The sequence below is a fragment of the Elephas maximus genome, chromosome 16, assembly GCF_024166365.1.
Source record: "Elephas maximus indicus isolate mEleMax1 chromosome 16, mEleMax1 primary haplotype, whole genome shotgun sequence".
Classification (NCBI taxonomy): domain Eukaryota; kingdom Metazoa; phylum Chordata; class Mammalia; order Proboscidea; family Elephantidae; genus Elephas; species Elephas maximus.
In genome coordinates, this window is record NC_064834.1 from 64,517,394 (window position 1) to 64,638,173 (window position 120,780).

Here is a 120,780-nt window from a genome sequence, read left to right on the forward strand (position 1 = left end):
CTGCTAGCAGCCAAGTGTGTTAATCATTTGCACCACCCAGGGACTCCATGTCCCAATTACCAGAGCCAATGCCCTGTACTATTGGCTGCTGTCGAGCAGCCCATTCCATAGAGACATACATCCGAGAGAGCCCTCAGAGCAGAGCCTCTGTGAACACATTCCCACAAAGGGGCTGGGGTGAGAAAGTCCACTAAGGCGGTGGGTTGTAATGTGGTGTGGATCTCAGAGACCCTTTTGAGAAGCTGTTGAAAGCTACAGACTCTCTCCCCAGCACAACTCACGGGCTAACATGCACACCCAATTTCCAGCCTTTTCGAGCAGACACTAGGGTATGAACCCCTGTGCTATGGGGTTCCTTTGGAGAGAATCTCGCTGGCTGCAAATGATCCTAACAGATTTGCTTAGGTAGATTCCATCTGTGAAAGCTGTATGGTTACTATGGCCTCTCCTTTGTCATGTGACTGCAATGGAAGGTTCACGGAGGGCACCAGCAGCCCAAAGGAGGTTGTGGTGAGCAGGGAAAGGAAGCGCCACCAGAGGTTCTTGGATGGGGACTGGAGACCCTCTGGGAACAGACTAGACGCCAGCTTCTGTGGTGTGCCTCTGAGATCCAAGTGTCAGTGGGCTCTCGGGGGACACGAGAAAGGACCTTAAGCAGAAAGAGAGCCCCTGGGAGCTCCACCTGGGAAGTGGTCTGAGGAATGAGTGCGGGTGTGGGAACCAGCATTGGAACTTTGCTGAGTTCTGGTATGGAATGGTGGGCAAGTAACGTAAACTCTCTGAGCCTCAGTCTCCCCTCCGGTAAAACAAATGACAATCTCTCACAGAATGGGGGGCCACGTCAGGATTAAAAGAAGTAATGCGGGTTTTCAAAAATTGATACTTCTTTTCTCTTAAAATTTCCAGAATAAGCACAACCGCTCTAGAAAAATCAGAAAATGCAGCCCTTTGTGGGGGCGGGGGCGGGGGCTGGAAGAGGGCAGGCAGGGGATGGGAGCTGAACTAACAGTCCTAAGCTCTTTATCTGATTAGGTACCTTTGCATTTCACTTCCCAGTTTACTCCATGGGCTGTTTCTGCAGGAAGCAGATTAGAGTCCAGGTTTTCTGATCGGTATGTTTTCAAAACGACAGCTTCTCCCACCACTTTCAGTGAACTGTACACAGACACCTACCTACCTCAGCCCTGTATTAAGCTGCCAAATGACTCACTTTTTTCCTTCAAATTATGACTTGTGTACGCAAGGTGGCTGCAATTACAGATTGTCATCAAGCCCTCAACAGCATTTGATTGTTTGTTGAACGTCTGGGGCCGAGACATGACAGAAATACCACAGGTCCAAGGAAAGGCGGTGGAAATTATCAGAGGCTCACAAGGGGCCCAGAAAAAGTGCCAGTCGGAAAGAATTAGACCCTAAAGTTTGCAGGCAAGGAGAAGAGTCAGACGCAGTCTGTTTGAAGTTCAAAAAAAGATAATGGCCCCAAAATATCCCTTTTTTTTGCAAGCCCCAGTGAATTTTTAGGGTTAGCAATGAAATTATAAGTCAATAATAGATAAAAGAGAAAATATGAGAGGTAGCCTTCAGGCAATGAGCTTAGTCAATTCCAAAGAGAGGACTCAGGGCTTTGGAATGTTTTCTTACCCCAGATGTGTGCCGGACAGGTGGTCGGGGAGGCGAGTTGCGTTCCACAGGCCAGTACACAGAAATCCAGGGGAAAGTGGGCAAAGAGCTCAGATGCTTTGGAGAGTTCAGGCCATCAAAAGGGGGAAAAGGAGCCACATTGCCAGATGGGCTGGGCAGCCTCTCCCACCCCATGGAGCTAAAAATAATACTCAACTGCCACCCTTGAATGAGGAGCCTTGTGTGCCAGGCCTTGTGCCAAGCGCTGCCCATAAAGGGCTTATCTCCAAAGGACCCTAAGAAGTAGGCACTGATACTCTTCCCATTTTACAGATGAGGAGCTGAGCCAGAAAAAGGGTGGATGGGTGGGTGACTTGGCCCCAAGTCATGCAGCTGGGAGATGGCAGAGCTGAGTTCTATGCCACAGGCTGAGCCAGACAGAGTCTTCTGCCTGTAGCCCTGGCTAAGGATAGCATTTCTTCTGTCCACATAGCTGCAAAGACCTGGCGTTCGCAGTAGGAACAGGCAGACACTCAGACCTGGAGCCTGTTTGCAGAGTGGATCAGAATGGACTCCCCATGCCTCTGACATTTTAAGGAAAAGCAGTCACAGGATCTATGATCACGACCCATTGGAAAGATGTCGAACTCTTCCCTGAATTCAGATCATGCAGCAAACACTATGATAACTTCTTGGGATTGCCTGCAACTTAGTTCTTTATTCAGATATCCGTTTCCTTAGAAGAACCAAAGGGATATGGGTCAAAAGTTATTGCCGTGAACTCCAGGGAATCATTCATAGTGACTTCTTGTTCTGGTCTAGCTTTGTTTTCCCTTTCCTATCTTTCTTTTTCAAGTGCAAATAGTTTTTTTGGAGGTAATCCCAGGAAATACAGTAGTGGAGTGGGGAAGTAGGGAAGCAAAGGAGCCAGTACAGGGTGAATCAACAAGCAAGTTTCTGCTGTGGGCAACAGGAGACTCATCTCTCTAGGGAACTGTGGGAGCCATTATAGACCACACTCCTCAGAGTTAGCCCAGCAGAGAGGAGAAGAAGCTGCAATGTTTACATACCAACTTCCGTTCTTACCTATTGTTTTTGAGCACCTGTCCTCACTACGGAGACTCTGGTGGTGTAGCAGTTAAGTGCTACGGCTGCTAACCAAAAGGTCGGCAGTTCGAATCCACCAGATGCTCCTTGGAAACTCTATGGGACAGTTCTACTCTGTCTTATAGGGTCACTATCAGTCAGAATCAACTCGACAGCAGTGGGTTTGGTTTTTTTTTTTTTTTTTTTCTGGTTGGTCCTCCCTACAGCCTGGTATTGTTGCCTCCATTTTATGGATGAGAAAACAAGCCCAGAGGTGTTAAACTGCCTCTCCCAAGGTCACATAGTAAATAAGTGGCCAGGCCAGGATTTGGACCCAGGTCTTCCTGACTAAAACTTTGCCTTCTCCATCACGGAAGGCCAACTCAACTATTCGAACAACAATGTGAACTGTCCCCAGGGCTCAGAATCTCTTCTAGCTACGGCTTTTAAAGTTATTTGGGTACATCTGGGCTTGACCATAAGGGAATTTGACCTTTTCCAGGGTCAGAAGTCAAAGGACAATGCTGGGCAGACATATCCTTGCTTATCTTGGCTCATCCCCAGAGAGGAGGGAAGACAATGACTTCTCTACCCAACAAAAATCCATTAAAACCCATTGCCATCCAGTCAATTCCCACTCACAGCTACCCTATAGGACAGAGCAGAACTCCCCCAGAGAGTTTCCAGGGAGTGACTGGTGGATTTGAACTGCTGACTTTTTGGTTAGCAGCTAAGCTCTTAACCACTGTTCCACCAGGGCTCCAACAATGGGAGTTTACAATTAAAATGCTTGTTTGCTCACATTTCTAGTGCCGGCCCTAGAACTCCAGAATCCTCCTAGGTGAGGAGCCTCAAAAATGTTTGCATATTGATACCTTAGGGGTATATCCTGCTTATAAAAGAAAAAAAATTTTTTTTTTTTTTTTAGGGCTGAGTTTATTTGCCTGCTAGAAGGTCATCCTGAAGAGTATTTTAATTTTCTTTTCATTGCTTGACCTCATTGGAAAATCATAGTATTTCACATAAAAACATGGATTTTCCGCTTTTAAAAAAAAATTTTTGGAAAAAATCAGACATTCTAGCAACACTGGGCTTGCATTTGTGCATGGCGCCATAGAGCAGAGTAGCAATTGTTCCTTCCCATCGTTAGAAGAGGGATAAACCATCCAGGTGCCACAGTCCCCACTGCTCCCTATTGTTGACACCCTTTCTGCTTGGTGAATATACATCATCTTCCTGGTTCTGCCTTGTACTGTGTGTGTGTGTGCATGCACGCGCACGCATACACACGCACATGGAACATGTCTAGTTATTGTTCAGAAACAGTGGATGTTGGAACGTTGGAGCCAGCCATGATGGCTTTGGATAGACAAGTACCTAGGCTAACGTTCTAGTTAATTTAAACATCCCAAATCTGCATGGCCCTCAAGACCAAACAACGCCTTTGGTGGGAAGTGAGCCATGCTGTTCAAAGCCTCGACTCCCCAGAACAAACATGAGGGTCTTTTTCAGGCTTAGGAGAGACGGAAGGGCCGTTCCTCCATCTTGCTGTTGTCCACAGAGTCTTTCGGAAGACAGAGGGACTGAATTTCACTGCAACTTCTTTAAGATGTTTTTTTTACACTGAACCTAAGCACAACCCCAACTCATTAGCTCTGGCAGTTTACAGTGGTATTTAGGGAAATCAGGTTGCAGGAAATCACATGTGTATATCGGCACAGATATATTTATATTTTAAATTCATTAGGGTTTCCTAAGTGCAAAGCAATTCTGCTGTCATGGAGAAGCCGCATGGCAGAACACTCGGCAGCCGGGATTTTAAATAAAACATGCTTTTTCTTCATAATTAATATAACAAGCTTTCCTGGCTTAGGACTTGGCAAAGATCCCAGGAAAAATGATGAGGGAGGGGATTGGCGTGACGTGACGGTGACCCGACAAAACAAGTTCCAGGAAAGAGAGTTTGTGCTGAGCGAGCTCTCCTCAACAGGCCCTTCTCCAGCAGCTCACTCAGTGACTTGTAAAAAATTTTTTTAAAAACCTAACAGCCGTGACTAGTAATAATAATAATAGCAGCACCAGTCATTTTTAAAGTCTTTACCATATGCCAAGTATTGTGTGTTTTGTGTGTATTATCTCACTTAAGCTTCCCAACAAACAACACTATGAGATAGGGTCTATGGTCATTCCCATTTTACAGATAGGAAACGAACCTACAGAGAAGCTAGATCTGCCCAAGATGGCATTGCTGGGATGTTCCAGAGCTGGGATTCAAATCTAGGTCTGCCCAATGCCAAGTTCCATGCCTGGAACCACTGTGCTATAGGTTGGAGTTCCAGGCACTGCTCAGTATGGTATCAAAGATTTCCTAGTGGGTGGCAGCCTCAAACTCCAGCTTCAGGCAGGAGATAAAGTCACTTCTACCTGGAGGCTTCTTCAGCAGACCCTGAAGCTTTTCTTTCTAACACCAGAAGGATCAAATCTTGCCAGAGAGCTGAAGAGTTGAGTTCAGTCTTTTCAAAATTTTAATCATAAATGCATCCATCTTCAGAAACTTTGCCAAAGCCTGAACTTCTTTCTTCACATCTTTTTGTTAAACAAACACACCTTGTCTCTACATAAGTAAGTTTATTTTAAATGCATCTGTCTCTACTATAAATGGAAAACCAAAGAAAACAAAATGGTGTCATTGAGTTCTAATTGGCTACTATTGCTGCCACACTACACCGCTGCATCAGGAGCCTACTTCTCTTTATTAAAAGGGGGAACTAGTAAGAGTTAGAAGAACGTGAAGGAGCCCTGGTAGCGCAATGTTTAAGTGCTTGGGTGCTAACTAAAAGTTGGTGTTTCAAAACCATTAGCAGTTCCACAGGAGAAAAGACCTGGCAATCTGCTCCCATAAAGATTACTGCCTAGGGAACAGTACAGGGTAGTTCTACTCTGTCCTGTAGGGCGGCTCTGAGTCAGAATGGACTCGACAGTACATAACAACAACAATAACAGAAGAGTGTTAGAGACATACCAACACCACCTTGAGTCTTTCTCTGTCCCAGGACTGGAAGGATTGACCGTAACTTGAGAAGGGAATTTTTCTCACACTAAGTTTCAATGTCATCTCACATCCTAACCCAGCACCACCTCAGGTCATTTCCGGAACCACCAGTGGCTCACCTTCCACACCATGGAAAGCACAGAGGTGAGAATAGTTTCAGTTGTGGAATTGGTTCCCAGCAGTGGGTAGTTATTTCTCTGAACTCTTAGGTTGTTTGCCGAGGCCAATTGTCCAAAAAGGTCCATGTGGGTGTTTGTGCCCATGTGGGTAGGGGTCAGGTTCAGCCCATCTTTTGTTTGTTCATATGCCTTTTCAAAGGGCTTCCAAGTTCATTATCACATCCAGAAATGAGTGTTGACATCCAATCTCCTTGTCCTGGTTGGCTTTACCCTGTAACCTCCAAAATTCTCTCAGTCAGTTTGACCCAAGCCTCTGGGATTACTGATTTGCACAGATATCACTCACCAAGCACTCGACTGAAGAGTCATCCATTGCCATGTGCCACACTCCTCCTGAGAAGGAGTGAATAAAACATCAGATTGGATAACGGAATCCTTACTTCTATGATTGGGCAAACTGAGGCATAGAGAGATCTAGCCACTTGCACAGAAGGAAAGATAGGCCTGCAAGTCTCTTTGGGAGGGAGGTCCATGCCTAAAAGATAGAATCAATGTGTGGCCTAGGGTAGAGCCACCTGGGTAGCTGCTCGAAAATGCATGTTCTGGGCCTGCCCCAGACCTATTGAAGTACAACCTCTCCAAGTGGGGCCTAGGAAGCTGAATTTTTATCAAGCTTATCAGAGGGTCCTTATGCACATGGTAGTCTGAGAACCAAAAAACCAAACCAAACCCATTGCTATCGTCGAGTCGATTCCGATTCACAGCAACCATATAGGACAGAGTGGAACAGCCTCATTGGGTTTCCAAGGAGTGGCTGGTAGATTCAAACTGCTGACCTTTTGGTTAGCAGCCATAGCTCTTAAACACTATGCCGCCAGGGCTCCCAGTTTGAGAGCCAGTGCCTTAGCAGAGGGGCTCTCTTCTCTGCCCCACTGGCCCTCATGCCATCTCCATCCACTACGTGCTTGCAGCCCAGCCCTCTGGATGAGGTCGTCTTGACTAGTTCACTGGGCAGAGGGCTGTGACCAGCTCTGAGCTTTACAGCAGGGAAGATGCACAGGGATCCTCCAGGCCAAGAGTAGACGATTGGCCTCAGAGCCAGGGAGCTTGGTCCAGGGCCCTCTTGCTCCAATCTGCTCGTGTCCTTACACAGCCACAACACCCTTCTGGGCCTCAGCTTCCTCCTTTGTGGATCAAGGGTCTGCCCGCTCCTCTCCACGATGCCTCCTGGCTCATCACTGTGGTGCTGTGAATGGCTTCACCCAAACTCTCAAGAAGGAACCACCCACAGGGACCTCTGGCCAGTGCCTTCTCCTTGAGCCTCCAATGTTCCCCATCATAGCCTCCCTTCCTGACCTGAGCTTCAGATTAAAGAAAATCCCCAGTGCACTTGCCAAGCCTGAGGCAGCACCGAGCAGCTTCTGCACTAAAAAAGAGTGAGAGTCTTTGTAGCTAAAAAGGACTGAATGGCTTTGCGTAACTGCCGGCCTCGGGACACAGCTGATGTTTGCAGCAGGATCTAGAGTGGGAGGATGACATGAGGCAATGCTTGGGCTGATGACCGGGACATTGGCAACTATTGTCCTCAGCCATCACCACCACTCAGCCTGGCCTTGAGCTCTCTGTCCAACAGGTCCTTCTGAGCAAGGCACACTTGCCCTGGTCCACCTTCCAGCCCAGCTTCTGCAGACCACACCTGGCCATGGTGCAGAGTTCTCTCCTGCCCAGGTGGCCTTAGGACTAATGCAATCCTTCCCTGGCAATTGGCAGCCCAGATGCATGGCTGAACATCCAAGGAGGAAGGGATGTGTGGATTCAGAGTCCCAGGCTTTTCCCATCAGGTGAAAGACATCATTGCTGCTGATTCTGAGCTGAGTCTCTGGGCCCCAAGGACAGGTCTGCCCTGTCTCCTCCCTTCCCTGCTTCTCTATTCAATGAGAATAATGGACAAGGACATTTTTCATCAGCTAACTCCTGGAACACCAACTCAGGCTTTCAGCCTCCACCTTTTTGTTCTGTTTTCCAGAAAGCTGGGAATTCTGCAATGTAGACAAAAGAGCCTGAGTTGAAATAATCACCAGATTAAAGACCTCAGTGCCCCTCCCCCCGCCCCAGGAGATTACCTTGTAAATGAGTAAGACTTAGAATGGGTCCTTTCTCTGTCCCTTCTCGTCTTCTCTACTAACCAACGTCATCTTAAAAGAGATCCAGGCCTTGAAGCATGTTAACTGGAATTTAACATTCCCTAACCTCAGGAAGGCCAGAGTCCTGAGCCCTAGAGCCCTTAAGAAGGCCCGAGTGTGGATCTCAAGTGGTCCCTCTGATCTACTGCAAAGCACCTAACTTTCCATGGGCAAGAAGCAGCTGTTTTCAGCTCTCAGAGAGAAGCTGGGTCAGCGTGACCATGGGCTGCTTTATGAGGTACGTTGAGGACCAGGAATAGACGTGGTAGAAATGGGCCTGGCTTATGTTCCTTTGGATCTGAGTAGAAATCATTGCTGACATATATTTGCCACAGTGGGCTAGCTGAGTGGAACTTCATATGTTTCCCAACTGTCCCTGGGGCCGAATGGCCCTCTCTATGGCCTGCTAGGCCTAGACCAATCTGGACAGGCTCTTCCTAAAGCTTTCCAAGGGCAGGGTTCCCAATCTCTTACCTAGATTAACATCCTGTCCCTCATGGTGAGGGACTCTTCTGTTCCCTTCTTCTCCATTCCTTTACTCAACCCATGCATACCATGGTTGTCTCATGGTTCATAGAAATGGGGATCGAGGGCAAGAACTCTGGAGTAAGGCTGGCTCGATTATACCTTGGCTCTGGCATTTACTAGCCAAGTAACTTTGGGCAACTTAATCTCTGCAAACCTCAATCTTCTCCCTTCTACAATGGGCTTAACTATGGTACTTATCAAGTTGATGTGTGCAATAAATGAGACAGTAAGCCTTTAGCACAATCCTTGGTACACTGTCAGCTCTTCATAAATGTGAACTGAGATTGTAGCCATCCTCCTCCTCATCTTCTTCATCAACCTTCCTCCTTGGATTTGCAAGTACCTGTCTCTGGAAAAACTGAACAGAATGACAGGATAAAAGAAGGCAAATATTGTGTCCTTCCTCCCAGCTCCCACCACCAGGTTATTCTCAGGAACCCAGACAGGGCGTCGTGGAGACCAAGCGTATGGCCTTTCCCATATGGCCCCAGATATTCAGCCTGGTGTTGGGGCTGCTAGTGTTCACCTTTCACCCCCTCCTCTGCCCCGTGGGTGGGCACTGTGATTAACAAAATGACAGGGCTTGCTTCAGATCCTTGAGATCCCTAAAATGCTGCCCAATTGGGTGGCAGCAGCTTCAGCTCCCCAAGAGCTGCTGGGATCTGGAGGGCCAGCCAGCCAGGGAAGATCCTGCTTTCTTTATGTTTGGTTTCCCTCTGAGAGCCAGCGCCAGCTCCTGGGAAGGGCACGTCTGCCACCTGCTGGCTGTGGGTAGCACAGCACCTGGCTGTACCTCGGTTCCAGCTAAAACCAAGATTGGGGCTCTGGCCCAGTTGGCAGGCCCTGGAGGGTCCTTCCTGCTCAGGGCTTAGGAAGGATGTTCCCAGAGGTCCTCCCTCCTGTCCTGCCCAATTCTCAGGCCTGAAGGTAGCCAGACTCAGCTCCAATACAAGAATTAAGCCAGCATCTTCTCAGTGCTGGGTAGAGTAGGACCTTGTCCTCTAGACAATGGCCAGGACCAAGGCAGATATGACTGGCTGTGACGAGGGAGAGGTTGAAGGAAGGGTCACATTTGTTCTTGGGGTACCATCATGCTCCTTCTTTGGCCACTGCCCTGGCACTCACGCCCAGGTGTGTTGGGGCTTCAGATGCTCCCATTCCAGTTCCCCATGCCTGGGAACACCCCTGAGAACTGAACTTGCAATTTTCTTACCAGGCCTCCCTACTATCACCCCCCACCCCACCCCCTGCCCAACAACAACAAACAGAAAAAACACCTGGCCTTGGTCTCAGTTCTTGCAGACACAGAGCTGGATGACCTCGAGGTAATTAAACAGAGCCAGAGTCCTAGATAACAAGCAGCCTTTCTCCTCTTTTCTGCATTGCTTTCCCTTCCCCATCTTTTTTATTTTGTTATTTTTCAAACCTACAGAGAAATGGAAAGACTAATACAATGAATGCACTTCACCCAGGTAGATGCACCCATTATTAGCATGAAATCCCATTTGCCTTCTCATATACACACACACACACACACACGTTTGTTTTGTTTCGTTTGCTGAATCATTTCCCGATAAACTGCGGACACCGCCCCTGAAGACTTCAGCACACACATCAGGACATTTTCCTACAGAATCTCAGTGCTGTTCTTACTCTCAAGAAATACAACATTGATACAATAATGTTATCTAAGTCCATATTTAAACTTCCCAGTCGTCCCAACAATGTCCTTTAGTTTTGGGGGTTTTTTGTTCAAGGATCACATACTGTCTTTAGTTGTCACATAGCTTTAGTCTCATTTAATAAAGAAGAGTTCTCCCAACTTTTATGCCTTTCTTGAAGCTGACGTTTTTGTAGAGTCTAGGCTAGCTGTTTGGAGAAGTGCCCCCAATTTGGATCACGTCCCTCATGATTAGGTTGGGACGTAAATTTTTGTCAGTGATACTATTTGGCGATGCTATACCATTGGTACATCTTATCAGGATATGTTCTTTCTTTTTATTTTTCTTTCCTGATTTATCTTCTGCCTACTTTCCAAAACTGTGTAAGGAGGCCTACAGTAAAATGCTCACGTAAAACAGAAAATGTAAACTCCTGCTGAGGGTAAAAAAAAAAAAAAGACAAAAATCCAGTTGCCATCAAGTTGATTCTTACTCATAGTGACACCACGCATGTCAGAGCACAACTATCCTCCATAGGGGTTTCAATGGTTGTGACCTTCTGGAAGCAGATGGCCAGTCTTTCGTCCAAGGCGCCTCTGTGTGGATTCAAACCACCAACCTTTTGGTTAGTAGTTGAGTGCTTAGCCATTTGCACCATCCAGGGTAGAGGAAGCAAATCCACCAAACTGCCTAGATTGATGTGGGTACTGGCAAGATACATCCTGTTGATCTCAGCTTTCTGACAGCCAAGACAGAAAGCGAAACTTGTCGAATGACAGAAATCTCTTTTTCCAAATCAGAAGTTGGCAAGCTTTTGAAAAGTGCCAGATGGAAAATATTTTGGGCTATACTATCTCTGTCACAACTACGATGCCATTGTAGTGTGAAAGCAGCCATAGACAAAATGTAAATAAATGGGCATGGCTGTGTTCTGAAAAAACTTTATTTACCAAAATGCAACTATTGGATTTGGCCCACAGGTCTTAGTTTGCCAACCACTGATCTAAGCGAAAGGAGATATACTAGTTATTAAAGAATGAAGCTTTCTTTTTCGGGTAAGTACTATATTCTAACAGAAACTAGTCAGATCCTTATTTATGTATTCAACAAATACTTTTTGAGGGATGCCATGTGCCAAGCACCATGCTAGGTATAAGGTAATGCATTGTCAATCAGACAAGATCCCTTCCTTCCTGGAAGACAGTCTGGTGTGAGAGACAACAGGAAAATCATCTAATATAAAACTATGTGCTGTAATAAGGACCTGGAAGAGATGAACTGCATGCAGTGACAGAATAATGGGGTGAGGAGAGGTCCTACTGATACAGTGGTCAGGGAAGGCTTCCCTGAGAAGATGACATCTAACCTGAGACCCAGCAAAAGTCACACGGAGAGGGAAAAGCAAGTGCAAAGGCCCTGAGGTCGAAGGAGCTTGGCTTCTGCCATTTTGAAGATCTGAGAGGAAGCAGGGTGTAGCTGAAGCATAGTAAGGGGCAGTGGAGGTGAGGGGGATGGGACAAGGTTAGGCGAGGTCAACGGGGCATTTGTAAATCATGGAAGGAGTTTATATTTTATTCCATGACCAATAGAAAGTCAATGGAGACTTCTCAGCACCTGTCCATCCCCAACCCCCAAGGAGCTGTCAGCCCCAGGAGATCACCTAGACCCAAGTGTGAATCCTCATCCCATCACAGCTGTGTGACCTCAGGGAGTTGTCTTAACTTCTCTGAGCCTCAATTTCCTTGTGTATTAACAAGGCCAATAAAAGGCTCATCACAAGGTGTTTAGAAACCCACCCAGTGGTACCACGGAAGATAGGTCTGGTGATCTGCTTCTGTTAAGATTACCACCAAGAAAACCCTATGGAGCAGTTCTACTCTGTAACACATGGGGTCACCATGAGTTGGAATCAATTTGATAGCAACCAACAACAAGGTTGTTACTAGAATTAAATGCAGCAATGCAAAAGCAAGCAGAGGGAATATGCTCCATATGTGATCATCACTGTAACTGATAATCTCGCCAATACTCGTGCAGCCAGGTTCCAGCATGAGAATAGATAACTGCGAGAGACACAAGTCCTTGCTGAGGAGGAAGGGCAAGGCTATGGATGCTCAGCCAGCACAAGAAGGAAGGGGGTATATCCAAATAGACCTGCCCCTTCCTATCAACACCCTGCTCCCAGCCACAACCCCCAGAAAGCACCAAGTGCTCCTGCACCCTGTGTGAGATCCTGAGGAAGGTTCCTCTCCAGCTTGCCAGAGCTCAGGGAACTGGCTAAGCAGAGCCTGGGACTCACTTTTGCTCTGCTTTGTGTTGTTTTTCAGTTCTCCCTGTTGTCCTTACTTCCAGACCTGGACCCAGGTGAGTCTGCTGATCACCCTGGGGCTTCCCACCTCCCATAGGCTGGTTCTGGGATGGAAGAAAGGGGGCCCAAACATGAGAGTGTCGGAGGAACCTCAGGGTACAGCTGGTCCAGGGTGTCACCGACCCCCTTGAGAATTTGCCCAGATAAGCACACGCTTGGGGTCTGTAGGCGCATGCACACGTTCAATGCCTGCGGATGCCCCTGCTGCCTGGTCTGAGGACTTCGAGGGAAAAACTGCTGATGTAGTTAAAGTGCTTCATCTCACAGAGGAGGAAACCAGGGCCCAGGGAAGGGAAGCACTTGCCCAGAGTCACTCCATCAGCTAGTGGCTGAGCTGAGGTGGAAGGGCCAAGCAAAGTAAGGCTGTGAGTGAGCAAGGCCACTCCAGGCAAGCTGGCCCTGTGACAGCCCACCTCCTCCACCCCCTTTGTTGAAGAGCCAGCACCTGCATGCCAGGTGATGTCAGCAGCATGTAGGCAGCCGCTGGATGACCCACTCCACCCTTGTCCCGGCCACATGTTTACTCAAGGCTCGATTTGTTCACTGTCCAGTGAGCCCCTCTCTTTCACCAGCTTAAAGCTACACCTGCAGGCCATACACACACATTCAAACACACAACACACAGCACACACAAACACCTACAACACACACACACAACACATATACACACACGACAAACGCACAGAGCATACACACACACAACACACATGCACATAACACTCACAACACACACAAATGCAAACACACATAAACACACAACACACACACACACACTCACACATGACATACAGACACACACAGTCACGGGCTCCTGCTCTCTCACAGACTCACCCTCTCACCACTCCCTTTCCTCTCTCTGCCCAGCGCCCACAGCTGGGCCAGGCTGCACAGGCTGCCACATCACCCATCCTTGGTCTCTGGCTCTGGGTCCGAGTCTCTCTTGGCTGCTCTGAACCCCAAGGGAGAAAACTCCCTACACTGCTCCGTCAGGGCAGGGGCCATCATCCCCCACTGGTATGACCTGGGCTGGTTACCCACAGTGGATGGCAGAACCAGGCAGATAGCACATGGAGGCTGCAGTCAAGTCTAAACTTTGCATCGAGGATTTATTTGGAGCAAATATGGTGATAACTGGGCCAAATTCAGCTTGACAGTCAACAGTCTCCAGTAGCAAAGCTCTGGATGGGCAGAAGGACTTATGCCGGCTAAAGGCAAGTGGCACTAAATGCCAGGTCTTTGTCCAGCCCATGTGCTCAGGGAACACTTGTGGAATTGAATAAAAATATATATATCCGCATGGCGTGTGGGTTTTGAGAGGATCTGTGTCTTTCCCAAAAGCAAAGGACAGGGTTCAATTCAACACCATCTAATTCAGTTCCTAGGAAGATCATATTTCAGAAGGACCCCCGTTGCTGATGGCCATACCAGCATCCACGTGTAGAGCACAATGTCCAAAGCCAAGAACCTCAATAAGCTGCCACATCCCCAGCCTTCAGAACCAATTGCTCAGGCACCATTGGAAGAGTGCGTTTTGGCCTGGGGCTGTGCTCGGTGCCTCGGGGAGACAGAGCTTCAGACGCTGTGGTTTCACACAGTGGAAGAAACAGGAGCTCAGAAGACTCAAGAAGCCCCTCTCTTCAAGTATCTGAAAAGCAACCACACCCCTAACTTATGAGGGAGCATTATGGGAATTAAGAGGTGCCTTTATTTTTTTTATCCCAAGACACTCTACTGCCGAGTGCCAGAAGGTTGTAATAGACCTCTCCATGATTATGAGTTTACGACACCCCTGGAGTTGCACAGTGAACAACCTGAACAACTGTAAGCAATAACCCTGCAGAGCAGAGTCACAGAAAAGTGATTATAGATAGATCAGAAACTATAGAGTCAGATTCGATTTGTAAACCAGGAAGAACTTCCTAATCATCAGAGTTATCCAAAGACTAAATGGATTGTCTTGGGAGGCAGTGAGTTCTCCATCACTAGAAGCATTCAAGCATAGGCTGAAAAACAATTTGGTAGGGCATGGAGAGTGTTGGATAAGATCACCTTTAGCATCTTGAAATTCTGGGCTCTAGAAGAACTCTGCCAATAGCTTCTGATAGTTTGGTGAGGAGATAAAGGGCACCTGAAGCAGGGCACCCCAGGGCTCCAGAGTCTATCTCAAAGTTTTCCGTCTGCCCCTGACTGTGGAGTGGGGTGCAATGTAGAGTCTAAGCCTTTCTGCAAAGAGCACGTTAAGTTTGAAAAACATCCTTGTGAGATATCTGAGTTAATTTCACATGATGGTGGTGCTTTGATGGAATTTGTCAGATCCTTGCTTGCTTTCGATAAGAGTGTGGCCAAGGAAACACCGAGTCGTGTCCATGGCCGCTGTTTCTTTGGTTGGTCTTGCTGGAGACAGTGCGTGGTGAGGGTCTTGCTGGAGCAGAAGGTGCACAGACCATAGTCCTCAGTGGGTGACAGAGGAAGTAGTCATCAAACAGCCCAGCCTCTGCCCATCTTCCCAAAGCAGGTGATAACGACAGCCCCACTGGCCTGCAGAGATGCCTCTTCAAAGCTGGCTTGGCTCTGCCCAGCAACACAGGCTGAGCCATCCATCAGCTGTCCTGCTGCCTGCCAGTGAGGGTCTCTGCTGGGCTTGCCCCGACAGCCGGATTGGAACCATCAAACACAGGTCGACAGGGCTGCGGTTTGGAGTAGGCCCTTGGAGGAGCCGTCTGTGCCACGATGATGGATGACGCCAACAGGGACAGCATTCCAGGGATTTTTATTTCGTTCCACACATCTGGCAAGCTCTTTAACTGGAGCAGCTGCAAAGTCCCCACGGCAGGAACTCTGAGCTTTATCCGAGAGACCCTGGGCATGGGCCCTGGGCAGGCTGGTCCAACGAACCAGAGCATGTGCTAAAGAAGATTTCCCAATGCGTGCTACTTCCTGAAACCTAAAACCCATTGAGTTTCATGAAAACAAACACAAGAGGCCCCACAGCTCATAAACAGGTAATACTCGGCATTAGGTATACCTGGGCTATGATGCTATCTCTTTCTGCCTTATTTTTTCCCTATCAGTAAAATAGGAAGAATAATGCCTACATTATAGAGTTGTTTTAAAGTTAAACAAGATTATGTGTAAACCACATTTATTTTATTGTATTTTGGATGAAGGTTTACAGAATAAACTAGTTTCTCATTAAACAGTTAGTACACATACTGTTTTATGACATTGGTTAACAACCCCGACATACCAACACTCTCCCTTCTCAACCTTGGGTCCCCTATTACCAGCTTTCCTGTCCTCTCCTGCCTTGTAGTCCTTGTCCCTGGGCTGTTGTGCCCCTTGAGTCTCATTTTGTTTTGTGGGCCTGTCTAATCTTTGGCTGAAGGGTGAACCGTGGGAATGACTTCATTACTGAGCCAAAAGGGTGTTCAGGGGCCGTATTTCCAGGGTTTCTCTAGTCTCTGTCAGGCCAGTAAGTCTGGTCTCTTTTTGTGAGTTAGAATTTTGTTCTACATTTTTCTCCAGCTCTGTCCAGGACCCTCTATTTCGATCCCTGCCAGAGCAGTCAGTGGTGGTAGCCAGGTACCATGTAGCTGTACTGGACTCAGCCTGTTGGAGGCCGGTGGTAAACGCGGTTCATTGGTCCTTTGGGCTAATCTTTCCCTTGTAGGTTTAGTTTTCTTCATTATTCCTTGCTCCTGAAGGGGTGATTAGCTTAGATGGCTGCTCATAGGCTTTTAAGACCCCAGACACTACTAATCAAAGGAGGCTGTTTAACATTTTCTTTATAAACCATGTTATACCAGTTGAGCTAGATGTTCCGAGACCATGGCCCCCATGGTCTTCAGCCCAGAGATTTGCTCCTTCAGGGAGTTCAGATGTGTCTATGGAGCTTCCATGACTTTGCCTCGTACAAGTTGTGCTGGTTTCCCCGGAAAATACATTTATTTAGTATAATGTCCAGTACGTAGAAAACACTCAATACAAATAACCTATTATTAGGATGATTTGGGTGAACTTTCATCATTCTTCCTGATAAGTTCTAGAAAAAGACTCTGATATGTAGACAAATCCACAAAAATTTCTTTTTATATCTAATAAAATGTTTCTGACAGCTGCCCCATTCTTTCTTTTCTTTCCCTTTGTTTTCTATAGCCTGGATAAAGTTTCAAATAATCTATATTTAAACCCAGAGTGGTGCCCCCCAGGCTATCAATGGAACCAAATCTCATATCAAGCTGTGATCCTTCTCCACCCAGGAAAACATTTGCACACATTTCTAGACTCATCAAGGTCATCAAGGAGCCCTGGTGGTGCAGTGGTTAAGCGCTTGGCTACTAGCTGAAAAGTCGAAGGTGCGAACACACCAGCGGCTTCATGGGAGAAACGTCCTGACAATCTGCTCCCATAAAGAGTGTAGCCTCGGAAATTCCGTGGGGCAGTTCTACTCTGTCTTATAGAGTCCCTACGAGTTGGAATCGATGGCACACAATATAAAGCTCATCAGGCATTTTCTTCATCAAGTAACTATGACCCAGATTTCACATAGTCTCTTTCCTGAATTCTCCATTTACTCTGCCCTGGTGGCACAGATATTAAGCACTCAGCTGCTAACCGAAAGGTCAGTGCTTCGAACCCGCCAGCCACTCCGGGGGAGAAGGATGTGGCAGTCTGCTTCTGTAAAGATTTATAGCCTTGGAAACCCCATGGGGCAGTTCTACTTTGTCCTGTAGGGTCACTATGAGTCAGAATCCCTCGAAGGCAGTGGGTTTTTTTTTTTTTAATTAATTTTTAGGTAGGCACCATCTTTGCTGGCAGAGCAGTGTGGCGGTCAATGAGAAGGCAGGTGCACTTGGCCACAGACGGACAAGTCCATCTGTCAGGTGACACCAACAAACTGTATGTGGGGCTCTGTGCTGAGCACTGTAGGCAAGAAAGAGTATTAGACATGGTGCCTGTTCTTACTCTTACTCTCCAAAGCAAAAACCAACTATCACTGAAACCAACTCTCTAGGTGGGGGAAACAAATCCAATAGACTAAGTTCAATATTAATTCCTGGAGAGAGATGCCATCTGGCTTCTTTCCAGCCATCGGATCTAAGATTCTGCAGCTAACCGGGCCACTGAGGAATACTGTTGTATCTGAAATTCTTATCCTCCTAGCAACCCAATATCAATCAAGCACTGTGTATCAGTTCATTATTACTGTATAATACACTATTTAGGTTATAATTCTCCGAGTTGGCAATTTAGGCTGAGTTCAGCTGGGTGGTTTTGGTCTAGGCCAGGCTCAGCCGATCTTGGCTGGGCTTGCTCAGTGTCTGCAGTCAGCTAGTGGATTGGCTGATGTCTCATTTTGCTAATCTTGAATGACACTTGTCATATGGTTGACATCTCAGCTGGGACCACTGGGCCTGCTGCTGCCCCAAGTGGTCTCCTTCTCCTGTAGAACTTATTCATGTGGAAGTCACAGGAGTACAGAAGAGGGAAAGGATGCACACGAGGCTCTTTAAGGCCCAGACTTGTTGCTGACACACTGTCTTTCCACCACATGCCCCTGGTGAAAGCAAATTTCACGGCCAGACCAGATCCAAGGCATGGGGAAATGGACTTCATCTCTTGGTGGAAGGAGTTACAAAGTCACATTGCAAAGGGTGTGGATACAAGGAAGGGCAGAGAATCTGGGCCATTTTGTAATCAATCTACCACATTCTGGAATGGGGTTTCAGTTTGTTCGTATCACACCAGGGTTCCAGTGTGGAACTTGAGGCTGCCAGGCCTAGACTCAGCCACATTTAGCTTCCCCACCTCTTCATTACCCATCCATCTCCTCCCTTGGCTGGGTTTCTTCCCCACCCAACCCTGACTGGAAGCTCTTTGAGGGCAGAGAACACTCCCAGTTTTATTTGTATAACTCTCCACTACTGTCCCCAATTCCTTTCTGCTCCCACCATAACACTCGACCCACTGTAGGTCCACAATACACGTTTCTCAAATAGGCGACAGAATGAAGTGCCATTAAAAAAGACAAAATGAGCTTTAAATTTGGGGGTAGAGAAACTTTCCCAGGTATTGCTCCTCTAAACCACCTTAAAACACATTTCAGCCCAACCTCAAATGTAAGGAGATTTGCACAGCCTTCAACAGGACAGCATTTTCCATCTTGGTGAGCTGGGGCCTCCAGGCCTATGTTCATTCTATCCACCGCAACCAAGGACTCTTGGTCCTAGGGAATGGGTGTTGTATCTGTGTGTCTTGTGTGCCATCATGTCAATTCTGACTTACAGTGGCCCTATGGGGCAGAGAAGTACTGCCCCACAGAGCTTCCAAGGCTGTAATCTTTATGGAAGCAGACTGCCACATCTTTCTCCTGTGGAGCAGCTGGTGGGTTTGAACCACTCACCTTCCTGTTAGCAGATGAGCACTTAATCACTGTGCCACAAGGGCTCCCTCCTAGAATATATAAAAAATATATATATAAAAAAATAGAATAGGAGGGGTTTATTTCACTGCTTAGCAGGAATAAGATTCAAAGTCTAAGTGTTATATTCTCTCTTTAGCTTCACTGAGACATGAGCAGACCTTGTTAACAGGATTGGAGTCAAGTCACAATCCTCCAACAGACATTCCATCCATCCCCTGTCACTTGGAAATTCACAAAATCCAATCTACATAATAGTCCTCACCATTTCCAAATATCTTAAAAGTGGTGATTCGAAATGGCCTAGCCAAGATTAGCCAGTTTGATTCTCAATCTGGGAGTGATGGGAGAAACTATGGGAGCAAACTAATGGGCACTTATCTACAAACACCTGTGGGAAAAACAAACACCAACACTCCAAAGAAAAAAGAAAGAAAGAAATGATGCAACCATCCTATTACCAAGCCCCGTTGTCTCCCCCAAATGTCAGTTTGAAATCTTTCATGTCAAACTCAGGAAACGTTTTTTTTTTTCCTCTCTCCCTCACTTTTCTCACTCTCTGCTTTATCATGCTAGATGGAAGAAAACTTTATTTGGTCTAGGAAGACAATGGCTTTATCGTCAACCTAGATCCTCATCCCTGGAAAGGTGGCCCTCCTCTGGGAGCATCTTCATAGTGGGGGAAAGCGGCTCGGGAGAAATAATGAGCAAGCAAAGGGAGTCTTGACTTGACACTGTGATAAATGAGGTGAAACTTTGGCAAGGAACCAGAGTTGGCGTATTCAAAAAAGAAATAGAAAGATAGTTCCATTTTAATGGGAAATATAAAACAGCCATTGTGCAGAAGTCGATTTTTCAAAAGCCAAAGAGATAAAGACTGTAACAAACTGACTGAGAGCCAAGTAAGATAAAGTGGTTGATAATCAGGCGTGGTACAGTGCCATCCTCCAAGCCGTCAGCCACTCTGTGGGAGTGCCTTTTCAAGTCGGCTATCTGCATTTGCTCCTGCTTCATTATCATATGCATCTCTGGACAGCTTCCTTACAGCTTCGAGGACTTGCCACACACCCGCCAGACAGAGAGAAAAGTCAACCCAACTTTCTTCAAATTCCAAACTTCTCTCCATGAGCCACAGAGCTACCAGTATCTCCCAAGGCCCCAGAGACCAAGGAGCTTGAGTCTTGCCTTACTCACTTGTGCTTTTCCTGGTTAACTAGCATGAGGTTGACAACTAGAGGCAACACAGTACGCTGCCTTCTGCATCATTGGGCAAGATCCATGTGCCTGTTCAAGGTTGACCTAATTAGCAGGCTGGATAGTCAATGGGGATGGCTGACTCCTTTCCAAAGGGCAAGTGTGGGTGAATCCGAGGCAGTGTAAGGTGTCGGTTGAGGCAGTTGAGCAGTGTGATTTAGTGATTGTTTGGAGACAATTTGTCTGAATTCTTATCTTGCTACTTATAAGCTGTGTGACCTTGGACAAGTTACTTAACCTCTTTGAGCCTCAGGTTTCTCAACTTAAAATACAGATGATAATAAAACACCTCCCAAATTGTCACAAGGCTTACAACAGGGCCTGGTACACAGTAAAGGCTCAATAAATGTTACCTGTTGTGATGAGTGTACAGCTACAACTTGAGGGTCATTTTATGCTATGACCAAGAAGAAAGGGACCAGCTTCTTTGACTTCATAAAGCTAAGGTGATTAATAATGTCCTATTGAGAAATATCATTCACAGACTCAACCAAGAAGACATTCGTGTGCCACTTGATTTAACTCTGGGTAGATCCCACACAGGACCTGGAGACCTTTTAGGCCCTATTCCTCTTCCTGCTGTTCACAGATGAGAAAACTGAGGCACCAAGAATACAAGTGACTTGTCCAGGGTCACACAGTTAGTTCAAAGCCACTTGACTTGGTCTCACAGTGTCCAATAAGGTGCTCCTGAATCTGCCAAGTGCCAACACTGCCTTGCTAGTCCTACCATCTCCCAGATGAAAACTCACAATGCCTGACCTCACCCTACCCCCCACCCAAGGGTACCTGACCCCACCCGGTCCCCCACCAGTGTGAGAACAGGAAAGACAAGTGATTCCTTCCTCAGGATTTTGAACTCTTTGGAAAAAAGATTTTCAACTAAATAAAATACTGACTTCTTTGGGTCTAATGAGGTTTTCTTCTTACTATTACCTCCTTCCAGATTGGACTCCTGACAACTATGAGTATAGCTACGAGTATTATGACCAGAAAGAGAACACCACTAGTACTTTTTCCTACACGGAGAATCCTGATTGGTACTACACAGAGGACGGTGGGTAGCAAACCTGGTTCTGGAGGCCCTCCTGTGAAATGCAGCACACCTGGAGAGGAGTTGATGTGTGGCCATATGCAAGGGCCTCTCTCTCTCTTCCTCTCTGACTAGCATTGTAAAAGAGGTATCAAAAAAATGATTTAGACTGAATTCTCTTAAGTGAGAATCATACAGTATGAGGCCTGGGGAGGTTTTTAGAGACCATTTCTCAAATGACAGATGAGGTGAGTGAGGCCAAGAGGACTTGGCCAAGGTCATACAGCAAGTCAGTACAACACAATCCAGGTGTCTATGTTCCCACTCTAATAAGCTTTCCACAGCCTGATACTGTGAGTAGGAGTCATGTACTAAATCATCCCATAGCTTTGATGGCAAGTCAGATCCTAATTACACAGAAGAGTCTGAGTTAGCATTTGGCATCAGACTGTAGCATTAGCAAATTTGCCATTGGACTTGCTCTTCCTTCCACATTTGCTGCGTTTTCCTTTCTCCTTTCACTCTTCAGAAGCATCCAAATTTATGGGGGGTGTGTGTGTGTCCTCACACATGTGTACTTCTACCACACTTGTGTTTGTAGCTTTGTAACCCAAGCAATGAGGACAGAGAGGAAAATGAGGAGCAGGGCCCCAGCAAAGCCGTGTGACTAAGCCAGGAGAAGGAACGGAAAGCACTTAGTAGCTGGAATAAAAGCTGTGTTAACTGTGCGAAGTGGCCTGGAAGGCAGGGCCAAGATATGGGGCATAAGGGGAACATCAGAAGGGACCATCAAAACAAGAGCTGGGCCCAGGGATCCTAGTTCCTGAACCAAAGAACAATGTGTGTGAACAGAAGGATAAAAATTCCCCAAGGGAAGAGCCATTCAGACAACCATGAAAAGCCAAAGGCACAGATGAAATATGACAAAATCTAACTGAACAAGTAGTTGAAGAAAGATGAAGGCCACTGGGTCATTTCCTCCTCACCGTCAATTCCTCTGTCACCCTCGTGCCTTTGGTCTTCTTTCCTGATGTTCAGAAAGCTTGTGTTTCATTAGGGGTGGGTGTTCTTTCCCCACTTCTGACCCCCACCCCTGGGCACTGGGAGTAGGGAGGTCTTCAGGCTTGTGAAATGCCTTCAGCATCAGAGACAGACCCCGTGGCACTCCCAGTGAGATGGGGAGGAGAAAAACACTGATGGTGGAAAGGGGAGTTTCTCAATGAGAAAGGCCCCATCCAAAGCCAGACCAAGGAGAGAGAGCCACAATTCCTTCTTGCCTATCCTCTTGCGAGCCTGAATTGCTTTCTCTGGTCGCACGACGGCAGTTTTCCTTGCTTTTTAAGGATGACGTATGTTTCTTCCTTTACTCAACCACCGGTTATATGGTTATATAGTTTCTCATTTGAGGCCGGGGGTTGAAACTAGATGAACATGTGGGGACTTCTCACCGGCTGTTCATTGCAAGCGCTGACTCCAGCCCATGTGTCTTAGATCCATGCCAGTCCAACCCCTGTGAGCATGGTGGGGACTGCCTTGTCAATGGGGACACCTTCAAGTGCAGCTGCCCAGCCCTTTTCTCTGGGAGCAGGTGTCAGAAAGGTGAGTGCCTTTTCCCCAGATTCACTCTTCCTCTCAGATGAACAAGAGGCAGTTCCTCCTTTAACTCCAGGGGGTAAAGAAGGGCCAAGTGGTCCCACAGAAAGGATTATAACAGCACGCATGATATCATGTATAATGAATCCTCAGCCTGGTCACAGGCAGCATCACATTGAGTCCTCACCCCACACCGTGACATGGCACTAGTATATCCGTTCTACAGATGAAAAGATTGAGGCTAACAAGGTATAAGAGCTGGACTCTGACCAAGGTGCATTCCAAACCCAGGACATTTTTTTAGGGTGTTTAGACTAACAACAACAGAGAAGCAGTATCCTCAGCGAGAGGGCAGAAGGAATCTCAGGGCACATAGGGCCCAAATCAACAGCTAAATGTAGCCAGAGAGAGCAGAGGACTCGCTCATGGTCACACAGCTAGTTAGGAGGAGAGCAGGAATTAGAGCCTGGTGCCCACTCCTGGCTCTTTGTTCTTGTCATCCTCACTCATAGAAACCCTGAAAAAATCTGTGTCTGCCTTCAGCAAGCTCGAGTGGGCATAGCATGAGGTCAGAGGATAGAGCACTGAGGTTAGAACTCCTATGGGCTAATTACACCCCTGCGGAGAACCTGGATTCTGTTCAATTTAGGAGTCTTCTAACTGGAGGGGCTGCGGTTATTGTTAGGTGCCACTGAGTTGATTTAGACTCATATAGACCCCATATGGGCAGAGCAGAACTACTCCACACCATTTTCTAAGCTGTAATCTTTATGGAAGCAGCTCTGCAGGAGAGACTGGAGGGGTAGGGAAGGTCTTCTGTATTTATAGGGTCTTCTGGTTGGCTTATTTACTCTGTGCTGTCTTCATTGATTATTCCAATTTCAATCCTTTAGTTCCTTAATAGGATCCCTGGTGGCGCAGTGGTTGAGGGCTACGGCTGCTATCCAAAAGGTCAGCAGTTCGAGTCCACCAGCTGCTCCTTGGAAACCCCATGGGGTAGTTCTATTCTGTCCTACAGGGTTGCTATGAGTCAGAGTCAACTCGATGGCAATGGGTTTGTTTTTTTGTTTTGTTTTCATTTACTTAATAAATGTTTCAGGATATTTAGGGATATCAGGCATGAACATAGCATCTGGGATGAGTATGAAAGCTCAAGCTTCGACTTCTCAGAAGAATAATATGTCTGTAAAAGAAACATGAAATCAGCTACAAAATGCAGAAACTCAAATTGCAGCTTTGTTTATTTAAAGTGTAAAAAATCAGGGTTCTTATAAAGATAGAAAAAAAAAGACCGTGAGCATGAGTAGAAACTGGGGAGCAGTCATCAGTGACTCCAAGTGGAAGTGCTATGGCTGTTAACCAAGAGGTTGGCAGTTCGGATCTACCAGGTGTTCCTTGGAAACTCTGCAGGGCAGTTCTGCTGTGTCCTATAGGGTTGCTATGAGTCAGAATCAACTTGACAGTGACCGGTTTGGTCTTTTTTTTTTGGGTGTAACGTGGTATTTCAGGACCACGGACAGGGGCATGTGTAATGCTGTCTGCCACCCACCCACCCTCACTCCCAAACATTGTACTGGTTCCGTGCCTATGATGGAGTCCTGGGGTGGTACAAACAGTTAACATACTCAGCTGTTTACCAAAAGGTTGGAGGTTCAAGTCCACCCAGAGATGCCTCAGAAGAAAGGCTTGGTAGTCTACTTCCAAAAAATCAACCTTTGAAAATCCTACGGAGCACAGTTCTACTCTAACACACATAGGGTCTCTGTGAGTTGGTGGTGACTTGACAGCAACCTACATGCTATGATGCATGGGTATTCCTCTAAGTAAAATGTCCTCCCAAATAATGTCCTACTACTTTTCCCCCACTTCTCTGTGAATATTCCACAGTGCAAAACAAGTGCAAGAACAGCCAGTGTGGCCGGGGTGAATGCCTCATTATCAAGAGCCCTCCCTACCACCGCTGCACCTGTAAACATCCTTACATGGGTCCAGACTGCTCCAGAGGTAAGTGGTCCCTTCTCCACAAGTCTTTCTCTGCCCTAGCCTGAGTCCGGTCTCTGCATCCTCCTGCGTGGAAGTCCAGATGGATCTGATGTTTTTGTGGCATCCAAGATGGCTCTGTTAACTAGGACTTGTTAAGATTGGTCAGCCCTGGAGAGCTTAGTGGGAAGTGACTGATATGTGTCTCTTCCCATCCAAAAAGAATCATCTTGAAACTCACTTCCCCAGGAAGCAGGCCCTGGTCTATTCCTGGGATGGGCCATGTAGGGGAATTAACACATTTTGAGCCACTGCTATGAATCAAGCACAGTCCCAGGAAAGTTACATTCCTTCTTATATTCTCCCAACAACACTGCAAGGAACAGCTTTACAGATGAAGACACTGAAGTTCAGAGAAGTTAAATAACTAGCTCATGGTCACAGAGCTATCAAGGGACAGAGCCAAGTTTCAGCCTAGCTCAGAGTGGTTCCAAAAATTCCTGCTCAGTCCCTCTTGTTCTTCCTTACTGAGAGACCCATCTACTCTTTATGCATGACTTTCACCCACATTGCTTCCTTCATGTTGGCTCGTGTTCTTGAAGTTTATGTGTACATTTACCAGAGAGCCAATGGGTCTGTCTTTCCCCTTTGGTGACCCATCTTTTGTGAAAGAATGGACACAAGAAGAGTGCCACCAATATCTCCTGGTTATCTCAGACGTACCTTCAACTCTGTCTGCAAAACCCTCCTGGCCCTACTTCTTATGTTCACAGTGGTTCCCGCATGTTGGCCAAACCCCTGCCAAAATGGCGGTACCTGTTCCAGGAATAGGCGGAGATCCAAGTTTACCTGTGCCTGCCCTGACGAGTTCAGGGGGAGATTCTGTGAAATAGGTATGAGTCTCTGCCACCACTGCATCAGAAACTCAAGACTACAAGGGAGGTCCCTGGAATTCATTTTGTTTGGGTTTTGTTTCCAGAATATGGTTCAAGTCAAGTTTCCCATACCCTGCTACTGTCTCCATCCGCCAACCTGAGGACACAGGGTGTGTCTGGCTCCATGTTAAGAAAGTAATAAACTGGGATGTAGTACAGGGCAAAGCAAACACACCTGTTCACTCATGGGCCTCAGCCCACCCTCCACCAGTTTTTGTGTGAGCCAAACTTGAGGAACTACCCCTCTACCCCTTCGTCATTTAAAGCTGGATTGAAGGTAGAAAAGTCAAGACACCTTCCTTCTGGGACTTTGGGGTGAAACCTCAGGGTGGTAAAAATTCAGACCCAATCCTATCACCACTTGATATGCCCACCTTTTTGGGAGCAGCATGCCAGTTGCTATCAGTTCTCACATCCCTGCCTGCTCTCTCCGAGGTCCTGATGACTGCTATGTTGGTGATGGCTACTCTTACAGAGGGAAAGTGAGTAAGACAGTCAACCAGCACTCATGCCTTTACTGGAACTCCCACCTCCTCTTGCAGGAGAATTATAACATGTTTATGGAGGATGCAGAAGTCCATGGGATTGGGGAGCACAACTTCTGCAGGTAAACATTACTTTATTCCCTGTGTTCAGGCTTGCCTGCTTATCAGTGTAAGGGTCTGTTTGTTCTTTTTCTCTACTCCCAGTTTTCCTGGGCCAGCTTAGAAATTTTGAAACTGATCCACAAACTCATCGGCTTTCTTTTTAGGAAGATTTTCCTACTCAGGATAGGCTAGATTATGCTGCTGTAACAAATAACCCCCAAATCTATGTGGCTCACATACATCAAAGTTTATTTCTTGTTAATGTTACGTGTGTCATATGGGTTGGTAGGGATGGGGTGGGGGAAGGGGATTCTGCTCCACAAAGTTATTAAAAAGCCCAGGGATGGCAAGGAGAGACTGGAAAATGGAGCAGAGCGTTGGATCACTTTACTGTCCCAAACTAGAAGTGACACATCATTTCCCCACAAACATTTCATTGGTCAGTAGTCACATAGCCCCATGACTTTAAGGGAGATATGTAGAGAAGGAAATAGAATGTTTGGTGAGCATTACAGTCTGCCACAAAAAAAAAATGTTCAGGTTTTCCCCAGTAAGAATAATGCCATCACTCTCCCTCTGGTGATGACTTTAGTTACCCTCTTCCTCTCCTGCTGCCTCCAGACCTCTCTGTTGTTCCCTCCCTCTATACTTGGGCTAATCCAGGTCAAGGGCATACATTATTTTTATATAAGGGATAGAGTTTCTTTGCATGGCTTTAAACTGGCTCCATTAACCAAATAGGATTTCTCTTGCACAAAACAGAGGTTACCTCCACTTTCACTCCCCTGAGTTGCTGGCTTCATGGAGCTGTTTTCAGAGTTGCCCGTTGGCAATGGCTCTCAAAGATTCCCATGTGTCTTAGTCATCTAGTGCTGCTGTAACAGAAATACCACAAGTGGATGGCTTTAACAAACAAAAATTTATTCTCTCACAGCCTAGGAGGCTAGAAGTCTGAATTCAGGGCGCCAGCTCCACGGGAAGTCTCTCTCTCTCTGTCAGTCCTGGGGGAAGGTCTTTGCCATTAATCTTGCCCTGGTCTAGGAACTTCTCAGCTGCAGGGACCCAGGGACCAAATGTCGCCCTCCACTCCTGGCTCTTCTTGCTTGGTGGTAATGAGGTCCCTTTCCTCTCCGCTCAATTCTCTCTTTTATATCTTAAAAGAGATTGACTCAAGATACAACCATAATACTGTAGATTGAATCTTGCCTTATTAACATAACTGCCTCTAATCCTGCCTGATTAACATCATAGAGGTTAGGATTTATGACACGCAAGATAATCACATCAGATCACAAAACAGTGAACAACCACACAATACTGGGAATCATGGCCTAGCCAAGTTGACACACATTTTGGGGGACACAATTCAATTCCATGCATTCAATTCAATGTGTAAAATTAGAGGTTCAGGCAAAGTAGCCCCACTGTCAGCATGTTTCTGTGGATATTTCACTTTCCTGACAAAGAAGGGTCTTCAACAGGGATCTCATTTCTTTTCCTACACACTATCTAATATGTTCCATGGAACTGACACAGGCCTGTGCACTACTTCCTGGTCATTGGAATTCTCCTCTGGAAGTTTAAAGCTTTGCCGAAAAAGTAGGTCCACCCTTAGATCCCATGGCTTGCATGCCATGCTAACTAACCCTTTGGAGGATTCAATGGAATGTGGTTCCCAGCGGGAGTATAAGACTTCTGTGTCCTTTAATGAGAGCCAGTGGATGTGCCAAGCTTTGTCCCTGTTTTTGCTTTTTAAGGAATCCAGATGGAGATAAAAAGCCCTGGTGTTTCATCAAAGTTAACAATGCAAAGGTGAAATGGGAGTACTGTGACGTCTCGGCCTGCTCAGCCCTAGGTAAAGGCACGGATGCCTGGAGACCCAGGCGGTGGGGACCTTGAAGATCCATAGACAGATGTTCCTAGCAGGCACCCCTTCCCTCCCTCCCACCCCTGTTCTCCCACCACACCTGCTTTACCAATCCCCATCCTGGTGACAACCCAACTGCCTGAGTCCCTTGCTTCCCTCTCAGGGTGCTGAGTAGGCCTGGATACATTTGTAAACTCAGGCCAAGTGGCCCAACTGTAAATTCATGTTTTCTAACTCCAAGTCAGTGCCCTCAGCAAATATCTATTGATCATTTGCTGTATGCCAGGCAGCCTGCCAGGCCCTGTGCAGACAACGATGGATAAATATTGGCTGGACCCCCACAACCACTCAAAATGCAACGTGGTCTGAATTCCAGCCTCACAGCTGGCTATCCTGGCCCACATCTCTACCCACACCTGGGAAGATGCACCCTCCTCACGTTAGCCAATGGGATTACCCTCCTAAATAGTTTCACTTCTGTGCCTTCACTTCTATGATCCCCTCTGTCTGTAATACTCCATTCAATACCCTCTCTTGTCCATAGCCAACAATTCATTGAAGCCCAGCTAAAATGTTGCCTCCTCCAGGAAGTCTTCCCTCTTCTCTCAAATGCTGTGTAATCTCTTCTTCCTTATAACCCTCTTGGAAAGGGGCAGCACCCAGCCAGCACATATCACTCTCTCCTTTGTATTACAGTTATCTAAGCAAATATCTTAACTCCTTTACTCCACTTCATCTGAATATCCACTCCCTCTACACCTTAAAAAAAAAAAAAAAAGGAGCTGGGGTGGCAAGGTGGTGAAAGCACTCCACTGTTAACTGAAAGGTGGGTGGTTTGAACCCACCAGCCACTCTGTATGAAAGATGTGGCAGTATGCGTCCATCAAGATTCACAGCCTCGGAAACCCTATGGGGCAGTTCTACTCTACCCTATCTAGTTGCTATGAGTTGGAATTGACTAGAAGGCAGTGGGTTTGGTTTGGGTTGGTGCAGTGGTTAAGCGCTCAACTGCTAACCAAAAGCTCAGTGGTTGGAACTTACCAGTGGTTTCATGGGAGAAAGATGTGGCAGTTGGCTTCCATAAGGTTTACAGCCTTGAAAACCCTATGGGGCAGTTCTACTCTGTCCTATAGGGCTGCTATGAGTTGGAATCGACTTGATGGCAATGGGTTTATACCTAAAAAGTACCCAGAATATGTGTGGATTCATTAATAGCTAAGCACATACCCAATGATGGATTTATATATTGTGTATATATGTTCTAGGGGTAACACATTTTGACTCACTTTGAAATTAGGAAAAACCAACATCTTCATGGTTAATTGTACAGACTCACTTGTATTAATCAATCAACTCAATGAATATTAACTGTGTACCTACTACTTGCCCACCCTGTGTGTACCAGTGCAGGCTCTTAGCTCTGGACACTTGCTAAGCTGCTGGACTCAGAGTCACACTTCTGAGTAGGTCTTCCTGAGGAGCTAGAGAGAGGCTGAGTAGCTGTAACTGGTCTTTATTGCCCCACAGACATTGCCAGCACAGAGGGAAGCCCCACGGAACTCATGGCCAACATCCAAGGGTTTGACTTCTGCGGGAGGACTGAGGTGGCAGAGAGGAAGGTCAAGAGGATCTACGGAGGCTTTAAGAGCACGGCGGGCAAGCACCCATGGCAGGCATCCCTGCAGTCCTTGCTGCCACTCTCCCACTCCATGCCCCAGGGCCACTTCTGTGGGGGAGCGCTGATCCACCCCTGCTGGGTGCTCACTGCAGCCCACTGCACTGAGTAGGTCCACTGGGAATAGAGACTGGGGTGACTTGGATGGATGGGGGTGCCCTCCTACCCATCTGAGCAGCATCTCGGTAGTGCAGTCAGGATTAGGGCCCTGATCTAGCCCCAAGGGCCAAAGAACAGCTCCTTAAAACCAGATATGAAATAGCTACCAAGTCTAGAATGCTTGCCACATGCAAGGATTATGACATTTAATCCTCAAAATGACCAACTGGAAAACAAGCTGAGGGATGGCACAGGTTTTTTTTTTTTTCTGTATTTTTAATTCCAGTATCCCCAGTGCCTAGAACAGGTCTTGGTACATAGCAATTGCTACATACCAAGTAAATATTCATTGAGTGAAAGAGGTTATTGTTATTCCCATCTCATAAATGAGGACCCTGAGCCTTGGAAAAGTTTATCACTGCCTAAAACCCATTGCCATCGAGTCAATTCCAACTCGTAGAGGCCCTATAGGACAAAGTAGAACTGCCCCATAAGGTTTCCAAGGAACAGCTGGTGGATTCAAACTGCTGATCTTTTGGTTAGCAGCCACACTCTGAAGCACTGCACCACCAAGGTTCCTTGCCTGAAGCCATGTGCAAAGTGAGAGAGTAGAAGTTTATCCCAGATCTACCTGCTTCCAAAGCCCATGCCCTTAATCTCTTGGGTCCTGCCCTGGACAAAGAAAATAACATGCTCTCCACAATCTGACGCCGTCACCATAAGCCTCCTGGGCCAGGCATCCTCCAGCCAGGCCTTCTGTGCACTTCAGGAGCAAGCACTTCTGGGCAGCATGAAGAATCCCTAAGCTCACAGTCAGGGCTGGTCCTATAAAGCCCAGGTCTTTTAGGTGACCTTGAAGGCCTTCCGGTCCACCCTGTTATTAAGCAAGTTCTTCTGGAGAAGATCCTCAGGAGAAGTCAATCATGCAATCATTAGCACCTACCAAGAGACTATAGAAGGTTTGTTTGAGACAGCACTTGGATTTCCTTTAGCTAGGCCCAGGAAGAATGCAAGGGTGCTGGGAAAAGTGGGGATAAATGTTATGCTTACAGACTGCTTCCATTAATAAAGCAAGAAAGCAGTTTCATTACACTATCTTACTTGGACCACACAGTGAAGTTCTGCCAGGGAGAAGACCATTACAGATGAGGATGGTCAGGCTGCAGAAGGTTGGTGATTTGCCAAGGCCACAGATCTAGCTCACCGAGAGCAGAGCCAGGGTTTGGCTCCAGGGTCTCAAATCCCAGGACTATTTCCTAACCATCTAATTTTCCCTTGCAGCATAAAAGCCAAACATCTGAAAGTGGTGCTAGGGGACCAGGACCTGATGAAGACAGAATTTCATGAGCAGAGATTTGGGGTGGAGAGGATCTTTAAGTACAGCCACTATAATGAAAGAGACGAGATTCCCCACAATGATATTGGCAAGTCTCTTCTCTGGCAAAGCTCCCATGGGTCTTATCCTAAGTGGATCTCTCTACTGAGGTTTGGTTTTAGGAGGTGCTCTCATAGTTTTGGTCCCTTGTAGACTCTGTAAGGTGGAGAATTTATTCCAGAGTTTTGTAGTTCTTAAAGGTGTGTGTTAGTATGGCGGATAAATGCCACAAGTTCTTAGATTGAGGAGAAGAGATGTTAACAACATTGTGTGGTGGAAAGAGCTTGGACTTGAATCCCAGCTCTGCCACTTACTAGGTAGGTTCACCTCCTTGAGCCTCAGTTCCCTCTTCCATAAAATGGGAATGCTGATGTCCAAGGCTCAGCTTCTTAAGTGTTAAATGACACAAAGTACATGTGACCCACGTAGCACCTGGTAGGTACCCAGGTGCAGAGGCAATATTATTCTTCAGCTACTTGCTACTCAGTTCTGTACTGTTTCTCCATTTATGGGGCCTCCCTCTCTCTCTTTCCTCAATAGCTTTTTTCTTCTCAGAGCCTGTTTTAAAAGATGGATTAGAAATTATTTCAAACTCAATTATTATTTCTTGATACTACTCTCAGCCCAAAGTTCTACTGTTCTCCAGGTAGGAGGTAAAGAAATGAAATGTCTGAGGAAGAAGGTTTTCAGGCATTGGGGGTGGGGCTTTGCCACAACCACCTTCCAGTCAAGAAGTTGATATTTCTTTGACAAGAGAGGGACATCAGTCACCTATTTCCCCTTTCTAAAATCTCTCCATGTAGCTTTGCTCAAGTTAAAGCCAGTAGATGGTCACTGTGCTCTGGAATCCAAGTATGTGAAGACGGTTTGTTTGCCTGATGGTCCCTTTCCCTCTGGGAGCGAATGCCATATCTCTGGCTGGGGTGTTACAGAAACAGGTGAGTCTAGCCATGTATCCTCCTGAGGCTGAGGTGAGCTATGTTAACCAGAGAAGAAAGGGTCAAACTCAATTGCCCTTCTGAACTCAAAAGTTTTCAAATGTATTATCAAAAGAAAGAATCTACCTCAACTTTCAAGTTCTAGTTTAAATCTCACTATTTCCAAGGAGTCCTCCCTGATATCCAAATCTGCCCCTGTTCTCTAGCCCTACATATTTGACCTTTATTAGGCATTGATCCTGCATCCATGGACACCTATATCCTGCCCTAAGTTTGGAAAGAACATGGATTTGGGAGTCGGACAGGCTTGAGTTAGATTCCTAGCTTTGTTGTTTAGACAACTGAGTTTTACCTTCCCAACAATCATACTTACCTCCTAGGTATGGAATCGTGATCATGGGAGATAGCAGAATCCTACAGAGATATTTATTAAATCAGCTCCCAGCGGGGAAGGGTCAAGTCTCATTCATCTTTTTCTCTCCCACAGTACTTTGTACAGAGCTCTACACATAATAGATGTTTTATAAAATTTTGTTAAATTGAACTGTTGTTTTATTTCTATGATTTGGTCTGATCTAAAAATAAGGTTACTTTTCTCACAGAACTGAAAACACTATGTCCTCCAATCCATATAAATTCAGAAGGGTATTTCAAATCTTCTCCAAATACTCAAAACACATTTCTCTTCTGCCTAAATCTTGTCCTTCACAATGGAAGGTAAGAATCACTTTAAATAGATCTATATTCATGAAGAAACTGGAATTTGATATATAAATGTGTCAGAAGGCTTTTGAGAAAAGAGACTTCTGGTTAACTGGATTCAAGGTCAACCAGAAAACCCTTTTTGTAGCTACTTTCACTTATAGTCAATCTAAGCCTTTTGCCTTCTATTCTGCTCCAGTATGGTAAGGTCATCACAACATTGTCTTAGATGTGAATCTTATGGGGCCTCGGGCAGAAGGATTTTGTCTTTCACAAATCAACCTCTAAGACTTCATGTTCAAAGTCAGTGGCACGTTTTGACTGAATTCATTACCTTAAGGAAAGCAGATGAGGCATTGGTGGTTCGGTAGTAGAATTCTGGCCCTCCACGCAGTAGACCTGGGTTCCATTCCCAGCCAATGCACCTCATTCACAGCCACCTCCCATCCGTCAGTAAAGCCTTGCATGTTGCTATGATGCTGAACAGGTTTCAGCAGAGCTTCCAGACTAAGACAGACTAGGAAGAAAGGCCTGGTGATCTAAATCAGCCAATGAAAACCCTATGGATCACAACAGTTTGGTCTGCAATCAATGGATCACGGGGATGGCACAGTCCCAGGCAGTGTTTTGTTCTGTTGTGCATAGTATCAACATGAGATGGGGTTGGCTTGGTGGAAGCTAACAACAAAAACAAGTAGGGGAGAAAATGCCTGCCCTGGGAAGTAGATGATCAGTTAGGGTACTTCCTTCCATCCATCCGTCCATCCGTCCATCCGTCCATCCGTCCATCCGTCCATCCGTCCACCCACCCACCCACCCATCCATCCATCCAGAATCTACTATGTGTCAGCCCTTCTGCTAGGCACAGGAGATTAAAAATTGTTAAGATACCATCCCTGACCACCAGGACCTCACGGTCTAGTTGGGGAGACACAAGTGATTCTCTCCATTTGGATAAGTGCAGTAATGCAGGCCTGATAGAGGCTGAAGAGAAAGAGCTCCTACACTGATTGATTAAAAGCTGGCCCCAGCCTTGGGCAATGAGACTTCCCTGCCTATCTCCAGGAAAAAACTTTCCTTCCTGGCCTTCTCCTTACCACTTCTGACTCTTTTTTTTTTTTAACCAAGAAGTGTATTTTTTCTGAATAATATCTGTTTATATGAGAGTGTGTCTGGAAATAATTTTTCTATGTGGTAATCATTTTGTACTACATAGCTGCTCTTCTCATTTGAATAATTTTCTTTTTTTTAATAATATTTTATTGTGTTTTTGTTGGATGTTTCACAACAAATTAGGTCCCCATTTGACAATTTCAGAAACACTGGTAGCATAGTGGTTAAGAGCTATGGCTGCTAACCAAAAAGGTCAGCGGTTTGAATCCACCAGGCGTTCCTTGGAAACCATATGGGGCAGTTCTATTTTGTCCTATAGGGTCGCTATGAGTCAGAATCGACTCAGCGGCAACGGATTTGGTTTGTTGACAATTTCTACACAAATTGTTTAGTGACATTAGTTGCATTTTCCACAATGTGTCAATGTGCCCTTTAACTGAGTTCTGATTGTTCTGTTTCTAGTACTCTAGCTTCCCTGCCCCCTCATCTTCTCATCTTTGCTTTGGAGTAATTCTTGACCTTTTGGTTTCAGAGAGATGGTTTTTTCATGAAGCACCATATTCCCGGATAATATCCTTCATTTTGCGAGCATCCTGACTCCCACACTGACATCCTCTTTTCTCTGCCCCACAGGGGAAGGGTCCCGCCAGCTCCTGGATGCCAAAATCAAGCTGATCACCAACACTTTGTGCAACTCCCACCAACTCTATGACAACATGATTGATGACAGCATGATCTGTGCTGGAAACCTTCAGAAGCCTGGGCAAGACACCTGCCAGGTCAGAAACTCCAGATCACACTTGGAGAAGAAGAGGCTGGCAGGATGTTACACAAGGCACAGAGGCTCCTTAGAGCAGCTAGGGTGGAAGCAGGCTCAGATGCCCACCTGCCATGTGAATCTGAATCCACATCAGTCCCCGGTGACTCAGCATAATAGCAATAGGGGCCATGTCACCAGCATTGCCTACTTTGATTCTTACAGCACGACAGTGAACTGGATGTCCTTAATGCCATTTTACAGATGCTTAGTGATGTTATCTTGGGTGGTAAGCGGTAAGGATGGAATTGGAACCCAGTCTGCTGGGCACCAAAGCCTTCGCCACTTTGCTCCACTGTGTCTAAATGCGAAGGTGGCATTTCTGGCCTCAGTGCTGGGCAGCAAGATTGAAAACTCTCAATAAACAGGGAACTGTCAAAAGACCAGTGGCTAGAAAGAGGAGATGAGAGGACTAGAGGATTCGTAATAATAACTGTTAATCATTAGGATGTAAGGGTGTATGCGCGTGTGTGTGTGTGTGTGTATGACAGAGAGAGAGAGAGATTGATTTAGCCCTAGCAAACTAAGTACCCATGTCCTCTCTGAGTTATCTGTGGCCACAGCCAGCCTAGGGCCTGCCTGACATCCCCCTAGTCCCAGACTTCTGGGAACCCTGAGCTGCTGGGGCCAGTGGTGACTCAAAGAGAAGCTGTTGGGCAGGGAGTTGGTGGTGGCTCCATCATAACTGGTGCTAAAATGACCTCGGGCACTCTGCCCCAAGTAGAAGGCCACACCCCATGATCCCTCTCTCAGATGGGGTCACATCACACAAGAAACTCCCTTTTCAGATTCCAAGAAATGCCTCAATTCAGAATTTATCTCGTCTTCATAAACCGTACAACTGTGTTGGAAAGCCCTGCACGACAGATTCAAATTCTAGATCATTGATGGACCCTCCCTGCAAAGGGACCCAACAATGATTTTCTAGGCTCAAGCTCCTCTTTGGGACGAGAAATCACAGTCACTCCAGTGTCTGTAACTCTACGGGGATCCCCTATCCATTCCCAAGGGGCCACGGATATCCATATCCCCAATGGAGGGACATGGGGAGATGGGTGTAACTTGCCCCAACCCCCTGCAAGATGAGTCAGATGAGATCATTCAGTTTCCTAGATAATTCAAGGGCCTTACTTGCAGGCTTTGGAAACAGACTGCCATGGGTTTGAAACCTGGCTCTGATTCTTTATCAAATCACTAAAGTAATTCCCCAATCTCAGGTGCCCAATCTGTAAAATTTAAATAGTATATCCACAAGGTCCTAAGGTTATGGCTAAGATTAAAAGAGATAATTTACTAAAATAAGCTCTCAGCTGTAGCGTTAAAGTAGTATTAAGTGCTCAATATGAGTCGGAATCAACTTGATGGCACTGGGTTGGTTTAAGTGCTCAGTACTTATCATCATCTTCCTCACCATCACCTTCCTTGCCACTTTAATTGAGGGCTTAGTATGAGTCAGACCCTGTTCTATGTGTTTTACAGACATTAACCCTCATAAGAACCCTATGGGGGCTGGGAGGTCTATTGCTACCCACTGCTTACAATTTATGAAACTAAGGCCCAAGGGCACACAGCTAGCAGGTGGTAGAGCCTGGTTTAGAATTCAGATGATTTAACCCCGTGGATTGTGCTTGAATGTGTAGGCCAGGCTGCCCCTGAGTCTCCATCCTCCTCACCCTCCTCATCCTGTTCGCCCTGGAAGGCTCTATCCAGGTGGAATACCACCTCACAGGTTGGCTGCCCAAATAAGAAAGTAGAGGGCCCCTGAGAATTCGCAATAGTAATATTTGAAATAGCAACAATGTTAGACTCAAACATGCGAGCGATCATGAGGACGACCGAGTAGCAGGCAACATTTCACCCTGTCGTACAGTCGGCCTTCCGTATCTAGGGTTCCGTATCTGTGGATTCAACCAACCGAGGGTTGAAAATGTTAAAAAAAAAAAAAAAAAAGACTTTTTTCTTGTCATTTTTCCCTAACCAATACAGTATAACAACTATTTGCATAGTATTTACATTGTATTAGGCGTTATAAGTAATCTAGCGATGATTTAAAGTATATAGGAGGATGTGTGTAGGTTATATGCAAATACCACATTTTATATAAGAGACTTGAGCATCCTCAGATTTTGGTATCTACGGGGATCCTGGAACCAAGCCCCTGCAGATACCAAGGGATGACTGTACATAAGGTCTCCATGAGTTGGAGCTTACTAGACGGCAACTGTTATCTATCATTTATCTATCATCTATCTATCCATCTATCTATTTATCTATCTATCTATCTATCATCTATATATCTATCTAAGAGTCAGAAGGTAGGATTGTGGGGGCTGTCCAGACCCATGGCACTGTGCCACGGCCCTGTGTCATCTCTGCCAAACCCTTACTCACTCAGTTACACAGGATGGTATTTGTGCCTCTTCCCTGAGAGCCCTGGGTCATATGAGGGAGAGGAAGAGTCCTGTCATTGCTTTCCAGCTGTCTGGCGATTCCATCTCATCACACCTGGCATCCCCCTCAAGGGCAGTAGGAGCCTCTTCGAATACATTCTGCTTCACGTGGCTGAATGCATGCCTTTTTCCATAGGGAGACTCCGGAGGTCCTCTGACCTGTGAGAAGGATGGCACCTACTACGTTTATGGGCTAGTGAGCTGGGGCCTGGAATGCGGAAAGAAGCCAGGAGTCTACACCCAAGTGACCAAGTTCCTGAGTTGGATCAAAGCCACCATCCAAAGAGAGGCTGCCTTCTAAGGTGCTGTCTTCCGAACTTTAGAGCCCATCCTCCTTAGCACCCAGACAAGGCAGGCTGCAGTGGGCAGCAATGGACCCTTGGAGCCTCCTGGAGACCACGTAGCGGAGTATCCGTAGGTCTAAGTGGAGACAACTGCTATCCAGCCCAGGCTTTCTGGATCAGCATTGCTACCATTTCACAGGCTCCTCCTATCCCCCGGGGAACCCAAGGAATAACGGAATCAACCTGAAATGTATCATGTTTGATTCCCTTCCCACAATTGTTCTTCTAGAAAATCAGTGTTCACAGAAACTGGCTGCATCTTGAACATTTGTGGACATGGAATTACAGAACACCCAGCTCCAATGGGAATTGCCTGTACACCTTTATTCCTTTATCCCAGACACACGAGCAACTCAACAGAACCAGTCAGCCACTGCTAGGTACTAGATAAGGACCAAAAATATACTACATTCTCCATTTGCTTTCATAGTGTCATTGTTTTAACAGAGGCAGAGTGGGACGGTCACGCGTGCCGTTTTACAGCTTGCCAACACTGAAGCCAGGTAAAGCTTGTCTCTGGGGGCAAACACCCTCTCCAGCTTCTCTCCTCAGACTCTTGGGTGGGTGTCGCCAGCTCAGTACAGAGCCTTCCTCTTTTTGACATGCAGAATCTCAGTGGCATCGGGGTTCACGTCTTCCCGTTGATGATCACCAGCGTCCACAGCCTCTGGCCCCCCCTGCAGAGAGCAAACACAACCTCCCTGAGTGAAAACCAAGCTCCCTCCCTGCTCCTCTAGAACAACTGTCTGAGAGGCCTCCTAGTTGTTGTTGTTAGTTGCTGTCAAGTCCATTCCGGCTCACGTCTGCAGAGTAGAATGCTCCATAGGGTTTTCAAGGCTGTGTGTGACCTTTCAGAAGCAGTTTACCAGGCCTGTTTTTAGGTGGGTTTCAATTGCCAACATTTTTTTTTTGAATTGCCAACATTTCGGCTAGTAGTCCACCACCCAGGGTCTCCAGGAGCATTTAAAATGTTCACCCTTCCTGTCCCCTCCCCCACCCTCCTTCCAAGAGAAAGGATCCTCAAGGCAAGCATGAGAAAGCAGCAAAGCCAGTCTCGCATTTAGACGTGGTGTCTTTTTTCCTGAACAAAGTCAGGTTCAAAACCCCGACTTTTGCAGCCAGCAAGTCCCTGACCTTTTCCGCGCATGTAACGAGCAAGCAGTCATCACAGCCCGGCCGCCCTGGCCCCAGATTGATGTAGCCTCCGCAGGTTTATCTCTGCAGAACTAATGGCTGTGACTTCAGAGAAAACCCTGCAGGAAGTTTAACCCGCATGTCATCTGCCTGGTCATCTCAGACCCATGAAATTAGGCGCCCTGCTTGAGCTGCATTTCACACTTCTTTAGAGCCAGCTGACCTTTGGCCAAGAATAAACTTTGAAAAGAAACAATGGGTTTGCCTTTCCCCATGGCCTTGCAGGCTGGGGCTGAGTTTGCAGCTTATACTCACATAAGCGCCCCGGAGAGCGAGGCCCCTGGCATTGGCCAGTTCTGCAGCCCGCCGAGCCATCTCCACTTTGTAGGAGCCAGGAGGGGTCCAGCCGACACCTCTGGTCAGGTTCAAGTCCGATTTGTACTTGACCTTCGGGGAAGGAGGAAAGCAAGAAGACTAGGTCAGCAGGGCTTGGGGTGGTTTGGCCACGGAGAGGATAGGATAAAAAAGGCAGCTGTGAGATGGAGAATATGCTGTTGTTAGTAAAGGCCAGACAAGGGGAGCAAATTCATCTCAAGCAGGAGGTGCCTGGCACGGTGGGCTCAATGTATTGTAAACCAGGCCGGTGTGTTGCTGTCTCTTGCATTCGCCATTCAAATAATGTGAGCTGCAATGGGGGTGGGGAGTGGAGTGGGGGGGAGGGGGCGGTGGGAAGGGAACTGGCCATGGAGTCAGAAGACCTGGTTCAAGTCCAAGCTGCTACCTTAACTTGTCTGTGGCCTTGCGGAAGTAACTTCCCTTCTCTGGATTTGAATTTCCTCCAAGGAAAAATGCAAAGGGTGGCTTAGGTAACTACTAAGATCCCTTAGAAATAGCACAGCATTCTGATCAAGAGCTTGGGCTCTCACATCAAGTCAAGTGGTGTTCACATCCCAGATCTGACACTTATTTGCTGTGTGATCTTGAGTAAGTTACTTAACCTCTCTGAGCCTGTTTTCTCATCTGTCAAATGGGACAGTATGGGGTTCATTTTGAGGGCTACATGGCACGTTACTTATAAAGCATTTGGCATACAGCCTGGACGTGATAAATGGTTGTTTTTGTTGTGTTTCGTTCAGTCAATCCTGACTCATAATGACTCTATTAGACACAGTAGAACTGCCCCATAGGTTTTCCTAGGCTGCAATCTTTACAGGAGCAGATCGACAGGTCTTTTCTCCTGCAGAGCAGCTGGTGGGTTTGAACCACCGACTTCTCATTTTAACAGCCAAGCACTCAACACTGCACACCAGGGTTCCTTTGACAAATGGTTGTCGTTGCTAGGTGCCATCAAGTCGGTCCTGACTCATAACGACCTTATATACAACAGAAGGAAATACTGCTCGATGCCGTGCCTACAAAATACAGTCACTGTTAATATTACATGTGGCACTAAAGTGTTAGGTGTCCTGGATTCTATCTCAGATAGAGTCTCGGGGGTGTAGAGCGAGGAATTACGGCCACCCCTTATAAAGAGGCACCAGGGGAAGGGCCTCGCCAAGGCAGGCGAAGGCACTCACGTCGCTCTGCAGCTGCTGAGCCTTCTGCACGTGCTTCAGGCCCAGCTGCCGCGGGTCACAGGTGGGCTGGGGCAGAGGCTGCCTGTAGTGCACGTCACTGGCCAGCTGCTGGCTCCGCTTGGCTTGGAGGAGGCCGGGCTGGTCTGCACGGCTGTGGAACTGGGACCGGGTCTTGGCAAAGTCCTTCTTGTACTCGTTGTCACTCTGGAGTTTGCCGACGCTGAGGACGTGCCTCGTCCTTGGGTCATCGTTGACGCTGCAATACCCAATCTGTAGGCCCCGCTCCCGAAGGAAGGCCTCCTTATACCGGAACTGCAGGCCAGAGGAACAGATAGGTCATGGACGCGCCTCCCTTCCCCCCCCCCCCATACATGGGCTTCTCAGCAGGAAGTCCAACAGCAGGATAAGGGCACAGGCTTTAGATTCTAGTAGGCCTGGGATCTGCACTGGTTCTGCTACCTTCTAGCTGTGCGGCCTGGGGCCAGTTACTGAATCTCTCTGAACCTCTGATTCCCCATCTGTTAAAATGGAAGAATTAATCTCCACCCCATGTGGATGTTAAGAGGATTCAATGAGATGGGGGCTGAGTGTAGTGTCTGGCATGGGTTTGTGTCCACTGAAAGGCTTGTTGTTGTTACGTGCTGTTGAGTCACTTCTGACTCATAGCTACCCTTGTGTACAACAGAATGAAATACCAGCTGGTTCTGCACCATCCTCATATTGAGCCCATTGTTGCAGCCACTGAGTCAATCCATCTCCTTGAGGTTCTTCTTCTTTCTTGCTGACCCTCCACTTTACTAAGCATGATGTCCTTCTCCAGGGACTGGTCCGTCCTTATGACATGTCTGAAGTACGTGAGACGGATGGTAGCTACTGGTATTGCTGCTATTCTGATACTCCAATTGGAAGGGACATGTGTCTATTCCACTGCAGCCCTCTTCCCTTGATTCTTCCAGCTTTCAAGAACCTAGCCCAGTGCTCCTCAACTATCTGTAGTGAAGGACCAGTTTCATTTTGTTTTGCTTTTTAAATTTCCAAGCTGTCAAAGACCAAAGCAGGTCCAGCAACATGTGCCTAGTATATAGCAGTACCATGCATGTTTGAGAACACTCAACTGGCCTTTACCCTGTTCGACAAGATGAATCCACCCATCACAAGCTTGGATGTCACAATGTCAAGTTGCTAAAAATGTTTCTAAATGTTTGCTCTCTATTTCTGTACTTATCTCATCAGGGACTGCTAGCAGACGGTTTACAGATGTGCACAGACCTAGAGTTGAGGGGCACTTACTTAGTCAATGATAGCTCCCTCTTGGATAATAAGTGCTTCCATATTCGAACACCTGCTATGTACACGTGCTGCATATCATTTCGTTTCCATACCTACCTCAACCCCTGGAGACAAGTATTAGGTCCCTGTTTCATAGATATAGAAACTTGAGTTCAGAGAATTTAGTTCACTCACCTAAAACCACACAGCCAGTTCCTAAGTGACCAAGCTGGGATGTGAACTCCAGTCAATCTAGGGTAAAACCCCAGCCTCTTGCTTTTCTGCCACACTACATTTCAGCTAAAAAAAAGTCCACTTATTGCAAAACAACAAACCAACACCTGTTCATTGATTTCTAGGTACACATATACCAACTTCTAAAAGTGCCTCTTTTAATACAACTTTCCCCAATCTTGAATTTCTGACTAAAATCCTAGATATTAAGGCCTTTTTTTTTTTTTAACATTTGATATATACGTTCAGTTTTGGTGCAGAGAGAATCTTGATGGAATCCTGGTGGTCTGCCTTTCAACAGGACTGGGAAAAACACAGCAAAACCTATCAGTAACCTAGGGGGAGACATGGGGTCTTACATCGCTGGCGATCTCTCTGGATGCACGGGCTGTCTGGAATGGGATGGCATCCAGCCTGAAGTCATAGCCACCAGCCCGAGTCTGCTCCCACGAGTTTCTGTAGACTTTCTAGATTGGGAAAACAAAGAAAGAAGTAAGCAGAGAGTGAATAGCTCTACTACTTTGCATGTGGTTGGTTCTCAGCAGAAGAGGTTGCTAAACACTTACCCTCTACCTTTTTGGTTGCCAGGATGGCAGAGCCCAGGGTCCCAGGGCCACCCTGGGGACCGCCCAGCTCCAGAATTGGTGACCGTGGCCATGGAGGCATCAGCAGGTTTTCTCTGAGCCCCCAACATCAGCATTAGTCCCCGCTCTTGTGGTTTGTGGGGCAGACTCATTTGCTACATCCCGTTGGTATCAGAAGGACCCTTCTACTCCTCTCTGTCTTTCCGTTCCCTTTCAGTGCCTCAGGCTTGCAGCTGCTAGCTGCCAGAGTTCAGCGTTCAAGAACCTTGTTTCCCCCTACAAGGTCCTCCTCAGCCTTGTTCCTTGGGTCTGGAACTCCTGTGTTTGGCAGCTCCACGGACTTCCTGGGAGCCCCCTCAGCCTGGCTTCAAGGTCATGCCCCACACTATCACTATGAGGCATGCCGCGTCTCATATGCACCCCTGGTGCCTGGACTAAGGGAAGGGCCTTCACCTGAATGGGATTTATTGTCAAAATTCTGGCCGAGTACCTGACCCATGCATTTCATATCTTCCTCTTTCATTTTTTCCCTTTTCAAGTTGTTCTCACACACCCTCTGGGTATCTGTAATCATATCCTCTTAGTCCTCAGGTAGACCCGCATCACTGAGAGAAGCATCAAAATCTTCTGTGCCTTCATGTAGCTAATACTTTTTTTTTCAAGATAAGGGAATGGCTCCATGAAAGGCGACATCTGGAGAGCCCAGTGGAAGGCTGTTCTTTATTCTGTGGCAGAGACGGGAGACGGCAGGGGAGAGGCAGCCAGACCACATTACCAGGGGATAACAAAGTAAGAGACCCCAGACTGTGCTGATCTTTCACTCATTCCATGGGCTGCAGCAGGTCACAGGGCCCTTAAGAACCTTGCCTTTGTCACCTGGAAATGGAGGTCAAGGCTGGGGCTTCTGTTCTCCAGGGGAGTTGGGGGTATTAAACAAAGGAGAAGTGGCAGACAAAAGGGAAAGCAAAGTACCTCCTCCACCCCACTTCTGGGCCTGAACTAGAAGGGCCACAAGGTGCTTGGGCCAAGCATGGTGGATCTCATCATCATCCATCATCACCTTCACCTTCATCATCATTTCCAACTCCAACATCCAACACCGCAGACCATAAGCCAAATACTACATTCCAGGTCCTGGAGATACAGAACCAACCAGGACTGGGGTAATCACCTAATGGATGAATCATAAAAAGGACCAACACGATTATATTCACTGGGTCACCATTAAGTTGAGCAGCTAGGACTGAAAGATATCTGGAAGTAGAGGAACATTCAGATAATGACACAACCACCAATCCCTTTAGTATCATGCTTCCTGTTTGGGTGGGCCCACAAATATAACAGTAGCAAATAGAGTCAAAACCCTCATCATAACCTGTAAACGGGACACAGTGGCTTCCTCATAATAGCCTCCACACCATATCTGGGCTAGGTAATGACATCAAATTTCGCACGACATCAAGCTCCAACGTCATCCCACTTTGGTCTCCAATACACGCTGGCTCCAGAGTTGGTTAGGGTCAACTAGAGACTGTGGCCCAAATTGGGGTTCTCCCCAACACACTGGCTCCCTGTCACCTGGTAACTTCTCCCTGTATACTATTTGCTTGCTTGTGCTCACTTCCTCCCTGAGTTTTTTTTTTTTTATTCTGTTGAGGTTTTTCCCTTGCCACTGGGAGTCTTTAGATTCTGTAGGCTCTTTGATTTGGAGCCCTGGGCGTTCCTCTTCTTTATCACAGTGGGCACAGTTTTGTCCTCATCCTCACACATTAGAGTCATTTGATTTTTAGTTATTTCGGCTTCCTTACACATCTCAATGGCTTTCTTTGCCCAGGAAGGTCAGTTTCCCTCCACGTCTTCTGCACAGAGCACTTGATCCAATTGTGGGTATTCTACACGCCCCCGAAGAAGCGTTCTTTCAAAAGAGGTTCATGAGTTCTCCATATCCGCATAGCCTGGCGGCTAATTTCACTTCCAGGACCCTGCAGGGTGGCATCCCTTGTCCCGGGAAAGATCCTTCTATCATCAACCTGGGGTGGCTGTGCTCCTTACACAGGCCCCAATGGACTAGTGGTTTTATTCCAGTTTCCATGGCTATGGGTTTCCGACCGTCCCTCAAATGGAGGCCTTGCCTTCCCCCATCCTTGGAACCTTAATGAGACCCATGTTTTGTCCAAGCTCTGCTGAGGGGGAGGTCCTGCTTCCCCAGATGGAGGTCAGCCCACCAGAGCTGCTGTTCTAAAATTATCCCTCTCGCATCCCTCAAAAGCATCAAATAGTCATAATAACTCATATTTACAAAGCACTGTTGCATTCACTGCGTGGGATCCCACAGGGCTTTACAAACGCAACAAACTAATACACACGCTAACTAGAAGGCACCTCTCGCCAACCCCTGCAAGGCAGCCACCTCCAGGGTGAACAGTAGCAGCTGTTGATCTGCATGGAGCCCCAGGACACAATGGCAAGGCCAAGGAGGGAAGAATGGCTAGGCTCTGGGAGGCCCCACGCTGCCCCAGGCGGACACTCTCAGCCTGTGTTATTCGGATCTGACAGTGGCTTTTGATTCCGCCGCCTGGCTACCTGTTATCTGAGGATCACAGCTTTGCTGGCTGAGCAGCCGCCTATTCTATTACAACCGGGGGCATCCAACCCCTGCTAACAACAAGCCTGGGTTTAGGAAACAGCTTCTCAGTTATGCGTGCAAAGGGCACACATCCAAGGGAAACAAAGGCGAGAGCTGTATTTGGACGCGATGAGCTTCAATTGAGGTATCTTTCCATACTGCAGGGTGAGATACTGCCGCTCCGTCTCCAAAGTTACACTCCTCTGAATAGCTAAGGAGAGGGGTCCAGGAAACAAACAGAACAGATGTCTACACCTGCCAGGGCCAAGGGCCACTTCCTGACTGTAACTCAGTACATGACCCAGCTCTTGAAGCCATGCCCAGAATCAGAATCTCAGAGCTGGAAGGGACCACTGGTGTCATTACCCCAGCCCTACCCCCATTTTACAGTCAAGGAAACTGAGGATCAGAAAGGAAGGTGACTCTAAGCACACAGGCAGCTTGTCCCACCATCAGTGCCGCATTCTTTCTGTTCCAAGTCCTCCTTTTTAGCGCTTTTTTTTTTAAACAAGTAAAATCAGCTTGAAACATGGCAATGGATATTGATGTAACTGGTTCCATTGAATTGTACAAGTGACACATGCTGAATTAGCAAATGGTGTGTGATCTATATTTTCACAACAATTAAAAAAAAAAAAACAGTAAAAAAAAAAAATCCAGTGTAGGGACAGATAACTGTAAACACAGACGCATGCCACATGACCAAAAGGTTTACTTACATCACTCAGATGAAGCGCGTTGAGGCGGGCTCGGGCGAAATCGGGGTGGTCGGGAATCGGGGTGTACCTGTGCAGGGACTCCGCATCCCCTGACCTGTACAGACGCTGCGGGTAAGAGAAAAAAAAAAAAAGAGATGCTCCCGGTAAATACAGAACTGCACTTGTTGAAATCACAGGGGAAAAGCAGGCTGATGCCCCTTCCTGCGCTCCTATGAGCGCCTACCAGAGGGAATGCGGCCCAGCCCTGCACGTGGACAGCATCCTTCCAGAACCTGCCAGTGGGTGGAAGGAGCATCCACGGCGGGGGTCAGGTGGGGTGGCTGGAGTGAAATAGACCCTGTTAACAATATTCATCAAGATCTGTTCTACCGTGAATTTCGGTTTATGGGATGTGTAATTTGGCAACAATTATGGGTGATGGTTGCGTAACATAATTTTTTGTTGTTTTTGTTAGAATCGATCCTGATGTGTGGAGGCCCCATGTGTGCAGAGTAGAACGGCTCCACAGGGTTTCCAAGGAGAAGACCACAGTCCTGTCTCTTCAGGTGCCTGTGGGTGGGTTTGAACCGCCAGCCTTTCAGCCAGTAATTGAGCCCTTAACTGTGTCACCCAGGGACCCCATGACGTGGTTAATGTAGTTGATGTCACTAAATTGCTTACCTGAAAAGTGTTGAACTAGCAAATGTCGTGTTATATATATTTTTATGACAATAAAAAAAAATGTAAAAAAAAAAAAAGATTTTCTTCAAATGGGCCACAAGCCAACATCCTGGCTGGCCATACCTATGTATTTTACAAACAATATAAAATGTATGTATGAATATTTCAGAGAATCTTTGCAACTAAGCATTGGACATGCTTTTTACTAGTAACAAAGCCTCATTGCCTTTAACATTAATATTAAGAGTGATAATAACAGTAAGACACAACAGCTAAGGACTTTTTATTACAAAATGCCTTAGTATGTGTTCAGAAAATTCGAGTTTTCATCATCGCCTGGGTCCCAGGAAGACACAATTCGTACATCTCAAGCTATATTCAAAGTGGTGGTTTAAGAATTAAGAAAAACTTTAGGAAGTGTTTGAGTCTCATCAATTTTTAGAAAAGAAAATATAATGTTGAATATTCCGATTCATTTCCAAGGTGAGCTTTGCAAATGTGAATTAGTCAGTGCGCATTCAGGCACACAGTGGTTGCTGTGTGTGCAAAGTTGAATCCCTTGGCAATTTCAGGGGAAAAAAAAAAAAGATTTCACTTTCCATTCCTTTAAATAAATATAGGAGAGGGGAAATGAGGCTAAGTTATGCAGAGAATAAGAGCAGAAAGAAGCTTTTAATACAGCTGTTCTTTTTTATTCTATTGCCATCTATCAACAATCAAAATGTATCTGAGCTTGTGTTTGGCGAGGTATCATCAATAATATCTAGTACCATTATTGTTATGATTACTAACAAAACCATAGTAAGAGATATTTATTGAGCACATTTATTTATTGCTCCAGGCACTTGCTAAAAGCTTTACATGCTTTTATTTCTTTAATGCCTATTTAATTCATTGAAGCGGCCCTGGTGGCACAGTGGTTAAGCGCTCAGCTACTAACCAAAAGGTTGGCAGTTCAAACCACCAGCCACTCCACAGGAGAAAGATGTGCGGTCTGCTTCTGTGAAGACTGCAGCCTAGGGAATCCTTTGGGGGCAGTTTTACTCTGTCCTATAGTGTGGCTATGAGTCAGAATCGACTCAACGGCAATGTGGTTTTTTTTTTTTCTTTAATTCATTTACTCTTACGAAATGGTTGCTGTTATTATTCTCCCTTTTGAAATGAGGAAACTGAGGTTAGAAGAGCCTAAGTAACTGACCCAAGGCCATCCAGGTAGTAGACGGCAAAGGCAGGGTTTGCACTCCCATCTCTCCTACCGCGCCCCTGCGATGAGTGAGGAGAAGGAACCCACCTCGTTACAGTGCATGTAGCTGCTCTTGGCATGCACCAGGTCTGGGGAGTCGACCACGGTGGTGAACTTGATGCTGTCTGGCTTCTTACGGTATTTGGTCTGTAAGAAACACAGTCAGACATTACGCATGTGTCCGGATGCAGCTTCGTGAACCCCATCTACTCAGGAACAAACGTGCCAGTGACGTTATCGGAAAACAAGTCTCTCTTCTTGGTGGGCACGTACAGTCAGGGGTATGGGAAAGTTCCAAGCTACCTCTGTGATAGGACCATTATACAGAAGACAGAGGCTACAAAATACCATGGCTCAACTCAATAAAGGAGTACAGGAGAGAGCAGAATTCAGCACCCATGTGGCCCTGCTTGGGCCCTGTCCAAGTAAGTTCTGTTATTAAGAAACTGAAGAAAGCAGTGTCACCCTCCAAAGGGATTCCAGGGCAAAGATTCCAAGTCCATCAGTAAGTAGGGAGTTTAGGTCATCCAACTACCCCTGTGTAACTTGGAATATTATCTGAGATCATATAGGAGACCCTGGGTGGTGCAAATGGCTAGCGAGGTCAGCTGCTAACCAAAAGGTTGGAGGTTCAAATGCACCCAGAGGCACCTCAGGAGAAAGGCCTGGTGATCTACTTCTGAAAAAAATCAGCCATCGAAAACCTTATGGGCATAGATCTACTCTGACACACACAAGGGTCGCTAAGAATGAGGATTGACTCCATGGCAACCAGTAGTGTGGTGTGAAATCATATCATCTCCAGACGTTGGACTCTGTGAGTAAATCCAGTAGGTGGGTGGAAAATTTCCTGCCCTCGCCATGGAAGCAAAGGGCCAGCTTAGATCATAATTGTACATCATGTATCTACTGGGAGCCTTGTAAGGCATCGTTCATTTTTCATTGCCCAGTTAGGAATATGCCTTTAGTTCCCCAGCGGTGAATTAATTTGGAGGGAAATCTTGTTCTCCTTTGCGATTTGCTTGCAAATGGCCTGGAAAAACAACGGCAGTCCAGGTGGCCATTGGGCCTTCTTGGGAGCCCACCCCATGAGTGGACTCCCTCTTCAAAAGGAAACAAAGGCTTGGTTCCTGTTGTCAGTTCCATGTAAAGAGGTGGGACGATGGTACCTCGCTGATGAGTTCTCCAGCCTTCTTTGCACTCTCCATCTGCGGGGAGCTCTGCGCCAGCCAGCCTGCACCCTTCATGCCCATCAGGTCTGATTTGTAGCGCCACTGCAGGAAGGAAATCATTGGCTTTTATCAGGAAAATGTCTGAGACAACGTATTAGGGCATTTCAAGAAGCCCCTGATTTGTAAAGGCATTTGTGATAATGCTGCGTCCCAACAGCTTCATTCTGAGCACATTCCACATGTCATCAAGTCAAACTGTTTGCTCCGTGGATTCCACCAGGAATTAAATAATAGATCACGCACAAGATACCAGAGGCCCCCACCAGTGGATGAGCAGGACTCAAAGCAGAAGCTGTGAATGATCACTTAAAGAAGGAGCTGAGATGTGCTCAAGCCGGGGTATTAGTATCAATTACTTTTGCTTCCTTCTGGCAGTGAGGTGATTGCCTATCTGCCTGAATAGAAAACTTCTACACACTGCTCAGTGGGTTACAGGGGCTTTGAGCTCCAGATCAAACTTGTGGTGACTTGGAGAAAATCGCTTTATCAAAATGTGACTCAGTTTCTCTCTATGATACCAGGAGATTATAATCCTTCGTTCTCATGAAAACACCTGAGGGGCAAGAGAAGCTCTATAATTTCAATGCGTGTATGTGTCAAGGATCCCTGGTGACGCAGTGGATAAAGTGTTTGGCTGCCAACCAAAAGGTTGGCAGTTCGAACCCACCAGTGGCTCCAGGGGAGAAAGATATGGCAGTCTGCTTCTGGGAAAGATTACAGCCTTGGAAACCATATGGGGCAGTTCTATGCTGTCCTGTAGGGTCACTGTGAGTTGGAATCCACTTAACGGCAACAGGATCTGGGTGTGTGTGGACGAGTGGTAGCAGCAGCTGGGGATCAATCATAGCAGGACTCTAAACACTGGAACAAATGTGGATACAACTGGCTAATCGTGAGTACGCCATTTTAATTTTCCCATGCCTCAGTTTACCCCTCCCCCCACTGCGACTCCTTATGATTTGCTTACATTGTAAAAGTGGGCTAAGCTCTATCCCGATTCTTCATTTTAAGAAGAATGGGGACTACAGTTGAGATGTCACCATTCCTGGGAAAAGGAAAAGAAGGGATGCTTTAAGACCACGGGTCTGATTAGGAACCTCCTGTTACTGCTCCTTGATCGGCGCAGCATTACCCATAATGACGGCACTCACGTGAATGCTTTTCTTCTTCTCTTGATGGAACTTAAATATTTTAAACAGTGGGGGGAAAAACGCTCTAAGGAAATCTCAAGTTTGGATCTAAAGTAAATTGATGGCATTTCTCTAATTTAGATGTAAGCTCTGCTGTAGCGCAAAATATCACTCCAGATACCGGCCTCTCGGCCTTTTTAGTTTTCTTTCATTTCAGGATTCACAGTGCTCCTCACAGCTGGCCTCAAAGAGGGTTCGTGTCTGATCTACTGTCTGCTGGTTAATGTCCCTGTGCAAATTCCACTCTGCTATCCACCTGGGGAAAGGAGACATCACTCAGGTGCAGGACCAGGTTTCAAAACCCCATGTCAGTAAGATGGCTTTTTATACCGCGATCTTTCAGTCTACACCGGCAAAGCTTTTGCCTTCCACTCTGATAAAGAACAGAGAAAATTGGATAAATCTCTAAGTTACAGAGAATAATCCTACGGGGCCTCTTCACAGCCGGGCCTTGCTCCTTTTATAGGAGAGATGAAGTGGGGAGCACTCTTTCAACTTGCCTTTTGTTGAGCTGAACAGTACGACCGCAGGTAAGTCAGACAGCAAGATGCAGGTTCCCCAAAGATCTGACTGCGCCTCTGCCTCTCTTATAAACGGATCATCTATTGATATTGCAGCTCCCAGCCCAGCTTTGACTATTCACGCAGACCCTAAAAACAACACTCCAGCCCCAAACTTCACAATAAAAGAGGGGGAGAGGGGAGAGGCACTGAGAAGAATCGGCTACCCTAAGATGGCTTCCAAGAAGGCTTCTAAGACAACAGAAGTCAGTTGCTGCCCAGCTCGGCCTACTTCCCCAAATGGCAGCCTCCAAGTAGGCCCTCACAAACATTGAGGTCTGGAGCCACCTTCAGATCCACACGTTGGGGTTTCCTGGCACCCCCATTTTAAAGCACAGCCGTGGCAAATGCAGGTGCTGCAGTGTTCAGCCCAAATTCTAGCCCAGGAATGAAGCAAACCATCATACCCAGGAAGCTGGGGGAAGGGAAGGTAGGTGTCCTTGTCATATTTCTAAGAATCATTAGAATCACTACATTTGTAGGGTATGGTTTGCTTTAGACCCATTATCTCATTCAGCCCTCACACTGTCCTGCAAAGGGGGGCTCCGGGGTGGATTACCCAGTAACCAAGGTAAGTACGGGCTTGCTTGTGCTTACTTATTAATCAGTCACTACAGATCAGTAAGGAAGCACAAGTCAGCCCGTGTTTACTTTGCTTACTGGGTAACCCGCCCCTGTCAGGGACTGTATATTTGAATAAAGGCTTTGATTCTGCAGGAAGGTGCTATGGGGTTGGGAAAGAGACAGAGGCCAGCTATACCTAGAAGCAGAATCTTTGATATGCTAAAAAAAAAAAAAAGGTGAAATTGTTCACCACAGATGATCTGGTAAGCACCATGCTTACCTTGCCTATTGGATAATCCACCCCCTGGAGGGGCTCTTGTTGCCCCTGATAGAAAAGTTTTGATGTTAAAACGATTTCTCAGATTCTCAGAAGAGCCATCTGCAGCGTACTCTAGCTACCCCACACCTGGTAGTGGTTAAGAGTAGGCTTCAGTGTCAGAGCACCTAGATTCATATTCCAGCCACCTGGGGGAGCCAAAGAGCACTGAACCAGGCATCAAGAGACCGGAGCTAGACGCGCCCCTTGGCCTTGTACCACCTGTATGGTCTTGAGCAAGTCATTTCCCTGCCAGTTTTGTGGCCTTGGTACATTACTTAGGATACTGGTGCCTGAGGTGCTGCATCTGTGAAAACGGGAGTAATATTAGTACTACCTAGATATTAAATGAGATAATCCACATAAGATATTTAAACTAGTGACTGGCTCAGAGTAACAAAAAAAAAAGCAAACTCATTGCCAATGAGTTGGTTCCGACTTGTAGCAACCCTACAGGACAGAGTAGAACTGCTTTATAGGGTTTCCAAGGCTGTAAATCTTTATGAAAGCAGGCTGCCACGTCTTCCTCCCACAGAGCGGATAGTGGGTTTGAGCCGCCGACCTTTCCGTTAGCTGCCAAGCATTTAGCCACTATACCACAAGGGCTCAGCCCAGAGTAAGAGCTCTGTAAAAGTTACAGTTGTTATTTCTGGTGGGGGAACTAGAATGGAAGCTCCCCGAGCACAGGCAGTTTTTACTGTTTTGCTGACTGTTGCAACCCCAGGGCCTAGGACAGTGCCCGGCACATAGCAGATGCTCCAAAAATATTTGTTGAGTGGTTGAATGAATGATTCCAACTTGTATAATAATGACCAAGCAGGTAGTTGTCTGGGGAGTCAAAGCAGCTAAGGAAAAGAGCAGAGATTTACACCAGGCTTGGTAGGAGGAAGAAGGTCATGGGTGGGCTTGTACCCTACAAGGTATCCCTACCTCACTCTGCAGAGCGTGGGCTTTCTTGGCCCAGGCCAGCTTCAGGTCCTCGGGTACTGCGGTGAATGCGTGGCACCGTGTCCTGTAGTCATGGTCACTGGCCAGGGCCTGGGCCTTCCTGGCATGGACCAGGTTCACCATGTCCATGGGCAGGTGGTACTGGGCTTGGGTGCCCGCCGCCTCCCTCCGGTACTGATTCTCGCTCTGCAGCTGGCCCATCCGCTGGCAGTGCTGGAGCCGGCGGTCGTCACTCACACTGCGGACCCCGATGAGCTGTCCCCGCTCCCTCACAAAGTCATGTCTGTAGAGAAACTAGGAGGGGGGACCAGCCAGTCAGGGGCCCGCATTCAGCGTGCTGAAAGTCCATCAGTATATTTTCACTGTGTAGCCTAGAAATGCCACCTTTCGTTACACTACCAGCTACACAGTTGCCATTGAGTTGATGTAGACTCATGGCGACCCATGTGTGCCAGAATAGAACTGTGCTCCACAGGGTTTTCAATGGCTACTGTTTCGGAAGTAGATCTCCAGGCCTTTCTTCTGACACACCTCTGGGTAGACTCGAACTTTCAACCTTTCAGTTAGTAGCTGAGTGCTTAACCGTTTGTACCACCCAGGGACTCCTTTCTTACACTAGAAGGTAGTTATAGGACAAACCACACTGGGCTTGGCCTGCGAGCGTGCCTTCCTCCCCAGGAAATAAACAATTAGAACATTGTTCTGTTCTTCCTGTCTAATTAAAATCAGACCCTCAGAACCAAAGTAAGGACTCCATTCTCCTTCTGTATCTTATGGCCAAGACGGATTTATCAGAAAGAGTAAAAGACAAACTTGTGCTCTATCCATTCACATTTGGCAAAACATTACCATAAACTCAAAAGACAGAATCCATTTATTCAAAGTTCACATTTTCTGTGATTTGTTTGTGAAAGAGGGAAAGTCACCTTCATGTCCCAAAGCCAAGGACATTATCAACAGAGAGGTGGAACACAGCTGGCAAACCCTAACACCAGTGCACGGAACTGCAGAGAGCAGACAGGGAGATGGGCTGGATTACAACTTCTCTGCAAGCTGGCAAACAGGAACTTCCCCGTTACAAGGGAATCATTTCCTAGACATTGCACTGAGAAATAAATTGTAATCTCCTTCCTGCTGGAGACCTTAGTCTGAATTTAGCTTCTAATTATTGTTGGTTGCCGTTGAGTCCATTAGGGCGTATGGCAACACCAGGTGTGCAAAGTAGAACTGCACTCCATAGGGTTTTCAAGGCTGTGACCTTTGAGAAGGAGATCACCAGCCTTACTCTGAGATGCCTCTGAGTGTGTCTGAATTACCAACCTTTTGGTTAGTAGTTGAGCGCTTAACCATTTGCACCACCTAGGGACTCCTCAGCTTCTAATTAGCAGAGCCTTTCTTTCCCTCCTTTCCTCAAAGAACCTCATTCATACCTAATATATTCTGCAGGTGACATCCTGTCTCCCATGGTTATAGATTTGCTTTAATTCAAGAAAACCGGCTATAGACAGTGTTTTACATGAAGTGAACAGAAATTGGGCAGGATGGAAGGTCATAGTATTCTACTCACATCACTGGAGATCTCTCCAGAGGCCCGAGCCGCCTGGAAGGGGAGCGCCTGTGTTGTCAGCTTGTAGCCTTGAGCACGGAAATTCCGCCAAGACTCCTTGTATTTCGTCTAAAGTAGGAACACATGTAGATCTTCTTAAAAAAAAAAAAAAATTACACGAATCGACGAACAAAGGCTCCCCCCTTCATTTGTAGTGAGGTGTTCCTGAATCGATTTCTGACAAGCAAAAGCTGTCTATTTTGTGGAGAAAATCTCATGGCACTGGACACATTTATGCAAAGGTGCGTTTAACATGGGCATCTAAGATACACGTTTAAAAAAGTTCCTGTGGACACCAGAAGGGTAACTGTGGTGTTGGCTTCAGACATAGATGGAAGCAGCTTTGGAGCACGCCCGAACTTCAGCAACGAGAAAGGCTTACGTCACTCAGATTGGCCGCGTTGGTTTTCGCACGGACAAACTCCGGAAGCCCCAGGGTCGTGGTGTACTGGTGTCTCGCATCTTCTCCAGCTGCTTTATAGAGGCGCTGGGGAAAAAGAAGTAAGAAAGTAAGTGCCATGCATTTCTGCAGGAGATCCCTGGTCTGCAACTGAGGAAATCAAGTCTGTAAAAGGTCATTCATGGAAGGATGGATCAATAAAGACAGTCTTTGCTGAGGCAAGTTGAGTAATATAAAAGGAATATGTAAGGAATTACGATTTCTTTGCTCAATTATAGGCTGACGAAAGAAAAATAAATTTAGCAATACTATGGAGGCTCTTCAAATTGTAGACTTTTCCCTTGAGGACACAGCCTAAAGACAATACTAGGACCTGGGGAATTCAGGAGAAGCTCTGCTTGCCAGGATTTTTTTTTTTTTTTCAATTGCCATCTAGTTGATTGCAACTCATAGCAACCCCATGTTTGATAGAATAGAACTATGCTCCATGGGGTCTTCAATGGCTGGTTTTTTGAAAAGTAGATGGCCAGGCCTTTCTTCCAAGGTACCTCTGTGTGGACTTGGACCTCCAACCTTTCAATTATCAGTCAAGTGTGTTAACTGTTTGCACCATGCGGGGACTCCTGCTTGTTGGAATGGAGTTTCCCAAGCCCTGGTGTGCATCTTTTACTAACACCCGGGTCCTTTCCATTGGTGAACTCATACCAGTGCAGTCCTGGGCGGCCTCATCTGGGGCAGAAACATCTCTCCCAGTGATTAGAAATGGATCTGTGCTTGGTGATTTCCCCAAGGCCAGAGGCCGTCACAAGAAACACTGCTGCTCTCATAGCATCCAGCTCGCACAGTAGGTAAACCCGTCGCCCTAGAGCCGATTCCGACTCCTAGCGACCCTATAGGACGGAGTAGAACTGCCTCATAGGGTTTCCAAGGAGCGGCTGGTAGATTCAAACTGTCAACCTTTTGATTAGCAGCCAAATGCTTAACCACTCTGCCAAGGTTAAATCTGAATTTAATTGGTAGTCACTGCACAAGATCATGAATTCTATCTCTTTGCATTTTCTATACCAAGCTGCCATTTCTTACTTTTAGACATGAAGTGAGGGGATGACAATTAGTACAACTGACTTCTGAAAGTTAGAGTCAGAAGAAGAATCTTAAATAAAAACTAAAGATGATTCATAATTGAATTATCTAGTCAACCTCACCTTCTATTTCAAACCTGTAAGACAGCCAGCGAGAAGGAGTAGAACCAAGAGGACTGGAATGCCATAATGAGATTCCTTCATACTAAAGTGTGAACTGGGTGAAAGGTGAGTCAGAGGAAGGGAGGTTGGAGAATCAAGAAGCCTGACAAACACTACCTGTTTAAGCTATCCTTAGACAGCCGAGCCTCCTCCCTGTGACAATGGGTCCAAATAACAGTATAGAATTGGTTGGCCAATGTTTGCATAGGTAGAACAAATGCACTACACACCAGGACTTTTCACACTTTAATGTTCAAAGGAATCGTGGGGATCTTGTTAAACGACCATTTGGACTCAGTAGGTCTGGGATGGGGCCTGAGAACTGGCATTTCTAACAAGCTCCCCCTGCTGGTCAGTGACCACACTTGAAAGACTACAGACTAAACCAGATTCCAACTGGGCCTTTTTTCCTTCTGGAAAATATTTGTTGTTGTGTGCCGTAGAGTCTATCCCAACGTCTAGCGACCCCAGGTGACAGAGTAGAACTGCCCCACAGAGTGTCCAAAGCTGTAATCTTCACGGAAGCAGATCACCACATCTTTCTCCCAAAGTGCAGCTACTGGGTTTTAACCGCTTACCTTTCGGTTTGCAGCCGAACCCTTAACCACTCTACCGCCGGGCTCCGTTTGGAAAATGTTTAGGCTCCACATGATGACATTTTTTCATTCCAAACCTCCATACAAACCCCTATGTTCTCAACACCACCACCCCACAAACACACACACCTAGTTGAACAATCTAGCAGTGTTTAAGAGCTAGTGAGACGTTACCTCATTGGTAATCTGATTGCTGAATTTCGCGTGAAGGAGGCTGGGCGAGTCGGTCACAGCTGTGTACTTGAATGACTGGGGCTGCTGACGGTATTTACTCTGCATTCACACATGAGAAGGGAATGAGAAGCTCTTTAAATACCTTCTGTTAATATGAGTAACAAAACCTCATTGTACAGAGGCTGCTAGTCTGCCACTCCAGAAGCCTGCTCTTGTGACCTCAGAGCTCAATGGGAAGAAGAAGAGAGGAAGATAGGACAGACCGAATCAAGATTCGATCTAGCCCTTCACCATGACCGTGAACCAAAACCAAACCAAATCCAGTGCCGTCAAGTCGGTTCTGACTCATAGCACCCTATAGGACAGAGTAGAACTGCCCCATAGAGTTTCCAAGGAGCGCCTGGCGGATTTGAACTGCCGACCCTCTGGTTAGCAGCCGTAGCACCTAACCACTACACCACCAGGGTTTCCATGAACATGACTATTTAAACTCGAGGTTTGCTCCCAACCTTTGCTCACCGGCAATCCGGAGCTCCTCAGCCATTGCAGGGCAGCAGAAACGACTGTGCTGCTTTAGAAATACACACACCCGCCCACCCCAGGAAATGGGGGCCCCGACTAGGTAAATCACCAGGGGGGCCCAGGCAGCAGCATTTCTGAAAGCTCCAAGGGGGTTTTCATGCACCACAAGGTTTGGAAAGTGCTCACTTTAGAGATTGGTTTGGAAAAGCAAAGTAGAAAGCTAAACTTAACCTCCTACAATAAAGCTAAGTCCGCTTTCTCAGAGCACTTAATCCCTAAGCAAACCAGTCTTGCTGTTGTGTGTCGCTGAGTCAATTCCGACTCATAAAAAAAGAACCAGAGTGGAACTTCCTTATAGGGTTCCCTAGGCTGTAATCTTTATGAGAGCAGATCACCAAATCTTTTCTCCCTTGGAGCCGCTGGCAGATTTGAACCACAGACCTTGCAGTTAGCAGCTGCTCACTTAACCATGGGGCCACCAGGGCCCCTTAAGCAAACCATAGCCAGTCTAACTCACTCAGACTGGCCACCGAATGGCTTTTGACTTCCATTAGGCCCTCCTGTCCTTGCCTTGACCATGAATGGAAGTCATGTTGTCCTCTTGGGGGTGAGCAAGATCCCCCAGGAGTTCAAAGAATGGCTCTCTTTAAACCTGAAGGAAATCCTGAGCTTGGAATTCTAGACCTCTGTTCTTTTTAACTATGAAATTATCACCAACACCAATTTCATATACAGCTGCCAGAGAAGCACAGCTCATAAAAAAAAAAAAAGTTTTTTTTTTATATTATTGCTAATCCTTATAAAAACAAACGAGGGCACTATTTTTACCCCCATTTGACTGGCTAAGAAGCTGAGGCTCAGAGACGGCAAGTCACTGGCTTACGGTCACACAGCACATGAGTGCTAGCCTAGGATTTTGAACTCCATCTTTCAGTCTCCAAAGCCTGCCTTTTCATTGTCCCACTGGGCTATTCTTCGAAAGGACACTAGAGAAGCACCTCTTAGGTTGTTGTTAGCTGCTGTTGAGTTGATTCTGACTCATGGTGACCCCACGTGTGCAGGGAACTGCTCCATAGGGTTTTCACGGCCGTGACCTTTTGGTAGCAGATTGCCAGGCCTATCTTCTGAGGCCCCCCTGAGTGGGTTCAAATCGCTAACCTTTCGGCTAGTAGTCAAGTGCTTAACTGTTTGTGCCACCCAGGGACTCCAGGCCCAGTGAATGATTCTTACGTGTTAATGAGTAATCGATTCTATAGCTGCAAAGCCGACTTAGGTGTCACCCAGGCTGGAATAGGAAAACCACTAAAAGGCCAGTCAAGAAGTTAAGCAGTAGTCACAGGTACTAATAGTGTAACATCTGACTCACTTTGTCCAGATCAAACAAAACTGACTACCATACCTCTTCTTGGGAAATACACTTGACACCCAGCACCCACCCCAGGGCCTCCGGTTACCTCACTGATGAGCTCAGACGCTTTCTTCTTCCCTTCTATCTCCAGCGTTCCTGGAATGACACAGGAGACGCCCCGCATGAAGTTCAGGTCTGAGCGATACAAATTCTGTAAGGAACAATGCAAAAAATCAGAAAAGCCCAACTCTTAGAACAAGGAAGCACGAAGAAGAACAAGAAGCAAGGGACTCCTGAAATATCATAGCCAGGAGCGTGTCATCATTGGAACTCAAGGCCAAAGCAGCCTCCAGATACATTGCACTCAGCTAACCCATAAATTTGGAAACCCTGGTGGTGTAGTGGTTAAGAGCTTTAGCTGCTAACCAAAAAACTGGCAGTTCGAATCCACCAGGCGCTCCTTGGAAACCCCATGGGGCAATTCTACTCTGTCCTATGGGGTCACTATGAGTTGAAATCGACTCGATGGCAATGAGTTTTTTTTTTGGAACCCATACATTGCTTCTTAATAAATGCTCGTTAGGGAAAAAAAAAATGTAGGTCAGAAGAAAATAATTCTGCTGTCACTTGTTTCCAAGTAGCTGTGATAGGGACGCTACACGGATTTTTATTTTAAAGCGGGCTATCAAAAAGTCAACGCTGGAGTGGTGTTCAGAAAGTCAGTTGTCTTGGGACATGTGCAAACGATTTAATAGGTCTTCTAAAACAAAACCCAGCAGCAGAGGGTGGTTTTAATTAATCATGGGTTAAGAAAGAGCAAATAAATGGATCCGGAATAATCTGGCAAAAGCCTGTCTGGGTCTGCGTGGGTGGGGGTGAGTGTGTGCACCTGAGTGATTCAGGCTGACAGTTTAAAGGGTCCCCAAATTCATTCTGCCGTGGAGCGTCCTCCCCTCTAGCTGCCGAGGTGCCCCCCCGGGCGAGCTGCCTCCCAATCGCTATTGCAGCGAAAGTCAGGGTGAGCGAGGGCTCAGCTCAGGTGACAAACGGGCCCTGAGAGGAGCATGGCAGCTCCCTCGCAGGGAGTTCCTACAATTGCTCACAGGTTCCTGACAGTCTGTGTCATTCAGTAAACGCTGTACACAGGCGACAAATCCTAACAGACGACAGATACCCAGATCTGAGCAACGCTCGGCTCACAGGCACGGCCAAATCAGCAAGCAGGCTGTGTGCGGTATTTTGTTTTCTGACTCAGGCCCATTTACTAGCAAGTCTCACGCTACGGAGGCCCAGCATCCTGGGGAAGTAAAGGGAGCATCACCAAGACCTGCTGCCTGTTGGGAAGAGACATCCTGATTGTCCCTTGGAGAGAGGGGGTTCTACAGTGCTCCCCGGCCCTCTGGGCCTGCCTGCTTCAGAAAACAGGCACGATGAGCTAGAAGTCACATCAGAGGGGTGTGGAGGCTGCAGACTGCTGGAGGACCCAGGAAGGATTATGGGGCCCTGATCTTCCTGCCCTCCTCCCTACGTTCTCTTCTCCCCGAAGTGGGACAGTTCGAAAGGGGCCCTGAGCAACCTCTCCCAACAGGTCGTAGCAATCCTCAGAAGAAGGAGGGCAGAAGTACTCCCACTGCTAAATCCTGAACATGCAAAGCCATGAGCCTTGAGGGCGTCTTTGTAAAGGCACCCAAAACAAACAAAACCCAGTTGCTGCTGAGTCGGAATAGATTCCAGCTCATGGCAACCACACGTGTGTCAGAGTAGAACTGCTCCATAAGGTTTTCACGGTGTGCCTTTTCAGAAGCAGATTGCCAGACGTTTCTTCTGAGGCATCTCTGGGTGCGTTCAAATCACCAACCTTTTGGTTAGCTGTCAAATGCTTAACCATTGTGACACCCAAGGACCGTCGCAAGTCACCATCTAAGTTCAAATCCCAGCATCCTCATTTCTCATTTATAGCTGGGTGATCCAGGGCAAGCTAGGTAACTTTGACCCCCACTGTAATTTATCGGTAAAATAGGAATAAAGATTATCTACATATGGTTATTATGAAGATTAAATGGGATAGTGCATTAAAACACAATGCTTATACCTTACAAAAATACTCAATAAACAATTGTTGCTGTTGTTAGGTTTGTGTCACTGCAGTTGAGGTCCAGGCAGAACACCAGGGCAGTGTTTCAAAAGAAGACCCCAGTTCTGGAGGGTTCCTGGCACCCCCGCTGAGCCCACAGGAGCTTGCAGGCCACTGCATCGTGGTCAAACTTGAGCAGAAACTGGACCCAAAAGAGAAGTCAGGTCTCCTTACCTCACTCTGCAATTTGTGAGCTTTCTTGACACAGCTCAGCCTCAGGTCTTCCGCCAAGGAAGTGTACTGGGGGAGTGGATGTCTGTAGTCCTGGTCACTGGCCAGGGTCTGAGCCTTCTTGGCATGCACCAGGGTTACCATGTCCAATGGCAGATGGAACTGGGCCTTTGAGTGTTCAAAGCCTTTCTTGTAATTCACCTAGAGGGGCAGACAAATCAACAGTGGCTATTTCAAAGCCACTATTTGCTTCCGGACCATCAGGGAGGGCAACTATATGAAATTGCCCCAGGCAAGCCCAGGAAACGCTCCTAGAAGGGCCGGCATTCCTTTCTTGTAGGAACTGGCACATTAACCAGGGCTCGACTCCAGGCCCTGACATTCACCTTCCCCAGCAGCTGGAGGCCACCGGTTTGGGTGAAGAAGGCCCATGGTTTCTGCAGTTGGGGAAAATACAGATTTTCAAAGGAAAGACATAATGTCAGTGATTCCCTTGCTCAAGTCTTTAAATCCTCTCATTTTCCAGATGCAAGAAGATGCTGGTTAACCTATGGCCTGCCCACCATATTCCTCCCTACCACCAACCTGAATTCAGATTTTACACACTAGGGGTTCTCCTCTCACACTAGCTTAGGAAGAGCTCACTCAAAGCATCAAATGGCTTTGGGCTAAATCTAGGAGCCAGAGGAAGTAGGGGGATGCTCGGAGAGCTAGGCCTGAGAAATGAGTATTCCCCCAATGTACCCCGAGGGAAGAAGGGGGAGGCCATTTCCAGGCCCCCAGCTCCACCCCCAGTCCTTTGAGAGGCTATGTTAAGGCCTATGAAGCTCACTCAGGGCTTTCTTGGGAATAAACTGCAAAACCACTGCTGCTTCTTCCTCCTTTGCCTCCTCCATCCATCTCATTGCCTTTCAAAATTTCCAGCCACTGTTCCATACTTCCCCATCCTCAGTAAACCAAAAACAAAACCCACTGCAGTCGAGTCAATTCCCACTCATAGCGACCCTATAGAACAGAGTAGAACTCCCCATAGAGTTTCCAAGGAGTGCCTGGCAGATTTGAACTACTGACCTCTTGGTTAGCAGCCATAGCATTTAACCACTACGCCACCAGGGTTTCCCCATCCTTGGTAACACCCCCTTATACCTATCACAGTGCCAAGAGCAATTCATGTCCAACCCCATACTCTTAGGACAGAAAGGGAAATAATGTTAGAAATGGGGAAACCAAGGCAGAGAACATGTGGTGCTGTGGAAAGAACATGAGATGTAGAGCTGGATCCATGTGCTGGCTCTACCCCTTTCTAGCTGACCTTGGGCAAGGGAACAAGCTATTCAGAGTCTCAGAGTCTTTATCAGTAACCCAGCATAAACAGCAAGATCAAGTTCCTAGACATAGTTTGACTGTTAAATGAGACATGGCATGGAAAAATGTCTAGTCCTCTGTAACATGCTGGACACACATTAGATCTCATCCTTTCCATTAGCCAAGTCATATGTGCAAGGAGACAGCACCCACACATGGATACCAGCAACTAGAGGGCTGCAATCAAAGGTTGCAGACTCAGATGCCTGCAGGGGACAGGAAGGTAACAGAGAGAAGTGAAGCAAGAATCAGGAGGCTGTATAACCAGGGGAGCATGTCCCTTCTAAATGTAGCCATCAACAATCAACTTGAACCAACCGTAGCCTTGGGGAATCCAGACCCAGCTTCTGGCCAGGAGTCTAAAACTTTTATGTAAACTTTTCCATTTTTAAAGATTTGCAGTTAATTCAATCCTCCACCCCCCATCACTCTTCAGACCCAACAAAATATATCTGCAGGTCAGATCCAGTCCACAGGCCACCATTTGTGGCCATCGGTCAAAGTCATAGAATGCCTAATCTGCCTAATGGTTCATGCAGTCCAACCCCTCACTTTACAGAGAAAGAAGCTGCCGCCCAGAGGGGTTAAGTGATTAACAATGCCACACAGCTAATTAGTGACAGAGCCAATACCCACATCCAGAAGGGCAGAGGATATGAGCCAGCTGTGCCTTGAGCACCGCTCTGTGCAGGCATATAGCTCCCTGTTCATTGTCCCCGACTTACATCACTCTGTAGTGAGGTCGCATACACGGAGTGTGCAAGGCTGATATCATCTTCCAAGCTCCGGGAGCCAAGCATCTGTCCTTTCATTTTCTCAAATGCCTCTTTGTATTTATACTAAAGGGAAAGAGAGCGGGAGAGAGTAACAGCTCAGGGACAAGGGACACGAAATGGAAGAGGTGGGTATTGGGCAAAAATGTTTTGTTCTTTTGACAGTAACTGTGTGAGTTAAAAGAAAATGCGTGGAAGTTGTCAAAAGGTCTATTCTTTCATATGCAAGTCTCCCAATGACTAAAGGGCTCAGCTATGAAATGGTAGGATGGTTAGCACTTGGGCGGCCGGGCTGGAAAAGGTGGGTGCGTTGTTAGCAGTCTCTCTACATTGACTGGCTTTGTGAAAACGCTTGGTGGCAGGTGTGTTCATCTGCCCCGGGGCCCATGTTTACAGTTCAGCGTTTGGCTTTGTACCCCAGACCAGGGGATTTTTTGTTATAAGATATATTCTTCCTCACCAGCTCAGAGAAGACAGGATATTGTCTACAGGCAAAAGAAGGCAGATCTGGGTTAGGGGCAAAAGGAGTAAGAATTGGTTAGTGGTAAACATTTCTGGTGCTCACATCACTTATGATTTCAGCAGAAGCCTTTGCTGCCTGGAATGGAATGGCGTCCAACCTCAGTTTATACCCGCCGTCTCGAAGTTTGCTCCAGGATTCCTTATAACGTGTCTGTTGGGAAGATGTGTACAAAGACTTTCTTGTGATCCACTGGTTTCCTAAATTCTGTTCTACCAAAATGAGGTTTGTTGTGAGACTTTTTTCCCCACTGTTGGCATGAGAGGTCACTGAGGCTTAGCAAAAACCACCAAAGGGTTGGATCCTGCTTCATGCCCACCCTCATGGGTACAGCCATAGAGTGGTTGAAAGCAAGGTCATTGGAGTCAAATCCAGATTTTTCTGAGCAGCAATTTGATTGGAGGAAGGAGGCACGTGGTTGAATTTGCATAGCTCTTTATGTAAGATGGAAACCCTGATGGCATAGTGGTTAAGAGCCACAGCTGCTAACCAAAAGGTCGGCAGTTCAAATCCACCAGGCACTCTCTGGAAACCACATGGGGCAGTTCTACTCTGTCCTATAGGGTCGCTGTGAGTCGGAATCGACTCCACAGCAATGGGTTTTTTGGTTTACGTAAGACAAAGAAAAGTCAAATGTCTTTATCAAAGAGGGAGGAGTTGAGAGAGATTACAGAGGGGAGGAGTTAAGCCCCCAAGCAGTTCACTGGCATAGCCACTGGATATACTTGGCTGAATTCTGGCACTCTCATATTTTAGATCCAAGGCACAGATGCCCTTTGTACTAACACAGGCATTTCTCCCAGTTTTATTCTTTTACTTGAACTTGACTCTTCTGCAGGATAGGCTAGACAATTTGCAGACAACACCAGTTGCCACTGAGTTGACTTCAACTCATGGTGACCCTGTGTGTGTGTCAGAGTAAAAGAGTGCTCCACAGAGATTTCTGTGGCTAATTTTTTAGAAGTAGATCTCCAGGCCATTCTTCCAAGGTGCCTCTGGGTAGACTTGAACCTCCAATCTTTCATTTAGAAGCCGAGCCTGTTAACCATTTGCACCACCTAAGGACTCCAAAATTTACAGGGCCCATTGCATATGAAAATGCAGGGCTCCTTGTTTAAAAAATAGTTACAGTGAAATCTACGAGAACTGGAACTCCACGGGATTGCCTTATTTTTCCAGGTCTCTCAAGCTTTCCAACCTTTGTCCGGGTGCAGTCACCATTTTTTTATTAGTGGAAAGGGAACCTGATGGCATAGTGGTTAAGTGCTTGGTTGCTAACCAAAAGATTGGCAGTGCAAATCCACCAGCTGCTCCTTGAAAACCCTATGGGGGCAGTTCTACTCTATCCTACGGGGTCATTGTGAGTTGAAATTGACGGCAACGGGTTTGGTTTTTTTTTAATTAGTGGGAAATGTTTGTGTTTTCCTTCTCTGACAGGTTTCTGCCTTTCACAGGTTTTACTGTACGAATTTCAAGACGACGGGAGCAGAACACTAAGCCGAGCCCGGGATCACACACCTGTGGGGCCAGACCTGCTGTCCCATATTTCAAACCAGTGTCCCTTCCATCAGCCTCACCTCACTGAGATTCATGGCGTTCAGCTTGGCCAGCAAGACTTCAGGGAGGTCTGCTGTCTGCGTGTAATGATGTTTTATGTTTTCTCCTTGCTCCTTGTATAACCTCTGTGGTTGAAGAGAGTTTTGGGGTTAAACACGGAAGCCTCCCCCACGCAGCCATCAGCCAAGTTACACTCAGAGAGACAAAGGTGCAGCAGCGGCCGTCACCCTGTGGAGACGTGCCCATGAGCTCCCTGCCTCTGCCCGGGTTTCACAGCTAGCTCGGTGACAGGCACTTCCTTCCCTGCCGACTTCCACTTCCAGCTCAGAATGTGACAGGCTGAAACTTTCCCCACAGTTAACGCCATACTTGTAGTATACAGCTGAGACGGGTGTCAAATGTGAAAATGAGGTCTAGTAACATCTATTAATTTTGTGATTAAGCCATGAGAAGGCATCAAGATTCAGAAGGCATGAGAGAAGATGGCTCTTCCACACGTGATGTGTTCCCCACACTGACTTCAATCCTTGTTCCCCTTTCCCCATCTCCAGGATGCACGCACTAATAAACGTGCCTTGAGTGGGTCTAGAGCTCTATTCACCCACAACTTCGATTCAGGTTTGTGATATCCTAATAGTTGGCGGTGACACATGGAGTTGGCATCAGCCAAATTTCCCTGCCACCAGAGAAAGTTTCTAAATAGGGCTGTCCCATCCCAATCTTATCAGAAGTGTCCAAGTTTCTGGGTATCACAGCAGTGCCCCCTAGAGTTAGTTAATGTAAAGAAGAAACAGGTATCTTTTTTTTTTTCCTTCTTCAGACAAAAGTTTGTGTCTGATCATCTACATTTCTCAAAATTTGATTTGATTCTGATAAGCAGATTTTAAGAAATAATAAATTCCTAAATCTACAACCTTCTAAATCACTCCATCACACATTCTAACAAGGACTCAGGCTAATTCAGAAGGAATAAGGGACAACCAGAATAATTTGTAAAACTGGAAAGTGAAAGAATTTGATACTCCCTCGCTCAAGGATTTTAAATTTCCCTCATGGCAAGTTGAATGGTTGGAAGAAACTTAAAAGCTGTGTCTGCCCTGTACAAAGATCCATGGGCCTCTCTCAGCAGAATCAGCCAGACAGGGCCAATCCATGGCCTAAAGTGAATTGTAATAGGACTTCACCATTCAATTCAGTCTCCAGCAAACCCTGAACTAGAGGAGTGAAGGCCCACATTTCAGTTTCACATCATAGAGGGGATATGGGAAAGGGTTCCAAAGTTAATCCGAGGGGGATAAATCAGACCCAAATCATTTTCAAAGTTTTTGGAGGATTCAGAGGGCATCGATTCTAGCCCTGGTTTCCCAAGAAGCCGGAAGCATGCCTTCGATATTCCAATTACCCAGAATTTCACCCAAAGTTCCAGTTCTGGAACCAAGACTTGAAAACAAAAGGACAGCGCAAAAGGACCGACCACAGACAAATGTGTCAGGCTCGCAAATGGTGAGCAATGAGCACATCAGGGCTGTGGTTTGGCGGAGCGGCACTTGGCATCCTAAGTGCAGTCACACCCCATTTGCATCCTAATGAGGAAGCACCCCCGCTAAGGTGCGCCTCCACAAAGGACAAGAAGCTCCTTCATCCTTGGGACAACAGAAGGAGCAAGCCCAAGAAGCCCTGTCCTTCAACTGCAGTGTTGAAAGAAGAGCCCACTCTTACAGTCGTAATGTCTATACATTATCACTTACATCCACGGCTTGGGTATAACTAATTCGGGCCTGGACCATCTCTGGAGTGTCTTTAATACTGGTAAACTTCAAAGCATCAGGATGCTGACGGTACTTCCTCTGTTGAGCAGAAAAAGATCAAAGCCGTGAATTTTGCTCTGCTCTTTTCATGCCATTTGAAAGAGAAAATCATAGGTTGCTTGAGATTAGAGTGAATTTGTGAACATAATTATTATTCTGCTTCCTCCATCTTTACCTCCTCGGTGCCTTCAGGTTAATATTTGTTTCAATTTAAGAATAACCTCATGTCAATTAACATTAAAGTATTTCTACCTGGTGAAAGGAAAATTAGTTTGTGCCAATCAAAGACTCTGGGAGACACGCTTAGGACAGGATTCTTTTTCTAGGCTTCCAATCCGGTCTCACATTTGTTTACATATCTTAGTTTGGGTCTTCTAAGCGAGAAAGAGTCTCCATAGTGACGTTTATCAACTGGAGCTTTCTGTTTTCTTGCTACAAAAGGACTTGGCAGAGATGATCACAGTCAAGACCCTTGCATTTAACAGTGGGTGAGCACATAGCATCCAATCACTTTATAGCCTGGCTCAGTTAACATATGCAATAATTCTTTAAAATATTACAATAATTAGAAAAAAGATGCTATTATTAAAGAGGAAACCCTGGTGGCGTGGTGGTTAAGTGCTACAGCCGCTAACCAAAAGGTCAGCAGTTTGAATCCGCCAGGCGCTCCTTGGAAACTCTGTGGGGCAGTCCTACCCTGTCCTGTAGGGTCACTATGAGTCAGAATTGACTCAACAGCAATGGGATGGGTTTATTATTAAAGGAGTCATGATACAACTGGAAAGACACTGGAACAAAACCAGACAAAATTATAAAGAAACTCTATGCTGGCAAAGACTGAGGTACCCAATTTTAAAGTATTCCGAAAATGCTTCAATTAATTCCTTTTTTTTTTTTTTTTAAATTAAAGTACATTCCCAGGGAACTCAAATGGATACATTTTAATGGAGCTGTGGAGTGTATGTTTTCTCAAATCAAGTAAGTATTTTATAACACTCTCTCGTTTACCTTGTTGGGTTTTTGCATAAGGAGCTGTCTTAAGAAGACACAACCCTCCATATCCAGCCAAATCCGGCCCACTGTCTGTTTTTGTAAATAAAGTTTTATTGAAACACAGCCATGCTCATTCATTTATGTATTGTCTATGACTGCTTTAGGAGCTGTGGTGACACAGTGGTGAAAATGCTCCACTGCTAACTGAAAGGTTGGCAGTTGGTGGTTCAAACCCACCAGCTGCTCCGCAGGGGAAAGATGTGGCAGTATGCCTCCATAAGGATTACAGCCTTGGAAACTCTATGAGGCAGTTCAACTCTGTCCTATTGAGTTGCTATTAATTGGAATCCACTCATTGGCAATGGGCTCGTTTTTTTTTTAATTTTTTTAAATTTTTTGATATGACTCATCCTATAAGGCAGAGTTGAGTAGTTGCAACAGAGACCTATGGATCGCAAAGATGAAAATATCTACCATCTTGCCTTTTATAGAAAAGGTTTGCTGACTCCTACTTTCGATGGTAGGTGTGTATTTACTTGGAGATCTTTGAGCAATGCCAGGCATTCAGTCTGAAAGTTAAGAGGTCAGCCTGATTCGACATTAAACTGAGAAGCTGCTGAAAAATATCTTGCCTTACTGAAGTTTAAGGACTGGTAGGAGGCAAAGACATCAAGGAAGATAAGCAAATTTGTTTAGCAAATTTGCAAAATGAGACCACTGTGGAATAAATGGTTCAAAAAATCCCTGGGCTGCCAGACTTAGACACATGCAGGAGTCATCTTGAGGCCTAAACAATGCGTATGATGGCTTTTATTCTTTACTTCCTTTTACGATGAGCTCAATAGCGAGAGTTTAGGAGTAAAGAATCCTCAAATCCATGTTTGTTCCTGGATGTTTTCATGTCCATCATCCTAAGAGGGGCTCTTCTCAATCAGATTGAACTACTTAGGGCAGTTTAGGATCTACTGAACTTTGGGTTGTGGACCAAGGTCCCTAAAGCCTGGCCAATCCGAGTGAGGCACTTGAAATCAGCTCTGTGATGAGTGACTAGAATGTTCTCCCACAGGAAAATATTAATGCTGGGCAAGTGTGTTTGAAAAATCAACATAGGTATCTCACTGTTTTAAGTATCGAATCATTAAGAAAGTCTTCTCAAAACAAGGCCCTAGGAGGCTCATCACCAAGGTGGAAGTCTTCTGGGCTATGGTCAATATTGTTTCCTCCCCTCCCAAAAAAGTCCAGAAAGACCAAGCTACCCTGAAGGCAACTAAAGAAATGTTCACTGGCCTTCTGGGCAAGCCCCTCCCCAAAGAGACACAAGCAGAAGGGAATTTGAGTTGTCTGATTGGCATTCAGCCTTTGTGTGACATGAGCCAACTGACAATCCCTGCTGTCTCTGGCCCAGTGTTTCTTCACTGGGGCAACTCTGCCCCCTAGGGGTTATATAGCAATGTGTGGAGACATTTTTGGTTGTCACGGTGGGGTTGGCATTGCTAATGGCATCTAGTGAGTAGAGGGCAGGGATGCTGCTACAATGCATAGGATACACTCACTAACAAAGAATTATCTGACCCAAAATGTCAGTAGTGCTGAGTGTAAGAAACCCTGATCTAGTCTTTAAAAGGAGTCTCTGGGTTGTGCAAACAGTTAACATACTTGGCTGCTAACTGAAAGGTTGGAGGTATGAGTCCATCTACAGGCACCTCAGAAGAAAGGCCTGGTGATCTATTTCCGAAAAACTGAAAATCCTGTGGAGCACAGTTCCACTTTGACACACATGGGGTCACCATGAGTCGGAACTGACTTAACTGGAACTGTTTTTTTCTTAACGTAAATTATGGACTTTAGTTAATAATAATATATCAGAATCAGTTCATCAACTGTAACAAATGTACCACACTAATACAAGACGTTAATAACAGGCGAAACTGTGGGGGGGGAGGCAGGTAACTATGGGAGCTCTCTGCACTTTCTGTGCAATTTTTCTGTACACCAAAAAGTGCTCAAAAAAATAAAGTGTATTTAAAAAAAAATTACAAGAACAAAACAGAGCCACTCAATGACACTGTCCTACAATGTGAGGGAGGGGCTCTTTTTCTCAACCATGGTGCCTCAGGGTCCAAACCAGGGTGGCTACAAGTAGGCAGGGGTAAGGTTTAACTAGAAGTGAGACCCCCCACAAGAGAGAGCCTGTCACGGGCTGGACACCACGTGAACTTCCACAAACTGTTTACACCATGGTGAAAAGACAGAGGGAGAAAATGTGCTTTCTGGGTGCAATAAATGTATCTTTTCATCATCTCTCCTGTGTTGCTTCATTAAAAAGGTAAGTAGCAAAGGTGGGTAGCAATTGAGCTCCGTTTGATTGTCATTATTATTCATAATATCATTTGTCACCCACTTTGTTTTTGCCTGGGCTCTCTGGGTCCCTACTGGCGTGTGTTTGGTATGTGGTTTCCCTCTAATTACCAGCCTTAGCCTGGCTTTGGAGGCCTTTCATGTGGCTTTGCCTTTTTCTTTGCCTTTTGAGTGGAAATTATTTTAATTTTATACAGAGCCGCAGCATGCGTAATGCAGCCGGGCCTGCTACACGCTGTCAGGAAATCTCACCTCGCTAACGAGCTCTCCTGCCTTCTTTGCCTGCTCCACATTTAATGACCCGGTGGCGACCCAGCCCGCGCCTTTCATCCACTTCACATCTGCTCTGTATTGGTTCTGAGAAAGGAGACAGGGGGAAGAAAGACAGACCATTGTTGGTGCACAGGCTTTTAAAGGGCTGTTAACAGCTCCCGACTTGGCTGTGGTTCCCGCTGAGTCAAATTAGATGCCGCTTTTGTCTTATCAATTTCTGCACAGTCACAGGTAGGGCTCCAAAAGGTAAATTAATTTCCCCTTTAATTGGAGCCTCCTCTGCCTGGGGTGGCTTCAGGCCGCACCCAACCCCACTGGGGGTGGAGCAGGAGGGGCAAATCAACCTGGTCCCTTGTAAAGGACTCATTTCTACCTGGGAGAGAAGCACCACCTCGTTGTCTGCTAGGCCAGTTTCCTTGTTTAAAATGACATGCAGGGGGAAAAAAAAATCCGGATTCACCACAGAGCCCAGGTGGGGAGCTATTTGAGGGAAGTTCACAAGACATCCGAGGCATCCCACAGTACCATTCCTTCCTACGCACCTCCAAGGGGGGTGAGAGGTACTTCTCATTTCTTTACTTGCCATTGAACAAGCAGTTTTAATAGAAAGCCATTTAAACGGATACTTCTGTAAAACTAGCCTATCACCGATCTGTCCTGAACCAGCCCTACCAGGACAGGGGTGTCTACACTGCCCTACCGTGTAACAGTCTGGCTGCAGCTGACCTGCATTTTCAGTTCACCCACTTCTTGAACAAGTCAAATGACTCATAAAATACAGCATATTACCTGTGAGTACTGATCTCCTTTAAAAAAATCATCTATAGGAGACCATATGGTCAAAACTTACTCTAAAGCAAGGGTGAGAAGATAAATGGGCAGGGAAACTAGAATACCGGAAATGGTACAACCAGAATGGAGTGAATGAGGATGACATGTTGTGAAAAACCAATATCACTGAGTAATTTGTGTAGAAATTGTTAAATTGGAACCTAACTTGGTATGGAAACTTTCACCTTAAACATAATAAAATATTATTAAAGAAAAAAAATGTCATTGCCAAAAAAAGTCAACTGAAAACAAAGAACACAGAATCGGGTGGTGGGGCGGGGCAGGGGGTCTATGGAGGAAGGGGATTAGCAAGCTGCTCGTTCTAAAATTGGGGACTCCTACTGCTGGGGTGAGCGTTAGTGATGTCCTCTCATCAGTAACAGCCCACAGGTAAGACTGACACAAATGCATTTCTTTCCTGGCAATAAAAGGAAACGTGGAAAACATATGTAGATGAGAATCCCATGAAGAAAAAAGTAGCTCCCTGCTTTTCTGTTTTTAGTACAGAATCTAAAAATGGGCATAGTTTGGATAAAAACTGAACCCTTAGAAAGCTAAAATCCATTATGATACCCCAGTTGGTGGGCCATAAGTGTAAATTATCATCCTGAAGGGCTAGTGAAAATGTACCAAAACCAGCACACTCGAACACAGTGTCACACACACATACACACACACACACACACACACACAGAGACAGCTTACATCACTCTGTAAACTGTAAGCCTTCTTGGCCCATTCCACCTTCATGTCTGTGGGCAAAGCAGTGAATTGATGGGACGCCGTCTTGTAGCCTATGTCTGTGGCTAAATGCTGAGCCTTGCGGGCATGCACGAGGTGGACCATGTCCAGGGAGACATGGCACTGGGACCTGGTGTCCTCAAATCCCTTCTTGTACTCCAGTTCACTCTGCAGCTTGGACATGTGCAGTGAGTGGCTCATTTGTGAATCCCCCCGTGCATCCTTTGCTCCGATAAGCTTCCCCCGGGACCTCTCGTAATCCTCCTTGTACTTCACCTGAGTAAGAGGAAGAGAGCAAGGATGCATCAGAATCTCCTGAAGGAACTGGGGATTGCTAAGCTTCAAACCACAGGTGCGGGAGTTAAAACAAAACCAAATGACAGAATTTGGTTAGAATGAATGTCATAACAAAAGTTTTCCTCTTCTGAACAGCTGATATATTGCTTTTCACCAAACAGGGCACTAAAACATGACTAAACGTTACTTCCCATTTTGCCTCAACTGCAAGAAAGCTCAGTGCCAAACTGAATGCTCCGCTATAGTAACGGTCTTCTCCTGATCTTCTCATGAAATTCTATCTTTTCTCTATACTCTTTGTGATCGCTCTTTCTAGTTTTATTTTAAGTGGCTTACTGCTTTCTGTGAAAAGCACCTTAAAATCTTTTTTTGGTTAGAGTGTGAACTCTATAAATAAAAAGTAGCTTTGAAATGAAAAAGATACAAATATCCAAAATACAATTTCCGTTTGAGAAAGGAGTTCAAATTAGAGAGCAACTGAGGCACACATTATGTATTTAGGAGTACGGGGAGCAAAAGAGAGCATATTGGCCCAGCAGGGGGTTGGGGGGGACCACTGGGCCAAGAGTAATGAGAATCAAAACAAAAATTAAATATTAAATGTTTTGAAAACTCTAATGTGATACTGGCATTATTTTCAATATTAATTATCAACTGTTATGGCCATGATGAGACTTGGTTTCTATTCTCATCTTTGCCAGCAACAACAACAGCATCAATAACTGCTATTGTTTATTGAGCCAGGTATGATATAAGCCTGTCCTACTCCAGGTGCACCCACAGACTAATGCTGGGCTGTGAAATGTTTGTTAGAGTTGACAAGGAGATAAGGAGCTTGCGTTAGAATGTAAATCAACTACCTCACGAAGCCACTGTTTAGTTCAACTGATTTTTTTTTTTTTTTTTTTGAAGCAAGACTTTCTCAGTGAAGGCATCAGAGCTTGACTTATATTCTGGCTCATGTTCCTTTTCTCGCAACAAACTTGACATAGACTGCACTGGGCTCCGTAAAACACTTACTACACATTAATTCGTTTCATTTCCTGATAACTATTTTGTAAGGCAGGTATCTTTATCCCCTATTTACCAAAGAGCTAACTGAGATTTTGAAAGGTTAAACTATCCGCCCAAAGTCAGAATGCTAGTAGGTGATGAAGTTGGGATTTTATTCAAAGTCTGTCAAATGCCAGAGACTGTACTCTCAGCCATTCACAGGCCAAAGGTCTTTAGAAAGTCATAGACTATCTCTCAGTCTCAGCTGATTTATGCTGTTGTCATTGTGTGTTGTCAAGTCGATTCTGACTCATAGTGACCTCATGTGACAGAACAGAACTGCCACATAGGGTTTCCTAGGCTGTCATCTTTGAGGGCAGATCACCAGGTCTTTTCTCACATGGAGCGGCTGGTGGGTTCGAACCGCTGACCTTTCAGTTAGCAGCCGAGCACTTAAGCATTGTGCCACCAGGGCTCCTTCAGTTTATCTATAAAATACAGAATTTGGATTATTGCTAAGTATTATATCATATAATTATTACTAATAAAAGTTACTGTTCATTGAAATCAAGGTGTGTCAAGCAGTGTACTAGGCACTTACATGATTATCTCATGGTAAGGTGGTCATTACCTTCCCCATTTACAGATAAGAACCCTGAGGCTCAGACAGATTAAGAACTTTCCCAGACATTCCTAGACTTAAAGTGATAGGATTCTGCGGTCTTTTGTTCAAGTTTGGGACTAACTCACCTCACTTGCCAGGTCCCTCTTGGCTTTGGCTGTCAGGAAGGTCAAGGAGTCAAGACGCAGCTCAAATCCTTTCGCCTTCTGGTTTTCCCAGCTGCTCTTGTACAGTTTCTAAGGGAATTTAGGAGAGGACAGGTCATCCTCAAATGAGAGGACTTTTCTGGATTCTGTAAACAACCTTTCTAGGAAGGACCAAGAGCCATAGCAATCGTACAACCTAAACACAACCAGGGTTTCTGGTTCCTGCCTTAAGGCCTCTTGACACACAGTGTATCAATGAAAACAAGCAGAAATTGAACCCCAGAAGTCTTGCAAAATAGTAGCAGTCTTCACCGAAGTCTCAAAGATACAGCAAAGGTGAAAAAACATTTCATAAGACACCAACATTTCTGGAAAGTCCTTTCTCCATCTCTCTCCACACTCCTCACCCAGCTCAGCAGCCATTCCAGGTGCAATCCTTTCTTGTTCCAACTCCCACCGTCTACCCATTTGGATCTTTCTCTTGTTCCCCACATCCCCACTCCTGTGCCTGCTTCCACACTTCAAGATCTTTTTTCTGGAAGGCTCCCCTCTCTTTCTCTGTGTGAATCAATTTAGTCTCTGTTGTTCCTTCCAATTCTACTCTCCACCCATTACTTGGATCAGGACCCCAAGGAACTGGGAACTACGCAGAGAGAGGGCCAAGAAATTCCCCTCCCTAGAAGACACAGGGGGAAAATGTTGGGACTGTGGCTGCTTTCATATCTAACAGTAATACTGTTAATAACAGTAACACTGCACACACATCTCCGCTTGATTGAGATACAATATACCCCTTGAAGCCTCACAACAACCCAATACAGAAAAGACTACTATTATTCTCATTTTACCAAAGTCACAGGTTTAATAAGTGGCAGAATCAAGGACCAAAACCACGTCATTTGGAGCTAAAATCTGAGCTCCTAGCCAGTCCCTTATACCACAACTCTTATGCTATTTCAACTCTAAGCCCTGGAATAACCACTACCTCCTACTCCATGATATATTCAGTGGCTTAAGTCCTCTACCACCTGATTCCTACAAAAGGTTGTGCTTCCCACCCCCTAAAACACAGATCAGGAATAAGGTCAGCTGTATGGGCTGTGTTTAGAAGAATCAGTTGTATATAACCTCTGTTGACACAGACATCACCAATGTGGCTGGAGGGTTTTATTGATCAGGTGGCTATCCACGCAGGGAAGCAGAGGCCACGGCCACCCACTCCCTCTTGCTGTACCTCACTGAGGTTTGTAGCATTCGCTCGGGCCTGCAGGAAGAGAGGTTCATCCTTGCTGATGGTGTACTGATGGACAGACTGCGCATTTCCTGCCTTGTATGCCACCTGTTGGGAGAGAGAAAACCGAGTCAGGAGCGGGTGGCACGGGCAAGGGGAGGAGGATGGAATCTTTACGTTGGCTTAACGTTTCTCTGACTTGCATGGGGAGTTCACTATAAAATCAGTCAGACCAGACTTTGGGGGGCAGAATGTAGAAATTGAGGCCTAAGGCAGAAGAGCGGACAGGAGAAGCAGCAGCAGTGAGGAGCCTGGAGAAAAATGTGACCAGTGGACCAAGGTAAAATCTCCTCCAAGGTTTTTCCTTCATACTTTTCTTTTGAGATGGTTCTGGCTTCCCCCAAGCTGTCCCCGTCCATACTGTCCCCCACCACAAAAACAACTCCCTATGAAAACTTCTCACTCTTCTCTTTCTCTCCACCCACTTCTCCAAACTAAAGAGTAGTTTTCTACTGACTCTGAATTATGTCTAAGCATCCTTTCTGGCAGGTGTTCTGAACATTTAGGAAGGAAAGCTAGGAAGGTCTTAGCCAGATTGGTAGCAACTGTGGCACAGCAAGTGCGGTGCAGGTGCACAGTAAGTGGCTATTGAACTCTAGTGTGAAAAGAATGTACACGATGCCTCATTGTTCTGCCTCCCATATTTGAGCTCAAGTGGCATCGCCTGCACACATCCCACAGGCAAAGGATGTCCTCCTCCAAGATGCTTCTCTACTAGCTCCAGGATTATGGAGTCTTTGATAAGAAATAGAAGAAGGAGAAAGAAGGAACTAGAGATTGCTGAAAGTAGGAAAGGAATACAATCAGTCCTGCATCCATCCCTAACAACCAAGGAAAAATATGGTGGGGAGCTGTCCAGTTCCCAGAGACAGCCTGAAAGCCTGCAGAAGGCTGGGGCCAGGCTATTTAAAGAGAAGACTCTTTGGTTCCTGGATCATGCCTGGGCAGTACCTGTTGTTGTCCCTGGAGGGTCCCAGACCCATGACACAGCAGCTTGGTGGGGAAAGGGCAGCCCAGGACTCACCTCGCTCTGCAGCTCCTGGCTCTTCTTGGCATGCTCCATCTGGGAGCTGTCGGCCACACTGGTGAATTTCAGCTCATCGACTCTCTGCCTGTAGCTTTTCTGTTTCCAAAGAAAAGGGACCCATAGCATGAAGATTACCCCCCCCCACACACACACACAAGCACACATGACACCTATACACACAGTCTTTCTGTGCCCCAAGCATGTCCTTGAGGGGACATTCCAGCTGGTCCTGTAGCTTATACAGGACCACACAGCCCCGAGACAGCTTACTCTGAGGAGCTTGCTTTAGTTGCAATTACTAAAGAGGGCTTTAATTTTTCCTCTCGGGAAATCCTATATTTCACTGTGTGCCCTGGGATTTGTCTGTTTTATACATCTAGATCTGACACAGGAGTGCGAGGGAAGCATGGTGAGGTAGAAGAAGCTTGGGCTTTACAATCATGAAGACATAAGTTCAAATCCCACCTCCTCCTCTTTCCACCTTCACCTTGGGCAGATCACTTAATAGACCTGAGCCACTCTTGCTTCAGCTGTAAAATGGAGACAAGAACAAATGCTGCCTCACACTGGGGCAGAGCAGAGGCTTCAGTGCCATGCTTTACATATGAGTAAAGTCCTTGGGAAAAGCCCTGGCGGTGCAATGGTTAAGCACTGGTCTGCTAACTGAAAGGTCCACAGTTTGATCCCGTCAGCTGCTCCACGGGAGAAAAGACCTGGTGATCTTCTCCCGTAAAGATTACAGCCTAGGAGTACCTATGGGTCAGTTCTACTCTGTCCCATAGGGTCGCTATGAGTCAGAACCTACTTGACAGCACACGACAACAACAACAACAAAGTCCATGGCATGGAATAGACGTTTAGTACATCAGCATCACCATTACTCATGGTATTATGATTACCAAGGAAACACTCAGGGCTAGGGTTAGGGGAGAAATTCAACCTCACAGTTTCTGAGTTTTTCAGATCACCATGGTCTTGTCCTCAATAGTGTTCCCTGTCTCACAGCCACAGACTAATTGGCAAAATTCCGAAAGCGCTAATTCTGTCCCCACAGGGACTTCTTGTCTTTCCTAGAGATTAGTTCCTCTGGCTTTTCCATTGGCATTGCCAAAGTCCATGGTAAAAGCTCCTCTGAGGATGGCTTGTTGAAGCAAAAGCTTCACACGGTGGGGAGGTCAGAGATGAGCTCACAGCCTGATTCTGACAGCCACCAACTGCCACCAGCTACCACTGACCAAGCCCAAAATAGAGCCTGGGACATTGGAAACTCCAAATTTCTTCCCTTTAGGAAAAATAAATTCTAGGGAAAATATTCCAAAGGGACTTCTAATTTTCCTTCCTGGCTTCATTGTGCCGAATGGGAAAACACCCTCACCACATAATTGAAGGAAATCACATTGCCCTCCACTGTTGAAATTCCCAGACATTCCAGACCCCGCATTAGTTAAGTCATAAGTACTTACTCAGAAGCCAAGAATCCACCCTTTACTGGGCACCACAGACATAAAGTCCATGGTAAAAGCCAGGAACAGGCAAAGGAGCTTTCAAGGAACTTAAAAATTAGTAGGCGGCTGTGGGGTAAAGAATTTAATTTTCCCAAAGAATTTGGTCTTTTTCCTTGGTTTCTGAGAGATAACCTCTAAAACAGTGGACTTTTAACCAAAGTATCAGAGAAGAAACTAGCCTACAGGGCTAATAGCCTACATGAGCCACAGGCTCATCTACCTGGAGACCAGAAGAACAAATGGTTCCCGGCTACCACTACCAACTGCTTTGATCAGGGCCACAATAGATAGACTCCAAGACAATGAGAGAAAAGTGTGAAATAGAACTCAAATTCTTAAAAATTTCAGACTTACTAGATCGGTTGAGACTAGAGGACTCCCTGAGACTACTACCCTGAGATGCTCTTTAAACCTTGAATTGAAACTATCCCCTGAGGTCACTGTTTAAGGAAATAACAGAGTGGCACACAAAATAAAGGATATTATCTGTGAGTACAGAGCTCCATTAAAAACTCATCTAAATGAGATCAAGAAGTCAACAATTACTCTAAAGCAAGGATAAGAAGATAAGGAGGCAGGGAAACTAGAGTATTGGAAAGGCAACAACCAGAACACAACTAAAGACATGTTGACGCACTGTGAAAAATGTAACTAATGTCACTGAACAATCTGTGTAGAAATTGCCAAACAGGAACCTAATTTGCTGGGTAAACTTTCACGGAAAACATGATAAAATATTATTTTAAAAAATAAAATGAAAATAAAACCTTGGACTTTTCCACAATGATTGAAGTATCTTCGATGAGGACCAGACCTGAGGGTTTTTGACTCATGTTGGGTGGGGAATGGACATGCCAGAAACATCCACCGAATAATATCAGCAGACCTCAGGGGAGAGAGGCATGATCCAATCAATCGTGTGTACTTAATGAGGTCCCAATAAAGGCTCTGGACAGGGAAGCTCCATGGGCTTCCTGGTTGGTGAGAGACATCAATGCATGTGGGAAGGTAGTGCATCCCTTTTTGGGACATGGAAGCTCCATGTTGGGAAACCTCCCAGACCTTGCCCTATAATAAAACTATGATCATAGGTATAGATTTCTGTGGGTTTTGTAAGTCATTCAAGCATATTATCAAGCCCAAGGGAGTAGTAGGAGCCAGCAGGTCAGAAGTGAGGGGGCCTGGGACCTCTGAGCTTATGGCTGGTATCCTGAGGGGAGAGAGGGAACACCTGAATTTGTAGTCAGCAGATCAGAAGTGTGGGTGTTGTGGGGACACCAAAGCTTGCAGCTGCCACCTGAAGTCTTAGGCAGACTTGGCAGGCTGGGGGACTGTGCTCTTTAACTTGTGAGCTCTCATGTGCCTCTGGGTGGTTAGGGTCAAAGGACAAAGTGCTGCACGTACAGCTGGTGTTAGAAGTGGAAGAGCAAACAACAGAATTGAGAATAAACTGGTTTGGATTGATCAACACAGCAGTACAGGAAGGAAGATAGAAACTGACATTCCTAACGCTGAAGAATCAGCTGCTTGGATCCCCATTACACCTCCAGACTGAGTCGGCCCTGCCCAAGACAGGTGGGGTTCTGGCTGCTCCACCCAGATTTCAGTTGGTCTGAAAGAAGCTAGGTAATAATAATCCAAAAGGGTTATTCTCTTCTCTTTACCTCCCTTATCCATACGCTCTAACCCTAAATATATCTTTGTCTGAGAGAAGCAGGACTGTGGTGGAAAAATAAGCATAAATTCCAAAATACGCTTTTGGGATGCAAAATTGCCTCATGGGGCAGTGGACTGAAACACCCTGGCTGGAGATTCCAGCTCTGCTGCTTACCTGGTGGTCACTTGACATTAAGTCTTACTTTTCTCCTGTGTCAAATGGGGAAATTACTAGGATAATAATAGTATCATCCACCCAGGATTGCTGTGAGGAATAAAGGAGCAATGTGTGTGTAACACACTCAGACACAGTATGTGTCAATAGATGACAGCAATGATTACCTAATTATTATCCGTTGATAAGTGGCCGCTATTATTGTCACTAGTATTATCATTTGCAAGAGATATGCTGGCTCAGCCTTTCTGGCCCCAGGACAAGAATCCCCTTTGAAGAACCCAAGCAGAGTTCCCGATATAGCCACATTTCCAAATGCAATGCCCTTCAAAAGTCCTCATCTGCCTGCTGCCAACTCCAGCTTTACACGGTGTAAAGAGAAGCACAGTCATAGAGCTGGAAGTATATTAAAGGGTATTCTGTCCAAACTTCTTGTTTTTAGATGAAGGAAAAAAAGAAATGGATGGTTAAGTGACTTGCCCAAAGTCTACGGTGAGTTTGTGGCATGACCACAATGAGAATGCTGACTTCCGAATATTGGACTCTCTGACTCAAAGAAATCATATGCTCCTCACACAAGAGAAACAATTTTCCATGTGTTAACTGACTGTAGGGTAGACCAGTTGCCAATAATTCCAACTCATGGTGACCCCATGTACGTCAGAGTAGAACTATGTTTCATAGCAATTTCAATGGCCGATTTTTTGGAAGTAGATCACCAGGCCTTCCTTCCAAGGAGCCTCTGGGTGGACTCAAACTTCCAACCTTTCAGTTGGTAGCCAAGCGCAATAACCATTTCCACCATCCAGAGACTCCAGCTGTATGTTGTTGTTGTTGCATGCCATCAAGTTGATTCTGACTCATACTGACCTCATATGACAGAGTAGAACTGCTCCATAGAGTTTCCTATGTTGTAATCTTTATGGAAGCAAATCTCCAGGTCTTTTCTCCTGGAGCCACTGGGTGGGTTTGAACTGCCAACCTTTCAGTTAGCAGCTGGGTGCGTAACCGTTGTGCCATGGGGCTGTATATTACAAACCTTTAAATTAAATTATTCTTTGGATGCAACAGCTGCTTAAAGTATACTTACAAATACCACCCCAGGAATATTAAGTCTGCGGAAAGTTAGTTCAGGGCATGCTAGACGTGCAAAATGAAGAAGCACTTTTCTTTGAATTACACTCAAAATAAACCAGCACAGAGGTAGGGGATGAGGGGAGTCACATCCAATGAGAAAAGATGACACCTGGTGACTCAGGGGCTGTGAATACTGGAGGCCAGGGGCTTAGGCTAAGGTTACCTCGCTGACCAGCTGTCCAGCCTTCTTAGCTTGTTCCAAATTGAGACTCCCCTCGGTCAGCCACCCGACTCCCTTCATCCATGCCAGGTCGGCCTTGTACTGCAGCTGCAATAGAAAAACCAAGTTATAAACAGGCACATCGATGCAGACAGGGCAGAGTTCAGGGAAGAGTTAGGACTATCTCTGATCCTGCATTTGTCTTCCTAAAAGAACTGCCCTCTTGGGAGGTGAAGCCCTGAACCCACCTTGTAATCAGGAAATCACATTCTACCTTAGTGGAAACACTACAACTTTACTAAAAATAGGGCTTTCCATATTTTTTGACTAAGGACCTTCTTTGCCAACCTGCTAAATTCCCAAGATTTACTTGCCATTTTCACATCTGCTTCCCCTTTGCTCATCCCCTATTACTGTCACACCATGGCTTTCACAACAGCTCTGAGCTCCAAATCCTCCATCTTTGAGTCTCCATTCTCTCAACTATGTCTACATCTCTACCTCCCCATCTGTCCTTCCTGGGCCCCGTACACCTCCAGCCATTCTTCTCAGTCTTCTTTAAGAATGCCTAAGGAGCTGAAAGTAAGTTTCCAGCTTCCCCATTTAGAGCTTTGTAACAGATTCATATATAGGTTCAAAGTCCTTAAGAAACTGTCCCTGCATCCAATTACAAGAGATGCATGATGAGAACTGGTGACAAGACAGCCCACCTCACTCTGGAGCCCATAGGCTTTCTTGGCCCAGGTAGTCTTCATGTCTTCAGGCAACACTGTGAACTTGGGCAGTTTCTTCCTGTAATCCAGGTCACTGGCTAGAGCCTGGGCCTTCTTAGCATGCCTGATGTTCACCATATCCATGGGCAGGTGAAAGTGAGTCTTACTCTCTTCAAAGCCTTTCTTGTATTCAACCTTGAGTGTACAAAGACAAGGCCCATTACTTAAAGCCTTCTCTTGCAGGGGTGATATAAAAATACGGGAAGGAATCCCAGGCTTTAGTGAGGAATTGGTGCTCTGGACAAGGCCACCCAACTGTCAGGAACATATGACCCAATTCCTGGCTCTGTAAAGCAGCACTGCTGGGAGCTGAGTGTCCACACCACTTTGTCTCTGGAGAGTAGGCCTCTGACTAGCCCTAATTTTTTTACCTGGCTGCTCCATGGTTCCTGGAAAAGCTTTGAGAGGCATAATAACAAACCTGGGGCTCCAGAGCCAGACAAGTCTGGGTGCAAACCGGCACCTGCCCTTTACTAGCTGGGTGACTGCTGGAAAGTTATACCCCCTCTTTTAAGTGCTGGTTTTCCTTAGAGGACTGCTGTGATAAGCAAATTAAATAGTAGCTAAAACATGTTTGGTAGAGGTACCGGCATATAGCAAGCCCTTGATAGATGCTAGCCATGGGGATGATGGTGATGATGATGATGGTGACCACAGTGATGATGGTGGGTGTAATGGTGGTAATGTTGGTGATCATTATGGTGATGATAGCAGGGATGATGGTGATGGTGGTGACAATATTGATGATAATGATGGTGATGATGGTGGTAACAGTAACGATGTGTGAGGCACTGGGAGAAGGTAGAGTGCTACAGTAGAAGGAGTAGAGCCTGTAAGTAAGAGTTCTAGGGTCTAATTCTCTATCCCTCCGTCACTACAATTGACTACCATATGACCTTGCACAAGACACAATCTTCCTGGCCTCAGTTGCTCCAACTGCAAGTATGAAATTTTAATGTGTCCTCTGTCTAAACTTAATATCTCTTTATGCTTTATGACCGTACGCTTCTGTAGGCACATCTGTAGGGCTTGTTCTGTAGGCACATCCAAAAAAGTGCCCCATATACAACTGTCTTATTCTATTCAACCCATGGCTCTTAATGACTCCTCAGGTAATTATTTTCAATTGCACCATCGAAGCAGCCCATGCCAGCCCCCCAGCTTGGAGCAGACAATTGTAAGGTAGAAGCCCAACACTTGTGTGTCCCGTTTGCCTGTTTAGCATTGGCAGGCAAAAGCTGGTTAGAAACCAGGTCTCTCTTCTAGCAGAACTGTCCTCCAGAAGCTGTTGGGAAGAGACGTTTACCATATTTACCAAGGTTAATCCTCCAGCCATTACAGTTATTTACCAGGCAGCCTCATTTTGATTGGCTGGAGCCTGGACTGTCCTAGTTTTTTGTTGAATATTTTGAATATCACTCATGTTTGTGACCATAGGATTCATCCAGGACACCGCCAAAATAAACAGAATGCTTTCTGTCCAACTCTCCTAGCACAGTTAAGCTCCATCAGGGAGAAACCTGTTATGTGTTGTTTGTTCTTATAGCCACAGGGTCTTGCCCATAATACTTGCTCAGCCAACATTTATGAAATGAACAAACATGGTCAAGCACCTTGGTACCTTGATCAGCAGACGCTGGTCAGTCTTAGGACCACACGCCTCATCTACTTTAAAAGAATGGTTGGTTACACTTTGGCCAAAACAAAGAAACTGAAAAAGCTGCTCATACAACCCAGGAAAGAAAGGAGTTTCGGGTGGAAGGAAGTCAATAAAAAGGTAGCAGTCCCAAGTGAAGTAGGCCCAGGAAAAACTTCTAAAGTAACAACTCTCAGTAAAGGGCAGGGAAGTAGAAAAGAGTTTACCTCACTGCTCATCTTGGCAACCTGTAGGGAGTGCAGAAGCCTGGCGTCTGCAGTTCCCATGGCTCTGCCTTTTGTTTTTTCGTATTCTTCTTTGTATTTAATCTTAAGAGAAAGAAGAAAGTCCACGGTGAGTGGGAGAGAAACTTTGCCATCTAAGGGGCTCTGGTTTTAACAAGTGCAGAGGGAAAAATTCTGAAAAAACACCTCACTCTTTCGTGAAGCCAGAAGAAAATCAAAGTATTGCAATGTTTACAACGTTAACAGTCATTATTTTTTTCTGCAGGACCACTGACATTTTATTGGAACCATTGCTTATGCATTTCCGAGTTAATGAGAGAAAACCTACATTGCTAGCAAGCTCCCCGGAGGCTTTGGCGGCCAGCAGAGACATAGCATCCAGCTTCATCTCAAAGCCTTTCCCCTTTGTCTTCTCCCAGCCTTCTTTGTACTTCACCTGACAAACAAAAGCACAGGTGAGTAGGAGTCGCTATCCGTATCCCTGCCAAAAGTAGAAGAGGATATACTTTTTTAAAAAGCAAAGTTGGTCTCTTCATCTGTTTGTCGAATGGAATCTTGGCTGTTGTTATCAAAATGATAATAATAATTATGAACACAGTTAATTGACTCCTTAGCTGTAGGGCCATGCAGCTTTGTCTGGTGATAGAACCAAAGAAAAGAGTTATGTGTTCCTCCAAGCTCTGTTGTTTCCTAATCGTGTGATCATGAACAAGTCACTTTAACCTCTTTGGTCCTCAATTTAACACCTGTAAAATGAGTATCATATCATCTGCCTAATATGAGAATAAGCTGGACCCACTATATTAAAGCAGATTCTTAACTGGTAAGTGCAATAACGGTAATAATAATAATAAATAAATAATAAACGAGTTGCTATTGAGTCAATTCTGACTTACGGTGACCCCAAGTGTTTCAGAGAACTGTGCTCCATAGGGTTCTCATGTCTGGACCTTTTGGAAGCAGATTGCCAGGCCTTTCTTCTATGCTTCTGGGTGGATTCGAACCACCAGCTTTTCAGTCAGTAGCCAAACACTTGACTCTTTGCACCACCCAGGGATCCATTGTAATAATAGCTGCCACTTATTGGCCCCTTCCTAAGTGCTTTGTACTCATTAACTGTAACTCTTTGTATTAAGCCTGAGAGGCTCAGAGATGTTAAAGAGCTCGCCCAGGGCCACACCAGTCAAAAATATCGGTGCTGACATCTGAACCCAGGTCCATCTGGTACCAAAGCCCATGTCATTAACTGTGTCCCTACAATACCTCCTGAGAGGTTATAATACTTGAATAATTCAATATGTAAAATGCCTTGCCCAGTGTCCGGCTTAGAACCCATAACCCATTGCTACCAAGTCCATTCCAACTCATAGCTACCCTATGGGACTGAGTAGAACTGCCTCATAGGGTTTCCAAGGCTGTAATCTTTACAGGAGCAGATCGCCAAGTCTTTTCTCCCATAGAACCGCTGGTGGGTTTGAACCGCCAACCTGTCAGGTAGCAAATGAGCACTTAACCACTGCATCACCAAGGCTCCTTTTGGCACAGAACAGGAATTCAAAAAAAGTTCCCTTTTTTCTTCTCCTCTCTCCATAAATCCCATTTAGAATAAGAAGCTGAATCATACCCCATTTGTGACTCCAGGAAGCATCTGCTAATCAAGATTGATCTTTTTAATGCTGAAATGTTCTTCACACATCCAAACACAAGTTAGAAGTCACCAGGATAATGGTGTGTCTGTGGATGCGTTTGTGTGTGGATGTTTGTGTACTGTACATCCACAAGAATTCAATCGCTATAATCAATTGATCCCCAGTGAAGCACCACGTGCTGTGAGACAGCAAAATTCACATTTGCAGTAGGATGGATATCTCTGATGACCCTCTCTCATGAATGGAATACTCCCTGCCTGTTGGACCACGCTGGGATCTCTGTTTTCATATCTGTACACAACCCGCCACCGTGTTCTCACCCCTGCTGTCTGCTCACCTCACTAAATAGTTCGGCATTGTTTCTGGCCTTCACCAGCTGAGGTACATCCTGCGGCAGTGTGTAATTCAGCTTATTTTTCTCATAGTCGGCGCGGTAATTTACCTGTTGGATTAGAAGTAAATACAGGGTTTTTATGCAGGCAGAAGGAAAACTTGGAGAAAGCTCTCTCCTTTCCACTTCTAGCTGAGAAAGAGTTTCTGGATTTTAGAAGGAAGTCTGTGGTTTTATAAATATTTTAAATCAATAGATTGATTATACAAAACGAAAAGTAAAACAACCAAACCAAACCCGTTGCCATCAAGTCAATTCCAACACATGGCAACCCTATAGGACAAAGTGGAACTGCCCCAGAGGGTTCCTAAGGGGTGCCTGGCAGATTCGAACTGCCAACCTTTTGGTTAGCAGCCATAACTCTCAAGCACTAGGCCACAAAGGTTTCCTAAAACAACCAAAAACACTTTCAAAGCTGAGTTTGCGGGAAAAAAAAAGTCTCCACAGCTAGCTCACCAGCTCTCCTGGGTAAATTTTTATTCGCCACGGTGTTGAACATCTTGCTATATCCAGAGTAGATACTCAAAAAGTAATTACCCAATGACTGCTTATATTGAAAAAAGGTATCTTAAATCACACACACACAAAAAGAGCCAGCCACACTGAGCTGCCTTAACAATGGCGGAATAATACAGAAACGGACAATGGTGATGACTGCATAACATGATGAACAAAAACAACGTCGCCAAATGTTACATGTAAAAAAATGTTCACTGGGCAAATGGTTTGTTATATATATTTTTCAATCACAAGAAAATAATAATTAAAAAAAGTATCTATCCATGAATTTTAAAAAAGGAGCCAGACAGACATGTGATTTCTGATGGAAGGCTACAGTACCATCTAAGAAACAGACCAAAAATTACACCTGAACCTGATCAAGTCCATAGATCCAATTACTATTCTATAGGAAATTCAGAAGCCAGAGGAGCACATTAAATGCACTCTGGGATACAACTGGCAAAACTCAGACTGTGGGACACTTTACAGGACTAAAAATACAGTTTCTTTCAACAAATAGCTTGAAAGAACATCACAAAACGGACTTTGTTTGGATCCTGATTCAAACAAACTGTAAACAAATCATAACATTTTGAGGCAAATGAAATTCTGAATTATGAGGCAATTATACAATGGTGATATTAAGAATTATTGTTAATTTTTTGTGTGATATGTTAAAAATGTCAAAATATGTTTAATCTTTTAGGAATTTATACAGAAATACTTATAAATGAAACTATATAATTCCTGGGATTTTCTTCGAAATAATATGAGAGTGGAAGTGGTTGGGCACGTAGATGGAACAAGACTGTCCAGGAGTTGATAGTTGTTGAAGCTGCATGGAGGTACGTGGAGATTCATTATGCTATTGTGCCTACTTTTGAATATATCTAAAGTTCTCAGTAATAAAAAAATCTAAAAGGAGGGGAAGTCGTTTCATGTGTGTAAGAATTTTTTTTAAGATATGTATCAACATTAATGAAAGTCAAATATTTGGGGATCCAGATGTCCAGAAGCCTTAAAGCAATCACAAGACACACATATATAGCTGGGAGGGGTGGGTCACTTACATCACTCAGCTGCTGGGCATTGATTTTGGCCTGAACAATCTGAGGAGTGTTGGTCACAGAGCTGTACTTCAACTTGTCGATGCTTTGCCTGTAGTTGACCTGGGTAAAAAAAGGCATAAGAAGACGTCACTTGCTCTTTTCTCTAAGATTTTTTTAGTGCTCTAGACTAAACAGAACTTAGTAGAAAAAGAACCAAAGATTCATATTGGATTCCAACAGATACTCTAAGCCCACAGACAGAAAAACAGTACATAGAAGAGTTGAGTGACTTGAACAGGCAACTCATGAAGAGGGTCATCCAAGTGGACAGTGAACGTAGGAGAAGGTGCTCATTCCATTATTAGTTAGATAAACGCACATTAAAACCACACTTACCCCTCCATGGAGAGGGAACATTAAAAATGTTGACAATATCAAGTGTTGGTTAGGATGTCAAGTTATGGAAACTCTCACAACACTGCTGGCAAAAGCACAAACTGGTACAACCACTTTGGAAAACTGTTTAGCATTTTGGCACATACACTTACCCTATGTCCCCACAATCCTATTCCTAGGCACATACAAATGAAATGGGTGCACAAGGGAAATAGGAGGCATACATTAAAATGTTCATTCTGATGTTATTTGCAATGGTTCCAAATTGGAAACCACCCAAATGTGTATGTATCAACAGTACAACAGATAATAAATCATTATCTACTATACTAAACCAAAAAAAAAACCAAACCGGTGGTGTATTGATTAAATGGTATGGCTGCTAACCCAAAGGTCAGCAGTTCAAATCCACCAGGTGCTCCTTGGAAACTCTATGGGGCAGTTCTACTCTGTCCTATGGGGTCGCTATGAGTTGGAATCTATTATATTAGATAACAGATAATAGTCATACAATGGAATTCTGCATAATAATAAAAATGACAAACTAATGCTACATAGAAAAAAAGGATGAATTTTATAAAGATAATATTGAGAGAAAGAAGCTTGATATGAAGTGTCATGGATTGGATTGTGTCCCCCCAAAATATCTGTCAACTTAGCTGGGCTATGGGTCCCAGTATTGTGTGACTGTCCACCATTTTACGTGATTTCCTTATGTGTTGTGAATCCCATCACTATGATGAAATGAGATGGATTAGTGACAGTTACACTGATGGGATATACAAGATTGGATAGTGTCTTAAGCTAATCTCTTTTGGGATATAAAAGGCAGAAGCAAGCAGAGAGACATGGGAACCTTTATACCACCAATGAAACAGCACTGGGAGCACAGCGTGTCCTTTGGACCTGAGGTTCCTGTGCTAAGATGCTCCCAGACCAAGGGAAGACTGATGACAGGGATCTCTAGAGCCGATACAGAAAGCCTTTCCCCGGAGCTGACACCCTAAATTCGAACTTCTAGCCCCTACTGGACTGTGAGAGCATAAACTTCTGTTTGTTAAAGCCATCCACTTGCGGTATTTCTGTTATAGCAGCACTAGATGACTAAGACAGCGAGTATACATATTAGATGATTACATTTACATAAAGTTCAAAAAACAGGCGAAACTAAACTATATGGTTCAGGGATGCATTGTTAGGTGGCAAAACTACAGAAAAGAAGAAAAATGATTTCCATAAAAGTCAGGATAGTGGTAACCTTTGTGTAGAGGGATGAGGTTGTGATAGGGATTGGGTAGGGCGTGTGTCTTAGTTATCTAGGCTGCTATAACAGAAATACCACAAGTAGATGGCTTTAACAAACAGTTTATTTTCTTACAGTTTAGGTGGCTAGAAATCTGAATTGAGAGTACCAGCTCTAGGGCAAGGCTTCCTCTCTCTGTTAGCTCTAGAGGAAGGTCCTTGTCTCTTCAGCTTCTGCTTCTTGGTTCCTTGGAAATCTCCACGTGTCTTGGTATCTATCTTACCCCATCTTTCTTGTTAGCTTGCATTTTTTTATCTTTTATATCTCAAAAAATACTGACTGAAGAGACACCCTACACTAATCCTGCCTCATTAACATAACAAAGACAACCCATTCCCAAACGGGATTATAACCACAGGCATAGAGGTTAGGATTTACAACACGTATTTTTGGGAGACATAATTCAATCCATAACATTATGTTTGAATGACTTCTGTCTTTGCTCTACTTCTTGATGTGGAAGATCACCTTAAAATAATTCAATCTATATGTCTACATTTAGTGTACTTTTCTATATGTCTTATATGTCACAAAAGATTTTTTAAAAAAATGAATGAGGTACAAAAACTCGAACCAAGGCCATGCAGGTGTCTTTAGTGGGAGGTGATAGAGCATCGATGGCTCTGTGTGGGGTCAGTCCTAACTCATCTCCACTCAATCCAAAAGCTCAAATCATTCCTCAGTGTTCTGCGAGCAGAGTCGACCTCAGCTGGGGGAGTTTCTTGGTCCAGGAAACTCACCAGAACAACTCATGGTTTGTCTGGCTTGGATGGGCTCTGGTTATAGGAATATGGAGTTAACAATGCCAACATCTGGGACGGCTCCTATGTGGGAGAGTCTGCTCCATTCCTGTATGAGGGTGTTTCCTGAGGTAGACAATTCCTGAGAGGCTCGGGGATGGGGATGGACTGGTGCCAACTCATCCTGTCACCTGGCATTTCCAACCTACACACCTGACTTACAAAAGTACCAGCCATGCACACCCAGCCCTGCCTGGTCCTCACGTCCACCTTGCCAGAGCCCCCAAGGCTGTGTGCCTATGCTTGGCCCTTTCATGTGGTTTCAGAAGAGGAATTTCCAGTGCAGCCTGATGCTTTAACCACCTGGTTTCCTATTACTTTGAGATATTTAGGGCTAGTGAGTTTTCTCTTTTGAAAGTACAAATTGCCCTTCAGAGAGTTAAGAATTATTGGCCATTTGCACACAGGAATGTATCCATTCAATCATCTTATTTTCCTCCTGACACACTTAACCAAGACCCACAGCAGAGAAAATGGGAACTTGGGCAAGGGGAGGAAAGACGTACATGCCTGGAAACGTTCCAGGCGCTTTACATGTATGAACTCTTTTAATTCTCTCAACTACCCTACGGGCAGGCACTCTTATTATCCCTGTTACAATGTGGAAACAGAGGCACAGAGAGTTGAAGTGACAGCCTCAAGGTCACCCAGCTAGTAAGTGTCAGAGCTAGGGTTCCAACCCCAGCAGGCTGCCTCCTGAGGTGACTCTCAATCTCTGCACTATAAACCTGGTTCCACCCAAGCTACCACTTGTTCTATCAAAACTATTGTTATTTTACAAACTGACGAGGGGCTCCCAACAGCCCGAGCAAACATTGTTTACACAGGGAAATGTATCCCAGTCGCAAATAAATGATTTACAAATTAACTTCTAGAAGAGGATCTAGAAAAAAAGAGAGCGCTCTTGACACGAGCTCAGAGGCCTTTGTTAAATTTGGGGATAAAGGACATCATCACTGTGTGGTGAGAAAAGTTTTTGCATATTCTGAGTTTTGGACCTAGAGTCTGTAGGGACAACTAGGAAATACAAAGTCATTTCAAGGTCAACTATTAATGAGATTAGAGTACAGTGGCTTCTTAAGGCATTAATTCAGAGAGAAAAATTATCATCTCATAATAGTCTATTAGAATTCAGAATTATGCATGATAAAATGTGATGAAAACTGTATTTTTTAAGTGGCATGCTCCTTCCTGATAATTCTGCATTAAGTACATTACAAAGCACAATTACTTTTCTCTGCAGGACATAATTAACAGTCCCCATGAGTCATCAAATCTCTGCAACATCACAAATGCTTGGTCGTTGCTTCAACCTGCATTCCGAAGGGCCTCTTTACTGAGAATAGAGTCTTATTTCAATCCACCTGAAGGGAATGCTGTCCAATTAAGCATCCATGCTTGCTTATTCAATTTCATAGCCATGTGACCACCAGGCAGGAAGAGAAACCACAAACATTCTTGTAAATAGATTCTGCAAACTTCGCGACTACTAGAGTCTCCGGATTACACAGGCCGGTTGCTGTTGTGTTGACGCTGCAGCCTGGGTCTGGCTCAGGTGCTGCCAGTTTAGAACCTACCTCACCTTCCTATTAATATTTATGATTCAGTCTAGTTTAGTTTTTTTTTATGAGAGTTTCCCAGGAGATGGCTAAATTTCAGGGGCATGGCTTGATCTAGAGTCTTATGTAAACAAGTCGTGTTAAAATGGGAGTACAAAGTTGTAGCAATCTATCTCACTTTGTTTGTGCTCTTAAGGATGGTTCATAGAATTCTACTACAGAAGCACACACTCACATTCCAATGAGGGCTCTTGATTCTCAAGATTCCCGGGTAATGTATGCAATGAAGAAAGTAAGTAGCTTTGACAGTGGTCAAGTCTGACCTTGGGTCACATTAAAGTGCAATGAGTAAGTCAACCCAACTAAAGTTTCTGGGAAAAGGAGAAAAGTTTAGGACCTTTATAACTCCTCTACTTTCCCCTTTCCTGCTTTATTCCATATTTGCAAAACCCTTTCATCCATTACGTTATCATTCGCCACTGATAGTCCTTCATTGTCTTGGACACTGGGGTAGACACTAGGAATATCCAGCTGAATCCAAAGTCGCTGCTACTCTCATGGGGTTCACCACTTAACAAAAGAAAGAGATATTTGAAGACTTAACTACCAATAGCAAAAACCCAAGCCAATTACAAAGAAATATGAGACAAATGTCTATACTGGGCATTTCGATAAATGTTTGTTGAATTAGTTATTAAATGATTGATTGATTGATTGGAGGTAACCCTCGCTGATGAAAATACATGACACCCTCAGTTCTAAACTATCTTAAATACTTTTTAGGTAGTTTAAAACTGAGTGGTGTCAAGTATACAGAAAAGTATAAAGAAAAAGGATAAAAATCATTAGATAGCAGATGATTTTTATCCTTTTTCTTTATACTCTTCTGTATTTTCTAAATTTTCAATGATAAATATGTAGCAAAATTTTTTGATCAGAAAATGATAAACTTAATTAACTGTATTATTTTGTTTGAGGCAAGCTAAACTATAAACAAATGCAATCACTGGGGTAATAATTAAGGGACACGTATAGTTTCCCAAGTGTTCCCAAAGAAAATTTCAGAAGTCCTGGTGGTGCAGTGGTTAAGCATTCAGCTGCTAACCAAAAAGTTGACAGTTCGAATCCACCAGCCACTCCTTGGAGACCCCATGGGGCAGTACTACTCTGTCCTAGAGGGTCGGTATGAGTCAGAATTGACTAAATGGCAAGAGGTACAAGTTTAAGTTCTTAAATATACCGCATCCTAAAGCTTAAAAAAATAAATAACTCATTATTGCTAAGTAACAATTCTTTTAAACCAGCCGAGCAGACAGGACCCACACAATTTTAAAAGGAGAAACTGAACCTTGGGTAATTTTGAAGATGAAAACCAGAGTTGTCCCAATTTTACATTGAAAATCTAAGACCTTCCAAGCATGCATGCACAAATGGACTCTGAGTGGAAAAGAGCTTCCCTTTCTCAGTCCCTTCCATCTCCTACAAGCTGTTGTGTCTTGTTTCTTTCCATCTTGCTGCCTAAGTATCACTCCACAGGAGGGAAGTGAAGAGTAATTAGACAGAAGGAGCTAGTAGAAGAAGACTTACATCTTTCAAGGGAACCAGTTTCACGGTGGTTTGATAGGAAGGAGTAAGAGTGGCTGGGTAGTTGTAGTCAACAACGTCATGTTTATAATCAGCCTTGTAGGCAATCTGCAACCCAGAAATGACAGGAGAAAAGAAGTGATTACCCACGCTTCCTTCTGACTGTTTGAATGTGATAAGAAATAGTTTAAAAAAAAAAAAAAACTGAAACAAAATTAACTCTGTTTCATCACCTCCAAGGAAAATTAAATTATGTTCACACTTTTGCCTTTAATTAATTTGAATTCTTCTCCTTAATTCATCCAAAATTAGTTAACTTCCATCTGTAGCACACCTATTTTATGGAGCTCCTTAGAGCTGTGTACAAACCAAAAGAAGCGGTTTGTACACAGGTATACAATGTAAGAGTTTATTGACTAACCCCAAGTAAATAAATGAAATGTCAAGAGCCTCCAAAGAAAAATTTTTTTTTGCCCTTAAAGGTCAAATTTGAGATTCTCAGGCAGAGGAAATTTGGCATTTCTTTGCTTTAATGATGAAGTCCATTTCAATTAAGCATCTTTTACCTCCAAGATTTGCAACTTGGCATTTGCAAACCAGTAAACTGGATTGACAAAACCAAAGAGAGGTTAACAGTGATTACACACTACAGGGAAAACAAGGATCTTGATCTGTTTTGAGCATTACCTTGACCACTGCCTGGCCATGGGAGTTCCCCAGTGAACACTATGATGGAATAAATGAATGAATGAACCAACCAACCAACTTCAAATACTCCACAAAAGGCTTTGGAAGCTTGAGGAATTTCAAGAATCATGTTCATCCATTTCTCCTTATCTCTCAGAAATGAAAATTTATAGATCAAGTACTCTTCAAAGAAATTTTGAAAGAGTCTACCCTTGGTTCTACAAGTCAGTCTCTACATTGGAGAATACTGATTTTTAAAAAGGGAGATATTGAAAAAGAATTGGCTGAATTCCTCATGCCCCACCCGCCTGCTCCCCAACAGGTCCCAGGTCCTATAGGACTTTGCACAGAAGGACTCACATTGCTTGCCAGACTTCCAACTTTCATAGCATGGAGAGTCCGTCTGTCCATACCAACGCCTTCGTAGTGGCCTCTCATGTGGTTCTGGTAGTTTTCTTTGTATTTATTCTACATGGAAACATAAAATCTTCAATGAAAGCATTCTGTTTCCAACTAGCTGAAGGTAAACGGCTCTTCTGAATGCACAAAATCCAAAATATAAAATGATTAAATACAACCTATTTAAGTAGCCAGTGTATTAATGCATTAAAAATATAAGCAAACCTATTTTCTTTCCTTCTTTTTTTTTTTTCTAAGAAAACAATTTGAATTTCAAAATAACATGAGAAGTTAGAGGGAGGAAGGCAGGCAAGCACACAAGAAAAACATGGGGTCTCGTGAACATAAACAGAGCAAAACAGACTTGATATTCTTTTCTCTGTTTTCATGTGTAAATACAGCAGACTTTTCCAATGTGAGGATCATCTACAAGCCAAGGGACCCAGGAACACCCAGGACTACCTACAAAGAAGTAATTGGTTTGGTCAAGACCCTGATTTGGGCTTTCAACCTCCAGAACTGTGAGATAACAAAAGTCTGTATCAAACCCACCTACTTGTAGTATTTGTGTTACAGCTGCACTAGAAAACTAAGACACTGTCTAAGGGGAGAATATTTTCATGAAACTACATTGAAATCACCCATCCTGGAAGGCCATTAAGTTTCCAGGCAGTGAGAGCATTTCAACAGAAAACTATTATTACTACACATTAGACACTATTCTACTTCTCTCAGCTAATCTTCACAAGCCCTCTGTAAGGAGGAAAGAACTATTACCGTGCCCATTGTACAAACGGGGTGATGTGGTTTAGGCAGCTTAAACAGCTTGCCCAAAGTCAGCCAGCTGGCTAATTGTGAAACCAAGTCTGTCTGCTCCAAATCTGGTGCTCTTAACCACTATGTTTGTACAGAATAAATTCTTCAGTGAGCTTTACGAAGTTCCTTGCAATTTTAAATTCCATGTCATATGCACTTTTAAGCAGAAGTAAAATCATGTAATCTAGTACAGGATACATCCACTCTAGCATACATGTGCTTATCTATAAAATGAGGAAATAATGCCTGGCTCCCCACTGGGGATTAAATGAGATAGTGTGTTAATTAAGAACCACAAAGCCACATTGAGAGGGTTGCTGGGTGCTCAGACAGGCTCACTTATAGCATGTCACACCGGGAGCACTGTGCTGCACACAGGTATGCAGGGATGCAGAGATGCAGGGATGAGGGATGCAGGGATGCAGAGATACAGGGATGCAGAGATGCAGGGATGCAGAGATGCAGGGATGAGGGATACAGGGATGCAGAGATGCTGGGATGCAGAGATGCAAGGATACAGAGATGCAAGGATGCAGAGATGCAGGGATACAGAGATGCAGGGTGAGGGATGCAGAGATACAGAGATGCAGGGATGCAGAGATGCAGGGATGCAGAGATGCAGGGATGCAGAAATCCAGGGATGAGGGATACAGGGATGCAGAGATGCAGGGATGAGGGATGCAGGGATGCAGAGATACAGGGATGCAGAGATGCAGAGATACAGGGATGCAGAGATACAGGGATGCAGAGATGCAGGGATGCAGAGATGCAGGGATGCAGAGATACAGGGATGCAGAGATGCAGAGATATAGGGATGCAGAGATGCAGGGATGCAGAGATGCAGGGATGCAGGGATGCAGAGATACAGGGATGTAGAGATGCAGAGATATAGGGATGCAGAGATTCAGGGATGCAGAGATGCAGGGATGAGGGATGCAGGGATGCAGAGATACAGGGATGCAGAGATGCAGAGATATAGGGATGCAGAGATGCAGGGATGCAGGGATGCAGAGATACAGGGATGTAGAGATGCAGGGATGCAGAGATGCAAGGATACAGAGATGCAAGGATGCAGAGATGCAGGGATACAGAGATGCAGGGTGAGGGATGCAGAGATACAGAGATGCAGAGATGCAGGGATGAGGGATGCAGGGATGCAGAGATACAGGAATGCAGAGATGCAGAGATATAGGGATGCAGAGATGCAGGGATACAGAGATGCAGGGATGAGGGATGCAGTGATGCAGAGATGAGGGATGCAGAGATGCAGGGATGCAGAAATCCAGGGATGAGGGATACAGAGATACAGGGATGAGGGATGCAGGGATGCAGAGATACAGGGATGCAGAGATGCAGAGATACAGGGATGCAGAGATGCAGGGATGAAGGATGCAGAGATGAGAGATGCAGGGATGAGGGATTCAGGGATGGAGAGATGCAGGGTGAGGGATGCAGGGATGCAGAGATACAGGGATGCAGAGATGCAGGGATCTTTAGGACTCATGGTCAAGTACGGAGGCAGGGGGCTGGGAGGTAAGATAAAATTTAACACTCTGTGGACCAGTCTTAATTAAAACTCATAGGTGTCTGTATCTACGAGGCCATGCTTCTCTGAGACGCACAGGTACATTCACATAAGCTGTCTCTTAGTCAAGCTCACAAAAATGCCCCAACAAAGGCTTCAGTGGAACCACTCACATCACTGGTGAATTTTGAGATCTTGCTCACGTTCCTGAATTGAGGCGTTTCACAGTAGTTGATGCTGTGGCCTTTACTACCTTCCAGATCCTTCTTATACTCTACCTTGGAAACCAAAACACCAGATGCACAATAGACCCAAACCCGAACTCACTCCTGAAAAGGGCTTCAGGACTCAACTAGGGCATTTTTAGGAAACTTTCAACCTGAAGTTTTAAAATGCCAGACAGAGGATACTGCAAGCAACGGTACGTGTTTTCATTTGTAAAAATAAATAATAATCAGGTTGGTTCAGAAAATGAAAAATTCACAGTTCCTTTCAAGAGTAAATGCTATAAGTTTTCACCCAGCTCAAAAAACGGCAAAGCTGGTTTTAGAAATCAGGATGGTGGTTATTCTTGGGGTGAAGTGCCTGAGAAAGGTATAAGGGGGTATCTGGAGTTCTGATCATATTCTGCTTCTTGATTCACTTGTGAAAGTTCATCTATCTGTACGTGTACGATACATGCACTTCCCTGTACACACATCATATTGCAATAAAATGTGACACAAAAACGTACTTTACAAAAATCTAAAAAACAGGTCAGCTCTGACTCCTGGCGACCCCATGTGTGTCAGAGTAGAACTGTGCTCCGCAGGGTTTTCAACCGCTGATTTTTCTAAAGTAGATCCCCAGGACTTTCTTCCAAGGCACCTCTGTGCAGGCTGAAACCTCCAAACTTTCAGTTAGCAGCAGAGCACATTAACCCTTTGTACCACCCAGGGACTTCATTTGCACCATAAATCACTCTAATTCCATGACTTTTTGTATGCTCTATGCTCTCTGACATTACACTAAGACCATATACCAAAACAAAACCAAACCTGTTGCCATCGAATCAATTCTGACTCATATGGTTTCCAAGAAGCAGCTGGCGGATTTGAACTGCCAGCCTTTTGGTTAGCAGCCATAGCTCTTAGGAGTATAATAAATGAGACTGCTCACAGATGTAGGAAGCATGTTCTAATTTAAAATGAGCTGGCTTCTCAAGCTCCCCTCGGTGGCTGGATGAGGATGTGAGGCTATCGTTATTAAATAGACTCCAAGTCATCACAGATAACTGGAGAAAGCAACTGAGGGCCAATTACCATTAATGGAGGTGTAGCTCATTGTCTTACTCAATAAACATAAGGGCAAAGAGAAACTGAAGACCACCTTATGACCTCTTACCAAAGGAAATACAACTTAATTTGTTATTTTATAAAATTTTGTGAGGATATACCCTTTAAAGTATGCAAAGTTTATTAATGCTCATATATGATGTAAAACAAAAGCAATACACAAAACTATATATACAGTTGAATTCTAATTCTATATGTTTTTATATTCATATATTCATTTATATTATGTTCACACATAAAAAAAAAAAGCTAAAATGTTAACATTAGCTAACTGCTAACATTTCTGGGATAGGCTCACTGTTAGTGCTCTGATCCCAGTTCTGTGCCTGAAAGTCTCTATGAACCGGAACAAGACATTTCGCTTTTCCAGGCCTATGACAGAGCGAGGGCCTGAAGCTCACAATAGTCACACATAGCTCTAATGTTCTGTGAGTCTAGAGCAAGGGTTGCCAAACTTTTTTTCTGAATGTCCAGATAGTAAGTATTTTTGACTTTGTGAGCTCACATGGTGGCAGTCACTCCACTCTGCCTTTGTGGAAGCAGCCATAGACAATATGAAAACAAATGGCTGTGGCTGTGTTCCAACAAAACTTTATTTACAAAGACAGGCTGCCCAGCCAGATTTGGCCCTCAGGTCATAGTTTGCCAAGCCCAGATCTAGAGCATCTGAATCACCTGGAGCATTTGTTTAACATGCTGCTGCCAAGGCCACCACACCCACCTACTACTTCCAACTAGTTGAGGCTCCTGAAGAGCCTTAGGAATATGTCATTCCTGGCGATTCCAAATTTGGGCAATTCCAAAACTAAAAATTTTGGGTGAAAGACTGACCTTTAGAGGTTAGAAAAGAAAAAGATTTTAGGGTGCTGGCATATCTGTTTCTGAGTTGCAGACAACTTAGGTGAGCACTGTTAATAGCCTTCATTCTTCCAGTGGCAAGTAGTTGCCAAGCCAAAAGCCATCAGAGTCTGGGCAGGTAACACAAATGAGAGAAGTTGCTATGGAAAGACACTGTTGCTGTGTGCCATCGAGTTGATTCCGACTCACAGCGACCTTATATGACAGAAAAGAACTTACATTGTACATACAGCTTCTCAGAAACCTGACTACAATAAGAGAATGAGTGTGATGCCAGGTTTGAAACACTCCTTCCTAACTTCAATTTCGCTCTATAACAACCGTATATTGCTATAAAAGTTGGATCATCCACTATACTATTCTGTCAGCTAGCAGTTTACTGCCTGTCACATATGAATACCTACTGCTCTTGAGGATTCTGGAAGAAACTTTTGGACCATCAGAGACAGATTACATTTTGTTCGAGTCTACCTATTTTATTAATTGCGTGCCTTGGTCGCATAGCCATTCTTTGGAAACTGTCCATGTTTCGTGTTGTACTCTTAACCAGAGTTTTTTATTATGGGCCACCCCAATCACTGTCTACAGGAGATAAAAGGTAACAGCAAACCGGCATGGCTATTCCCCCAACACGCACCTCGCTCGCAAGCTTGTTCACACTCTGAGCACGCTGAAGAACCAAGTTGTCCCGGGCTGGAAGGGAGTGGTAATACGCAGCGCCTTTCATCTTGTTGAAGTCCTGCCTGTACTTTATCTGAAAGAAACACACAGAGAGTGTGGTCAGGCTGTTTTGACGCCCGTGAGGATTTGGCTAACATTCTACTTTGGCTGGGCTGTAATAAATTTATCTGTGTGTACATTCAATTAGCACAGCCTTCATTCAAAGTCTCCTTTCTCCTTTATAAGGAGAAATATAATAAGGTTGGCCTTACATGGTACGGTACTTACATCACTCACAAGCTCGTTGGCTTTCTTGGCGTTCTGATAAGCTGGGGTAATCATGGCCGGGAAGCTGCCCTTTCCCCTGTGTTCTTCATACTCTCCCAAGTAACCCTGTGGAGTCAACGGGAAACTTTGATCAGTAAACCCTCCCTCCCCAACTGGGTGAGATATTAGTGATAATCTCTCAAAAAACCTGTTCCCATAAAGGCCCTGTCCACTTTGGACATTGCAGTGATCACCCTAAGAATAGTACCATGTGGTGGTTAAGATGGCAGACCCTGGAGTCAGGTCCATGTACTAGGGCCCAGCACACAGTCAGCACCTAATAAATCGTAACTATTATTATCACTATCATGATTATTTTCACAAAATAAGAGTTGGTCTGCTAACCAAAAGGTCAGCGGTTCAAAGCTACCAGGCTCTCCTTGGAAACCCTATGAGGCAATTCTACTCTGCCCTATAGGATCACTATAAATTGGAATCAACTCGACAGCAATGGGTTTGGTCTGGGTTTTGGTAACAGTCTTTCTGAGTCCCTAGGTAGGGCAGTTAACATACTTGGTTGCTAACTGACAAGTTGGAGATTCAAGTCCACCCAGAAGCACCTTAGAAGAAAGGCCTGGCCATCTTCTTTTGAAAAATCAGCCATTGAAAATCCCATGTAACACACTTCTACTCTGACACACATGGGGTCACCATAAGTCAAAGTCAACTCAACAGCAATTGGCTTTCTAGGAGCTGTGGTGGCACAGTGGTTAAGCACTCGGCTGCTAACTGAAAGGTCAGTGGTTCAAACCCACTAGCTGCTCTGTGGAAGAAAGATGTGGCAGTCTGCTTCTGTAAAGATTCACGGCCTTGGAAATCCTATGGGGCAGTTCTACTCTGTCCTTATAGGTCACTGTGAGTTGGAATCGACTCAACAGCAATGGGTTGGGTATGTATTTGCCACCTAATCCTATTGGGGAATTGATTGGTTATAAATAATAAATCGATTACATGGTATAATCCATTAACCTAAAAAGATAGTTACTCATTAGGAAGAAGAACGAATTGTTTGGCATTTTAGGCACTAGAGATATTTATAGTTTGTCCGCCTGCCTGCCTCTCTCTCACTCCCTCCTACTCATGCCCCAGCAAGTCATGCCAAGTCCCATAATGAGATGTCACACCAGACTGAGTTCTCTCAACAGCTGGTAACACGATGCTCTCAAACGACACCCACTTTGGTTCTTGTATTTGTCATTGTCAGGGCTGTAAACTTCATTCAAAATGTCCTAATAATCAAGAACCAACTGTGAAAGTCTGAAGTTGTATCTCATTTATGTACATATTATGTGTGTGTGTGTGTTATAACTAGTGACAGATTAGATACAGGACCTGTCCACTAGAACAAGTCCAAATATAGAACAGATAAATGTCACTGAACAGTCCAAACAAAAAAAGTAGATATCAAAAATCTGAATGCCAAGAAAGCCAGTGAACATGAAGCCAAGTATTTGTTTTTACTTTTTTTTTTGTAATTTCTATTGTGCTTTAAGTCAAAGTTTTCAAATCAAGTCAGTCTCTCATACAAAAATTTATATGTCCCTTGCTGTATACTCCTAGTTGCTCTCTGCCTAAAGAGACAGCACACTCCTTCTCTCCACCCTCTATTTTCATGTCTATTGAGCCAGCTTCTGTCCCCCTCTGCCTTCTCATCTCCCCTCTAGACAGGAGCTGCTCACATAGTCTCATCTGTCTACTTGATCCGAGAGGCTCACTCCTCACCAGTATCATTTTCTATCCTATAAAAGTCCAGTCCAATTCCTGTCTGAAGAGTTGGCTTTGGGAATAGTTCTTGTCGGGCTAACAGAACGTCTGGGGACCGTGACCTCCGGGGTTCTTCTAGTCTCATAAGTATTTTTTTAATAAAACTAATTTTTTAAAGTTGTCCTGAGCCTATAACATATTTAAAACATGAAATCAGTAAAACATATTCTCCTTGAGTTTAAAGCACTAAGAGATCATTTAATTAACTTATAATTTAATAAAATAACCTTTTTTATTCAAAAGAAGCATTTTTCTCAGGCAGAATTTGCAAACAGGTCATAACCTATCTTCACATACATCCTAAGACTTATATGAGTGTATGCCCAATATAGATAATTTGTTTTTCTAAAGAAGAGAAATAAGTTGTTTGTAGTTTCCTTTTATAAGTCAGGTATGTTGTAGAAGTCTACTCAATGCTAGGTAATTCAAACAATTGTTCATTTAGGAAACTAAATCAATTAAACCCATTGAACGTATTCTTCCAGTACACACATTTGCTCTTCCAGTATTCTTTACGTGAAACTATGAAAAAATAAGGTCTCTGTCTTCCCTACAATACTTGGCTAGTACCAGAAAATACAGAGGGATATGCAAATAAAAATTAGCCTGTAAATGTCATCTTGACATTTTTATTCCCTGTCAAGATGTAATTCATTTAAGAAGTAAAATTAGGAAAAGGGTTTGCATTCTCCGGCATACTGCTTTACCTAGTAACCTTCACTTCCTAAGAAATGAGTTTCACTACTCACTGAAATATTTTTCAAAAAGTGCAATTTGATTCCTTTCGTGCTTACTCAGTAACAAGCTAAAATGTAGCCAGCCTTAGTCCTTGCAACCATGCTTCAATGAATACATGAGAACGCTGTATTCTTGGAAAATCCATCGCATTGCTATACTCAGAACCAAAAAACCCAACGCCTTCGAGTTGATTCCGACTCATAGTGACCCTATAGGACAGAGTAGAACTCTTATTTTAAAAAAGTTCTTGGGATCTGTTTTCCTAACTAGGTCAAGTCAAACCCTGTGCAATTGTTTGTCCACTGCTTGCTGGCTGGGAAAGCTGTCTTTCAAAAACAGGGTAAAGATAAACCACAGCCTAACTTCTGATTAAATGGCCATAGACTGTGTTACAGGCTTGAGGGGTCAAACAGAACTTATCATCAGAATGGGCAGTCTACCAAGAAGTCATTTTGTCACATACCTGGCCATACCGGTCTACATATTCCTTTGAAAACATGCCCTCAGCTCCAGCAGCAGGACCGGCCATTCCCTTCATTTCTTTTTGATATTGTTGATGGTACCTCACCTATTAGAAGGGAAAGGACAAGCCCAGTGAATTTAGCCTCCTAAAAACACGAATGTATGACGGAATGTTCTGTGCCAGGTCTTTTTCTGTGTGGTTCCAGGGAGTGTGTCTTAGACACACAAGTGCCAGATCATTGTCATGGCAAAACTGATGGAAAATTATGAAGATAAGTTACTTCCTGGCTCCAGGATACATGCAAATATAGACAGGAAGATGGGCTGCCCAGGCCCAGGTAACTTCTTGCTTCCTCCCCTAACATCATAAGAGTGCAGTGGACACTTACATCACTTGCCAGCTCATTGGCCTTTTTGGCTATCTGATAGGCAGGTGTGATCATAGCAGGAAAACTGCCTTTCCCTCTCTGCCGTTCATACTCCTCTGAATATCTCACCTGGAAAATGCAAAAAAAAAAAAAAAAAAACAAAGTTAATCACATGTCACAAACCCACTGCTTACCAGACGGTCTGCTAAGGCTACCACAACACCCTGCACACCTGTGACCCCTTCTACAGCTTGTAATTGGCTGTTCTTTTACCTGATTCCCCAGTAAACTCTACGATTGCTAAGGATGGGACCATGTTGCCTTCTTTACTTTTTTATTCCCAATACTTAGTGCAGTGCCCAGCACAAGGAGGCACTTAATGTAAAATTTAACACCCTAGTATGGGCCGGACAGCAGGGCTAGGCAGAGTCATAAGGCTCCTGCCCTCAAAGAGCTGCCAGTCAGCTTTGAGAGAAAAAAAAAGAGGTTTTTCAACACTATATCTGGGCCAAGACAAGAAAAACCCACTTATTAAGCTAAACCTAGGCTTATGCTTAAACCCCTCACTCAAAACACAACTAAGTTCATGGTCTTATTATGCTATGAAGCATTTGGGCTACAGAAAGGCAAGCTGTGAAAAGTCTTTAGAAATTACAGTCTCTAGTTTGCAAGAGCAAGGAGGGATTTCTTTCAGATTAATCAGATACATCCAGTTTGGTATTAATACAATCTAAATTTTTTCTCTAAAGAAGAGTTTTTGTGGCATGACGTTATGGAAGATAGTGGAGTAGGAAGCTCTATAAATTGGTCCCTCCACCAAAACAGCTACTGAGCTGGCAAGAATTGTCTGAAGAACTGTTTTGAACACCTGCAGGGTCCCAGAGAGTGCCTGATGAAGAAAGAGGCTGGCAAATTTCAGTATTTTGCATAGTAACTACCATCCCCCAGCCACCAGCCCCACACGTAGGAATTATGGGAATGCTGGCCCACAATCCTGTTGTGGCTTGCTTGTGCCAAGGTGGGCAACAGGGACTTGTCCTCCAAAAACTGGAATTGTGTATTTTGATGACTGCTTTTGATTGGCGAGGGGCCAGCATAGAGGTTGAACATTGTTTCAATACTCATGGACAGAAGCAGCTACTCCAGTAGTGGTGGTCAAGGGGGTTTTAAGAAAACTTAAAAGTGAATTCTGAGAGTGCTGAGAGAAAAAGCCTGTCAAACAGGAATTCTATATCCAGCAAAACTACACTTCAAAAAGTGAAGGAGAAATTAAGACATTCTCAGGTAAACAAAAGGTAAAGGAATTTGTTACTAGTAGGCCTGCCTTGTAAAAAATGCTAAAAGAAGTCTTTCAGGCTAAAATGAAAGGGCACTAGATGGTAATTCAAAGCCATATAAAGAAATAAAGATCATAGGTAAAGATAAAAAAAAAAATTTTTTTAGGTAAAGATAAATACAAGTAAATAGAAAAGCTAATATTGTTGTATTTTTGGTGTATAATTACTCTTTTTGTTTCCTAGACAATTTAAAAGGCAAACGCAGAAAACAATAATTATGAATCTACGATAATGGACACACAATGTATAAAGATGTAATTTGTGACAATAACAAGGAGGGAAAGAGTTTGATAGAAACAGAGTTAATGTATCTACTAAAGCTAACCAAAAAAAAAAAAAAACTTGTTGCCATCAAGTCAATGCTGACTCACAGCCACGCTGTAGGACAGAGTAGAACTGACCTACAGAGTTTCCAAGGAGCACCTGGTGGATTAGAACTGCTGGCCTTTTGGTTAGCAGCAGAGCTCTTAACCACTGCACCACAGGGCTCCTACTGAAGCTAAATTGGCACAATTAAAGCTACACTGTTATAAATTTAAGATATAATCTTCATGGTAACTACTAAGGAAACAACTAAAAAATATACAGAAAAATTAAAAAATTAAGCCAATGGTGCATTAGAAAAAGAATCAATCAAACACAAATGAAGGCAGTAATGGAAGAGTTGAGGAACACGCAAAGATATAAGACATGTAGAAAACAAATAGCAAAATGGCAGAAGTAAGTCTTTCCTTAAGAGTAATCACTTTAAATGTAAATGGATTAAACTCACCAGTTAAAAGACAGAGATTGGCAAGATGGATTTAAAAAAAATATATCCAATTCTATGCTGCTTATAAGAGGTTCGTTTTAGATCCAAAGATGCAAATAGTTTAGAAGTAAAATAATAGAAAAAGATATTCCAAGAAAATAGTAACCAAAAAAGAGCTGGGGCAGCTATCCTAATATCAGATAAAACAGACTTTACGTCAAAAAACTGTTACAATAGACAACAAAGAACATTTTACAGTGATAAAAGCGTCAATTATAAACATATACACAACTAGGCAAGAAAAAGAAATTAAGAGCACCCAAATTGGAAAAGAAAACATAATGAGAATGGGGAGTGATTACTTAGTGGGTACAGGGTGTTTTTATGGAGTGATGAAAGAGTTTTTATGGGGTGATGAAAAAAAAAGGAAGCATCTGCACAGTAGTAGAATGCCTTCTGCATTCTTCTTTTCTGTACCTCCAGGTAAAGAAAGAATAAAGAATCTTAAATAAAAACCACTGAGTCTTGGTTTCTATCATTTCTTACGTCACTCTGAAGCTGTGTCCCCGCCTTGGCCCGTAGCAGCTCAGGGGTATCTGCCACCGTGGCGAACCTGGAGATGCGCTCATCATGCCCTCTCTTGTATTCCACCTGGTGAAGAGACAGCACAAAGTCAAGGTTGCACCCACCTCACAGCCTCTGTGAGGACCTCTCCTTTCAGCCCTCTTGAATGGGAAGGCACCACCATCAGGTCATATTCAACACCTGTGGCAAGCCTTCCATGGCTTGCTTTATGGATTGCCCTCAAAATATATTGATCCTAATGTGTTAGGCCCATGAAACTGCCGGACACTGCTAAACATTAACAAATATTAACTCACTTAATTTCCGTAACAATTGTATGAAGCAGGACTATTATACAAATGAGAAGCTGAAGAACAGAGAGGTTAAGTAACTTGACCAATGTCATACAGCTAGTAAGTGGTAGAGTCAGGATTTAAAACCTAGCTCTCTGGCTCCAGAATTTGAGGTCATAACTACCAAGCTACGCTACTCTTTCATGTAGGTCTGCCACTCAGTTAATAAAAATCAGTGTCCTTAATGCTGAAACAACCTCAAGTAATCATTGCTCTAGTCTTTGGGGGAGCTACATGGTCTTCTCTCTACATTACAGATGTGGCCCAAGCAAGGTATAAAGGATAATTGATGGGAAGAGGATAAGAACAGTACCTATTGCCCAAAAGCAAATCTACTGGTTTGTTTTTTTTCTGTTTATTAATGTCAAAAAAAAAAAAACCCAGCTGACGGTGAATCAGCACTGAGACACTCACTTGGCTGGCCAGCTGGTTGGCTTTCTTGGCCCTTTGATAAGCAGGAGTGATCATGGCTGGAAAGCTCCCCTTGCCCCTCTGCTGCTCATAGTCTTCTGTATATTCCTGCTGGTCAGAACCAATGTCAGAATGAGAACTAATAAGATATGGGCTGAGACCTAATAAAACTGTAATAACAAGACTTATCAGAACCAATGAAACTGGATTTCTATGGTACTTGGAAAATATTTCAACCGCCTGGAATAAATTTGAAAATGTTATTCAACTGGCAATTTGAATACCACCATCAACACCGCCTATGTCACATTACCAAGCCAAAGGAATTTCTCCTCCAATGCTAACAGCAAATTATGTGGAACCTGGCACAATCTAAGGGGTGTGTTTGGACTCAAAGGTTTGTATGATAACACAGTAATTGATATGCAAGAGGCTTTTCTGTAACCCTCTAGGGCGTTGAGGGAAAAATGTCTGCCAAATTGTCTGCCTTACTTGCTGAATATCTCAGTGTTTGTTTTCCGAATAAGATACCTCACTTTAATATTTGTGTTTCTACTGTTTGCTTCACATGTTCTAAAGGAAAAGTCACTCAAGAGTAACAATCTTTTTCAAAGTAGATGCTTCAAAGGTCAGTGCAGTGGGTGTGCAGAGAGCATGAGAGGGGTACTGTGTGCAAATTGTTAAGGATTTCCGAAATCCAGGCTAAAATTACCTTTCCTGCATGAAAACCTGCAATCAAACCCGTTCCCATCGAGTCGATCATGACTCCTAGTGACCTTACAGGACAGAGTAGAATTTCCCCACGGGGTTTCCAAGGAGTGGCTGGTGGATTCGAACTGCCAACCTTTTGGTTAGCAGCTGAGCTCTTAACTACTGCACCACTAGGGCTCCAAAATGTACAGGGGTCTCCAAAATAAAAGAACATTCAAAACTAATGTTAAACTAATTGCTAAAGTAATTTCCGGAGTCCTTACCTCACCAAGAGACTTCCGTGCCTCAACAATCCTTACAATTTCAGGGTCTGGCAGAGCTCCAGGGCACCAAGTATTCACTTCCCCATATCCAGTCCAATAAGGTCTCTATAAACGAAGCACACAAACTCATACAAACACACATCCTACACATTTGGTTGGTAAGATCCTCGTACCTAACCCATGCTCCCAGCAATGCTTATATACATTGTTCACATAAAATAGAAATTCTCTAAAAACTGTAAAACTCCTATTAGTATATGGAGGGTCTCAGCTAATCAGATGTTCAGTTATCCAGACTAGAAGATAACCTAATATTCTGAATAACTGAACTTTCTGAGATTCACTTATATCAAAGACCTCCAAATGTAACTTAACATTTCTTTCTTCATCATTGAACAGCGACTGGGAGAGAAGGCCAGGACAGGATATCTAAGACTAATCAGTATTATTCAAACAAGCTTCAGGAACTTATGTGCTTAACATTGGGTTAAACAGACATTATTGGGAAAAGAAAAACAAAAACTGAAAGACAAAGTTCTTCTTTTAGGATACTTATCCTCTACCTGGGGAGACAAAACTGACATGTGAAACAATTAGCAATTAGAAGCATTTGTGTGCTTAAATGTACTGTACTGATATAACGGGAGGCTCTAAAAAGCAATCTGTATGAGATGGGCCCTGTTATTAGCAGGAAGACTGAATTCGAGCTGGGCCTCTAGGTCTGAGTCAGTTACCAGAGGCAAAGGGACAAAAGGCATCTACTCTAGAAGGTCAGCTTCTTACAGGCAGGAATTTTCATCTGTTTTGTTCACTAATATAATGTATCCCAGAAGCCTGGCGCACTGCCTGACACAGTAGATTAAAAAAACATTTGCCGAATAAATTCTATGGGTGAGAATGCCATGAACAAAAGCATGAAGGCAGTGACTGGCTCCTCATAAAAGACTGTGAGAAGCTGCTTTGATGGGAATTGAGGGGAACAATTGGGGACAACGGTGGCGTTGGAGGTGGGCAAGTTGGACAGGTTGGAGAGACCCAGCCTTTGGAGATGTGGAAGACAGACAACTAACACATGGAAACATACTCAGCCACACTAGTAATCAGGGTAATTTAAGTTACAACAATAAGATACAAATTGTCAAAACATTTATTTGGCAAAACCAAGTATGATGAAATAGGTATTCTCATACTCTGCCTGTGTGGAAGTATAAAACACTCAGCTTTTTTGGAGAAAAATTTGACAGTGGTCATTACAATTTAAAAGGTACACACCCTTTGACCTAACAACCTCGTTTCTCATTAGCTAGAGAAACACAAGGGGTCACCTTAAGTCAGAATCAACTCCACGACTTTTAGAGGGATCATAGCAAGGATGTTCAGTGCAATCTTGTAATAGGAAAAATAACTGGAAACAACACTACCCATCAATAGGACAGCATGGTACACTTCATGATCGTTTAAAAAGATGCCAACATGGGAATATCTCCAAGATATCTGTTGAGCGAAAACTGCAAGGTTCAAAACAACGAATCTTGTTTCTTTTCTTTAAATTATATATTTCAATATAAATATATATAATTTTCAATAAAAAATAATTTTATTGTTAGGTGCTGTTGAGTTGTTTCCAACACCGTGATCCTGTGTACAACAGAATAAAACACTGCCCAGTCCTGCGCCATACTCCCAATTGTTGCTATGTGAGCCCATTATTTCAGCCACTGCATCAATCCACCTCGTTGAGGGTCTTCCTCTTTTTTGCTGACCCTCTACTTTATCAAGCGTAACAAAATAATAATAATAAGAATAGCTGATGTTTATTGTGCCTACCACTGTTCTAAGAACTTTACACACAGCTCCTCTTTTAATCTTCACAATAGCTCTGTGAATTAGGAACTGTTTGAAATTCACTTTACTCATGAGAAAACTGAGGCAAAAAATGATTAAGTAACTTGTTCAAGGTCTCTCAATAAGTGGTAGTTGGCCACTTTGGACTGATGTCCAAATGTCAGTTACAAATATAAATATGAATATATATATATATTTGTAAATGAACAACAAAGTCCGGAAGGATATCCATAAGATTGATAGCAGTGGGTACCTCTATAGAGGGAGCTGGGCTGGAAAATGTGTACGAGTTTTGTACTGTTTGGATTTTTTACAATAAGAAAAATTCAAGTATTGTGTATATAATTAAAAATAAACAGCTGAGGAATTTTGAAATGATGAGGTTGTCAAACAGAGGGTGACCCTAGATTCTCAGGCGGTGGGAAGAGCAAGACAGAGATGCCCAGGAAGCTGTGTCTGACCACTATGAACAGGACACAGTAGAGAGAGGCAAATCTGGAAGCGGGAAAGCCACTTCGGACCCCTCAAGAAGGACCAGGCAGGAGAATATGTAGCTCGGAATTGGGATAGTGAAAATGGAAAGGAAGGGGTGGAATTGAGTAGAATGTCAGGGAAAGAAAGGAAGCCTTGGTCTCAAGCCTGGGTGACCGTTACCAGAAACCAAAATACAGTGATTGGGAGGGAGACGTCAATGAACTTGGACTGGAGGAGATAGAGCGAAGCTGATCTCAGGCATGTTGATAGGTCTTCTGCAGACAGCTAGAATTACAAACTGAATAAAAGAAAGCCTAACTGATTTTTTTCTAGAAGTAATAGTGATAATGCGTTTCACTTGTATTTCCATTCTCTTTGCCCAAAATCACTTATAATTCTTCTCTCACCTCGTTCACCAGTGGCTGCCTGTTAGGTGCAGCTGCTCCATCCTTGGATTTCATGTCCCAGTGAAAAAATGATTTAAAGCGTTCACCATCTTGCTCAGCCATCTGCACAATGAAGATGCCATGAGAGAAGAGAAAGAAAATCAATAATACAGAGATAAACCTTGGAATTTTTCTTAGCCTTAAACTCAAAGCATCTTAACTGCACTACAGTGCAAACTGTGCTGTCAACCTCACTGTGGCTTCATCTGTACCCCGTGGCAGCATGTATACAGCACCTGCTGTGTGCAAAGCTCTATTCAGCAGGGCGGTTAAAAACACTTTGATAGTGTCTCCGTGAGCTTATCACACTACACAAAGTATTATAGTAGCTTCAGAAAACACTCCAGACACTAGAACAGTAATTCTTAACTTTAGTTGAGTAAGAATACCCAGGGAGCGTGTTAAAAATGCTGTCCCCCAAATTCACGGACGTATTCTCCTGTGCTATTGTTTTATCTTTAACATCTTGATCTACATATAATACACCTCCAATTAATCATTGTATATGGCGTGAGGTACAGATCAAGGTTCATTTTTTCCATAAGAATATCCTATCACCCTAGTACCATTTACTGAAAGATCATTCATGCTACTTTAAGGTCAAGTCGTGTCTTTGTCATAATTCAAGGGGCCATATATGTGCAGCTCTGTGTTGGGACCTTGTATTCTGTTTCGTTGGTCTATTTGTCTGTCACTATGTGCCACTATGACACTGTGTTCATTGCTATTGCTTTTAGAGTAAGTCTTGAAGTCTGGTAGCCTAAGTCTTCTAGTTTTGTTTTTCTACAAGATTTCTTGGCTATTTTAGAAACTTTGTATTTGCATATCAGTTTTAGAATCGGCTTGTCAAAAACACCAAGACTCTGATTGGGATTGCATTGAATGTATAGACCAATTTGGGGAGAAATGACATCTCAACAATATCTTCTTGACCTTGGGATAGGCAAAGGTTTCTTAAAAAGAACACGAAAAAGACTAACCATAAAAGAAAAAAAAATTCTAGATCCCAGACCCAGAGATCATAATTTATAAGGACTGAGATGGGGCCTAGAAATTTGCAGTTTTAACAAGCTGACAAGGTGACTCTTATTTCATTGTGTTAGAATTTATTATAATTTAAACCCTTGATTTTCCAGATGACAAAACAAGGTCAAAGAAAAGAAGGAAATTTGTTAAAATCACATATCAGGTTACCAGAGCCAGGTTTAAAATCTAGGGATTCTAGTTCCCTATTGAGGGCACTGTCTGATATTGACTTTCTGGTCTTGCTTCTGGTTAATGTCTTTCATATATACATAAAACAAATATATAAATTGAGAGATCTTTGCATGCTTTCTTCCTTGTACTTTGAGAAACTTCATGAACATTACACAGATTTAAGGCAGAGTTTCTCAGCAGAGCACCATGGACATTTTGAGCCAGTTATTTCTTTGTTGTGGGGACTGTCCTGTGCCTTGCAAGATGTTCAGCAGCATCCCTGGCCACTTCCCACTAGATGCCGGTAGCAACCCCATACCCTGAGTTGTGACAATCACATATATATCCAGATATTGCCAAACGTCCCGTGGGGATAAAATTGTTCACTATTGGGAACTACTGACTGAAAGAAACACATGGCCAAAATATTTTCTGCCTCCTCCCACAGTACAAATCTACCACTCCGAGTTCCCAGAGACTTTTCATGAGACTCTTGATTACCCCGGGGAATTAGGAAGGGGGGAAAGCTATAAATGTTCTCAGCAGGGTAAGGGAGCATTAAGGCTAGAGTTCATTCTCTGAATAGAAGAAAACCTAGATGTTGTATTCTTCTGAAAACTCAGTTCACACCTACAAAACAGGAAATTCTGTCGTAGTAAAAATTCATATATTTTTAAAGAGTGACATTTAGCAAACAGAAAAATATAAATCTGCTTCAAATGCCAGCTCAAAATCTTGACTTCTCTCCTTCATCATCATCACTGAAGTATCACTTTCTTTCCCTTTTTTATTTTAGCACATGCATAATGAATGTGTTTTCTATTCAGGTGGCAAGTCTCCCAGGGACAGAAGGGGGTAAGAAAGTAATCCACCACACTCCCTAGGGTGGTTACAAGATCTGACGCTTAGAAAGGACATGGTTGTCCATTTGAATTCTTTTCTGGTGGGAAAAGAGGAGAAAGTGATCTCAGCAGGCAGCTATTTGGTACACACACGTATGCAGGCACGCACATACACACACCATATACACATACGCACACATACAAACACACCACACACACACATATGCGTGTATAGACATATACACACTATATACACATACACACTTACATATACCACATACACATGTGCACATACCACATACACACACACAAGTATACACACACGTATGCATATATAATCACACACATACACACCACATACCTCACATACACACACATGCACATATACATATACATACATATACACACTTACACACAGCACATACACACATGCACACACCACATACATACACGCATGCACACTGCACATACACACACTTATACAAATATACACACACATGAATAAAACCATACATGTATACATGATACATATAGGTAAATTCATATACACACATGTATACACCACAAACATGTACACATACAAATACACAGGAGTACACACAGATGCATATGCCCACATGTGCATATATTCATATACACACCACATGCATGTACATTTGGATATGCACACACACATATATGTACAAATATACCACACAATACATTCATGCATACACACACACATACATATACTTCCCATGTGCACACACATACATATACACACATATGTACATATATGCAAACAAACGCATATACATAGGCCTCCTGGGAAGCTCACATCATCGTCTGTGGCTGGAAATAGAAGCAGTGACAATCCCAGCCTCACTCCAGTCTGGGCCTGTCATACACAGTTAAAAGAAGGTGAGCCCACTACTACCACAAAGCAGATAAATACCATGTGACCTGTCACATACCTGTAAGGTGGAGTCAGGCCAGCTGAGGCCCAGAGTGGGTGGGGAAATACAGACATATGGACCTTTTTGTAGAGAGTGTAGCCCACGCAAACAGCACTCTGATGTATAAGAACATTTCCTTGTGTTTAATCTGTCCAACTCTGGCTACGCAGCTGTAGAAACATCTGGATATTTGAGAATATAGATAACTGCTTTTTTTCCTTCTGGAGAGTTTACCACGCTTTAGGAATTTATGGAAGTGGGCCAGTGAAGCAGTTTAGGGTATGGCTTCTAAAGTCAAGTAGGCCTGGATTGGTGCCCACTCCACCAGCTGGGTGAACCTGGGTGAGTTACTTAACCTCTCTGAGCCTCAGCTTCCCCAGCTGATAATAAACCGATAATATTACAGAGGGTATTGTGAAGAACAAATGAGATAACATAGATTAAAAAAAACCTTAGTGGTGTGCCTGACACTCTGCTAAAGAGCTAAATCCAGGATTTATTGTAATCTCAGGTAGCTGCTCTCAGACACCAACAGATGACAACAAAGGCCTATAAGAATTGGCCTTCTCAGCAACCTAGGACTGCTTCTGAATTCTTAATGTTGGTGAATTCTCGAAAATCAGTGAGCTATGAGCAATTCTCTGAGCCTCAGTGTCCTCACTAATAAAATGGGGATAATTATAGTATCTACTTCATTGGGTTGGAATGCGGATTAAATGAATTAAACACTTTTTTTTTATGTAAATGATACGGCACTGGGTTTTTTGGGTTATGGTAAATGCTATATAAATTTGTTTTAAAAAAAATTAGTAAACTAACAATGACTGCAAAGCAGTTAGCAAAATAAGGTATCTCAGCAGTATGTGCAGAGAGCCACAGGTAGGACACGAGCTTGACCAAGGACACATTTTGTTCAGGAAGGGGCTGGACTGGGCAGGCCGGAGAGGCCCCATGAGGTCGGGTAACATTCGGGACCAGGGCTTGGGCGAGGTGATTATTAGAGAGCTTTCTGCCTCATGTGCAATTTTCTAATTTTAGAAAGTTGCTAAAGCTGCTTCCCACCGGGCAGCTTCTCGTGGGCCACGGGGAGGGAAGTCAAACGCCAGTGATTCATCATTTTAATAGATGCAAGCGTTCAGTCAATTGCTGGCTATTTGACAAAACTCTTCTGTTGGATTTTCAAACAAAGTTAGGTTTATCAAGGTGGCCTACTCTTCTCCCTCTCCATCCCTCCCACCCCTAAATGAAACATTACTTTCAAATAGAAGAAATCTTCCACTTGCCTTTACTCGAAGGGGAAAGGGAAGCTACAAACAACCTTAAGCAATGCTGAACTTAATACTGAACTTAAGCAATACTGAACTCAGAGATTTCAGAGCCTGGAATTTGCAGCGTTTAATTTTCCTTACCAAACTATCACACTGGAAAGAAAGGAAAGGCCCTTGTGATATTTCCTAACTTCCTGTTACAGTGTAAACAGGGTCTATTGCATAAATTGTCACTGGTGTCCAGAGCTGGCCAGGCACAGAGATTAGCCTGGATACAAGGGCTCTAAATATTTACACTACATTATCCTGTGTATCGGCCCCTACATTGTGGGAGGAAAAACAGCAATACTTGTTATTTAAATGCACTTTGCATGTGTATATGGAAAAAATTGGACATATTTGGGCAGAGACCCTGCAAAAATATAGCAGGTGCCCGAGCAGGGGCATTTTCCATAAAGGTTATTTTGAACAGCACTATTAAGTAACTTACCCCATTGATGGCCTCTGGAGCCTTCTTCATATTTAGATTTAAGGGAGTGTGATAGACACTTGTGAAAGTGTTGTTCTTGGGGTTATGGCTAGAAAAAAAAGTATATATATATATGAATCAAAATATAAATGTACTTTATCTAAGACGATTGATTGTGAGATTATTTTTAAAGGCACAGTTTTCAATGAATAAATATAAAACTTAATAATTGAGTCCATGATCTCCTAGGCAACGAGTTTTAAAGGGGAAAACCAGCAAATGAAAGAATTTCCACATATACAAATTACAGACCAAATTTAACTGAAAATGATCATCATTTAAAAACTTTCTTAAAAAAAAAGAGGATTCTGAAATTATCTAAAAGAAAAAATATTTGAAATTTGATATACATATCCGTGACACATACATCATTCTGCCCAATAGTAATAACTTGACATACAAAACGATCGTTGGCTAGATTTGAACTTTCACTTTACAGAAATTGGAAATTTCCAGTCCTTTCTGTCTATGGCATAAAACGCCACCTAGGTCTCTTCAAGGAATATATGTAAGTGAAAACTTCTGGGAAGACATTTCTTGGATTTAACAGTGGAGTTTACGATTTGAACCTAGTTCACTACTTGTTATAAAACAACCAAACCTTAAGAGGTGTCGGGGAGAGGTGTCCAACACTTACGCATGACAATATGGCTTTTTCTGGTGACTCACGAAGTTATTAACCGATAGCATCATCTTGCAGACTTCACAGTGAAAACATGCTTTATGCCATATCTAGAAATCACATAGAAAAGATTTAGCAAAATTACCCTTCCTTTCAGACTCAGGATTGTTACGTATTTCAGGGTAAGAAATTGTGCTTCAGAGACAAAATGGCAATTTAAATACTGGCTAAAGAATGTTAAATAAGTAGATACCTTTTTTTTTTGAAGATGACATAGAGAAGACATAGAAATGGATAGAATTCAAGAAAGGTAAGGAAAAGACATCTTTTCCTCGTGGTTCAAAAAACACAGCATGTCCATAAGTGAGAAGGTAAATTTCCAGAGGTCAAGAAGTGTGCACTGACCTGATCTATACAGCTGATCTTCTCAGCGGGATAAACCCCATATCCACACCTAGAGCAAGCTTGCACATTCATCTTGAAGTCAGAAGAGAGAAGACAAAGACAGGCAACAGTCAAGAAATCCAAGAAGAACCCCCAGGCTAGTTGATGAAGTCTCCAAAATGCCAACCACTGTTAAATCCCTGTGGCCACCTTGATCGCTCAGAATCCAACTTCCACTTTCCTTTGCTGACCTTCTGGTTTGAAGTTAGCAGTTGGATGGTTTTTAAAGCTGTCACTTACTCAAGGCACTATTTTGGCAACTGGCTCAGTACGCATGCGCCCAGGAAGTAAGGTGGAGGTATTTCTAGCTGACACGTTTCCCTAAATAGAAATGTGAACTCACAACAGCATCGTGTTTATGTGGATGACCAAATCCTGGTGATGACCAGGCAGCATGCAGTAGTTTAACACTAGCTACGATCATAATCCAAGAAAAGGATCTAAAGGAAGACGTTACACCCTCATCCAAGGATCAAATTAGAAAAAGGCGCTCTGTGAGTCCTATGACTAAGAAAAAGAACAGCTCCCCAAAATACAGGAAATAAAGTCGGATTGATCCACTCCATCAGAAGGGTAAATACCATATTTGAATCTTAGCTTTATCTATTAAAAACGTTTACCACAGTGAGACTGAAATTTTTATTTTTCAAGATACTAATTTATGTTGGCTTTTGCTAGAATGGGAGAATCAGAACAAATGAGAGCACTCTGATTTGGTCTCTGTGTTTTGTCCTAGGCCATTTTCCAAGAAGCCTTGCCTCAAAGGCTTGAAGCAGAGGTTACCTGAAGACAAAACCTCTCTTCTTGCCTTTGGTTTCTCCTTCAACGTCACCTTGTTGTTGCTGTTGGTTGCCGCTGAATTAATTCCAACTCATAGTGACCCCATATGTTACAGAGAAGAATTGCTCCATAGGGTTTTCTTGGCTGTAATTTTAACAGAAGCAGATCTCCAGGCCTTTTCTTCCATGGTACCACTGAGCAGGTTCAAACTGCCAAACTTTAGGTTAGCAGTTGAGAGCAAACAGTTTGTACCCAATACGAAATGATACCTCACCTATCTCCGCCCCTCACTCATCACCCACCTATTACCCACACCCTGTTTCATGTTCTTCATAGCAGTTATCACTACCTGATATACTAAATATGAAGGCATCTATTTTCTTTTAAATATCTGTCTCCCTCATCAAAATGGAAGCTCCAACACAGGGTCAACCATAGTGTCTACAAGGGCCAGGTGTGAAGTAATAGTGTTATGTACTAAGCACCAAACAGGAAACACAAGCCCATCTGAAGTGGGCAACCACCTCTTAGCCCCAGTCAATTGTCGTTATGAGGGAATTAGCACCCAGCATTGCCAGATATTCTGATTTTTCCACAGCAGCCAGAAATCTGCATTTTCCCATGAAATCCCGTTTTGTGAAACACTTGGAATAAAATTAAATGGCTATGGCTAGTATTTGGCTGGCAGACTATCAGCCTGTGACCTTTGAGTTAAACCCTTTGAGCACGTTCTGCTGGTACCCCCAGGTGGGGTGGAAAGAAACCCTTTAGTGTTATGTTGTAAGAGTGAAGGGTAGGGAAAGAGGAACCCACAAAGCAAGTGAAGAAAGTAGGAGTTAAGGAGACTGGATAGAGGGGATGGGGTCTGAGAGTTTCCCAGACGGTGGGGCTGTCCCAGCATGGGGAGCGAAACTTGGGCAGGGGTTCTAGGCTGAGCAACAACTCCCATGCGGAAACGTGGGGTGGGCATCAAAGTGGCCACCGGCCTGAGCAAACAGGAACCAGCACAGACCAAGGAACAGAAAGGACCCCCACATGTTTTGCCCTGTATCCGCCTTAGCTGGGAAGTAGTGTAGAAGCTCCAATTATCACTGAGAATGAACTCTCCCTACCCCTAACCCAGAGGGATGAGGAATCAGGGTCAGACTTAATTTAAAGAAAAACTATGTAATTTTTTTTTTTCGCTGCCTAAGGTTGTGATTACAAACCATATCTGCTACAACTTCCTTGGCCCAACTTGTGAAAACGAGAATTACTGAAATGAAAGGTGTTAAACTTGACTTGTACCATCACTTCCGCTTATTAACCCGTTGTTGTCAAGTCGATTAAGACCCATAGCGATCCTACAGGACAGACTATAACTGCCTCATAGGGTTTCCAAGGAGCGCCTGGTGGATTTGAACTGCCAACCTTTTGGTTAGCAGCCACAGCACTTAACCACTACACCATCAGGGTTTCCTTCTGCTTATTAGGTATCAGAAATTGTGAGGAGAAACAACCCTACAGAACTAGAAATGGGATAGTTTAAGGAACTAGGAATAGACACTTACTGCTGGGGCAAGATAGACACAGCCCTCCCCTGCTTGACTGATACTGGGATTGGCATTCTCTGTGTCCGTCCCACCCTGTATAGTCACATTCTATACAGCCACTGACCCCCTCTTTGGTTTAAGCCTGTCCTGCTTGTCTCAGTGATGACACCAAGCCTAAGCCAATCACCACACAATGTTCCTCTGGCTTCAGGGATTGGTTCAGACAGCATCTATCTCAGCGTGGCTTCCCCAGAAAACAGTATCTGAGGCAAAAGCTGATCTGCGGACTTGATTCGGAAGTATAATCCCAAGGAGCCGAAGTAAGGAAGAGGAAGCGGGGAGGAGGAGGGTCAATATGAGGGTTTGTTCTCAAGGTGGCACCACCTGATATAAAGTACCTGGAGCCATTTGAGGAGACCTAGTGGTGCAGTGGTTAAAGCGCTGGGCTGCTAACCAAAAGGTTGGTGGTTCAAACTCACCACCTGCTTGGCACGAGAAAGATGTGGCAGTCTGCTTCCATAAAGATCCACAGCCTTGGAAACTCTATGGGACGCTTCTACCCTGTCCTACAGGGTTGCTATGAGTCCGAATTCCCTCAATAGCAGTGGGTTTGATTTGGTTTTGGGGAGTTATTTGATATCTATCTTCCAAGAGGCCATAAAACAATTGCTACTCAGGAACTTCTCCTAGGAAAAGAATTTATCTGTTGGCTGCTGTCTCCCATTGGGGACAGGTTTGTCTTGTTGAGCGTTAGCTCCCATACACCTCCATGCTGTGTAAGTGTAGATGCCCAGGGAGTCCCACAGCATGTCATGTCTCAATATCAACAGGAAAAAGCCAAGGGCAGCAGAAGGCTAGAGACAGTGTTGAGTTGTGCCCATGTAAAGTTGGCCAGGCCCCACACAGAGCTAGTTGTCACTGCAGAGGCTGGGCTGGAACAAGTAGGCAAAGGCCCTAAGTGAAGCTGAGTGGATCTACAGTGGCACCTGAGGGGTCATATACACTGTCCAATTAGAGGAGAGTCCAGAACTTCGGTTTGGTGGCATTGAGTTAGAGCCAGATCATGTAGAATTTTGTCCATCTTTCATCTGGATGTTTCTGCCGATACCACCCTCTGTTGCTTTGGCCTTTTTTAAAGTCTTGATTCATAAGGAGCTTGTTATCAGTGAAATACCCACAGCCTTTTGCCTCATATAAATGACTATTATGTACGGAATGTGGAAAAGCCTACATACTGTACATGAGTTCCTTTTGGAACTTACTGTGTTCCCTTTGGAACTTACTGTGTTCCTTTTGGAACTTAAATAAGTTAAATAATAACTTTAAAAACGTCCTTTTGGAAATAAACATAGCACTGCTTATTTATCTCTTTTAAATGTATTTGTTGATGGTGGCCCCAATGCTTCAACTGGTTAAGTTTTTTTAAAATATTTTATTGTATATTAGGTGAAAGTTTACATAGCAAACTGGGTTCCCATTTAACAGTTTTTATACAAACTGCTTCACGACATTGGTTACTTCTTTCACAATGTGTCAACATTCACGTTATTTCCATTCTGTTTGTTTTGTTTCCATTAATCTACCTTCCCTGGCCCCCCTTAGCTTCTCATCTTTGTTTTAGGGTAATTGCTGACCGTTTGGTCTCATATAGTTGATTATTTAAGGCAGCACAGTATTCATGGGTGATACTGTTTATTTTATAAGCCGATCTATTACTTGGCTGAACAGTGACCACCAGGAGGAGCTTCAGTTCCAAGTTCAAAGGGTATCTCAGAGCAATAGTCTTGGGAGTTCCTCTAATCTCTATCAGTGCAGTAAGTCTGGCCTTTTTTAGGAATTTGAGTTTTGTTTTACATTTTTCTCCTTTTTATTCAGGACCTTCTACTGCGTCCCTGGTCAGAGCAGTAGGCAGTGGGAGCCAGGCACCATATAGTTCTTCTGGTCTCAGGCTAGATTTGGCTATGGTTCACGTAGACTATTAATCCTGTGGACTAGTTTCTTCTTTGACTCTTTGGTTTCCTTCATTCTCTTTTGTTCCAGACAAGTAGAGACCAACAGTTGTATCTTAGACCCTAGATGCTACTCAGCAAACTGGGATGTAGAACATTATCATTATGAACTGTTATGCCAATTGACGGTCAAGATATTTTTGTACCTTGGTTCTGTCATCCAGGGTATGAGCTAATTCTTTCTATCGCTGAATCATTTCCAGTGCCCTCCAGGGCTGTGGATGTGAAATGGTTTTGAAATAACAGCGATGACAAATTCGAAATGAGGGAAAAGCTACTAACACTTCACTCTGTCACCATTGCTCTGGTTGGTTTGGGGATGTTCCTTCCATGTTAGGGGATTATGCCTGCCTTTGTTAAGGTTCCCTCAAAAGCAGAGCTTGAGACAAGAACTTGGGTGTAGGTAGTTTATTTCAGAGGTGTTCCCACGATGAAGGCATAAGAGTTTGAGGTGAGTGAGTTAGGGAAAGAAGAGTCAATAAAGGATATATTCTGAGCCACTTACTGCCACGAGCAACTGGGGCTCAGACCTGCTGAAGACCCTGAGGAATTGTGTAGAATGTG

General features: G+C 44.5%; 2 protein-coding genes across 2 annotated transcripts; one reads left to right on the top strand and one right to left on the bottom strand.

The window, feature by feature from the left end:
* The first annotated feature begins 8,226 nt into the window (after nt 1–8,226).
* On the top strand, nt 8,227–37,757 carry HABP2 (hyaluronan binding protein 2). Its single transcript, XM_049855100.1, has 13 exons — nt 8,227–8,298; nt 12,577–12,613; nt 21,239–21,349; nt 22,817–22,924; nt 24,806–24,922; nt 25,672–25,791; nt 26,269–26,440; nt 28,178–28,275; nt 29,815–30,070; nt 31,343–31,485; nt 32,240–32,374; nt 34,823–34,968; nt 37,593–37,757. Exons 1-13 carry the CDS (start codon nt 8,227–8,229, stop codon nt 37,755–37,757), a joined length of 1,680 nt encoding a protein of 559 aa, XP_049711057.1.
* A 360-nt stretch (nt 37,758–38,117) lies between these two features.
* Nucleotides 38,118–116,076, bottom strand: NRAP (nebulin related anchoring protein). Its single transcript, XM_049854667.1, has 41 exons — nt 115,857–116,076; nt 115,467–115,561; nt 114,791–114,878; nt 110,020–110,121; nt 107,294–107,398; nt 106,323–106,427; nt 105,538–105,642; nt 102,925–103,032; nt 102,537–102,641; nt 99,533–99,637; nt 99,222–99,338; nt 94,013–94,120; nt 92,969–93,073; nt 87,345–87,443; nt 85,720–85,824; nt 84,062–84,169; nt 83,716–83,817; nt 81,790–81,987; nt 81,083–81,187; nt 76,444–76,542; nt 75,363–75,467; nt 74,111–74,218; nt 72,035–72,346; nt 70,478–70,582; nt 66,815–66,913; nt 65,087–65,191; nt 63,555–63,662; nt 62,942–63,055; nt 60,855–61,052; nt 58,653–58,757; nt 56,677–56,775; nt 54,645–54,749; nt 54,224–54,331; nt 52,639–52,950; nt 49,016–49,120; nt 47,895–47,993; nt 45,944–46,048; nt 42,374–42,481; nt 40,512–40,823; nt 39,250–39,381; nt 38,118–38,477 (listed from the first exon to the last, which is right to left on the bottom strand). Exons 1-41 carry the CDS (start codon nt 115,926–115,928, stop codon nt 38,376–38,378), a joined length of 5,082 nt encoding a protein of 1,693 aa, XP_049710624.1. The 5' UTR covers nt 115,929–116,076; the 3' UTR covers nt 38,118–38,375.
* Between the last annotated feature and the right edge of the window lie 4,704 nt (nt 116,077–120,780).

Bases quoted from the DNA above. Each gene is read 5' to 3' on its own strand.
- HABP2 (XM_049855100.1), top strand. From the start codon at position 8,227: ATGGGCAAGAAGCAGCTGTTTTCAGCTCTCAGAGAGAAGCTGGGTCAG. The intron at 12,614-21,238 runs GTGAGTCTGCTG...ACCTCCTTCCAG, and splicing joins ACTTCCAGACCTGGACCCAG to ATTGGACTCCTGACAACTAT. The intron at 26,441-28,177 runs GTAAACATTACT...TTGCTTTTTAAG, and splicing joins GGGGAGCACAACTTCTGCAG to GAATCCAGATGGAGATAAAA.
- NRAP (XM_049854667.1), bottom strand. From the start codon at position 115,928: ATGAATGTGCAAGCTTGCTCTAGGTGTGGATATGGGGTTTATCCCGCT. The intron at 83,818-84,061 runs GTAGGTTTTCTC...CTTTCTCTTAAG, and splicing joins CCGGGGAGCTTGCTAGCAAT to ATTAAATACAAAGAAGAATA. The intron at 39,382-40,511 runs GTGAGTGCCTTC...CCTTCCCCGAAG, and splicing joins CTCAGCAGCTGCAGAGCGAC to GTCAAGTACAAATCGGACTT.